The sequence below is a fragment of the Ipomoea nil genome, unplaced genomic scaffold, assembly GCF_001879475.1.
Source record: "Ipomoea nil cultivar Tokyo-kokei standard unplaced genomic scaffold, Asagao_1.1 scaffold3169, whole genome shotgun sequence".
NCBI lineage: Eukaryota > Viridiplantae > Streptophyta > Magnoliopsida > Solanales > Convolvulaceae > Ipomoea > Ipomoea nil.
The window spans coordinates 2,558,305-2,702,483 of NW_017619597.1; the positions used below are offsets into that span (position 1 = coordinate 2,558,305).

General features: G+C 34.7%; 11 protein-coding genes and 1 long non-coding RNA gene across 19 annotated transcripts; 6 read left to right on the forward strand and 6 right to left on the reverse strand.

The window, feature by feature from the left end:
- Window positions 1-26,248: 26,248 nt before the first annotated feature.
- LOC109167571 (protein WUSCHEL) lies at window positions 26,249-27,824 on the reverse strand. Its single transcript, XM_019316599.1, has 3 exons — window positions 27,289-27,824; window positions 27,065-27,153; window positions 26,249-26,913 (listed from the first exon to the last, which is right to left on the reverse strand). The coding sequence occupies exons 1-3, from the start codon at window positions 27,719-27,721 to the stop codon at window positions 26,488-26,490; spliced, it is 948 nt and encodes a 315-aa protein (XP_019172144.1). The 5' UTR covers window positions 27,722-27,824; the 3' UTR covers window positions 26,249-26,487.
- Window positions 27,825-34,148: 6,324 nt separating this feature from the next.
- LOC109167667 lies at window positions 34,149-60,184 on the forward strand. Its single transcript, XR_002051889.1, has 5 exons — window positions 34,149-34,159; window positions 35,269-35,275; window positions 39,710-39,716; window positions 51,279-51,282; window positions 60,036-60,184. It is a non-coding gene; the product is annotated as an uncharacterized LOC109167667 (long non-coding RNA).
- LOC109167664 (putative protein tag-278) lies at window positions 52,090-54,943 on the forward strand. Its single transcript, XM_019316744.1, has 3 exons — window positions 52,090-52,217; window positions 53,109-53,973; window positions 54,409-54,943. The coding sequence occupies exons 2-3, from the start codon at window positions 53,114-53,116 to the stop codon at window positions 54,581-54,583; spliced, it is 1,035 nt and encodes a 344-aa protein (XP_019172289.1). The 5' UTR covers window positions 52,090-52,217; window positions 53,109-53,113; the 3' UTR covers window positions 54,584-54,943.
- LOC109167665 (transcription initiation factor TFIID subunit 14b-like) lies at window positions 57,850-60,184 on the forward strand. 2 transcript variants are annotated; one of them, XM_019316745.1, is made up of 6 exons: window positions 57,850-58,208; window positions 58,644-58,732; window positions 58,832-59,053; window positions 59,137-59,327; window positions 59,402-59,514; window positions 59,835-60,184. In XM_019316745.1, exons 1-6 carry the CDS (start codon window positions 58,092-58,094, stop codon window positions 59,943-59,945), a joined length of 843 nt encoding a protein of 280 aa, XP_019172290.1. In that variant the 5' UTR covers window positions 57,850-58,091; the 3' UTR covers window positions 59,946-60,184. The 2 variants fall into 2 exon arrangements, with proteins under 2 accessions (XP_019172290.1, XP_019172291.1); XM_019316746.1 differs by having other exon boundaries at window positions 57,855-58,208; window positions 59,405-59,514.
- Window positions 60,185-60,596: 412 nt separating this feature from the next.
- On the reverse strand, window positions 60,597-63,244 carry LOC109167666 (small nuclear ribonucleoprotein SmD3b-like). Its single transcript, XM_019316748.1, has 5 exons — window positions 62,970-63,244; window positions 61,449-61,501; window positions 61,310-61,376; window positions 61,177-61,233; window positions 60,597-60,943 (listed from the first exon to the last, which is right to left on the reverse strand). Exons 1-5 carry the CDS (start codon window positions 63,126-63,128, stop codon window positions 60,881-60,883), a joined length of 399 nt encoding a protein of 132 aa, XP_019172293.1. The 5' UTR covers window positions 63,129-63,244; the 3' UTR covers window positions 60,597-60,880.
- Window positions 63,245-72,576: 9,332 nt separating this feature from the next.
- LOC109167541 (zinc finger BED domain-containing protein RICESLEEPER 2-like) lies at window positions 72,577-74,681 on the reverse strand. Its single transcript, XM_019316564.1, has 3 exons — window positions 73,577-74,681; window positions 72,726-73,492; window positions 72,577-72,638 (listed from the first exon to the last, which is right to left on the reverse strand). Exons 1-3 carry the CDS (start codon window positions 74,679-74,681, stop codon window positions 72,603-72,605), a joined length of 1,908 nt encoding a protein of 635 aa, XP_019172109.1. The 3' UTR covers window positions 72,577-72,602.
- Window positions 74,682-75,474: 793 nt separating this feature from the next.
- On the reverse strand, window positions 75,475-81,853 carry LOC109167542. Its single transcript, XM_019316565.1, has 5 exons — window positions 80,707-81,853; window positions 77,818-78,287; window positions 76,527-77,489; window positions 75,874-75,970; window positions 75,475-75,509 (listed from the first exon to the last, which is right to left on the reverse strand). The coding sequence occupies exons 1-5, from the start codon at window positions 81,851-81,853 to the stop codon at window positions 75,475-75,477; spliced, it is 2,712 nt and encodes a 903-aa protein (XP_019172110.1).
- A 410-nt stretch (window positions 81,854-82,263) lies between these two features.
- LOC109167733 (peptidyl-prolyl cis-trans isomerase Pin1) lies at window positions 82,264-85,131 on the forward strand. Its single transcript, XM_019316848.1, has 2 exons — window positions 82,264-82,657; window positions 84,583-85,131. Exons 1-2 carry the CDS (start codon window positions 82,417-82,419, stop codon window positions 84,705-84,707), a joined length of 366 nt encoding a protein of 121 aa, XP_019172393.1. The 5' UTR covers window positions 82,264-82,416; the 3' UTR covers window positions 84,708-85,131.
- A 3,530-nt stretch (window positions 85,132-88,661) lies between these two features.
- On the forward strand, window positions 88,662-93,452 carry LOC109167628 (nucleolin-like). 4 transcript variants are annotated; one of them, XM_019316684.1, is made up of 11 exons: window positions 88,662-89,145; window positions 89,455-90,626; window positions 90,698-90,787; window positions 90,867-91,331; window positions 91,564-91,678; window positions 91,760-91,924; window positions 92,043-92,278; window positions 92,450-92,537; window positions 92,630-92,697; window positions 92,813-92,905; window positions 92,994-93,452. In XM_019316684.1, exons 1-10 carry the CDS (start codon window positions 88,848-88,850, stop codon window positions 92,876-92,878), a joined length of 2,763 nt encoding a protein of 920 aa, XP_019172229.1. In that variant the 5' UTR covers window positions 88,662-88,847; the 3' UTR covers window positions 92,879-92,905; window positions 92,994-93,452. The 4 variants fall into 4 exon arrangements, with proteins under 4 accessions (XP_019172229.1, XP_019172230.1, XP_019172231.1 ...); XM_019316685.1 differs by having other exon boundaries at window positions 92,046-92,278; XM_019316686.1 differs by having other exon boundaries at window positions 89,461-90,626.
- Window positions 93,453-95,426: 1,974 nt separating this feature from the next.
- Window positions 95,427-97,996, reverse strand: LOC109167629 (protein BASIC PENTACYSTEINE6-like). Of its 2 annotated transcripts, none has more exons than XM_019316689.1 (3): window positions 97,729-97,996; window positions 96,910-96,959; window positions 95,427-96,617 (listed from the first exon to the last, which is right to left on the reverse strand). In XM_019316689.1, the coding sequence occupies exons 2-3, from the start codon at window positions 96,913-96,915 to the stop codon at window positions 95,712-95,714; spliced, it is 912 nt and encodes a 303-aa protein (XP_019172234.1). In that variant the 5' UTR covers window positions 96,916-96,959; window positions 97,729-97,996; the 3' UTR covers window positions 95,427-95,711. The 2 variants fall into 2 exon arrangements, with proteins under 2 accessions (XP_019172234.1, XP_019172235.1); XM_019316690.1 differs by lacking the exon at window positions 97,729-97,996 and adding an exon at window positions 97,381-97,711.
- Window positions 97,997-109,593: 11,597 nt separating this feature from the next.
- LOC109167497 (DEAD-box ATP-dependent RNA helicase 37-like) lies at window positions 109,594-114,399 on the forward strand. Its single transcript, XM_019316519.1, has 7 exons — window positions 109,594-110,013; window positions 110,568-110,651; window positions 110,968-111,210; window positions 112,818-112,921; window positions 113,175-113,377; window positions 113,454-113,564; window positions 114,181-114,399. Exons 1-5 carry the CDS (start codon window positions 109,990-109,992, stop codon window positions 113,308-113,310), a joined length of 591 nt encoding a protein of 196 aa, XP_019172064.1. The 5' UTR covers window positions 109,594-109,989; the 3' UTR covers window positions 113,311-113,377; window positions 113,454-113,564; window positions 114,181-114,399.
- An 11,202-nt stretch (window positions 114,400-125,601) lies between these two features.
- On the reverse strand, window positions 125,602-130,070 carry LOC109167491 (NAC domain-containing protein 37-like). 3 transcript variants are annotated; one of them, XM_019316512.1, is made up of 4 exons: window positions 129,889-130,070; window positions 128,054-128,236; window positions 127,554-127,825; window positions 125,602-126,335 (listed from the first exon to the last, which is right to left on the reverse strand). In XM_019316512.1, exons 2-4 carry the CDS (start codon window positions 128,217-128,219, stop codon window positions 125,712-125,714), a joined length of 1,062 nt encoding a protein of 353 aa, XP_019172057.1. In that variant the 5' UTR covers window positions 128,220-128,236; window positions 129,889-130,070; the 3' UTR covers window positions 125,602-125,711. The 3 variants fall into 3 exon arrangements, with proteins under 3 accessions (XP_019172057.1, XP_019172056.1, XP_019172058.1); XM_019316511.1 differs by having other exon boundaries at window positions 128,054-128,241; XM_019316513.1 differs by lacking the exon at window positions 129,889-130,070 and adding an exon at window positions 129,647-129,779.
- Between the last annotated feature and the right edge of the window lie 14,109 nt (window positions 130,071-144,179).

Sequence of the window (144,179 nt, forward strand, 5' to 3'; positions counted from 1 at the left end):
ATTTATTGATAATGAATAAATTTTTTTTAATAAAGACATTGTGAACACATAATTCTAAATTAAAGAAATGCATATGTATTATTTTTTGTTGTAACTACTAAATTATTATTTATATAATTTAATAAGAGTAAAATAGAGTACTAATTATGCCAACTTTGATTGAGATGAGGTTCGAACCTAAGACATTTTTTTTAATGAGTAAGTTAACGGTGAACTAACGGTAATTCTTAAAATATTAACGGAATTAGTAACGGTGTGTGGGTATTTTGGGAAATTTTAGTGTAAAATTTAAATCTGATCAATCTTTTAATCAATCTGAGCCATTCATTTGATTAAAATTTGTGACCGCCATTTTTTCTACCCATTATAGGCCTAACTCTCTTAGGCTCTTATTAGTATAGTAGATAGTAGATAGTAGATATATATATATATATATATATATATATATATATATATAATGTAACTAATATATCTGAAAGTAAAATTTGAGCTCTAAGATTATATAGGCCACTCTTTGATCCTAAATCAATAAATAATTAGTTATATACACATTTAACAGTACCAATGTCATTACTAATACTTTATATATATCTGCAGTATTGAACCTTTAATGTGAGATAAGAAAGAAATAATCAGTTAAATGATGCCTTTATTTTGATGCACTAAGACTATTACAATGCTCCATCACTTTGCAAACATGTATAACTTTGACTTTATTTTATACTTTAAATTATACTTTGCTTATCCTTTAGATTTTAATGTATTATTTTAAGCTAATTTATTTATTAACATTAAAAAAAAATACATTTTAAAGTGTGACAATTTATACTAATAAATCATTTTAAAAAGTGGAAAAAGATGATTTTCTAATTTGATGCCACTGCATCAATTTAAAAAAAAAAATAAAAATTATTGCTATTGTTTACCTCAATCATCTCATAAATATCCATAATTTTTATTAGAAAGGTCTAATCAACACATAAACTGAAAAAAAAAATGACAATTATAAACAAAATATGTACAAAAATAAATGATAAAAACATTATGATAATGATTAAGACATAATAAATTTACCTTTCCAAAAAATCACAAAACTCTGAAAATCCTGATTGAAAAGGAGTTGTGTATCAAAGAGTTACATATCTTGACATAACTGGCTAATCAAAAAGAACATTCATTACTTGTCGTTATTCAAACACTTTCAAATATAAAGAAAAATTAAAATACTTGTGTTTAGATTAACTCTTCGTATCATTTTTAACTCTACACAATTGCATAAGAACAACCATAGGATTTGCAAGGCCAGAATTTTTTTTAAAAAAAAAAGGTTTCAACTCTTGGTCTTGGTATATGTTGATCCCACACTGTAGCTTTCAATTGATTGTCCCTATAAACAAATAAACTATGGAGTTCTTAATAAAAAATACATATACAAAATAACAAAATTAGATAATTTACTTTGTATCCACGTATAATTAGAAAATCAATAAGTTAAGAAAGCTTCCCTGCAATGATCTTATCCAATGGGGAGTATATCTCAACGACCCTACCAATAACGTCAAACATGTTAATAAATAAAAAAAAAAAAGAATTCAGATGTAGATTAAAATTGTAAATGAAACTTACCAACGAATTGTTTATCATCTACACACTTCAAAGATGAAAATGATTTCAATAAATAAATTTGTCTAGAAAAGTTGTCATTTTTTTTATATTCTTTAACCAAAGTACCATAGTGGAATTACAACATAAAATAATGAGTGCATTTTTTGAAAATATAGAAAATACTTATCACCATAAAATTTTTAATGGTATAAACTTTTCATTGTTTGAAAAGCTTACATTACTTACCAACATGTTCCCTTGGTATATGAGCATGAAGTTTCATACAATGAAGTAAAAAAGAAAAGTGTTATTTTGTAATTTATTTTTGCAGTATAGGAAGCAGCTTTGTAATGCATCTTTTTTCCATTTTCATATACAACACGAGTTCTAGAAAAAAGCAAAATTGAAAAAAATACCATTTAATCGGGAAATATGCACTCTCTAGATTTTACGGAATCACTCCCCTTTCTCTATGGGACTTCATATAGGTGCACACCAATCACCATCTAATAGCTTTGAAAGTCTTCAATGGAGAAATATCCTAGGCAAGAATAAACATTGGAGTCGTATAAAAAAAAGCAAAATTGAAAAAAAAAAAACCTCTTGATCGTGAAGAGATGCACTCTCTAGATTTTATGGATTCACTCCACTTTCTCTATGAGACTTCATATAGGTGCGCACCAATTGCAGTCTAATAGCTCTGCAAGTCTTCAGTGGAGAAATATCCTGGGCAAGAATAAACATTGGAGCCTTAACAGTTGTATGTTAGTATACATATCTATATCTCTATATATACTTACTCAATATAAAAGAATGAATAAATAAATATAAGGAAAAATTTTAACCAATTAATAGATTTACCAATTAGGTTAATACGTGAATATGGAAACAATATTATCAATTAATAGATTTTAATTAATTTCTATTTTACATTTATTTACCAAATAAGTTTTACTACAAAAGTTTGGGCGGGAAAATGAAATAGGAGGATTTTACTTATATATATATATAGAATAGATATAGATATAGATTTTTTATTTTATAAAATCCGATTTATATTTGGATATCCACCAATCCGTACGATTCCGAAACAAACAAAAACCGAAAGATTTTTAAAAATATTTAAACAAAATTGGATTTAAAATGTTAAATCCGAAATCTGTGCGGTTTACTCTTCCGGTCACTCGAACTGATTCGAATAATACTAGAACTAAATATGAATATTTAAAAAAAAAAAAAAAAAAAGACACCGTTTTGAACTATGGTCCACAATCCTCTGTGGACCATGGTCCACTGTATAATTTGCCCCGCAATGGCCTATGGGCCTATGAAGGTGGTGCAGGCCAATCCTTTCAAGCCCAAAAAAATTGGCAGGCTTCAATGCCTACCCCGCCGGCCAACTTTAATGCCTATATATTTGAGACACTTTTTTTTTTTTTTTTTTTTTTTTTTTTTTTTTTTTTTTTGGGAGGACCATGGTGTACACAAGTTATGTGGACCATATTTTGTATAGTGTAAAATAATGTACATTCAGTATAAAAATAATGTACTTTTAGAATATTAAAAATGTACATTATATTTAGGAGATGTATATTATTTGTGTACTGAGTGTACATTATATTATATAATGTACATTCAGTACACAGATAATGTACATTTTGTTATGGTCCACACAGCATTGTACGGACCATGGTCCACACAATAATTGGCCAGTTGGACACACAAATCATGTTCCTTAAGTAATACGGAGTACTATTTTTAGTACATTTTAAATTAATAGCACTTTTAATTTATTGATTACAACCTTTCAAAAAAAAAATTATTGATTACAATAACATTTTACGTTTTAGAAATCGATTATCATTTTCAAAAAAAAAAAAAAGAAAAGAAATCGATTATTAATTTGATCAAATATGGTTTAAGATTGTTTTAAAAAAAATTGGTTTAAGATATATAGAGTATGTAATACACTTATTTATTGATATTTTTTACCAAAATTTATCCTTAATTATACAAGTGAGAATAATTTAATATAAATCTAGTCAAATTAAGCATATAAGAATAAAAATTATAAGAGTTAATTTCATTTTTGGTACTAGATTTATAAGTGTAGTCTACTTTTAGTTTTGAGTTCTATTCCAAAATTGAAATAGCAATTTACCCCCAATCCTACCTTGACATGTAAACATAGCAATCTAAGCCTGTTTTCCCTTTTTAACACAATTGTGAAAGTGTGAATGAGTGAATCTGTGATGGTTTTAACTTGCATTGCCATATATATTTAACTTGTGTTTTGACTTTACACAGTAAGATGATGAATGTTGATTGCTGAATGATAAATTGTTGATTTCTGATTCATGTATGTCATTTGGTCATTTAACTTGTAGCTTTAATGCTGATCTTGAGTTCTTGACTGGTAAGTTGGAGCTTGTAACTTATAAGTTGTTATTTGGACACATTTGATATTTTGGTCATGTAACTTCTAAGTTAAGTTTATTGTTTTAGTTTATTATTATTATTATTTAAATATGAATAAATCCGAAATCCGATTACAAACCGTCCGAACCGATATTTCAAAATCCGAATGAATTACCTTCTAAAAAATAACGAATAGGATTTAGAAATTACAAACCAAAATCCGAATGGGTGGGCGGTTTCAATATCTGAACCACCCGAGCGCATCTGATGCATAGGCCGGGCTAGCAGGATAATATGTTTTTTGCTTCCACTATAGGCCCCCACCAAATAATTAAAAAGCAATGCACTAGAAGCGCCCAACTAGTCCATGCACCAATAGTTATGCTGTGCAACCGAATGCACCATGCGCATGGTGCATACGATGCAAAACGACGTCGTTTTGACTAAAAACGCGCGTCCCACTTTAAAAAAAAAAATTCAAGTTCAATTTTCGGCAATAGCATTATTGTGGATATATAGTTATGAATTTCTGGATATATAGTTATGAATTTATGGATATTTAGTGCATTCATTATGGATATTTAGTTCATTTATTGTAGATATTTACTTCATTCATTCACTGTGGATATATAGTTATGAATTTATGGATATTTAGTGCATTCATTGTGGATATTTAGTTCATTCATTGTAGCTAGATATTTACTTCATTCATTCACTGTGGATATATAGTTATGAATTTCTGGATATTTAGTTTATTCATTGTGGATATTTAGTTCAATCATTCACTGTGGATATATAGTTATGAATTTGTGGATATATAGTTATGAATTTATGGATATATAAAAATGCTATTGCAGGAATCGAACCTGATTTCTTTTTTTAAGGGGGATGCGCGTTTTTAATCAAAACGACGTCGTTTTACATCGTATACACCATGCGCATGGTGCATTCGGTTGCACAACATAATTTACAGTCCGTGCACCCCTACGTGCTTGCAAGATGCATTAACCAGCATTTTTTTCCCCTTCCATCTTCTCTCCTAGTGGCACTTAAAAATTTGTGAAAAAGAACTATACTATTGAAGATGCTCTAGATGATTTAATTTGTGACAGTTGTCCCCATGGTGTTTCAGTTGAAGTACATATATATACATGAGATTGATAGATAGATAGAGTGAATTAGAAAGAGGGAATAAGAAGGATTAATCTTGGAGAATTAAAAGCACGACATTATTGCAGATACGAAATGATGATGTGTGCGTGTTCATGCCCGACTTTAATTTACTGGTAAGGGACATTGCGTACAAGGAGCAGGAAAAAGGCGTTTACAAGATTGGACCAAATAAGATGGAAGCATATATATATTATATAGCAGCAATGCAAATGGTTCACGGTTTACTCATTATTACTGACCTGGTTGGATGTGTACGTTAAGGGATGGATGGATGGAAGCGGCATTGTGGTCATCAAATGCTGGAAAAGCATGAGAAATTGTCAATCCAAATCAGGGAAAGCATCCACCCAAAATCTTTTTGATTAGGACGCCTTGGATTATAAAGCTGCGCTGGTCCAAACCCACATCAGAAACAAATTTTGAACAACTACGTACTCATATATGCACATTCACTATATATGTATATATGCTCTGCTTGTGATATGATGTAGTGTATGTGTGTGAATGTAATCCAGGGGTGTGGTTAAGTGTCCAGAACTCATTCGTCCTTAACCAAAAGTCAATGGTTCATCTTTAACTTTGGGTATGGAGCAACTATTTTTAGATCAGATTTCTATTGATTTAAAAGATGTGCCTACAATTCAGTCAGAAAATCGAGGATAGAAACACCCAAGAAAAAGTGTATGTGTGAATGTACAGTTGGTTTATGTATGGCGATGGCCCACTTGTCAGTTAGAAGGCTTTGTCCTTTTTCCCTTTGCAAAATTTTGATTGGTCTGCGACCTACGTAACTTGCTTCTCCTCTTTCTTCTTCTTCTTTCACTCGTTTTTTAGTGGCTATCATTATTTGCTACTGTTCTTCGGTTAACTGCAGGATGGCGTGAGCGTAAGGGGTTAGTTGCTAGCTCCGATCGAAAACTGCCGGGATTGAATCGCAACATATATGCATGGGGCATTATATTGAAATATTGGTACGTGATTACAACGTGTGGGGGGAAAACAAGACTAAGCCATTAACAATAACAAAATTTACCTGATTCTCTATTCCATCTCATTATCTTCCAGTAACATATAAGATATATACATACAACACAATGGTGTGAAAGGAATTGGAATAATATATAATATAATTAAATTTAACTTTGATCTTGAAAACAATTCGTGATGATTCTGCTGCAAATTGTGTGTATCATGCACCTAAAGTTTATGCCAATTTGAGATTTGACCTGATAGGATATGTTTGATTTATAAAATACTCTAGCTGTAAAAGGAATCATCCATTGAATTATTAAATAAGAGATGTAAAACTAGAAAAGAAGTTCTTGATAGCTCGAGGCTACTACAACGCAATATGTGTACAATGTGATATTTATAGATTTCAAAGCACAAAAACGATACATGGTTACAAATTTAGGGTATGTTTGGTTCATGGGTTTAGCTATTAGGAATGTGAATCAAAATTATTGTTATTGTTTGGTTGACAAGTTTCTAGAGCACTACTATGTGATTTGATTAACCCCTTAATTACAAAACACATCCCCTAATAAAATAAGGGCTTCATTCTATTATTCCCTCTCCTAATTGGTAATTTGATTTTAAAGTTTGGATTAATATTTTTAGATTTTTGTTTTTTATTTTTTATTTTTTATTTTGTTCATATGGGTGCTTTGGATGTCTTTATATTAGAATACATTGTCTTGATTTTTTGTTATTGTATTTTTTAAAATATTTATTCTAATTATAGGATCATACATACATGACCAAACAACAATATTGATAATCATTCCAACTCAATCATACTACCAAACATGCAAAATGCTTTCACCAACACTCATTACCATTACCAAGTATTTGATTTACATTCCGATTCTGATTTTCACGCGTGAACCAAACACACCCTAAATGTTGAGTCACTGCCTATAACGATTTCCTTGAAGATTGTACGTGTTATTATAATGGTCTCAAGATGTCTAAACTTCATTAGCGGTCTCAAGATGTCTAAACTTCATTAGCGGTCTCAAGATGTCTAAACTTCATTAGCGGTCTAAAGTATTCAAATAATACTTTATTCCTCCAAGTTTATTACACAGTGAGCCATCATAAGATCTAGCTAGTTGTTAGTTTTGAATGTCTCCGTCGGTCATATTTACCTTAACAAATACGATATTATACTTTTAAATATTTAACATATACATAACTTCAATGCATCCCCAAGCAATTTTTATTTATTTTTTGTTTAAAAAGATAGCACAATTTAAGATTTATGATCTCATGATTAAAATTGTCACATGTTCAAATGTGTCAAAACACAAGGATTCAATTAAGACTAATGCAAACCTGGTATTTATACTCTCTCCGTCTCATTTTATTTGTCTGATTTGATTTGATTAACGAAGTTTGACTAAGTTATTTTTAATTCAATTTTTTTACAATATTAAGTTTAGTATTAATATATAAAATTTATATATTTAAAAACTACCTTAAAACTACTATTAAACACAAATAATCAAATTTAAAAATAATTAAAAATTATTAAAGAAAATAAACAATGAAGAAATGAATAGTAAACAGGACAAACAAAATGGAACAGAGAGAATATGCATTTATAGGTGTACGATACTATAGATTTTATTTATTTATTTTTTAAAATTATAATCTAATAAATAAAAACAATAACCCATAGTAAATATCAAATAATAAAGTATAATATGGACAACCCCAACCAAGTTCGTCAGATTGTTAAATTGATAACCACAACGTTTCAAGCTAAGTTTGACTCCCAATGAGAGTGACCTATTGATCTTATTGATTTGAGTTGGCTAGCTATGGACAACTTAAACTGATTTATCTTCTTGTGATCCTTTGTCCGCCAGGATAACAAGGCGAGATTCACCTAATCCATACCCTCAAATAGTGACAACGGATTTCTCTTGTAAAAAAAAAAAACAAGCATATTAAAAGTAAAAAAAGCTAAGATTTATAGACATGTATTGTTCTAGTCTAGTCTAAATACACATCATCTTGAAATAGATCAAGAAATATAAACATGGATTGCTTTGAAATGAATACTAATGTTTTATTCATTATACATATTGTTTTAGGGTAAATACACACGAGCCAAATACAAATTATTTCAATCTGAACCTACATCATTTCAACTTAAATAGATGAGAATATAATTGTGTTGTATTCAATGATAATGTCTGAGAGTACAGGGAGCGAATATATAGAGATGCTAGATAGAATCCTAGTCTAACACGAATAATATAGTCCTAGTCTAATATGGATAAAAGAGTCCTAATAGTCCTAATACTCCCCCTCAAGCACAAGGTTGGTCAGCCAAAACATTGAGCTAGCAACGGAGTAAATTAAAACGTACAGACGAAAGAGACTTAGTAAAAATATCCGCTATCTAATCTTTGGTATAAATAAAATTGACTTGTAATCCCTTCTTCGCGACTTTATCACGAACAAAGTGGTAGTCGATCTCAATGTGTTTGGTGCGAGCATGAAACACCGGATTAGCACACAGATAAGTAGCTCCCAGATTGTCACACCAGAGTTTGGGCACAGAAGGTGGCGCAAACCCGATTTCCTTCATCAGAGAGACGAGCCAAGTAACCTCTGCAGAGACATCAGCCAGTCCTTTGTATTCAGCCTCAGTTGATGAACGAGCCACAGTACGTTGTTTTCGACAAACCCATGAGACAAGATTGGTCCCCAAAAATACAGCAAAACCACTAGTAGATTTGCGATCATCAAGATTGCCAGCCCAATCCGAATCAGAATATGCATGAATATCTAGAGAAGGAGAAGACGTAATCTTAAGACCAAGATGTAGTGTCCCATTTACATACCGTAACACCCTCTTGAGAGCCGCCCAATTCGCAGTAGAGGGAGAGTGCATGTGTTGACATAAACGATTGACTGCATAGGAAAGATCAGGCCGAGTTACTGTAAGATATTGCAGAGCACCTGCAAAACTGCGATACTGAGTAGGATCAACGTATGGTACCACGGCATCAGTCTCGGCCTTCGTGGTTGAAAGCGGAGTAGCCACGGGCTTGCAATCAACCATACCTGCTCGTTTTAGAATATCCTTCATGTACCGTTGTTGAGACAGAAGCATGCCATCAGACAACGGAATGGTCTCAATACCCAGAAAGAACGAGGGCACATCCATATCACGAACTTTAAACTCAAGAGCCAACTTGTCAATAAGAGCAGTCACATGAGCCGGATCAGATCCCATAACCAAAATATCATCTACATAAACCAGAAAATATAAACAAGTATTGCCATGTGAATATATAAATAGAAAGACATCCGTCTTGGAAGGTGAGAAACCAGCAGAAACCAGAAAATCATGCAAACGAGTGAACCAAGCACGGGGAGCTTGCTTAAGCCCATATAAAGAACGTTGAAGGAGACAAACGTGCCCGGGCATCGTTTTGTCTTCATAACCAGGGGGCTGGCGCATATAAACCGTCTCAGCGAGATTGCCATTTAGAAAAGCATTGTATATGTCCAACTGTCGAATAGTCCATCCACGAGAAATAGCTAAAGATAAAAGAAGACGTACCGTAGTCGGTTTAACAACAGGACTAAAGGTCTCAAAGAAATCCTCGCCGGCAATTTGATTGAATCCCTTGGCAACTAACCGAGCCTTGTAACGCTCAATCGAACCATCAACCTTTTTCTTGGTTCTAAACACCCACTTACATCCAACTACATTCATACCTGATTTAAAGGGAACAAGCCTCCATGTATTGTTGTGCACCAAGGCATTAAATTCCAAATCCATTGCATCTCGCCATTCAGGAAATTTAACCGCTTGAGTAAAACATGTAGGTTCAGGAGTAACAGCAGCAGCAGATAAAGCAACATGATCATGTGGTCCCGAACTTCTCGTATTCATTCCATGAGAGCGAACGGGTGAGGGCGCGTGACGAGACCGACCACGAGGCCGGCCTCATGGCCGAGGAGCCGGCTGGTCCGTGACTGTTCGCTCGGACTCGGTCACGGGCTCGGCAGTAGCAGACTGCTGGCGGTGGTGGTCAGAAGCGGCTATGTGCGCGGCAGGAGGGTCACGAGCCGTGACAATAGTCGGATCACCACCAGAAACAATTGGTGCAACACCCCACGGCTCCGGGCGTGGTTTTGGAACCTGCGATTCCACAGAAGCTACAAAAGAAAAGACAGCCTCATCGAATCGCACACGGCGACAGATAAAAACCTTGTTAGTGTTAGTGTCTAAACAACGATAGCCACGAAAAGATGGAGGATATCCTAGAAACACACAAGGGGATGACCGAAACTGTAGTTTGTTGCGATTATAGGGACGCAGATTTGGAAAGCATAAACACCCAAAAACACGCAGATATGAATAAGATGGAGGAGACCGATGCAAAAGATAATGAGGAGATTTATCAGATAAGACAGGAGTGAGCATTTTATTGATTAGATAAACCGCAGTTTCAAAAGCATAATCCCAAAAACGAGACGAAACAGAGGATTGAGCCATTAATGCTAGTCCTGTTTCAACAACATGCCTATGCTTACGTTCTACCTTGCCATTTTGTTCATGAGTATACGCACATGATTGCCTGTGACGAATACCTAAGGACGCAAGAGTGGAACCAAGCTTTTTATATTCTCCCCCTAAATCAGATTGAAAAGAAATAATCTTGCGAGAAAAGGAACGTTCAACTAGTGACCGAAACTTATCAAATATAGCATACAAATCAGATTTAGCACGCATGGGATAATACCACATATAACGAGTGTAATCATCCACAAACAACACAAAATATTTAAAGCCAGACGCAGAAAGTAATGGCGCAGGGCCCCAAATATCTGAATAAATTAATTCCAAAGGATGCGTACTAGTAGTTTCAACACGAGACAAAGGAAAACGAGAAGATTTTCCTAATTGACAAGAGGAACAGACATTGGGAAGATCACTAGAATTAAATGTACCAACAGACGAAGACGCTAGAATTTTACGTAAGACTCAAGAATGAGGATGCCCCAATCGCATGTGCCAAACGTAAGAGGACCGTGCAGCAACAAATGCAGTAGGGGAAGTAGAAGACGCAGGCCATGTGTAGAGACCCCCATACGCATGTCCCTTAAAAAGAACATTCTTGGTCAAAATGTCTTTCACATAGAAACAAAGAGGGTGGAACTCAAAGAAAACATTATTGTCCTTTGCAAAATGCTGGACAGATAATAGAGAAGAAGAGAGACCAAGGACATGCAAAACATCATGTAACTTAAAAGACATAGAATCAGTGGCTAACGAAGCAGAACCAACATTAACAATAGGCAAACCTGTACCATTGCCGACTCGCAGAGTCTCCGGGCCATCATAACTTGTCGCATAAGTCATCAAAGAAGAATCAGGCGTTGCATGATTTGTAGCACCAGTGTCAGCAAACCACTGATGAGGACCGTTGGAATCACCATTATCACGAGAGATGGCCACATTAGCCTGAAAACCCGAAGCCCCTAAATAACGCCGAAAACAGTTGGCTCCCGTGTGACCAAAACGGTCACAAATTTGACACGGATCATCATAGCGCCAAAAATAATTGGCTCCCGTGTGGCCGAAACCATTACAAATTTGACACGGATCATCAACGTCACGTCGTTGACCGGACCGCTTCTGATACGATGTATCTTGGTTTGATGCCATCGGCTACTGCTACGAAGTGAGGAACATGGATGTTGGAAAAGAAAACCTTGGCTAACTGATACCAGATGAGAATATAATTGTGTTGTATTCAATGATAATGTTTGAGAGTACAGGAAGCGAATATATAGAGATGCTAGATAGAATACTAGTCTAACACGAATAATATAGTCCTAGTCTAGTATGGATAGTAGAGTCCTAATGGTCCTAATAAAATACACATATAATCATTGTTTTGGCATCAAAGCAACTAATATGATACAATTAATTATACTTTATTTTATTACTAGTTTTTCTACGCGCTTTGCGCGAATGAGATAATGCCCAATGATTATTTTTAAATAAGTATTTCAAAGTATTATAATTTTGATATTTAATTACAAGATAATGTAAAAGAAGACAATGGATAATGTAGTGAATATAATAAATTAATAAATTTGAAGGTAAGGAATCTTTGAGTTGTATAAAATAAAGATAATATAACTAATGAAATTATATATCTTTTTAATTTTTTTAATAATGAATAATTCATTTTAAATAGAAACATTATAGACATCTAATTATAAATTAATTAAATGTATATGTATTATTTTTTGTTGTAGCTACTAATTTAATAAGAGCAATAATGTGGCGTACATACTTTTCATCCACAATAATGAAATCATTGATTTTTTAATTTCCATTTGTTGTTGAGGCAAACTGTTTTGAGAGTTTCTCAATGACAATTACTATCAATAGAGGATGATAATAAATAATTCAAAATATAAGGTTACAATATATATTGTTATAATAATATAGTACAAATTAACTTATAAATTTCAATTCTTTAGAAGTTTTCATGCATTGATAAAAACATAATTGAAATATTAAGTTTTGTTCTCAATAATCAAAATAAGATTAATTAAACGGAAAAAAAAAACTTAACTTAAATTTATTTTTTTTAAATGAAATAAAATCAAATGATTTTCAAAGTTCCTAGTTTATAATCATTGAATGCTATGTATTTAGATGAGCTAATTATTTGACCAAAGTTTATATTAAATTTTATATTATATTTGTTAATACTTTGTAACATATTCGTAGTATATGTTTAACAATTATGCCAACTCTAATTGGGATGTGGTTCAACCCTAAGACTTTTCTTATAGAAATTAATGAGTAAGTTAAGAATAATAAATAGTTAACGGAATATTCTGTTAAGAAAGTTTATACTAACGGAATTTAAGGTTATTTAAGGGAAGAAAATAATATAATAAAGGGTAAATAAGGAAAATCCTTAAGAAATACTAAAATCAAAATAATATGAAACATTCATTTTAAGAAACAATTAGGACGGACATTTTTTTATTCCAGTTAAGGGCCTAACATTATTGGCTCTTATTAAAACTATAACTATACTAGTAATTCACCCGCGCGATGCACGGAAAAAATTATGTTATTATAAATATAAATAAAAAATAGAAAAACTAAAATATTTTAAATTATTTAATATAATAATATTTTTGAGCTTCCATTGGTCAAGTATTTATTATTTTTATAGAATACAAAATTACAATTAAAATTAAAATTAAAATTATAATTTTGTATGGTTAATATAATCTATAATTATGTGCATATTCAAATAAACTTATAGAGATAACTTACATAATTACATTGATTTATTCTTAATTGTATTTCATCTATATTATAATTTTTACAATACAAATAATAACTAAGATAATTACATTTGAAAAGCAAATTTCAAATTTTGTATGTGTAAATTTAAACTCTAATTGAACACATTTTTTATATGATTATATAATATATAGCTATTTTATTTTTTAAAAGTATATTTTTTATATTTTTTTTGAATGCGTATATTTTTTATATGATTATATAATATATAGCCATTTTATTTTTTAAATGTTGTGTTTTTTTTTTTCATTTTTATTTATAATATAAAGGATGTTGTGGCATTAATTGTAATATTAATTATTTCCCAAACCATATAGCTTTATTATATAAAGGATTGTAGACTAGTGTTTTTCACGCGCATTGCGCGATTGGGATAATGCCAATGTTTTTTTTTTTTTCAAATAAGTACTTTAAAGTATAATGCAAGATTATTTTGAAGTTGTTCATGCATAGATAATTAAATGTTGAATTTGCCTATTTAAATAGGTAATTCTAAATTTACAAATGCAAGATAATATAGTCAAGATTGATTATAATTGTCAATAAAATAATTGTATGGGTATGGTTGAAACCAAATACGGGACATAAGTGATACTGAAACATACCCATGCAATTATTTTATTGACAATTATAATCAATCTTGACTATATTATGTTGCATTTCTAAACTTATAATTACCTATTTTAATATTATAGAAACATACCTGCATAATTTCCCGTTGATATTGTGTCTGTGTCTGATCAGACTAAATCTCAACACAAAATTCCACGTTGATGTTGCGTTGCATAATAATTTAGGTTTGCACTTCTAATTAGTGGGCAATGGCTTAATATATAGACTAATGGTGTAGTTATCTATAAGGATTTGTGGGTTAGAGTTCTATTAAGACTTTAATATTAGAATTAGACTAATGGTGTAGGTACCAAGACTATGTGGCCTAATGGTACCCGGGTTGGATTTCCATTTGGGAGGTTGTGACTTTGAGCCTCAGTGGGGGCGTTATTGGTTCTTTGTGTTTCAGTATGTTAGAATTATAACTAATGGTGTTGTTATAACTCTATAGAGTTCTGTACGGAAAAATTAAAATCTTATATTTAATATAAAAGTTAACGAATAATCATATAATTTGACGGTCATTTTTTCTACCCATTATACGCCTAACTTTCTTTGGCTCTTATTAGTATAGTAGAAGTAGATATAAGATATTATAAGTACCCATGTAAACAACTACCCATTATACGCCTAACTTTCTTTGGTTCTTATTAGTATAGTAGAAGTAGATATAAGATATTATAAGTACCCATGTAAACAATACATACATCAAACGAGAAGACGCACGCCCTTGTGTGAATTGAGGTCAAAGTACCTATGACTCTATGAGGTCCCTGTACTATAGTGTTTTATTCAATTTAGTCCTTCTACTTTAATTTTGTTCATATTAGTCTCTATACTTTAAAAATCGAAATAATTAAGGACAATAGTCAATAGCTTATGTGAGCAAGTATTTATGTATTTATTTTGGATATATTAATTAATATATTGGTAGTAAAAGTAATTAATTTTAAATATTTATAAAATAATATATGAGTTGGCATGTAAGTATGATAACATGGCAGAGATAAAGTCAGTGCTACATAAGATATTGTCCTTAATTGTTTCATTTTTTAAAGTACAGGGACTAAATTGAACAAAATTAAAATAAAAGGACTAAATTGAACAAAACACAATAATGCATGAACCTTATAGATACTTTAACCGTGAATTGAACGTACAAATTTGTACACTTATAGAAGATTTGTGTCGCATAATATTTTACACATTTAAATTAGAGTTTATATTGTGTACTTTTACAATTTCTGAAGTTAACTTAGTATCCTAGTGTACACATTAATTATTATTTGTATTGTGCACTTTAGAATTATAATTTTTAAACATTACTTTTGGATTACACTTGTAACTTGTAAGTACTCCGTATCATACAATACAATTTATAACTCAGCTCGATGCATTTTAGAGTTATTAAGATTAATAAGAATAATAAATAATATAATGACAGAAATTAAAGAAGATAAGATTTAGGTAGTTCGACAATTAGTTTATGTTCACCAGAGTTCTATTCTTTTATTAATTGTGATGGTAATGATTAGAACTTACAGGATTACAAGTATCATATTTATATGCAACCATAAACATGTACAAGTACAAAAATATCTCTGCAATATGTGTCTGACCCAATTCGCTCTACTCATTCCTTATATGAAACATACTCAATAATGTTGGAGATTACATTCAAGATGGTGGTTTAAAGTGTGTAGAAGGAAGACACTCTTGTCCCACATTGGAAGGATAAGGGACTAATTCCCACCTTTTTAATACCAACCCATTTGGAAGGCTTAAACTATTGTAGAGAGAGAAGGAAAGGAAACCCCACACGCGCGTTGCCGCCCGCCCGGCCCGGTTCGGTTCGCACGCGCGTCGCGGTGGGGTCAGCGTTTTACTCGGACTTTATTTTAATTCCGAGTTTTTTCCTTTTTAGAGGTAGATTTCATGTAGAAATCTACCATCCACACATTAAGTTGTGGTGGAACAAGTCTTCCTATTCTTGTGGGCATTTTCACCACAACTCTTCCTAAAATCGTGGAGCATGAATGGCTGAGAGGGGAGGGGCGGGTATTTCCAATACTATAAATACCCTGCTTCTCCTCAGTTCTATTCACTCATCAAATTCTCTTCTTCTCTTCTGCAATCCTGAGCTTCGGTGTTAACTGGTCGAAAGCAACCGGTAAGACTACAACCGTCTCCGGGAAATTTTTGCTTTTAAGGTAGTGTCTTGCACACGTCACCGATCCCTTCAGGATTCATCCATTCTCAGCCTATAAAAAACAGTAGCCCCAGGTCTACGACATATTCTATCCGAATTTTCCCCAACAGTTAAAAGCAAAAATTACATTCCTTTTTATTATTTCGGATACGATGTCGAGCTTCGTACCTAAGGCTGCATCTGACCTTGCCAAGCTTCAACCTCTTGACGGCTTAAACTATCGTCGTTGGGCAGTCAAGATGCTCATACACATCGAATCTGCTGAACTGGAATACGTTCTCACGTATGTTCCTGAACCTGCTCAAGCGAAAGCTGCTGACTCCACTAATCCTCAAATAGAGGACGGCTCCACTTCAACCCCTGTGTCTGCAACACCTGAACCTGTCACAACTGACAAGTCTCAAGACATTCGGGCTAAGTTCGAGCGGGACAACAAAACGGTTCGCGGTCTTCTGCTGCATCACATGTCTGACAACCTGTTAGACATCTATGCTAAATACAAATCTGCAAAGGAAATCTGGGACATGCTCAAAAGGAAGTATGGCGCTGATGATGCAGGTCGGAGGAAGTACACGGTTGGGAGGTGGCTCAACTATCGTATGGTGGATACAAAACCAGTGATCGAGCAAGTGCACGAATATGAGAATCTGGTGTCCGACCTTGAAGCTGAACTCATTCCGGTAAGTGAAGTGCTACAAACCTATGCCTTACTTGAGAAGTTGCCAGAATCCTGGGGAGAGTTTCAAAACAAAGTAAAAATGAGTCCAAGGATTACTCTTGGGAAGAGATGGTCAATCACATCAACATAGAAGACGCCTATCGACAAAGGTCTGTTTCTAATTCTGGTACGTTAAAAGCTAACATGGTTGAATCCAGTGATGTTAAAGGTGATAGGTCCAGAACTGGGAGTGGTGGACAAAATAAAGGCTGGAAAAGAGGAGTCAAAGCCAACAATAACAACAAGTTCAAAAACAACCAGAAGAAAGGGAAAGGAGGACCTTGTTAAGTCTGTGGGAAGAACGGTCATCGCGCGGCGCAGTGCTATCGCCGATGGGGCGCAAACGACCAAAAGAATGTCCAACAAGAGAACAAGAATCAAGCAAACGTGGTGGAAGAGACTGAAGTCATAGCAGCGGTTGTGACGCTGGAAGCAAATGTGGTGACTGGCACGGAAGAATGGATCATAGACACTGGAGCAACTCGGCACTTTTGTGCGAGTAGGATCATGTTCAAGGAGTTTCGTGCCTTCACTCAAGGACAAGGAGATCAAGTCTATATGGGAAACGACAGTACTGCTGAGGTAAGAGGAATAGGAACAGTAGAGATAAAACTCAATTCCACAAAGTATCTGTTTCTGTCTAATGTGTTGTATGTCCCCACTATGCGGAGGAACTTGGTCTCAGGGCCCTTGTTGGTTAGGGCCGGGATCAAACTTGTGTTTGAATTCGAGAGAATGATCATGACCCGTAGAGGGGAGTACCTAGGGAAGGCTTATTTACGTGGGGGGCTGTTTGTTTTGCCCCTCATTGCATTCACTTCTGCAAACTTTGAAACTTTCATGAATAATCTTGCCACACGTAATGGCGGTTCTGCGTATATTGCTGTTTCTTTTGATGTATGGCATGCTAGATTAGGACACGTTGGTCTCAAATGCATGAGTAGATTAAAAACCATGAATATGCTCTCAAACGTGCAAGATGATTCACTTTCTCAATGTGAAGTATGTGCTGAAGCTAAACTAGCTAGAAAACCTTTCATTACTGCAAAGCATCATACAATTTGCGCTCTAGAGTTAATACACTCAGACATAGCTGATTTTAAAAATACTGAGACAAAAGGGGGAAAGCGATATTATATATCCTTTATAGATGATTTCACTCGGTTTTCAAAGATATATCTGCTTAGAACTAAAGATGAGGCAGAGCAAAAATTTATAAGCTTTAAAACTGAAGTAGAAAATCAGTTAGAGAAAAAGATAAAAAGACTCAGGTCTGACAGGGGTGGAGAGTATGAGTCTACCTCCCTCAAAACCTTTTGTGAAAAACATGGAATCATCCATGAGGTGACAGCACCTTATACACCACAACAAAATGGTGTGGCTGACAGGAAAAATAGAACCCTAAAGGAAATGATAAATGCCTTTCTAATAAGCGCAGGTGCTTCTAACTCTTTGTGGGGGGAAGCTGCATTAACAGCTAACCACGTCCTCAACAGGATACCTCACAAAGGTTATGAAAAAACTCCATATGAGCTATGGAAAGGTTACGCACCCAATCTAAAATACTTCAAAGTGTGGGGGTGCCTGGCCAAGGTAGGTCTTCCTTACTTCAAGAAACCTAATCTTGGCCCTAAAACCTCAGATGCAATATTTGTGGGGTATGCAGAAAATAGCGCTGCATATAGATTTATGTACCTAGACGGCCACTCTATGTGCGAGGCACGAGAGGCCGAGTTCTTCGAACACATATTCCCACTAAAACGTGGATCAAATACCTATGAAAAAGTCTCGTCCTCACTACCTTCAACTTCTGAAACAGAAATTGAGTCAGAAGAACCCAGAAGGAGTAAGAGAAAAAGGACCGAGACAAGTTTTGGGCCTGATTTCATTACGTACATTTCTGAAGTAAATGACATTAATGAAATTTCTGATCAGTTTGTGTGTCAGTTAATTCTAGAGGAGGAACCAAAATCCTTTGAGGCAGCTACGCGCTCAGTCGATGCGGTCTTCTGGAAAGAAGCAATACAAAGTGAGCTAGATTCAATCAAATCTAATCACACTTGGGAGGTTGTAGACCTACCGAAGGGAGCCAAACCTATTGGCTGTAAGTGGATCTTCAAAAGGAAGATGAGACCCGATGGGTCGATTGAAAGGTACAAAGCAAGACTTGTGGCTAAGGGATATAAACAGAAGTTTGGTGAGGACTACTTCTGCACCTATTCCCCTGTAACAAAAATAGCCACAATACGCATATTGTTTGCTCTAGCGTCTTCTCACAAGTGGCTAGTCCATCAAATGGATGTAAAAACAGCTTTCCTAAATGGAGACCTGGAAGAAGAAATTTACATGTCTCAACCTCCTGGATGCGCCAACCCCGGGCAAGAAGGGAAGGTATGTAGACTAGTAAAATCCCTATATGGGTTAAAGCAAGCTCCCAAACAGTGGTACGAGAAGTTCCACAAAACACTGTTAGATCTGGGATACACGGTAAACCGATCAGATGCTTGTTTGTACTCAAAAGAGATTGAGTCTAGCATTGTCTTGATTTGCATTTATGTAGATGATATGCTAATCTTTAGCTCAAATATAAATGCAATAAAAGAGACAAAGAGGTCTCTGTGTGACAAGTTTGATATGAAAGATATGGGCGAAGCCGATGTGATACTTGGAGTGAAAGTCATCAAAGAGAAAGATGGCTACAAGTTGTCACAGGGTCACTACACAGAGAAACTGCTAAAGAAGTTTAACAGTTTTGAAGTGAACCCTGCGCAAACTCCATATGACCCAAGTGCAAAACTCTCGAAGAACACAGAGGCAAGTGTGTCTCAAGAGGAATATGCGAAAATAATTGGGAGTCTGATGTTCTTAATGAACTATACCAGACCGAATATTGCACTTGCGGTAAATCGACTAAGTCGATACACTCATAATCCCAGCGATACCCATTGGAATGCACTAAAGAGAGTGTTACGCTATCTAAAGGGAACGATGAACTGGGGATTGCACTTTTCTGGCTTCCCAGCGTCCCTAGAGGGGTATTGCGATGCGAATTGGGTGAATGATAGTGATGAGGTGAGCTCCACCAGCGGGTATGTTTTTACCATGGGAGGAGCAGCAGTATCGTGGAAATCCACGAAACAGGCGTGCATAGCCAGATCAACGATGGAAGCTGAATTTATAGCTCTTGATCTAGCAGGGCAAGAGGCTGAGTGTCTTAGAAACCTACTGGCAGACGTGCCATTGTGGGGGTCTTCTACGCCGTCAGTGCCCATACATTGTGACTCGCAAGCTGCGAAATGCGTAGCCAAAAATAGTGCCTATAATGGTAAGAGGAGACACATAGGAGTCAGACATGAGTCTGTGAGACAACTAATTCTAAGTGGTGTACTTTCACTAGAATATGTGAAATCCGAAAAGAACATTGCAGATCCTCTCACGAAGGGGCTAAACAAAAGAGCCATCCTCGAAACATCGAGGGAGATGGGCTTAATAGCAATACAGTGAGCAAACTTCGAGGTTATATAAACCTGGAAGCTAAACACACCTATTCAGAGATAGGTCTCAGGTCAAAGAGTTGACCTTACGAGAAAGACCAAGTTATATATACTTACAGGGTGATTGCTGGTGTGTGAACTGAGTTCAAAACTAACTCTTCTTTCGATAGTTCAAGATCTAATTCACTATCAAAGGAGAAAGTTACTCAAGTCACTACGTGTCAGTTCAAGGTACAACCACTGACATTACGATCAGCACTCATGCCAGAAATTCCGTCTTCTTCTTGCCACCTTGAATGTGTGGGGGATTGTTGGAGATTACATTCAAGATGGTGGTTTAAAGTGTGTAGAAGGAAGACACTCTTGTCCCACATTGGAAGGATAAGGGACTAATTCCCACCTTTTTAATACCAACCCATTTGGAAGGCTTAAACTATTGTAGAGAGAGAAGGAAAGGAAACCCCACTCGCGCGCCGCCGCCGCCCGCCCGGCCCGGTTCGCACGCGCGTCGCGGTGTGGTCAGCGTTTTACTCGGACTTTATTTTAATTCCGAGTTTTTTCCTTTTTAGAGGTAGATTTCATGTAGAAATCTACCATCCACACATTAAGTTGTGGTGGAACAAGTCTTCCTATTCTTGTGGGCATTTTCACCACAACTCTTCCTAAAATCGTGGAGCATGAATGGCTGAGAGGGGAGGGGCGGGTATTTCCAATACTATAAATACCTTGCTTCTCCTCAGTTCTATTCACTCATCAAATTCTCTTCTTCTCTTCTGCAATGCTGAGCTTCGGTGTTAACTGGTCGAAAGCAACCGGTAAGACTACAACCGTCTCCGGGAAATTTTTGCTTTTAAGGTAGTGTCTTGCACACGTCACCGATCCCTTCAGGATTCATCCATTCTCAGCCTATAAAAAACAGTAGCCCCAGGTCTACGACATATTCTATCCGAATTTTCCCCAACAAATAATTCTCTACATTGAGGAATATGCCCCTTAAGAGAAAAGACATATCTTACATATACCATGGGTTGGGGTAACCATGTTCATCTAGCATTTGAAAACACCCAACACGTCCAAGCAATGTTTAAACTTGTCAGTGGTAACTACCTTTGTAACATGTTTGCTACATTCTCAATGATATGAATTTTCTACAACAAAATCGCACCAGAAGCAACAAACTCTCCAACCTTATGAAACAATATTACATTAATATGCATGGTTTTGACATGATATACTTGATTTTTTGCTAAAAAGATGGCACTTTAACTATCAAATTAAATATAACGGAACTCTACCTTTTTTTTTTTTTCTTTTGTGCAAACGACACATTGTGGTCCGGGTCTTTCTCTGTCCGTTTAATGGTCCAGGTCCACCCGGTTCGCTCCGAGAGACACAACGGAACTCTACCTTGGTCATTACCTAATTCCTTAATCAAACATGAAAGCCACAAAACCTCTTTAACTACCTCAGTCACAACCATGTATGTTGCCTCAGTTGTAGACAGAGCTACAACAGACTAAGCTAATGACTTCCAACAAATAGGACCACCACCAAGAGTAAAAACATACCCGTTGTAGAATGTTTGTTATCTATATCACCAGCATAATTAGAATCCACATATATATCCCATGAGTACAGGCTCACTTAGTTGACTCACAAAATACAATACATGCCCTTAGTGCCCCTTAACTACTGGGTAATCCACTTAACTGCTTTTCAAGTTTAGACATGTACTTACTAACTTGGCTAACAACATGAACCAAACCAGATTGAGTACAAACTATTGCATACATTAAGCAACCAACTGCACTGGCATAAGGAACCTTTATCATATCTTCATTCTCATTAATTTTTTGGAGACATTAACAAGATGAGAACTTAAAATGATTAACTAAAAAATTGCTAATCAATTTAGACTTACTCATCCCAAATCCGTCAATGACTTATTCTTTTATTAATTATAATGATGATGATTAAAATTTTCAAAATTACAAGATCATACTTATGAGTCCGAACTAAGCATCATACTCTAACCATGTATAAGTACAAAAATATTCGTATATTATGAATCTAACCCAATACGCTTCACTCATATTTCTTATATAAGGCATACTCAACTAGAGTTGGCACATTATACTTGGGTGGATCTAAAAAAGTTGAAATGACTGTAAAAGGTAGGAAGCTAGGGTTAAAATGGGAAAGATGGGGTTGGGGTGCAGATGGAATGGTAGTAGCACAGGAAAAGGCAGGCGTGGGCGTAGATAGGGCAGGCGGCAGGGAGAAGTAAGTGAAGAATAGTGGTGAGGTGAGGGGACATAATAAAATGCAAGGAATTGAAGGAATTTATGATAATGCATGTTTACGAGGAGGAGAGGTTCAAACTTCAAAACACAGAGATACGGATAGATCGGAGTATATGGAAATAATGCAAATATCCTCTTCTCATCTCTGCCCCAAAATAACGGCTGCATTATTATGCTCAGCTCTCACCTCACTCACTAGTCCAATTCCTCATCATTTTGTCTATCACCTTTTTCCTAATTATTCTAATCCCCTCTGTCCTCCCCCCATAATCATTATATCATCCCAACAAATCTTTTCTTCTGTACTTCTTGGATTGGAGAACCACAACCATCATTCTACTTGTAGCTATATATATATTAGCAAAATTATTTGCACGAGTGGAAAAATAACATTATGGATTTATGATTATTTTATTTTAAGAGATAAATCTATTTAAAATTATCACAATTCAATTCAGTCGTTTTAATCTGATTCGAAAGTACTACAATCTAATCACGTATAAAACTTAAACATAGCGCACTAGGTCAATTCTCATGTACTAATTCCCAACTCAAGAGATGGTCGTGGTCCAACATTGAGGACTAGTCCTCATGAAAGGTGTCGGTTGAAGGTATTTGTAACAGTACTATGAAAAGCATCCTTAATGGCCACAATGACTATGTTTGACAATAGGGATGCACCTTAATTGCAAACTTGTAAATTGTTGAGTACAATTCAATTGTCAAAGGCCAAGTTATTAATAAATCAGTAGATTAGTAGTTTAAGAATAATCGCCGGGGAGGGGGGGGTGATGAATTTTACCATTGAACCCGTATAGTAGCAAAATTGTATTGCGAATAATATATATAATCATTTTTTATCCTTTTATACATAATCGTGGCAATGAGTCAGTCATAAGATAATAGTCCACGTGAATCAATGTGGGAGGTAGTCTTGGTCTAACTTTGAGGACCAAACCATATATATGAAGAATGTTTGTGGGAAGATATCACAAAAATACCACGAAAAGTCTCTATAATGACCATAATAGTCATATTGATGATGGAAATATGTTTTAATTGTGAGCAATCACTTGTCAAGGACAATATAATATTCTAATTATCAAAGGATGAGCTATAACTAAATTATTAGTCTTAACGACCAACAAAATTATTGTAGCAAAATTATTTTGTGAATAATATAATATAAAAATTTTGCTTTTATACATATCATGAATTAAAATTTTTAGGAAAATGTAGTGTTGATGGAATTGATTTGAAGGGAAATGATACACGCACGTACCAATCGGATGAAAAAAGGATGATGAGGTGTCAAAATTGGGAGTCTAGGGTCGTAGCTTCACTACCCTTGGGGCCCAACTTCAACCTCAACCTCTGCAAACCTGCAACAAGAACTCAGACCAGCCTGGGACTACATATGCAACTAATTTGTTTACCCCAACTAAGACTTCAACCAGCCTAACCTAGTACAGTCAAGGATTACCACAAGTTGTAAATTGGAAAATCAAACCTAATTTTCTAACACATAACCCATCAATTTGCAACAGTTTAAGTTATACCCAGTATTTGATATAACTAACTCATCAATTTACACCAATTTAAGTTATATCCAATATTCGATATAACGTACTAGTACATCAATTTGCACAAGTTTAAGTTATACTCAGTATTCGATATAACTAACACATCAATTTGCACCAATTTAAGTTATACCCAGTATTGAGCAAGTTGTAAATTCGAAAATCAAACCTAATTTTCTAACACATAACCCATCATTTTGCACCAGTTTAAGTTATACCCAATATTCGATATAACTAACCTATCAATTTGCACCAGTTTAAGTTATATCCAGTATTCGATATAATGTACTAACACATCAATTTGCACCAATTTAAGTTATACCCAGTATTCGATATAACTAACCCATCAATTTGCACCAATTTAAGTTATACCTAGTATTCGATATAATTAACCCATCAATTTGCTTCAATTTAAGTTATACCCAGTATTCAATATAACTAACCCATCAATTTACACTAATTTAAGTTATACCCACTATTCGATATAACTAGGTCAACCTCAATAATTATTTTTACATGTTCTATTCTTGTAATCTATGAACAAATTACTAGTGAACTATCCAATTAATGATAGTCTCCAAGTGTTTCTCTTTTCAATTTTTATACATTTTTGTTGGGTGAATTACAAGAAGCAAATGCATGTTACCTATTCATACTGGTCCCGGCACATGAATTTTGTGCCTATATTATTGATATATAGAATGATTGATGCCGTACATGGCCTTAGCTTGTCTATTTTTTAAAATCGAAATTGTGAATATATAAATTATCCGTTATAATTACAATATTAACTTATGAACGAATATGTTTAATACAATCAATCTTTTCAAAAAAAAATGTTTAATACAATCAATGAATACGTCCTATTACAACAAGTAACCACATTAGTGTACAAACAATGATTTATATCATATAAACACTACCAAATTGCTCTAGTGATTATATCCTTTTATTAAATTGGAGAATGTGTATGTTCAGTTTCAACTAAAAATTTAATTAAGCTGATATTTAGACTGAACGCTTATTATTTACTCCGTATATATTATAAATGCTCAACTGGGTAGAATTGAATTTTTTGCGGTCAAATCCTTGCTTGAGAGAGTGAGAGAGCTGAGATTGAGCAATTATACTTTAGGTCATTAGTGTATGTGTATTATATAAATTAGAATACACTCAACCATGTTGTTAGAGTATGGTAGGTATATATATGAATAAATATACTCCATATAGTATGCATGTATATATATTCATCATATCCGAATTCTATATTTATCAAACATAAGCTATCAAGAAGGTAGCCTAGGTTGGTATATATGTCTTTTATGAGAATTTGAAGGGAACATAAAACAATTCTCAGCTACCACATCATTTTTTAAAGTTACACTACTATCAATTCTTTATAAACAAGCTAAGTTAGGAAATTAAAGTTGAGAGTAGAATTTCAATCAGGCAAAAGTGTTACAAAAAAAAAAAAAAAAAAAACCCTTATTATATATATAAGCTTTAAGGAGATGTTACTATATATGCAATTATGCATATTGAATGAGTTAACACCTTTTGGCATGCAATAATATATCTCTAAAGTGTAGCAAATTAAGTTAGTTGATCAATCCGGTCCAACTTAGACCTTTAAAGAAAAATCCTAAAAATGATTTATTGTATTGTATGGATACATAATCTCCTTAAATTAGCAAAGTTTGACTATTGGTACTGAATTTTCCATTCCATATATTAACCCCATCCATCTTTAAATACATACAATAATGCAGTGTGTACCAAATTTGTAATGATGATTTTTAGATCACTCACTATTAGCTGGAGTAGTAAATAGCATTACAGAGCTGATAATTCATATTGAGTGAGTAGTCTAACCCTCGGGGCCAGGAATTTTGTCTTTTGTGAACAGGCCGGACAGTGAACTCAGTGAATACTTAATAATTACAATAATTCAAGAAAACATAGAACTTAACCCATATTTAGTACTAAGATGTTTCATGAGCTAGGTAGCTAGGGGAAATGGAGAGAAGAAGTGGCCATGTTGTAGGAGTTGAGGGAGAGCTCAAGGGAAGCCCTAGATGCAGACCCATTGTCGTCGTAGTGGTACCACTGGTCAGTGTTGGTGTAGTATCCGCCGCCGTTGAACGACTCCTGCGGCGGCTTGCCGCTGTAGTTGTGGTGGTGGTGGTGGTGATCTGTGTGTACTGGGAAGAGAGGAAGGGTTTCTGGCTCCTTCTGATCATCTTCGTCTTGCTGATCCTCTTCTAGGGTTTCATGATCATCATAAGTGGACTTGATCTTTTCCAGAAAAGGGTAGTATGGGGTTGATGAAGAGTAGGGATGATGATGATGATTATCTACCCCAACCCAACCATAGTTTGGAGACGCCGCCATTACACACCCATTCCCATTGCTTCCTGCTGATATTGAGCAGTCCTGCTTGAAATAACATAACATAACATTATATTACCAACATTTAACCTTAAACATAAACACCAACCAAACTGGTCGGACTGTTGACTTGGTAATATAGTGGTGGCCGGTTTCCTTGTTATTAAAAGAACATTTTTTAGCATATATTACGTACCCTGAAGCTCCTCTCCATAGCCACAGTGTTTCCATAGCCGCCATAGTTTCCTATCTGACCAACAGCCACCATTCCAGGTGAAGAAGACGCTGGAAACCAAAAAAAAAAAAAAAAGAAGAAGGAAATAAACCATCAAATATGACATATGGTGTAGTTTTTTCTTGATCTTTCTTTGAAATCTTTAAAACAAAAATAAAAAAAAGTAAATAGAAAAACTAAGAAACCTGGATTGAAGGTGGAGCACTGATCAGATCTCCAAACGCCTCTCTGCATTTGCATGGAGAAGGTGGCGGCGGCGGCGGCGGCGTCAGGGGCGGTGGCGGAGACGGTGAGGCGCTTCTTCTGGCGCTCCCGGGCCTTGTGGTTCTGGAACCAGTAAAAGACGTTCTTCCCCTCTATCTTCCCGTACTGCCTCAGCTTGGCGGAGATCCTCTGAATCTGGTCCGCCGTCGGGGACCTCACTCCATTATTGTAGTAAAGCTCCTTCAAGATTCTTATCTGCTCCGTTGTCGGCGTCCACCTCGTACTGCTTTGCCTGCACAGGTATCCCCCGCCGTTAACGTTGCTGTTCTTGCTCCCACTCCCTCCTCCCTCTTCGTTCCCACCGCCCTGCTGGGCTTGGGTTTGATGATAGTATTGTTGTTGTTGAGGTTCCATGGCAGCAAAAGTATAGTACGTTGCAGGTGGAACAAGAAGAGAAGAAACAGAAGCAAGCAAATGACCTAACAGTGAGAGAGAGAAAGAGAAAGAGAAAGAGAAAGAGAAAGAGAAGGAGAGAGAGAGAGTTGGTGTCAGTGAGAGTGCATGAGGAAGGAGAGATAGATCGCCAGTTATAAAGAACTGGTTAGGGGTTTGTGAGGACATTCTATACTTTCATCGTACAATCTCAACCGTTATTCATTTTTTCTCTTTTGTTTCTTTGGTTAAATGTTATAATGCAAACACCAAATTCTATAATTTCATAAATACTCTAAACAATTCATTTAATTAAATATAATCTCTCTCTTTTCTTTACTTCATATAGAATTTGTGTAGTATAGGGTTCATGTGTGCCAAAAATTCGAAACTTAATTAATCCCACTAATAATAATAATCTCAACCATCAACTCATAATCTTTTTTTTTTTTTTTCTAAAAAAAAAAAAAAGAAGAAAAAGACAGCCATAGTGTACAAATCTTATACTAAGATCGATCATCAAATAAATTTAAAATTGTCCATTTTAGTAGTAAAACTATACTTTATTGATGTTGGGCAGTAGCTCAGAGAGTCGAATTCAGCATTCTGCCATCGAAATAAGTATAAAAGATATAAAGTTGTGTCTTTATTAGTTTTTTTTTTTTTTTTTTTTTTTTGGATATACCCCGTGTTTCCACCGTCGAACGCAGTGATTAATCACCTCACTGAATTGTAGGCACCTCTTTTGGGTGAGAAAACTGGCTTGGAGATTTAAGGAGGCACTTCTTTTGGGTGAGAAAACTGGCTTGGAGATTTAAGGAGGCACCTCTTTTGGGTGAGACAACTGACCTGAAAATTTAAGGAGGCACCACTTTTGGGTGGGACAACTGGCCTGAAGATTTAATGATGGATGAGTCCCTTGCACTCAACCACACTCTCCAGGTTTGTGTCTTTACTAGCTAGCTACTAGCTCTGACTTTTGGCGCAATGAAAAAGCACTTGATCCTAACAATTTGTATCATATCAATCCGAACATCCTGCTATCGAAACATGACGATGACTACTATGCAAGTATAAGGAAATAAAGTTGCGTTTTTGTAATTTACTATAACTTTAAACACTTGATCTGACAATTGAGGACTATATATGCTCTCTAATTTTTGTTAGTTAGTTGATCATCATATCAGTGCAACTAAATATTTGAATTTGTTTTGTAATGAGTAAGAATGAAATGGGGTGTTAAGAAGATAGATAAAAATGGAAGTGTTAATTAATTAGGGATCTGGGGAGGAGCACATGGAGGTGATAAAGATCAGAGAAGGAAATCAGAGGGATATCTGGGGGAGAAGGACTGAAGTTGACAGAGCATGGGATAACAAAAAGGAAGGGACAAAAGAGGGACTAGAAAGAAAGATGGATAGAAAGAAAGAAAGAAAGATAGATAGAAAGAAAGAAAGAAAAAATAAATAAATAAAATTAAAGGGTTAATTGGATGGTATTCAGATTCAGAGGAGATGATGAGTTGCTTGGATGAAAAGGCATCACAAAAAGTTACTATGATGCATGATTGTATCTTAATATGATATATATATACTTTCAATAATTTTGATGAATGAACTAAAGTTAAAGTTATATAAAACAAGAGAGGATTCTGATGGAATGAATGAATGAATGTTTCTTTCCAAATCATAGCTTGCTTTTATCATTTTAGGGTATTAATTATACTTTTCTAAAAAATATATATTATTCTACAGTAAAAATTAAATTATTTAAAATAGTTTGTGCCCAATAACTGTCTACAAATTGATCAACTTATTATGAATTTATAATATGAAATCTTACCGAATTATATGCGGGAGTTTATGATAAAGTTTGTTGCATACCCTAAAGAAAATATGGAATTTTTTTTTTCATATGTAACAATAATGTTTGTAAAAAAAAATATGGTGCAGTTATGGCCTGGGAACCCCATTTAATGTTTCTTCTTAGTGTCGAAAAGTAGCATTGATGTCAGAGTCATCTGAGGAGTACTTCTCACCAAAAGTACATCAAGTTTAATGTAGGAGTCGTATGTTTGTGCTTTTGTAAATTTCACTGACTAATTCATTCTTACCCACCTTTAATTTGTAACTTGAGCATTAAATTTGATAATATCTTTTTTTGTAATATGGAAAATCACAATAGTGTATGTGCAATCAATTGTTATGCTGTGGAACCGTGTCCAAAGTGGACACAGTTCTATATTCATAATTACTGAACTCTATATTGATAATTATAAAACTCTATGTTTATAATTTTTGAACTTCACATTCATAATTATTGAACTCTATATTCACAATTACAAAACTCTATGTTCATAACTGTAAAACTCTATGTATAATTTTTGAACTTCATATTCACAATTATTGAACTCTATATTCACAATTACAAAACTCTATGTTCATAATTATAAAACTCTATGTTCATAATTTTTGAACTTCATATTCACAATTATTGAACTCTATATTCACAATTATTGAACTCTATATTCACAATTACAGAACCCTATGTTCATAATTATAGAACTTTATGTTCATAATTATAGAACTCTATGATTATAATTTTGACAATTTTGAAACCGTGTCCACCTTCCACGGCATAATTTGCCATGCACCATACTAAAAGTTTAAGTTATATGATCAACATGCATACCAACAAAAGACCACACCATAGCTGATAATAGTGTGATTATAAGTCAATAAGCTTTTTTTAGTGTATCCAAGGTTTTCACCGTTGGACACAGTGATTAATTCCCTTGCTGAATTGTAGACATCTCTTTTGGATGAAACAGTTTGGTCTGGAGATTTAAAAATGTTCTATAGTCCATACCCAACGCTAATGATCGAACCATTTCCCTTCCATTTAACCACACCCCTAGGTTTATAAGTCAATAAAACCTAATCAACTTAACTGATGTTGTGCCATATTTGTAATAGTTTTATACTTTATCAAGTATCTTTTTTAGTCTAAATAACTAATGTCCTACTACTGGAATTCGATTCTGTAACTATCTAAATGATAAGAATACAAAGTGTCATCACATTTACGTAATAGTTGATTTCATTTAATAAGCTATTTCCGATAGTTAAATATAAAATTTCATTTATGTATGGTCAGAAAGTTGTGTAACAATAAATTAAAGAAAAGAAAAGGTCCATCATTTTCAGAAACGCCGCATATGAATCGTCCAAGCTGCAACTTTTGGTCTAAATTAAAATCTACTCCGCCCGGCCTACTACCATAGACTATAAGCTTTTCTTTCTCCACCCACTCATTAGAGTTCTGTACTGTCTTTTATGCTCGAAATGACTTGTCTCAACTCCATTCCACACTCACAATACCTACCTTCATTACCACCTTAAACCTTAACTAATGACACCCTTAATTACTCCCATAATGTTTGTCAGTGTAACTATCAAATGCCCATTAAAACGGTATAATCCTGAACTCAACTCTTCAAGTCTCTATCCATCAACCTGCAGATTAATTAATAATATAGTGGTGGTGGTATACTTGGGAATAATTAATACCAGGGGTCCCTAGGAATGGCTATTCCCCTTGCAAAGGGAATAGCTCATTCCTGGGAATGCTATTCCCAGCCATGAAAAGACAAACCAAACAATGGAATAAGTCTATTCTCGGGAATGGTATTTCATTCCAAACCTATTCCATGACCAAACACGCTGTTAGTGTGCTGGCAGTAGGAACGGGGGATTAGTCTTCTGGTTATCGGCTGGAGGGATATCTTATCAGCCAATTTTAACTTTTTTGACCACTATTAGTTGTTTGACTTGGTTAAACAGTCAATATAAGTGTTTGATTAATCAACTTTTTGTAACAGCTTATTACTCCAAAATGTTAAAATTCGAAAAGCTGCTCACGATCAGCTTTTTGAGAAAATAAATTATACTTTTAAATGTTATTTTGCATGTAACAAGCTATCAGCTAACGGTTAAATTACCAAACATCTTTCTACAACTAGTTAATGTTATCAGCTAGTCAAACCCGCTAACAGTTATTTGTCAAACAGCCCGGCAATAATGAATTTGATTCTTTAGATCTCTACTAGCAATCTGGACAGGATGGAGCATTAAGTAAAAGTTGTGGGGTGGTAGCATTGCTAAGCTAAGTGGTACTGCACAGATCAGATTCTGATCTCTAAGCCAAGCTTTGAACCAAAGTTTTGAAAATTTGGTTTTAATACAGTCTGCCTTGAAGCTTTCCATTTATGGAAAGGAGAAAGCAACAGGGAGAACCAACCAGCACTTTTCTGAGTATGACACAGACATTTCACTAATGTTAGATGGGTGGATCACATGAGAGAAATTATACATATATATATGTATATAATATAAAATAGAAATATGTTTGTGAACTTGTCTTGTGTTGACAATCTTTCCTCACCACAAAAAGATTTCAACATATATATGCGATCTGATCTGATGATTCATCTTGGTTAGGTTACATACACAACTGCGTGCTAGCCTCACCTTATATTTAGCTCCAAAATAAATACTATATAGTATAATCTTAATTTGTCAAATTGAAGTTTTATTTTTTTTAAAATGAACGTAAATAATTATTCCATTCTTTCAAAAATCATTTTGTTTTCAAGAAGCATTTGGTTTGTGTTTGTTAAAATTCACTTTATTTCTTTCATTTCCTGCTGTGTTAGTTTAAGAGGATGATTCTTAGAGTTTCCTGTTTTGTGTTTGCGTTTGAATGTGTCTTGTTTTGATGGTGATGGAAGAGAAGATTTTGATTTTTTTTTTTATTTACACTTTTTCAAGTTTAATAACACATTATATAATATATGATTGATCACTTGATGTATTTTAGAAGAAAAGGTATTATTATTGTTTAGATGTAAATCACAAGATATTTCGGGTCTTATGATCCGAGTAGTGTGAATCGGACCCGGGTTATCGGGTTATCCTAAAATTCTTCCTAACAAAGAAACTCATTTGCCATTTATACTATCTCATTAGCTTATTTGAATAAGTGTGACCCATTTTAAATTTCCGTGTGTATAGATACATTAGTTTATTTAACATTAAAGTTAAACTTAACAAACATATATATATATATATATATATATATATATATATATATATATATACACACACACACACATTGATTTACGGGGAGGCTATAAGCTTATAGCCGTTATTCGAATATGCACTCTAAGTAAAATTCACCTTGTGACCCTGACCGGTCCTCCCTAACTGACAACAAGGAAGTAAATCAACCTAATTTGTCTATAACTAATTGGCTCAAATCAAGAAAGTTGAGCTGAGTGACTCAGATCAAGAAGGCCAAATCAGCCTATAGCTGACTAACTCAAATCTCATGGAGTGTATGTATGTTGAACTTGAAATATTGAGATTACCGAACTAATTATCTGATCAACTTAACTAGGGTTGCTCGAAATGTATGTATAAATTTAGTATAATGGACACATGTTTCAAAAAATTATGAATCAAACATTAGAATGTAAAGATGCTAATTGTCTATCAAAGTAGTCATGATTATTTAGGTAGGGACATGATTTGGCAGTGAAAAAATGTGTCCTCTCTCAAATTCTCATCAAAATTCCAGGACTGCATGCTTACCTCATAAGCAGTTCTCCATAGAGTTACAATTTTCCAAACACTTAAAGAGTACACTCCCTTTTCTTTCGGGTAATCATAATTGGTTTGCTTGATGTTATGTTTCCCTTCCGATCCTATTCCATATCTCCAGAGATTTCCCAGCATCATCATAATCCCAAGATCTTCACTACCTCCCCCCCCCCCACCCCCCCCCCACCCCCTACTATTAATCTACTACAAGTCACATTTTCTTTTTGTGCTTTCTTGCTCATTAATACCTAGAAAGAGACTACCAAACCATATTGAGAAAGGTACAATACCCTCTGCATACAAACTTTGTTTTGCTGTTTATACATGTTAATAAATGTGTGGGTTTCAACTATGAAGAAACAATATTTCAAATACCCAATACTGATAGATCATATAACAATTTTGAAATTATATATGTAACAAACATTCTCGCTATAAGTAATTTTTTTGTTTACATATTATAATATTATATGTTTTTAGTAAGATGTTATTAACTCGATTGAAAGGTCTTGGGATGGTGTGTGAAGGAACCAAAGTTTCCAAGAATAGATATTACCAAGTAGTACATGGCATGGGGCACTTTGGTGAAAAAATGGTTGCTTTCATGTACTTGTTATAGGCTCACTTTCTTCAGTTCTATTTGATCGAGTACTATGCTATAGCTTATGTAGTGCAGTACTAGAGTTCTAGGTAGGTGAACCATAATTTAATGCACTTATAAAACATTATTAATTATTATTGTTAGGGTTTTGCTTATGTTGTAAGCTCTTTTCTCCAACTATATATATGAGAATAGGGAAACTCAAAAGTGCAATTATGCACATCAATATGTATCATTCTATCGTAAATGATGTACACTTTAAATTTGTATAGTATCAGGTATAAAATCAACATTGTCCCACACTTTTTAACTTTACGTTTATACTAGAGAGATGGTGCCAATTAGTACAATAGCATTTCTCTAAGAAAATATTTGACGCACAGTTAATATATAAATGATATACAGTACACCAACGATAAATCATATCGTACTACTTCATTAAAAAAAAAAAAAAAAAAAGGGTCAACATTGACCAAACTCCTTTTTGCAAATAGTAAGAATTGAATCCCAAAAATATAATAATTATAATTATTGAATTCAACGTGAGCAAACAGAGCCACAGAGGTTGCTTCATCATTCTTTTTCTTTACCATTATAATTTGAGTACGTCTTAATTGTGTGAAATCATATCAGATGATATGTATAATACTTGTAGCAACCAAATAGCTCAATCTTTTTAAATTGTAACATGCGTCCATATTCTTATCACTTTCATCTCAGGACAACTTCATGTTTTAAACTATAAGAGTTAAAAACAGGAAGTGTTTAGGTAATAAAAAAAAAAAAAAAAAGGATAAATTTTAACTATACATATAGTCCAAATCAACAGCCCATGTTGAAGATTAATATAATTCAAAAACGCGTGGTGATATTATTGTAATTTTGAGTAAGTAAGTCAATTGTCTTTGTATCTGAGTGCACATTTTCTTCTTCGAGTGCACATGTTTTCTTCTTCAAGTGCATAGTTCTCTTCTTCGAGTGCATATGTTTTGTTTCAGTACATAGTTTCTCATTTGAGTGCACATTTCTATGCCTTTGAGTGCAAAACTTTGACCTTCAAGTGCACGTTTTGTAGCTTTCAAGTGCATGTTTTCCTTTCTAAAAGTGTACAATTAATTTTTTTTCGAATTATCCCTTTTAGTGTTTTTTTTTCTCCCTTACCTTCTAGTGATCCTCTTTATGCCTTCAAGTGTTCAATTTCATGCCTACAAGTGTATGTGCGTCTTACTATTATGTAAAAAAAAAAAAAAAAAAAAAAAAAAAAAAAGGATAAGGGTCAAATAGACCCTCCAACTATATATCAATGTTCAATTAGACTCTTAAACTAAAAAAACATTCAATTAGACCCTTAAACTTGTTAGATTTGTGCAATTAACTTATTTAACAGGTTACCAAAAGGTAACTTGTAAACTTTGCTTACATGACTTGTGAAATTCTATTTAAAAATAAATAAAAAATTAAATTAAAGTTTTTAAAAACTAATTTCCTTAAAAAAAAAAATCATCTCCGTTAAACTTCTTCACACTGTCATGGCGGGTTTCTGCAAGAGACAAGAAGCCATAGCAGTAGCTGCCATGGAGATGCCCCTTGGATTCTTTGTCCATGGCAGCTGCTGACATGGACAAGAAGCCATGGCAGCTGCTTCCATGGAGTTGCCCCATGGCTTCTTGTCCATGGCAGTAGCTTCCATGGAGTTGCCCCATGGATTCTTTGTCCACGGCAGCTGCTGCCATGGACAAGAAGCCATGGCAGCAGCTTCCATGGAGTTGCCCCATGGCTTCTTGTCCATAGCAGTAGCTGCCATGGACAAGAAGCCATGGCGGCTAGGCTGCCATGGACGAACGATTGCCATGGCAGCGAGCGGCCATTTTTTTTTTTTTAATTTAACTTTTTATGAATAAATATTATTATTTTAATATTTATAAAATATAATTTTTAAAAAATATTAATCTAAGTGGCATCCTATGTGGCATGTGATCTAGAAGTAACATGCTATCATAGGTCAAATGGTTAATTGCACAAATTTAACAAGTTTAAGGGTCTAAATGGAGGTTGTTTTAGTTCGAGGGTCTAATTGCACTTTGGTTTATAGTTAGAGGGTCTATTTGACATTTATCCCCCAAAAAAAAAAAATACTTAGCATTCCTGTGAACCTTTTTTTTTTCCTTCTAGTGCAAGTTTTGTAGTCTTCAAGTGCATATTTTTTTTTGCCTTCAAGTACGTGCACAATCTGGGCCAGTATTTGTTATATCTTTTGCATTCTTTTCAATAACATATAACTAAATTTCTAATGAAATTTGTGAGATTTATAAACGATTTGTATAGGTAATTGCTTTAATAACACTTAAGTTTGAATAACTTTTTTTTGGTACCATAAATTGCATCAATTGCACATCTATTTACATTCGGTGCATAATTTTTGCCTTCAAGTGCATAATTTTGAGCTTTCAAGTGCACAATTTTTATTAATTCGTAAGAATTTTTTTTTTCTTAAAGAGCATGGATGAATTCAATGACTGAGATTTGTGCACATTTTTTTTACTGGAGAGTCATTCGTACATGACCTAAACTTATATATATATATATATATATATATATATATATATATATATATATTGTGCAATACAAATTTCATCATCCATATGAGTAACCTCACACATACAACCCATATTTGTCTTTCCAAATTTGTTAATTGATGCTTCACTGAATCATGAGATTAATATCAATTTAGTTCTAGTGAGAATAGCATCGCCCCTATGAAGTATGTTTATAAGAACATCTTACAAAGCTGGCTTCAGCAAAATAAGAATCAATGCATCTGTTGCAAGCTCTTGGTCATGTCCATTTTAAGCCATATATATAGAGTTTTCTTTAACTTATAAACCTTATTATCTTCTTCTTTCTTACTGGCAAAAACTTGTGTAATACCGTCTCACGGATCTTTGTCCGTGAGACGAGCTGAATCGGGTCAAGATCAAATGTAATACATATACAGGAAAATGTAAAACTAATAAGGAATAAAATGTCTATTATTAATATTTTTGAAAGAAAAATGTAATACTTCTACATTTTAATTTAAAAGTATTATATTTTTTTTTCAAAAAGTATTACATTTTCCTTATAAGTAACAAACACTTGCCAATATTACTTATAAGAGAAAATGTAATACTTTTACATCAAAATGTAAAATTATTACATTTGTCATCAAAAGTATTAGATTTTTCCTTATAAATAACAAATACATTATTCCTAATTATTATTACGTTTTTCAGTATAAGTATTATATATATTCAAATATTGACCCGTCCCAATCCGTCACACAGATATAGATCCATGAGGAGGTCTCACAAGTGTTACTCTTCTTTAAATTACATACTGCATGTATGCAAGTCGTACATGTATCTCTTCTTCATTTTTTATTTTTTTTTTCACAAATAATATAATGCAGATCAGACTTAACAGCTATCTTGATGTATCTTTTTGTTATTTTGAGTAACAAGCTAAGATTAGAGAAATAAACATGTGGGCAATATCAAGTATACTCACAAGAACAAAAACCTCAAAATAATCAATAGTTTTTTTATTGGAACATTTTGCTACAAGAGTGTTGCCTTGGAACATTCAAATTAAATTTACTATTGGACTTATACTTGATTTTGTATACCAACTATATTCCAATTAGCTTCATTTTGGAAGGTAATTTTGTCAACACCCAAATACTTTTTTTTTTTTTTAATGACATGAATTTCTTCACTCATAGCTTAAGCTATTGTGTTCATATAGTAACATCCTCAAACGACATAAAGTTACAAAATTCAAAAAGAATAAATTGAACAATTTCTTCATCAAGTCATTTTCATTATCGTAAACATATAATATTGCAAGTGAGCTAGTAACTGGTGCTCACATTGAGATATTCAAACTGATGATATAGGCTGTGAAGGAAATTGAACATTACTTGGAACCATCTTCTCATCAACATTATTATCAAGAACAATATGAATATAATAACAATTGAACTTTAATTTCTTCTTTATTAATAGGTCAATTTAATATATATATATATATATATATATATATATATATATAATATTTATCAAAAGTGACATTATGACTTCTAACATATTTAATTTCTTAGTCTAAGGCTTGTACAATTTATTATAAGTCTGTATCACTATACTCAATAAAAATGCACTTCTCATCTTATCATTAAGTTTTTTTTTTTTTTTTTTCTGAACTAGTTCAATAAATAAATAAATAAATAAATAAATAAATATATATATATATATATATATATATATATATCTATATATCTACAATATATACTATCTACTATCTACTATATCTACTATACTAATAAGAGCCCAAGTGAGTTAGGCCTATAATGGGTAGAAAAAATGGCGGTTACAGATTTTAATCAAATGAATGACTCAGATTGATTAAAAGATTGATAAGATTTCAATTTTACACTAGAATTTCCTAAAATACCCACACACCGTTACTAATTCCGTTAAAATCTACTATACTAATAAGAGCCCAAGTGAGTTAGGCCTATAATGGGTAGAAAAAATGGCGGTCACAGATTTTAATCAAATGAATGGCTCAGATTGATTAAAAGATTGATAAGATTTAAATTTTACACTAGAATTTCCTAAAATACCCACAAACCGTTACTAATTCCGTTAAAATTTTAAGAATTGCCGTTAGTTCACCGTTAACTTACTCATTGATTTCAATAAAATAAAATTTAAAAAAAAAGAAAAAAAAAGGTCTTAGGTTCAACCCCATCCCAATCAAAGTTGGCATAATTAGTACTCTATTTTACTCTTATTAAATTATATAAATAATAATTTAGTAACTACAACAAAAAATTATAGATATGCATTTCTTTAATTTAGAATTATGTATTTATGTGTCCACAATGCTTTTATTCAAAAAAAAAATTATTCATTATCAATAAATTAAATAAGAGAAATAATTGTATTAGTTATATTGTCTTTATTTTTCTACAATATAAAAATTCTTTATATTCAAATTTATTAATTGATTATATTCGCTACATTGTCCTTACAATGTCTTAATTCAGTGAAAAAAATTATTAATTATCAATAAATTAATTAAGAGAATTATTTTCATTAGTTATATTGTCTTTATTTTTCTCAAATGTAAAAATTTTTACCTTCAAATTCATCAATTGATTATATTCACTACATTGTCTATTATCTTTTTTGTGCACTATTTTCCTAATTAAATATCAAAGTTATAATACAAAATAATGCTATATATTTATTTACCAAGTATTTTATTAATACCATGAAAAAATTTAAAAATAAAATATATATATATATATATATATATACTAATAAGAGCCCAAGAGAGTTAGGCCTATAATGGGTAGAAAAAATGGCGGTCAAATTTTTTAATCAAATGAATGGCTCAGATTTGATCATATTTTAATTTTTTCTTAAGATTTACTAATTTATCCTTAATTATATGATTATCCGTTAACTTTTCCGTTAAATATTATTTTCTCCGTTAGTTTCTGTTAGTTCACCGTTAACTTACTCATTGATTTCAATAAGAAAGGTCTTAGGTTCGAATCTCATCCCAATCAAAATTTTCATAATTAGTACTCTATTTTACTCTTACTAAATTAAAAATAATAATTATGTGGTCTAATGGTATCCGGGTTGGACTTCCATTTGGAAGATTATGAGTTCAAGCCTCAGTGGAGGCGTTATTGGTTCTTTGTGTTTCAGTAGGTTGAGAAAGTATATGAACAGATACTACAATGTAATAGAGCCAGTACAAAAAAAAAAATTAAAAATAATAATTTAGTAGCTACAACAAAAAATAATACATATGCATTTCTTTAATTTTGAATTATGTGTCTATAATTTCTTTATTCAAAAAAATTATTCATTATCAATAAATTAAATAAGAGAAATAACCAGGACTATGTGGTCTAATGGTACCCGGGTTGGACTTCCATTTGGAAGATTATGAGTTCGAGCCTCAGTGGAGGCGTTATTAGTTCTTTGTGTTTCAGCAGGTTGAGAAAGTATATGAACAGATACTACAATGTAATAGGACCAGTAACTTTCAAAAAAAAAAAAATAAGAGAAATAATTTTATTAATTCTATTGTCTTTATTTTTCTCCAATATAAAAATTCTTTACATTCAAATTCAACAATTGATTATATTCACTACATTGTCCCTACAATGTCTTTATTAAAAAAAATTATTCCTTATCAATAAATTAATTAAGAGAAATAATTTTATTAGTTATATTGTCTTTATATTTCTCCAATGTAAAAATTCTTTACATTCAAATTCATCAATTGATTATATTCACTACATTGTCTATTATCTTTTTTGTGCACTATTTTTTTAATTAAATATCAGGTTATAATACAAAATAATGCTATATATTTATTTACCAAAGTATTTTATTAATACCATGACAAAATTTAAAAAATATAATTAATAAAGTCAATTATATTAACTATTTGGGAAATTTGTTGACAAAGAGAGTATTCAAATCACACAACAAATTGAAGTGAGAACTGCCTCGCAATGTCCTTGTTTGACATCAACAGTTAGCGAATTTGAGTAGCGAATTATATCAACGGTTGATAAACAGATATTTGAAAAAAATTTATATCAAGGGTATACATATATTTAATAATAATAATAATAATAATAATAATAATAATAATAATAATAATAATAATAATAATAATAATAATAATAATAATAATAATAATTTTTAAAAAAATAAAAAAATAAAAAAAAATATATAATTAAGTCAATCATATTAACTACTTAGGAGATTTATTTACAAAAAAAGTATTCAAATCACACAACAAATTGAAATGGGAAACTATTTCACAATGTCCTTGTTTGGCAATCAGCGGTTATCTCTTCAATATTAGTAGATATTTAATATTTTATGCCCTAATTTTTATTTGCTCTCCCTTATGTCCCGTATTTGGTTTCAAAATACCTATACAATTATTTTATTGACAATTATAATCATTCTTGACTATATTATCTTGCATTCGTAAACTTAAAATTACCTATTTAAAACACAAATTCAACATTCAATTATCTATGCATGAAAAATTTCAATATAATATTGCCTTGATATACTTTAAAGTATTTACTAAAGAAAAACATTGGGCATTATCCCAATCGCGCAGTGCGCGTAAAAAACTAGTATAATTAATAAAGTCAACCATATTAACTACTTGAGAGATTTTGTGACAAAGAGAGTATTCAAATCACAAAACAAATTGAAGTGAGAACTACCTTGCAATGTCCTTGTTTGACAATCAGCAGTTAGCGGATTATATTAGCGGATTTGACCAACGAATTTATTTAATTATTAACATTGGGTAGAAAAAATGACCGCCAAATTATTAAATCAAATGAATGGTTCAAATTGTTCAGGTTTTAATTTTTTTAAAATTTTTCTAATTTATCCTTAATTATATGATTATCCATTTAACTTTTTCGTTAAATACCGTTAATTCACCGTTAGTCTAATTCTAATATTAACGTCTAATATAGAATTATAATTACACCATTAATCTAATTCTAATATTAAAGTCTTAATAGAACTTAACCACAAATCCTAATGTCGAAATCTCCTCAAACAATATTAGTATATATTTAATATTTTATGCCCTAATTTTTATTTGTTCTCCCTTATGTCCCGTATTTGGTTTCAACCATACCTATACAATTATTTTATTGACAATTATAATCAATCTTGACTATATTATCTTGCATTTGTAAACTTAGAATTACCTATTTAACCCGCACGGGCTTAGCTCAATGGTTTAGTGGGCAGTATTTGGGAGAATAGACCAAGGTTTGAACCTCGGTGGCGGCAGTGCGGGAATTATGTCCAAAGTGGGCAGATTTCTTGTTCGCACCGGCATTTGGTCCTGTCTGCTAAACCATTGAGTCACCGTGATTTACAACTTCCTACAATGCTCTGTCGGGTCAGAGTGTGGGGGGCCCTTGGGGTAGGGGACTCAACCTTTGGGAGAAGAATTACCGTACCTATTTAAATACGCAAATTCAACCTTCAATTATCTATGCATGAACAATTTCAATATAATCTTGCCTTAATATACTTTAAAGTACTTATTTAAAAAAAAAAAAAAACATTGGGCATTATCTCAATCGCGCAATGCGCGTAAAAAAACTAGTATACTAATAAGAGCCCAAGAGAGTTAGGCCTATAATAGGTAGAAAAAATGGCGGTCACAGATTTTAATCAGATGAATGGCTCAAATTGATTGAAAGATTGATCAGATTTAAATTTTACACTAAAATTTCCTAAAATACCCACACACCGTTACTAGTTCCGTTAAAATTTTAAGAATTGTCGTTAGTTCACCGTTAACTTAGTCATTGATTTCAATAGAAAAAGGTTTTAGGTTCGAATCTCATCCCAATCAAAGTTGACATAATTAGTACTCTATTTTACTCTTATTAAATTATATAAATAATAATTTAGTAGTTACAACAAAAAATAATACATATGCATTTCTTTAATTTATAATTATGTATCCACAATGCCTTTATTTTAAAAAAAATTATTCATTATTAATAAATTAAATAAGAGAAATAATTTTATTAGTTATATTGTCTTTATTTTTCTTCAATATAAAAATTTTTTATATTCAAATTTATTAATGGATTATATTCGCTACATTATCCTTACAATGTCTTTATTCAGTGAAAAAAATTATTAATTATCAATAAATTAATTAAAAGAAATATTTTCATTAGTTATATTGTCTTTATTTTTCTCAAATGTAAATATTTTTACATTCAAATTCATCAATTGATTATATTCACTACATTATCTTTTATTTTTTTTTGTGCACTATTTTTCTAATTAAATATCAAAGTTATAATACAAAATAATGCTATATATTTATTTACCAAGTATTTTATTAATACCATGAAAAAATTAAAAAAATATAATTAATAAAGCAAACCATATAACTACTTTGAAAGATTATGTGACAAAGAGAGTATTCAGATCACACAACAAATTGAAGTGAGAACTACCTCGCAATGTCCTTGTTTGACAATCAGCAGTTAGCAGTTAGCGTTAGCGGATTATACTAGCGGATTTAACTAGCGAATTTATTTAATTATTAACATTGGGTAGAAAAAATGACCGCCAAATTATTAAATCAAATGAATGGTTCATATTGTTCAGGTTTTAATTTTTTTCTTTTAAGATTTTCTAATTTATCCTTAATTATATATATTTTTTTTGAATGCTACAGCTCTATTAGATTGTAGTATCTGTTTCATATACTTTCTCAACTTACTGAAACACAAAGAGCTAATAACGCCTCCACTAAGACTCGAACTCACAACCTTCCAAATGGAAGTCCAACCCGGGTACTATTGGACCACATAGTCCTGGTTATCCTTAATTATATGATTATTCATTTATTTTTTTCCGTTAATTCACCGTTAGTCTAATTCTAATATTAAAGTCTAATATAGAATTATAACTACACCATTAATCTAATTCTAATATTAAAGTCTTAATAGAACTTAACCACAAATCCTGATGTCGGAATCTCCTCAAACAATATTAGTATATATTTAATATTTTATGCCCTAATTTTTATTTGTTCTCGCTTATGTCCCGTATTTGGTTTCAACCATACCTATACAATTATTTTATTGACAATTATAATCAATCTTGACTATATTATGTTGCATTTGTAAACTTAGAATTACCTATTTAACCCGCACGGGCTTAGCTCAATGGTTTAGTGGGTAGTATTTGGAAGAAGAGACCAAGGTTTGAACCTCGGCGGTGGCAGTGCGGAAATTATGTCCAAAGTGGGTAGATTCCTTGTGCGTATCAGCATTTGGCTCTGACGGCTGAACCATTGAGTCACCGTGATTTACAACTTCCCACAATGCTCTGTCGGGTCGGAGTATAGTGGGCCCTTGGGATTGTGGACTCAACCTTTGGGAGAAGAATTACCTATTTAAATACGCAAATTCAAGTACTTATTTTAAAAAAAAAACATTGGGCATTATCCCAATCGCGCAATGCGCATAAAAAATTAGTATATATATATATATGGGCATAAGCTAAGCAACCAAAAATCTTAAGATGTAGGTCTAATATTACAATCAATTAATTACAACAGTTATCTTAACTTCTACTGCATGCATTATTCAAATCTTTAATTTCTTGAAACCACAAAATTATCTTTCAGTTTCTGAAGCTCTACATCGCCGCTACCTTCTACAAGCATCCCGACAAACTTGGCAGTCAGACATTCAACATTAAACAACCTTATATACTTCGCCTGCAAATATATATATGTATCTGTTGGGCAGAGCGGTGGAAGAGGCCAAGTCTAACACCCAATTATTAGGAAATTATTAGGTATAGCAATCAATTTTATCTTAAATAGAATCACAATTTCACATATATTTTTTTTGAAAGGAAACTTCAAAGTAATATTAAACTGAAGAAATTAGATGTTCAATACAAGACGGGATAGACGAAAACCAATTAGAATGACCAAATTAAACTGCGAACTAGCTGCTCAAAGCCAAAACATGAACACATTTGTTCACTGATTCAAAGTGTGATTTAAGATTCCGGCAATGATTTAAGATAGCACCTGCATAAGAGTTATCCGGCTTTGCTTCATTAAGAAACTTACAAACCATTTGGCAATCTGAACGAATCACTACGGTATGCCAACCAAGAATCTAAGAGAGGGCCACTTTCACAGCAAAAGCTTCCGTCAAATGAGGATCGTTGAGACACCGAACTGGGCCACACTTGGCATGCAGCCACAAAATCTCCACTGCTATTGAAAACCACAACTCCATCGAAACCATATATTCTCCCCATCTTGCGGTATTGATGCGTCGACTTCTACTGCCATAACTGCAATCGATGTAGTCTGCCACTCCAACATATATACATAGTGCAACCATTTGCTTAAACATATCCTGGGACCAAAACTTCCTATTCCACGTACACCCAGTCGTTCCTTCTCTTCCATAGGCACCAGGCCAACAAGTAGCAATGCATTGTATTAGCATACTCCTATCTGATGATTGGGTAAAAAGATTCGAAAGCCAGGCCAGGCTTCAAAATCATCCTGCACATGCATATATAGCAGGATCCAAGATTCCATTCCAGACATACAATGCTTCAGGACATTCAAGAAAGATATGTTTCATAGTTTCTGGGGAGCCAAGACAAATTAAATAGGACAATATAATGAACATTAACCCCGGCCAATACCTCTTCTAGCTAGAGCCGCAACCGTAGGCAAGACACCTCTCGCACACCGCCATGCAAAATTAATGACCTTTGGTGGGAGTTTTGATTTCCAAACACTTTTCCAGGCTGTGAATGACGTTTCAGGAATACTTACAAATCAGATTGTAAGAGTGAAAGAAGGGAAACAAGTGTATTATTCATCAAGAAGAGATCATTACAGAAGACAGAGTATATATGCTGAGCTAGAGATGGGAAGGAAGATTAACAACTTGTTAACAAAAGTTAGTTACAAGCAGTTATAAAAGGGAGGGAAAGGGATTGTTTTGAATCTTTTGTTGAGCTTGCTGAGTCATGTGCTGCATGTGTTGACACCCCCCCCCCCCCCCCCCCCCCCCCCCCCCGAAGCTGGATTATACATGCAATGAAGATTCAGCTTGGAAATTAATTCACAGAAGGAGTTGGGAGCATGAGCCTTTGTAAACACATCAGCTAACTGGTTGTGAGTTGAAAGATGCATCAACCTTAGAATCCCTTTGTGTAGTTTTTCCCTCACAAGGTGACAATCGATCTCAATATGCTTTGTTCTCTCGTGGAACACTGGATTTTCAGCAATAGCAATTGCGGATTTGCTATCACAATAGAGCACTGCGGGAGGATTCCCATCTATCCCTAAGTCTTTAAGCAGATATAGTAGCCACTGTATCTCACATGCTGCTGTGGCTAGAGCTCTATATTCTGCCTCTGAGGAGCTCCTTGAAATAGTCACTTGTTTCTTGGACTTCCATGAGACTAAAGAAGTGCCAAAGAACATGCAAAATCCTGTGACTGATCTCCTTGTATCCGGGCATGCTGCCCAATCAGAATCAGTAAAACCTTTGATGTGTAAAGATGAAGTAGCAGAAAAGAATAAGCCCTGAGCTGGAGCTGCTTTGATGTACCTCAAAATTCTGTGAGCAGCTTGCAAGTGGATATCAGTAGGGCAATCAAGGAACTGTGACAACTGTTGAGTTGCATAACTGATATCAGGTCTTGAGATGGTTAAATACAGCAATTTACCTACAAGCCTCCTGAATTGAGTAACATCCTCAAGTTTATTGCCAGTAGTTTTGCTGAATTTTATGGATGTAACCATAGGGGTCTTGGCAGGCTTGCAGCTTAGGAAACCTGTTTCTTCCAAAAGTTCTAGAGCATACTTTCTTTGTGACATGGAGATACCACTACTATTTCTTGCAATTTCTAGCCCCAAAAAGAACCTTAGAGGTCCCAGATCCTTTATGTGGAAAACATTGTCTAGGTGTCTTTTGATCTGTTGAACATGATTCAAGTTAGGACTTGCTAGCACCAGATCATCAACATATACCAGTAATGCAACAAAATCTTCTCATTGCCCTCTTATAAACAGAGAAGAGTCGAAACAGCCTGTGTGAACCCCATACTTAGCAGCTCATGAGTCAATTTGACATTCCACTGCCTACTAGCCTGCTTTAGGCCATACAATGACTTTACCAATTTGCATACTTGTCCAGGCTTTAGAGGGGAAAAACCAGGAGGTAGCTGCATGTAGACTTCTTCATTCAAGTCCCCATGCAGAAAAACATTATTTACATCCAATTGATGAAGAGTCCAGCCTTTGACAGCAGCAACAGCTAACAAACTTCTGATGGTAGTTATCTTAGCCACTGGGCTAAAAGTGTCTAGGTAGTCTAAACCAGGTGTTTGAGTATAGCCCTTGGCCACCAACCTAGCTTTGTACCTCTCAATAGTTCCATCAGCCTTGAGTTTGGTTTTGTACACCCACCTACATCCAATAGGTACCTTATTAGGTGGGAGATCTGTAATAGTCCAGGTGTTGTTAGCTTGTAAAGCTGATATTTCATCCTCCATGGCCTTCTTCCAGCAGTCTTGTTTGATTGCCTCATTGTAGTTTTTAGGCTCTTTAGCCTCCAAGGCATTGACAGCAAAAACCCTATATGCTTGAGACAAGTTAGCATAAGACATGACCTTAGAGATGTCATGGGGAGAGGATCTTTTAACAGTGGTATTTTGGCAAGAATAATCATCTAGATAGGCTGGTGTAGATCTTGTTCTGGCTTATCTTCTTGGATGTGGCAATGTAGTGATAATGCTCTCCATTTGATCTGATGGTGTAGGCTGAGAGTTTTCATCAATTGTGGGTGGAACTTCAGGACTGTGTCCAATATCAGAAGTGGGAGTTTCAACAGAAGTATCCTCAGTATTCATGTAGGATACAGTTTCTGATGGCAAGACCAACTCCTCCTGCTGAGTCATGCCTGAATTTTGATAAGGAAAGAGATTTTCATAGAAATTAACATCTCTAGACAACAATATTTGCTTAGTTTGCAGATCAAACAATTTGTATCCTTTAACTCCATTAGCAAATCCCAGAAATATACACTTCCTGGCCTTTTGTGCAAACTTGTTTCTTTGGCAGCTAGGAACAAGAGCAAAGGCTAAACAACCAAACACCCTTAGGTGTTGATACTGAGGGACTTTGTTGAACAAAATCTGATATGAAATCTTGTTGTCCAGGGCTGTAGATGGGAGTCTGTTGATTATATAAACTGCATGCATAATGCAGTCACCCCAGAAGTATTCAGGTAAGTTGGACTGAAATCTTAGGGCTCTTGCTACTGACAAGATATGACCATGCTTCCTTTCAACAATGTTGTTCTGCTGAGGGGTGTAAGCACAAGATCTTTGATGAAGAATTCCTTTGTTTTGGTAGAACTCTTCCATCAAGAACTCTTTCCCATTATCAGATCTTATACATTTTACATTCTTTCCAAACTGTGTACTAGTCATTTCACAGAATGAGTGTATTAGCTGTTTGACTTCACTCTTCTTTCTCATGAGATAAACCCAAGTAGCCCTACTATGATCATCAACCAAAGTCAAAAAATATTGGTGACCATAAATAGTGGGAATATGATAGGGTCCCCAAATGTCTGCATGCACCAAATCAAAGCAATCATTTGAAGTAGAGAGACTAGACTGGAAGGGCAATCTCTTTTGTTTTGCAAAATGGCAACAATCACAAGCAACAGGTTTGTCATTACAAATCTTGTTATCTACAGTATGAAGGAATCTAATTTTTCCTTCAGAAGCATGACCCAATCTTGCATGCCAAAAACTACACAAATTGACAGCAGTTTTACATTGAATAAAAGCAGGAAAGATGAGTTGATATAGTCCTTTCCTAAGCTCAGCTAGACCAATCATCCTCCCATGGTGTTGACCCTGTATAACACACAGATTAGAATGGAACAAGACCTTGCAATTTGATTCTCTTATCAGCTCTCCCAAGGATATCAAATTGTAATGAAAAACTGGCACACACAGAACATTCACCAAAACAAGTTCAGCAGATAGTTGGACACTCCCAATGTGGGATACAGGTGCCTTTTGTCCATTTGGTAGATCAACATATATACCCTGGACTCCTCTTGCATTTTGTAGGAGATGCATATTACAAACAATATGATGTGTGGCTCCACTATCAAGAAACCAAGACAATTCAATTTCTGTTAGACTATTTTCAGCAGGCTTAGCAGATTTACCTTCCATCCTAGCATCTGGGATGAAGTTGGCTGCTATAGCATTGACATGAGGTGTATTACTCAGAGGAGAGTTATTAAACCTTTCAAGTTGCATGAACTCCAAGAACCTCCTGTAATCTTCTTGATTAAAGGCAGAATTGCTCTCTGATTCCTCAGTCTCTTGCAGGGAAGTCTGAATATGGTTTGCTGATGTTGTACTTTTGTTTCTTGGCTTCCAACCAGGAGGATAACCATGCTTTTTGTAACATTTCTCCACAGTATGACCTGTGTATCCACAAAAACTACAAACAGGTTTGGGTTTCTGATTAGAAAACCCCTTCTTATTGTGGATGTCTCCCTTGGTAAAGAAGGCACTGGCTCCTGCCATGTTGTCTCCAAGGGTGTTTGAGACCTGCCTTTCTTGCTGAGAAACCATGGAGAAGGCTTCCCCTACGTCAGGCAGTGGCTTCATCAACATAATCTGACGTTTGGTGTTGGTAAAATTCTCATTGAGACCAGTGAGAAAAACTGAGAGCATGTCATTCTCCAGATGAACCCTAACCTTTTCAGAGAGATCCTTTCCACAGGCACAACTTGGTGAACACTCACATGCAGGGACAGGTCTTAACACAAGCAGTTCATCCCACAATAGTTTTAATTGTGTGAAATATTCATTTACAGTGGACGCACCTTGTTTAGTTTGGTGGATTTCAGCCTGAATTTCAGAGACACGAAAAACATCCTGTTGACTAAATCGTTTCTTCAGGTCTTTCCAAATTCCTTCTGCCGTATTGATCCACAACACACTTCTGGCAATCGTAGGAGAGAGGGCCCTGAGTATCCATGACAGGACCATGGTGCTGCATTGATCCCAATAGAAGAACCTAGGATCAGCTGAATTGGGGATCGGCATTGTTCCATCTACGATCACCATCTTGTTCTTCGATCTTAGGGCCATTTCCATGGCTCTCGCCCATGGATGGTAGTTAGATCGACCTTCCAGCTGCGCCGTCACTAGTTGCAAAGCTGGGCTCTCATTCGGATGTAGGTATAAAGGATCTGTGCGATCTTTAGGGTCGTAGCCTACCGGAGCTGCAGTAGCAGAGGCTGCAATCGGGGCTGGAACAGGAATGTGACTTGTTGAAGTTGACGGATGAACCATGTTTACAGTAGGTGCTCTCCAAGCCATCAAGGCTCTGATACCATTTCAGGAATACTTACAAATCAGATTGTAAGAGTGAAAGAAGGGAAACAAGTGTATTATTCATCAAGAAGAGATCATTACAGAAGACAGAGTATATATACTGAGCTAGAGATGGGAAGGAGGATTAACAACTTGTTAACAAAAGTTAGTTACAAGCAGTTATAAAAGGGAGGGAAAGGGATTGTTTTGAATCTTCTGTTGAGCTTGCTGAGTCATGTGCTGCATGTGTTGACATGACGAGGACTGCTGCGCTCCACTGTCAAACGGCAATTTATATCCTACACCACGGGGCGCGTTGCACTATGCGCCCAGATGCAAAATGACGTCGTTTTAATTTTTTTTTTTTTTTGAAATTTCCCGCCCTAGTGAATGGCAGTAGTTTTTTCTTTAAAAAAAACCCGTTGTTCATACATAATGTTATACTAGAATACACATAATTGTATACATGAATGTACATAATTATATAACAAAATATACATACTCTTTTTAAAAGATAATACACATAATCTAACATAATACATAATAAACATAAACTTTTAACATAATACACATCAACTATTAACATAATACACACAAATTTTCTGATTCGGATGTACATAATTGTATAAAAAGAATGTACATAATTGTATAAAAAATGTACATAACTGTATAAACCAATACACATAACTGTATGAACAAATACACATAACTGTGTGAACAAATACACATAATCCCAGCAACTTCTTACCGCGCCTCCCAAAACGACCCCAAAACGACGTCGTTTTGGGAGGCGCGCGGCGCACAGTGCTATGTGCGCCGTGGTGTAGGGTATAACGATTGCTGTCAAACAACATGCGATACAATTTCACATATATTATATGGAGTAATTAATATATCTATCATGCTTTCAAAAAAAAAATTAATATATCTATATAAGTAAGGATTTTTTTTTAAAAAAAATGTAAATGGATATTAAATTTTCTACAATAAGTATTACAATATTGATGGAATAATTACAAATAGACCCCGAGCGAATAATATGGAGCGAACCAAGTTCAGAGCACCAAACCGGACCCGCCCGACCCGGGCAGCCAAGCTCTGCGCTCGTGCCAAGGCAGACCTTAGCCGAGGTCAGCCACCCCAGGGTCTGTCATGTTGAGGTCAGCCACTTGGCTGAGCTCGGCCGAGTGGCGGGGTCTTCAGGTTGTTCGAGTCTTACAGTACCGATTGCGGTCCAGGGCGGTTGAGACGGCTCCCCACCATTTTCTCCAGGGTTGTTAGGGCCAAATTGAGTATAAAAACACTCCATCTTGTCTTGTTGAGACACAAGCAACTTGTCCTAATCTAACCGTTTGTCTTGCTATTACACAATTCCTACATTTGTAATAGCATTTCATACTTGATTAATACGATATTTGTCCCCGTGACTTATATTCATATCCATATTCGTTCATTATTATCCTTTGTTACATTATTCACATTCGTTCAATCCTATACTTGTCATTCTGTAATTTAATTGGGTTAATTAATTCGTACCCCGAGTTAATTTTCTCCATCAAAAATTTACATTAGAATTACACTTTGTAATTAAGTATCACAATTTTAGTTATAATTAAGTATTACAATATTATTATTAGTAACAATCATTTTACTCTAAATAGTATCACAATTTCACATATAAATATTACAATACCTATTATAAATAACAATTTATTTATTTCAAATTAGTATTAAATTTTATGTAATAAATATTATGATTTCTATCATAAGTAACAACTAATTATCATAAATTCGACTTGTACATCTCACGGATTAAGTGTGACTCTTAGAATTCAACAAACCAAGTTAGCAGAAATAATATATATTCATCTTTTCGATTTGAACCGATTACCTAAGTGGTTTCAACTCATTGTGGCTCTTTTGACTTTCCCTTTTCACTCCAAAAAAAAAAAAAAAAATTAACTTATTCTAGAAATTAAATGTGGGTCAAAACAGCAATAATGCAAAGTAATGGGGTAGTAAGTATATTTTCTTAAAGAATCTGACTTTAGCAAATGCCAATTTTTTTCATTTCAATAATCTCTGTTTCTGTGTTGGAGCTGCATTATCGTCGTCGTTTTCAGAGGCCCTCTCCGCTTCGTCGGTGCGCTTCCATTTTTTTCTTCCCAAATCGCAAGGTCTCATCTCTCTCTCTCTCTCTCTCTCTCTCTTTGTGTTTTCTTTTGACAAAAAACTGTTCTTTAGCTGCTGATATTACGATGCTTTACAATTTTGCTTTATTTCAAGAACAATTTTTTCAAATAAAAATAAAATTCCTGTTTGGGTTTAATTTCTCATAATTGAGATTCAATCGATGCATACTTTAGATTCTATCAGTTCTTGTGGAAATTGAATAATTTCGGACCCCCTAAAGCTCTGGTAGGGGAGGGTTTAATATATGGTTTAAGCTAAATGATTTTTTTTTTTCTTTTGATTCACTAATATCTGTTTTTCTCCTTTGGGGTTGATGTTTAATTGAAGATAGTTTGCCTGGTTCACCAGTGATTGGTGTAATTTCTCCTATTTTATTGATCCAATATTTGATCAAATGTATATAAGCCTATGGTTTTCAGATAAAAGGAGAATCTCATTGTCACTAAAATGGTTGAATCATAAAAGTCACAATCTCAGATGTAGAAATGAAAATTTCTGAATTGAACTTCAAACCAATGTTAATATCAGCATCTATCTATCTCGGGAAGAGCATTTTTCTTCTTCTAACTATAGCTTTTAGATAGTCGTTCAAAAATGTATTATATCATACCATTAGTGTCGTTTAATGCTTTCAAATGATTGCAGCACTGTTTCTCATGTAGTTACAAGACATTATAGAGTTACCATAAGGTTATTATGTCACCATATTTTGATTGTTATTGTACTTATACCTAGTACCTTGTACCTATCTTTGGAACAATTCACAACATGCTACAATTCCGATTCAATTGGTTCTTTTGGTACTTGTTGGTGCTTTTTTAATGTTCCTCGTTTCTTTTCTAACTTTACCAAGCTGCCGTTTTTGACTTAATAAGGTGTTATGGCCGGAGAGGACAATATTGAATTCTCAGTTTTAAATTCTCACATGACACCAACACATGTTGATTTGAAGCAAGAGATGGAACCGAGCCAGTGTAAAGCGGATGCTTTGGAAGCAAAACTTTTAGAGGTAAAATCTTGCATACAGGATTCCGAATTAGAAGCGAAGAAGGAGTTGGACGTACTTTGGCGGAGGGTCAGAACTGCTGCATCATTGATGGCGTACCTGAAAACAAAAGCTAGGGTCATGGGTGTTCCTCATTTGGCCAATATGACATGTGGTATCAAACAACTAGATGGAGTGGGGCTAGTTGACAGAAATGGTGTTCCGTTGTCTGGTTGGTCAAAGGATGTAGATCTCTCTTCTTCTGATGATCCAGATGAGGAAACGTGGATTAAGCTTTGTAGTAATCAAGGTTCTCTTGATGAACAAGATGGAGCCTATATTAGTGAGTTATTGCGAAGTGTACAGATGGTTACGGATGTTATGGAGAGTCTCGTTAAGAGGGTTTTAATGGCTGAATCGGAAACTGCTGTTGAGAAGGTGAAGGTGACGATAGGAGAGGAAGAGATTCGAAAGAAGGCACTCCAAATCGAAAACATGTCTGTAAAATTAGAAGAGATGGAAAGGTTTGCACTGGGCACGAATTGTATCATAAACGAGATGCGCCAGAGAGTTGAGGATCTAGTTGAAGAAACTTCTAGACAGAGACAAAGAGCCTCGGAAAATGATGAGGAGCTTTGTCGCGTCAAGCAAGACTTTGAATCTCTCAAATCCTATGTTAGTAGTCTCATTAGCGTGAGAGAAACTCTCCTTTCATCTGAAAAGCAGTTCCAGACAATCGAAAGGCTCTTTGAACGGTCAGTCATACTTCTCTGTCTTAACCAAACTACGTGTAGTTGATTCTGGTACCAAAAGCACTATACCGATGAACTGTTCCTTCCCATGTAGTCATATTTTAGCAACACGTGTATTTCTATTGTTTCTGCGCAACACATTACTTATAAGGATCTAGAAAACGAGTCTTGTTGATTGGTTGAGCATATAACCATTAATGTGCAATCCAACTATCAGCTTAGGCTTTTAGTTGAGATAGAGCACATGCTTCAATTTGGTATCAGAGCCAGACCAAAGGTCATGGGTTCGAATCTCTACGTCACTCGATAAGCGACTACGGTCCACGTGTTGCTTGGAACCCACACACGTGAGGGGGCGTGTTTAGGCTTTTAGTTGAGACGGAGCACATGCTTCAATTGATCGAGCCGTGATTTGTTGTTTTGTTTGACGTGAACCAGGCTGGTCGCGAAAACAACTCAGTTGGAGAGCGAGAAGGCACAGAAAGAGGCTGAAGTCCAGAAACTCATGGAAGAGAACGTGAAGTTGACTGCGTTACTGGACAAGAAAGAGGCCCAACTCCTGGCCATGAATCAGCAATGCAAGCTCATGGCACTTAGTGCTTTAAATGGCTAGTCTGCCACACTTACACAGGCATTTGTGCCCCCGCTTTTATCACATTCAACCCACCTGTTGGCCTTCCAGCAGATTTAGGTGAGTGGAGCTGTAGAATTCTGTAAAGGTTCCTTCTTTTTTTCTCGTGGTTTTAATGGGTGAAACCCAAATGCGTAGTCGTTTTATGTTGGTTGGCTGATTGGGCAATTTGCCAAAGGAAATTAAAACACCTTTAGATCTGATACAGAACTTTGTTGCATCCTGTGTGATGCCTGCCTGTGTGACAATGTTCAACAAAAAGCGGCTTTTCGCCTTGTAGTATAATTGTTCAAGCTGAGTGTGAGAATCTTTATAAGAGGTCTGGTGCTCAATGTTTCTTTCGCCCTATTGCGCTCCCATGATCCATGATGAGGACAAAGATTGAACGTGAGTATCAAGATATTTAAATTTAACTACTTGTTATCCAAACTGTTTTAGTTTGAGCTTAACTTGAATGTATCTTTAATTCTTTATCATTTTTGAGTACTCACTTAATCAAACATAAATAATTTGACTCGCTTATACTATTAAAATCTATTCATCACAATTTGAAAAAATGACAACTAGAGAGTGGTCATCCCTAAAAGTGGGAGGCCAATACTGCTATTCATTTTTTTTTTTTAATAGTTTATCATTTGATTTATATGCGCTGGCATTTTCGTAATAAACGTTGACTTTACTTTGCAACTTAAAACACTATATTATGCACTTTGTAACAACTAAATATGTATTCTTGGATAACTTTTAAAAAATCAATGAAAAGAACTAAATTTTAAATCTAAATCGTAAATGCTAAACTTAAGCAGTAAAAATTGAACTCCTAAATTAAATAAAATTAAAAAGCTCAGTCAAATAAAATTAAAAAGTTTAGTCATATAAACTCTAAATCCAAAACCTAAGAGGGCGTTTGGTTCTGGTTATATTACATAATCAAGAGAATGTGATATTCCCGAGTTTACATTCCTATGTTTGGTTCATATTCTCTAAGGGAATATAACATTCTCAAGAAATGGAACATTCCCTCCACATAGGATTTTGAAGGGAATGTGATTCCCTTCATTTTATTAGGTTATGTGAGATAACCTTAGATATTTATAAATTTTGCCATTTTAATTCTAATTATATATATATATATATATATATATATATATATATATATGTGTGTGTGTGTGTGTGTGTGTGTGTGTGTGTGTGTGTGTGTGTGTGTGTGTGTGTGTGTGTGTGTAGAGTAACTGAGTAAGGTTTAAGTGTGGCGGTGCGGCGTCACCACAAAAACACACACAAATTAGGTATGCATACCAAAAATGCATCATTAGGTGTGAGTAAAAACACAATACAGTGTTCGGAAATACACCATTGAGGGTGGTGAGTTATATGGTGTATTTTTTTTTGGGTCTGTTGTGTATTTTTTTGGTGTTTTTTTTTTCTTTTTTTTTTTACATTTCATTGTGGTGTGTTTCTCTTACACTGTTAGTGTATTATGAAATTCCGACGCACGGAAAGACCCTGCCGCATTTGAACTTTCTTATATATATATATATATAATTATAATTATTTTTGTAATTATATACATTTTTATTACGTTATGTTAGCATATAAAATAATTTTGTTTCTTAAGTTCAAAATTTTAATTAATAATTTAAAATCATGTAATTATATATGATACAATTATCTTATTTATTTATTTTAATTTTTAAATTTATTAAAATATATGAAAATATGTTAAGGATATATATATATATATATATATATATATATATATATATATATATATATATATATATATATATATATAACCCTAAACCAAACATGATTATATTACATACCTCAATTTTTACCAAGCACGGGAATCTAACATTCCCTAAGGTAATGTAACATTCCGTGAACTAAACGGTCCCTAAGTGTAATCACTTTTGCATTTTTCCAAATGTAATTTTTTAATACTAATCGTGTACTTTGTAACAATTAAATGTGCATTCTTAACAAATTCTGAGAAGTGCAGAGTATAGTGTTCTAGATTGCATAGTAAAGTAGTTGATAATTATAAAAATATCATCGCATTAAGAAAAATTTGATCTAATCTGTTCTATTTTTCCATATGTAAGACTAGGATCGGTTATTAGTTTTCTCCTAAGTGTGTGTGCTCAAATGAGGCTATTGCTTCCTGTGCGGTCGTGCGGACATGCCAAAGTCGTTGGATGAGATGAGATCAGACGGATGGAAATCAATGCAAATGAGAAAAATAGAGGGGCAATTTTGTTGATAATGTATGTATCAGTGGTGCACTTATGACTTATGAGTGCTCTGTGGTGCATTACTTGATACTCTATGGTGCACCACCGAGTGGCTGAAAATCAACCAGAGAAAAAAATGTAGTGACATTTTTATATTTTATGCACAATGTATATTTCGATGGTGCATTTATAAATGCTTTGTGGTGCACTTATAAGTGAATTATGGTAAACCACCAAAAATGAAAAGAAAAAAAAAAAAAAAGTGGGTTCAAATTTTAACAAAAATACTACTTAGACTCCAAAAACCTACTTTTAACTGTTACTCCACTAAGTGTTCAAATTTTGTTTGAGTAAACAAAATTGACAAAAATCATGACCTCCCTTGTATTAAGCAATCAAAGCCAATTGTTATATCATGGACCATGGTTCATATTGCATTGTGAACCCTGATCTGAAAATTATGTGTCTGCAGTTAGCACATTTTGTACCCATGGTTAACCATTTCTATACATGTAAACAAATTGAAAATAAATAAAATGATAATCACATACATATATAGGATGATAACTATAGACATATAAATTATTAACTATAAGTATAGAATATGTTAATTGTAAATACATAAGATGTTGATTAACATGTTATGTGTCTGTAATTAGCATATTTTGTAACTGCAGTTAGCAGTTTGTGTTTATAGTGGTCATGTTATGTTTATGTAATTATCATGTGATGCGTCTTCAATTTGTTTACAGGTACATAAATGATTAATTGCATGTACAAAATGTATTAACGGTAGGTATAGAATCTGAAAATTATTTTTAGACCAGGATCTATAATGAAATGTAGACCATCCATGGTATAATTTGTCAATTACAGCATGTCATATTATAGGTAGTAAAAAATGAAAATATAGAATGAGAGTATATGTAGAATATAATTACTCTTTTTATTCAGAGTAATTAGTTGAAGAATAAGAAAGTGGCCCTTAGAATGAATATCGAATAAAGAAGTGGCACAAGCGTATCCAACCGGAAGCGCCTATTGCATGCAAGCGATTGGACGTTACACCTACTCTTAAACCCATGCAATTCACTCATTTCAACTTCACTCCATAAATTCTCCGTATTTCTTCTACTTTACCAAACCCCTCTTGCAAATTTCCCAAAACCCTAACTCCAATTTCTTCAATTTTTCCCACCCTAATTTTCAATCTACATATATATTTTTAGCCATATTTTAGGCCTGAAAAAGTGAAAATGCCTCACACATCACTTGCCGGACCTCACAGTGGCTCTTACCTGGATGCAAATGCGTCGGCTTCAGAGCCCCAGCTTATCCAGATTGCTAAGCCTTCTGCATATACTCATATGGGGGTACTTACAGCTCATATTCCCTCCTCATTTCGTCTATTTACTTAAATATATACTCCCAAATTGCAAGCCCGGATAATTTTGGTATTAATTAAATTTGGGGTTTTGTATGCTTTGAGCTTTTATTATTTCTTGAGTCGAAGTTATAGGGAAGTAGGAGTAAGTTCTTACTAGGCTGTAAGTGTTAATTCCTCTTTGGTAGTATAGTGGTAATTTGGAATCATGCCTGTGACTTTTTATTGAGATGCATTTGGTACTCTGTTTAGGTGTTTATAGGTTTTGAATGCTCAAATTATGTACTGGAATTGAAGTTGTTTGTTTCAAATTTTGAATTTAGCAAGGTTCAAATTATGACTTATGAGTGTCCCTGTGACATACAGTTCCAGTTTCATATTCTTAGCAATGTAAATGACTATTTATTTCATTTGTTTTGCATAGAAATCAGAGAAGAGACTCAAAGATGCTGAGATCTATGTCCCAATAGTGTATGGAACGATAGCATTTTGGCTTGGCAGGAAGGCCACCGAGTAAGTGAGATCCTAAGTTGAAGAAATGAAGAGTATGTTAAGTGTACCTTTCTTTTCAAAAGGTTTCGGTAATGTTGAATGTTTGTCTTTAATGATCAGAACCCAGTCACATAAGTGGACAGTTTATGTGCGTGGAGCGACAAATGAGGATCTCGGAATTATTATCAAAAGAGCTGTATTCCAATTGCATCCCAGTTTCAATAACCCTGTGAGAGTGGTGGAGTCCCCACCTTTTGAGGTATCAGAATGTGGTTGGGGGGAATTTGAAATTGGAATCTCGCTATATTTTCACAATGATGTCTCAGAAAAGAAATTGGATTTGTAAGTCGTCCATTTTGTCTATGGGTTGTCTTTTTATTCACCGATCTATTTGTATGTTATCGCTTTGCTGTTTATTTTCTTAGGTATCATCCCTTGAAATTATATTCCGAAAATGAGCCTGGTCCCCTGTCGACAAAGAAACCTGTTGTAAAGGAAAATTATGATGAGATTGTATTCCCTGAACCATCGGAGGATTTCCTTTCCCGTGTGAAGGGTCATCCTGCTGCAGTTGTGCCAAGGCTTCCTGCCACTTTTAACTTGCCTCAACGTCGGGGTAAGAGATATTCATGTCCCAATATGTCAGGCTGTCAGCCATACCATTGCCTAAGTATTCTTCTTTTTACCTAGTAGATGCACATGAAATGAAGAGAGGCGATACCAAAAACCATCCACTTAAGCAGTGGTTCATCAATTTCTCAGAAGCAGATGAGCTTCTGAAACTCGCAGGGATTCGTCAACAGGTAACTTTGTTTATTATACCCTCCCCCACTGTGCAATGGTCAAAACTGATTGGTCCCTGGTACTATTAGAAATCTGTTGTCACATATTGACATAGAGGCATTAGAACACTGATTATATTCCAATTGAGAGACTTTGTTGATACATTCAATCGCCCCCTTATTCTTGGGCCTAATCACATCTTGATCCTCTTTAAATCTTGATCTTTGCTTCACATCCTTTAAGATTATCCGATTGATTACTATGTGACCATGATGATGGATTGTTACCACCTAATTGATTAATTATCACTGATTGAATTGATGGATATTTGTTACAATAGGTACAAACTGACATTATTAAGCTAAGGAGGCAGTTGAGTATGATGGAAGAGCTGCCTCAGACATTCAAACCGGAATGTGAAAATGTACATGATTTCCCGTGCCCGATGTAGAACTGCAAATATGCTGGTCTTGCTTGTACATAACAACTACATATTGACTAGTTTATATCTGGGGAGTTCATCTTCAGTGTCTAACTTAAGGATTCTGTAGTTGTATGGATATTTTTCTTGTAACAGTGATGAACGATGAAATGTAAAAATCTTATTCAGCTGCAATGATTCCAATGAAGAATGTCACCGTTAGTTCTAACGTGATGTGATTAATATCCATAATCTCAAATTGTGATTTACTCTTGAGAGTTGAGGTGTGAATGTTTTTAGCATATACCAATATAGGGATTGTATTTTTATTTTGTTCTGGTGGCTTAGTGCTATGGGTGCATACATGCCTTTGTTATTGATTCCCTGTCTCTTAAGCCTATGAATTTGTATGTGGAACAGAATATATGATTTGTTTCATCTACCCATTTCTTTCTTCTCACCAAACTGGTATCATAATTTGAAATTTGGACATTTGGGCCAGATTACTAAAAAGAGCAAAAAAAATGATTAACAAAGAATTCACACTAGAAATCAGCATGCAACAAAGACTGTTGCATATCATTATTTGGCCCATGATACTGTGTTAGAGACATCTAATCCAAAGAGGGCTCATAACTATCAAGCTATATCAAATGTTAAAATAAAAGAAAATAGAATAAATCAGCCCAGGAAAGTTATGGTCAATAACAAGATAAGTTCTGAAAACATCAATAGTCACCTAGAATGAACTAAGAAGTAGATAGCACAAGAAATTGGCAGAAAGTAAAGTACAAGGAAATATATTAAGACAAATCCAATTCGAGAACTTTATATAGCACCCATCTGAGAGATCACCCACATTTCGGGTGTCTTGCCATCATTCCTAGAACAAAAGTTACTATTGTACATCCAACACTTTCTAGGAGACAAATAAGATCAGAGCAATCAAATCCAATCTTAGGTGATCACCTCCTTGCAGGTGGCACAACACCTCTGCCGGGTGCAGCTCCACGACCTGCTGCCTGCGCCTGCAAACAAGATATAAAATTGTGAGCCATATCTTGTTCATGAAAAAAGTAGATAACAAGAGTTAGCACAATGTCCAACTATTTGGATATTGTATACTTCTTTGTTTAGTAACAATATATTAAGAGCTTCATTCCAACTGTAACAGATGGTTGATCTCATCTCAGTTTTATTGTAACACTAATCATTATTCAGACTCAATGCTTATAACAGAATGAAAGAAAGCAGGACTCACTTTGGCTCGCATAGCAATTGCACGCCCCCTTCCAACTCCAAGTGATGTACCTTTACCCTACATCAAGTAAACTCAAACTTTAACAAACTAAAGCGCAAGATAGGTAAATGATTTAGGTTAACCCGTAAAGTACCTTGATTTTAGCTTCTAGGCGCTTAAACATAGGAGCATTCTTAAGCATATCAGGAATAATCATGAACCTGGTGAAAAAATTTACTTTAGGTAGTGTCTTTTAAGAGCTTGAAACAATCACAGAAAATACTGATTATTACCTGACTTTGCTGCCTCGTATAAAAACATGCTCCAGTTGTGAGACCCTTCCATCCTGTGCAGAAAATAGCAACTAATGAGGGTCCAACATGGACACAAAGAATTTCATCCCTAAAAGAAAAAGAAAAGAGTAAACCAACAAAGAAGCCCTAGGACCTAGCATGAAAGATGCATCAATGAAAAGGAAATCAACCAAATCTTGCAACTTTACAGAGCTTTCCAATCACCTTACACAAAGAAACCAGTGAAACATATATATAGCAAGAATTTCAATATTTGTAGTTCCAATTCCTGCTTACCTGAGAGGCTGAGATATTTATTGTCACCATGTTCTTTTTACTTCAAATAGAGCAAGTTATTTTGATTCAGAAGAGTAAGGTGGTAGAAAAGTTTCACTTAAATTAAGCAATGTCTGCTAAATATTTGAATAAATAAAACTAAATAGTATACTTCCCTTGAAGAGAACAGTGCATTGGAGAAGTTAAAATAAAAGTGCAAAATATATCTAGGATTCGAGTTAATACCCAAAATCGTCTTCGACTATAGTCGTTTTTCTCAATTTTGTCCTAAACGACTTTGGTGACTTAATGTAGTCCCAGTGTTTTGTGTTTTTACTCAATTTCGTCCAAGACTTTTGTGTTTTTGCTCAATTTAGTCCCCCATTTGTTATTTCGTCCATTTGTTGTTAAATAAATAGACAATCCAGTAATTTTAATATTGGCATCTCTTTATTGATAGACATGTGAAGTGCGAATCCCTCTTTTTTTACGAATTACTCTCAGAATCACTTCTAAAGCTGCGAATATAAAATTTGATTCGTAGGTATGAGAGTAACTCTGGGTGTAATTTGTGTAAGAAAGAGAGATTTCTCACTTCGCAGGTTGAAAGTAAAGAGAGGTCAATATTGATATTATTGAATTGTCTCTTTATTTAACACCAATTTGACAAAATAACAAATGGACTAAATTGAGCGAAACACAAAAGTCTGGGACTATATTAGGTCACCAAAGTCATTTAGGACGAAATTGAGAAAAACCACTATAGTCGAGGACAATTTTGAGTATTAACTCTCTAGGATTCACATAATAAACCAGCATTCTCAAGCCAATAAACTACAGTAACATGGAAACCTGTAGGACAAGTACTTTAAATTTGAGTACTAATATTTTCACCTAAAGGCTTCAAATTTTTGTTGATAATTAAGGCTTCAAGCTTTCTACAAAATCATGTAACACCACTGACACGTCACAATGCTTTTCTATGCTACATCAAGACCAAATACTTCTATTATCACAGGAGAATAGTAATGCCGTTTCATTTTTCACATCCACATTCTAGTCATATGTCACGAAATTCGATACTGCATTTAGATTCAAGACTTGAAGCAGGCGCAACCAAATTGAAAAGACCTAGGGTTTAGGGTTTAATCATGCGGAAGAGCCGACTACAGCACAAAGGAAAATAGTACTGATACAAATCAAATATATATGCATTTTTTTAAAATGTAGATATTGTGGAAGTACCTTAGCAGTGTAAGTGATGCTCTCAAGCTGGCAATTCCAGTTGTCCTCGCACTCCACCATGCTTCCCCTGTAGAGCTCGCCGCTCTTCATTTCCACAGTCACGATGTGCCCCGTCGCCTCGTGGAGAAGCTTCACCGGGATCCCCAAGCTCCGACTCATCGTTACAGCGTTTTCGCCGGCGCCGGCACAGTCACCTAGCTCTCCTTTCGGTGGTAAGGCGAAATTGGAGAATCCAAAAATATGTCCCGCGCGGTTACATCTGCATTAGGGCAAAAGTTTCATTTATACTCATGTGGCGATGGATTAAGTTTTGATCCAACGGTTGATGTTTTTCTTATTTCTATTTCCTGATACGGAGTATATTTCTTTATAGACAAATTGTCAACATTTTTCCTTCCACGATTATTGCAAAGGAAAATGCTTTGTTGTCTCAATTTTCCCCTCCAAAAATCCCTTATGACATGAAAAAGTAGTTATTTTAGTTTTTAATTATTTGGTATATGCATGAAATTACGACTTTGATCAATTACCTCACGGACAATTATATATAAAATCGTACATTTTTTATGAGCACAAACATCACAATTCATAACAATGCATCTCAAATGAGTGTCCAGTCTTACAATTAATCATTCTTATTATCCTTTCATATTTTAGCCCATTAATGAATGTGAATAACAAATGAATTGTTTCATTTTAATTTTGAATTTTCTCAAAACAAACTTAGGGGTGTTTAGCAAATGACTAACAAATGATTAAGTTAGTCGACAGTTGATAGTTGAATGAGTTAGCTAGTTTATTCGCGGATAATATTAGCTAGTTGTAAAAAAAAAAAAAAAAAAAAAAAAAAAAAAGAGGTAAATTAATTGTTTACTTTTAACTAATCCTTTATATAATAAAGCTATATGGTTTGGAAAATAATTAATGTTACAATTAATGCCACAACATCCTTTATTATTTAAAAAAAACATTTAAAAAATAAAATAGCTATATATTATATAATCATATAAAAAATATACTTTTGAAAAATAAAATAGCTATATATTATATAATCATATAAAAAATGTGTTCAATTAGAGTTTAAATTTACACATACAAAATTTGAAATTTGTTTTACAAATGTAATTATCTTAGTTATTATTCGTATTGTGAAAATTATAATATAGATGAAATACAATTAAGAATAAATCAATGTAATTATGTAAATTCTTTCTATAAGTTTATTTGAATATGCACATAATTAGAGATTATATTAACCATACAAAATTATAATTTTAATTTTAATTTTAATTTTGTATTCTATAAAAATAATAAATACTTGACTAATGGAAGCTCAAAAATATTATTATATTAAATAATTTAAAATATTTTAGTTTTTTTATTTTTTATTTATATTATAATAACATAATTTTTTCCCGTGCATCGAGCGGGTGAATTAGTAGTTGTATGTTAAATGACATATATATAAGGGCATAAACATATTGTGTTAATTTATTAACTCTTAAATTACTTTTACAATTATTATTTTTAGGCAAAAGGATCAATAGACCCATGTACTAAGATTGTGTATCATTCACCATGAATTAAAATATGGTCCATCTACGTTATTATACTCCCAATTATTTTTCATCTAGCATTTTTATCTTGTTTATAGCAAGTAACTTATCTAATTTGTTGACATGGAAAAATAAAATGGTGACATGTTATTTTTCATCTAACTTGATGTTTTTGTCACTTTTTCTACAGAAAAATTCAAATTTTTAAAGTATTTTCGGATTATATTGATTTCTTCTATGAACTTTTCAGAAAATAGTGAATATATTTTTTCGTCAGTTGCGAATATTTGTGTATTTATTAATTTATTTGAATTAAAAATATATTTTTTATTTAAATTAATTTTAAAAAAAAAAAAAATTCCGTTGACTTATATGTAATATGCTAATTAACTTAATTGCATAAAAGTGAAAAGATGATGGGTCTAATTGGAGCTTTTGTTAGTACAAGGAGTTAATTACATTTTGACTTATAATTGAAGAGTCTATTTGACCCTTATCACATATTTCTTTTAGGAATAAGGTTCAAATCGGCCATTGAACGTAACTTGAAAATGCAATTAGGACACTGAACGGAAAAAAAGTGCAATTAGGTCACTGAACACTCTAAAAGCGTGCAATTAGACCATTGAACACTTCAAATTTATGCAATTTCACTAGATAGCAGGTTACCATTAATTTTAGTAAAGTTACCTGCTTACGTGGCAGCTGAGTTGATGTTTTTAATAATTTTTAATAAATTTTAATAATAAATTAAAAAAAATTAAATTAAAAAAATGATAGGGTGGCCGACAGCTATCTCAGTCATTTTTTAAAAAAAATTTATTATTAAACTTATTAAAATTTATTTAGAATTTATTAAAAATTATTTAAAAATTATTAAAAATGTCAACTCAATTGCTACGTAAGCAAGTAACCTGCCTATCAGGTGAAATTGCATATAGAGTGTTCAGTGACCTAAGTACATTTTCAGATTACGTTCAGTGATCAATTTGAACCTTATTCATTTTTTTAATGAAGAGATATCACACAACAACAACAAAAAAACAACATTACCATTATTGTTAAAGTAAAAAATTGTACTTGAATGTCTTTTCTTATATCAAAAGGAAGGGGGAAACCCAAAAATAAAGCCTAGCTATTAACATGTTGACGCCAGGTTGGTATACTATCCATATCATCTTGTAGGATGCCTAAGAACTCATCTGGCGGACTGTTGAAGATGTGGATGCCTTTGGGAAGGGTCTTGGCGTTAGTTGCCAGTGCATCCGCTAGGGAATTCTGTTCACGGAGGATTTGGAGTACACACCAAGTATGAAAGGTTCTTGACTCACGGATGCAAGCCGCTACAAGGTTTTGAATAACGCTGTTAGATGGTTGATTCCGAGCGACACTTTCAGAAATCTCCTTTGAATCAGTTTCGAATATCACATTCCTGAAGTCTAGGTGTTTTGCCAGTTATATGCCCTTTAGTAGAGCCCAAGCATCAGCTACTAATGGAGAGCAGATACCGATGCTGTATGTGAAACCGGCCAACCATGAACCTGAATCATCTCTAGCGACTCCTCCGCAGCCTGCTCTGCTAGTCTGGAGATCGACAGAGGCATCCATGTTAATTTTAATAATTCCAGCTGGGGGTTTCGTCCAGCAGAGTTTAGACCATGAACTTAGGAGAGGTGTTCTGGTTTTCCTAAATGCTTTAGACGCTTCATTGGCTTGTGTTTGGATCCATTCAACTTTGTAGGACAGTGATTTCTCTTGGTTGTTGAAGACCGCGTCGTTCCTCCACCTCCAAATCCACCATAACGTGGTAGCGAAGAGGGTTGATCTGTTAGAGGGATGGCTGCTTCCACCGCTTTTCCTGATGCCAATCGACATCCAATCTTCAAATGGCAAGTTTGGATCCATCGAAAGATAAGGGAGGACAATTTCCAGAACCTCCTTAGCTGTTGGACAGTCTCGAAGCACATGTTGTGTGTCCTCCGTCTTGGTTAGACAGCGGATGCATTTGTCGCATTCAGAGAGGCCCCTCTTATATCTATTGCTGTTAGTCAAGATTTTTCCATGCATCACAGTTCAAATGAAAATACAAATCTTATTGGGAACTTTTAGTTTCCAGATACTCTTCCACTTGACATCATTAGCCATAGTAGGAGGTCTCAAAGCAGCATCATACGCAGAACTGGTGGAAAACTTACCAGAGGGTTCATGGCGCCATCCTAGCGAATCATTATCCTCTGGATCATTGCTGATTATTACCGCCGTCAATTGGTCTAAAATATCTTCTGGAAGTAAGCTGTTGAACTGGTTCCATCGCCACCCAAAATTGGGGTCCCAGTAACTAGAAACTGGTCTGTACAGTTCGGGGAGGGGAACTGCTTCTAAAAGACGAAGTCTTAGAGGGAAACTGTCCAACCATTTGTCGATCCAAAAAAGAGTGTTCATACCATTGTGTACTACTCTCTTGATGCCATCCTGGAAGATATGTTTGGAGCTAAGAATGCCTTTCCAGATGGGGGACATGTTTCTTTTTGGTTGCCAAAGTGACACATCGTCGCTGTTAACTGAATATTTTGATCTCATCAAACGAACCCACAGATTATCTTTTTCGTGTAGCATTCTCCAGCCAAGTTTTGCTAAGAACGCTTGGTTCATTTCCCTTAATCTCCGAATGCCAAGACCACCACATTGTTTGCTTTGAGTGACGACATCCCAACTGACCAAATGAATTTTCCTTGAGCCTTTTGAGCTGCCCCACAAGAATCCTCGAATATGTTTCTCAATGGAGTCAATGATCCCAGCTGGTAGAGACATGGACAGGCATGGATTGCATTGAATATTATGGAATTGCCGAAAGAACAGATTGGGCTAACACCTGTCGGCCAGCAAGGGAGAGCGTTTTTTATTTCCAACCGGCTAATCTGGATTGCACTCTTTCGAGGATCCCTGAGAAAGCTTGTTGTTTTAATCTGCCATGGATGGAAGGCATCCCCAAGTATTTGCCTGGGTCGTCCACCTTGGATATACCAATAACGTTGGTAATAGATTCCTGGAGGGAAGGCAGAGTATTCCTAGAGAAGAAAACTAAAGATTTCTGGAGATTCATTTTGAGACCAGAGCTGGTGCAGAAGGCTTCTAAGCTGGCTTTCATTTCTGAAGCTTGTGCAAGCGTGGCTTCGCCGAACAGTACCATATCATCGGCGAAAAAGAGATGGGATATAAGAGGCCCATCTCGTGTTGTCATTACGCCTTTCCAGTGACCTGCATTTACAGAAACATTAATAGCATGACTAAGTTTTTCTAGGCATAAGGCAAAGAGAAGTGGTGAGATGGGATCTCCCTGTCAGATTCCTCTAGCAGGGTGGAACCAGTTAGAGTGTATTCCACAGCAATTGATGGCTAATCTTGGTGTTGTCACGCATGCAGGGCCGTCCCTGGGCATGTCTGCCCAGGGCAGGCGCACAGGGCCCCCAAAATTTTGGGGGCCCCTTAATTAAAAAAAAAAAATATAGCATATATAGGCTTTTGCCTCTTGGGCTTCAACCAACCCAAAATTAAAGAAAGCCCAATGTTGGTGAATCTTTCTTTATTAAAAAGCCAAAGCCCACATACACACCAACACACGTAACAAATATATCAAATACCTATAACCTATTAACTATATAACCTATATTAACCTAATCTAAATTCTAAAGTACACAAACAGAAAGTCGGAAAGAGAAATCGCGGAAGAGACGAGACTCAAAGAGACTAAACTACAACAAATTGCTTACTACTTAGCAACTTAGGTATTTGAACTTTTATTCTTTTAATTTGAGGGTGCTATTTGTGAATTCTAGGTATTTGAATTAATTCAAATATTGATTTTTTTTTTAATTTGAATATTTGTGTATTTGAACTAGATTAGGTAATTCAAATTTGGGAAAGGCGACAGATTCGACTCGTGTGATACTGATTCTCCAATTCTCAAACTCTCAAGTTCTTCAATTCTCTTGATAGGTAATTAAAATTACGTATTATTTTACAATTCTTGTTTATTTGTTTTATTTACATGACTTAATAATTCTGATTTCAGAATAATATATTCAAGAATTTGTTTCTTGATTAATTATTTATTCATAGAGTTTCTAAATAAATTTTTATTTTTTCCTTAGGATTTTATGTCTTCTAGAAAATATTCATCTGGGTTTGAGAAGCGTAAAAAGAAAAGAAGAATTGAACAATTAACTCAATCTCAAAAGGGGGCTCTTGAAAAATTTATTACAAAAAAAACTCAAATAGATGTGCAAAAAGATGATGTCAAGGAAAAATTGTTAGATGCTAATCTTCATATAGAAGATCAAGATGATTGTGAGATTGGAAAGAATTTAAATGATAATGTGCACAACGATGACAGCTATCACTGTGACAATGAAAATAATAAGAATGTTGATAATTGTTTAGATGATGTTGGTCACAGTGATAAACCAAATGATTCGCTTTTATTTGACATATATGATCCAAGAAATTGGGATGCCCTTGATTCTAAATTAGTAGATATTCTTGTGAAAGATGGTCCAAAAAAGAGATTTATCAATAAATAAAGGTCCTGAAGATAAATTCTCTAGAAGATTTTCATCAGCATTTTACACAAGATATTTGCCAAATGGAGAGAAGTGTGATCGAGATTGGCTTATATATTCAAAAGAACTTGACAAGGTGTTTTGTTTTTGTTGCAAGATTTAAAAAAAAAAGTATAGGAAAAGGTGTTTTGGTCAATGAAGGTTTTAGGGACTGGACACATCTTGGTGTTAGACTTAAAGAGCATGAAACGAGTGTAGATCATATAACTAATATGACAACTTGGATGGAGTTGCGTCTTAGATTACAAAAAAATGAGACAATTGATAAAGTGGCTCAAGAACAACTTTTGAAAGAAAAAGAATATTGGAGGAAAGTATTATTTAGGATTATTGCAGCTGTGAAGTATCTTGCTAAAAATAACTTGGTATTTCGTGGAACAAGTGGGAAGTTGTATGAGAATAATAATGGAAATTTTTTGGGTCTAATTGAAATGCTGGCTGAGTTTGATCCTATCATTCAAGAGCATGTTGTACGTGCTAGAAATCGTGATATTCATCATCATTATCTTGGTCCTACGATTCAAAACGAATTGATACTTATGCTTGCTAGTGCAGTTAAAACAAAGGTCATCAAAAAAATCAAAGAAGCAAAATATTTTTTAGTGATATTAGATTGTACTCCTGATGTGAGTCACCAAGAACAAATGTCTTTGATTTTAAGATGTGTGGATATTTCAACATATCCAATTAAAATAGATGAGTTCTCCTTGGAATTCTTGGTTGTGAATGACACTGCTGGCCAAGGTCTTTTTGAATTATTACAAAGTGTGTTGATATCACTTGATCTTGATATAGATAATGTAAGGGGACAAGGGTATGACAATGGGTCAAATATGAGAGGGAGACATCAAGGTGTACAAAAAAGACTATTGGATATAAATCGTAGAGCATTTTATACTCCTTGTGGTAGTCATAGTCTTAACTTGACTTTGTGTGATATTGCAAATAGTTGTGGCAAAGCAAGGGATTTCTTTGGAGTAGTGCAACGAATTTACACAATATTTGCTAATTCAACAAAACAGTGGCATATCTTGAAAAGTAATGTAACAAATCTAACTCTTAAGCCATTGTCATATACTCGATGGGAAAGTCGTGTGGAAAGTGTTAAAGCAATTAGATATCAAGTCAGTGATATTCGAGAAGCCCTACTTCAAGTGGCAGATACAGACAGTGATTCTAAAATTCAAAGTGAGGCAAGATCTTTAGCTACAAATGAGCTTAGTAACTTTGAATTTTTGTTAGCCATAATCATTTGGTTTGAAATCTTATCTGCGGTTAATTTAGTTAGCAAGCAATTACAAACAAAAGATATGCTTCTTGATGTTGCTATTAATCAAATTAAAGGGTTAGTTTCTTTCTTCAAGAATTATAGAGAAAATGGTTTTTCTACTGCCATGGATACTGCAAAGGAAATTGCCACTGAATTAGAAATTGAGCGAGTGTTTCCTCAAAAGCGAAAAATTCGTAGAAAAAGACAATTTGATGAGAGTGCTGATGATACTTCACTATCTCCAGAAGATTCTTTTAGGGTTCATTATTTTTTATACATTGTAGATCAAGCTATTATTTCATTGACCCAGAGGTTTGAGCAATATGAAGTATATGAAGGAACATTTGATTTTTTGTTTGGTTCTCACAAGTTACAATCGATGGCTGATATGGATTTGAAATCTTGTTGCATTTGTTTAGAAGCAGCTCTTAAGAGAGATGAACAGTGTGGTGAAATTGGCGGAAATGAATTGTATATTGAGCTAAAATTGCTTAGAGAGATTTTATCGAAAGAAAATATAGGAGCAGTGAGTATATTGAATTCATTTAAACAGTTGGGTTGTTTTCCAAATGCTTCTATTGCATATCGAATATTATTGACTATCCCAATTACTGTTGCCTCTGCAGAAAGGAGTTTTTCAAAGTTGAAATTGTTGAAATCGTACTTACGATCAAGTATGTTGCAAGAGAGACTGAATGGATTAGCTTTAATCTCTATTGAAAATGACATTTTGGAAGAAGTTGATATCAAAAGCTTGGTGGATGATTTTGCGTCTAAATGTGCACGACGCATGTCACTTTTTAAATGAAATTTTAGATGTATTTTTTTATACAATATTTATATTTTAAATTTTTGAAGACAACTTTTTGAACAATTATTATTTATATATAAAAATTAATTGAAAAAGGGGCCCAAAATTAAAATATTGCACAGGACCCCAATTTTTATTGAAACGGCCTTAATGCATGCCATGATGTTTCTGATCCACTGAGAATTAAAACCAATGTCCTGAAGTGTATCTTCTATGAATCCCCACGCTAGCCTATCATAGGCTTTTTCAAGGTCGACTTTAAGTAACATCCAACCCCTAGGACCTTTCTTGGTCCTCATTGAGTTGAGAAGTTCTTGATATACGATGACGTTGTCGGTGATTTGTCTTTCCGGTACAAAACTGGTCTGATGGGGTCCAATAAGCTTTTTATTAGAAGCTGCTTTCAGTCTCATAACCATTAACTTGGTGAGAAGATTATATGATACGTTGCATAGGCCTATAGGACGAAGATGTTTAACAGATTCGGGGCACGAGACTTTGGGTATGAGAGTAATCAAGGTGTCGTTGCAAGCTTCAGGTAGTATACCATCTGCAAAAAAGCTTAGAGCGAAATTGGTTAAGCAGGCACCAGTATGGTTCCATGTCAGTTGATAAAATTCTGCAGTGAAGCCGTCCGGTCCCGGGGCCTTGTTTGGTTTCATTTCGAACAGTGCTTACTTGACATCTTCCGGTTGGAACGGAGCGTTAATCGCAGCCCATTCCTCTTGACTTAACACTGGAAAATAACCCTGTAGATAGGGCTGTTAACGAACCGAACATAAACGAACGGAGCTTGTTCGTGTTCGTTTGTTAAGGAATTTGGAGTGTTCGTGTTCGTGTTCGTTTGTTAAGGTTTTTGAAAATCCTGTTCGTGTTCGTTTGTTAAGAGTTCGTTAGTGTTCGTTAACGTTCGCGAACACGTTCACGAACGTGTTCATTAACGTTAACGAACATGTTCGCGAACGTGTTTGTTAACGTTCATGAACACGTTCGCGAACATGTTCATTAACGTTAACAAACACGTTCGCGAACATGTTCATTAACAAGCACGTTCACGAACATATTCACTTACGTTCATTAACATGTTCGCGAACACTTAATAAACAAACACATGCACATGTTCATGAACACAATTCGTTCGTGAACAATAAATAATCTATGTTCATGAATAGTAATCAAACAAACAACAAAACTAATACAAATAACTTAATAAGTCCATCCGTACGTAGCATCTAATATCAAAATAAAAATCCAAGTCCACATAATTTGTCTGCTCACATTACAAGCCAAAACAGGGCCAAAACATAAAAACATAAAGCATGATATATTTATATTCTGCATCCATCATCCCAAAAGCTTAATACCTTAACTCCAAGTTCATTCCAGTGATATAGTCTTCACATCTTCAGTAAACTACATTAAATGATATATAATATATTGTTATATGACATAAAAAGTATTGAAAATAAATGATATAATAAAAGAATTGACAGTACTTACTTTTGGTTTTCTTTTTATATCATATAAGTTACGCAACCAGTCACTTCCACAAAGTAGCATTTGGACAGTATCGGTCCCCAAAGATGCCCGATATGTATCAATAACCCTACCACCAGCACTAAATGTTGACTCTGAAGCAACCGTTGTGATTGGAATTGATAAGATTTCACATGCCATTTTGGATAATACTCTAAACTTCAAGTTCATTGACTTCCACCAATCCAATGCATTAAATTCAACCGAATCCCCTTCACAAATATATACACCCTCCTGTAAATAAGTATCCAATTCAGACTTCACATGTTGGACAGTATCAACATTTCTCACAAATTTCTCAAATTTTGATCTCCCAGTTTCAACAGCCGGTCCCTTCCCTTTCCAAACAGTAGTAACACCTTGCATAGAAGTATTCCTTGCTTGAGAATCATTTTCCATTAATTGGTTTGAAGCTGTTGTATGTTTATCCAAATAGATCCTGTATAACTCATACAAAGCATCACGAACAATACCAATTTGTGTAGTAGCTTCCTTTTCAGAATAAATGACTGGAAAAGCAAATTGGATAAATGTCATCTTATTTCTAGGATCTAAAACGGCAGCAATAGAAAGTAATAGATTGCTACTACCCCAATATTTGTCAAACTTATGCTGCATCCTTTGGGCCATGTTTTTCATCCAAGGTTCTACACTTTCAGACTTTTGACCGAGAATTTCTTTGATGTTATATAGTTCAGGAAGAAACAAATTTGCTGTTGGATATTCAGAACCTATATTCAAAAAACAAATACTATAATTATATAACAATCATATATATTGAAATGTATAAAGTTTAGAACTGTATAATAAATTACCTGAGATAATTTTAGTAACTTCATTGAAATGCACCAGTAAAGAGCAAATCTCTTCAACCCTTTGCCAATCATCCTCAGAAGGCAAGCATTTGTAATTTGGATCTCGAAGTTGATACCGAGGAAATACTTGCTTGAAATTCAAAGCACAAGATAACATAGCAAATGTTGCATTCCACCTAGTGCAACAATCTAAAATCAACTTCTTGTTAGGCACTTGGAGCTGTTTGCAAATCTCATTAAAACTATGCAACCGTTGAGGTGAAGCACTAATATACTTGACACTATCTCTGACATTTTCAATGATAGACTTAATCTCAGAAAGGCCATCTTGCACAAGAATGTTCAATATGTGTGCACAACAACGAACATGAAACAACTTACCTTCTAGTGGCAAAGTTGTATGAAAAGAAAGAGAGTCATGCAACAACCTCACAGCTGAATCATTATAAGAAGCATTATCCACTGTGATTGTCCACACTTTCTCTTCAATACCCCATCCTTGCAAACATTTGTATATTGCATCACAAACACATGTACCGGTATGCGGGGGAAGCACTTCAACAAAGTTTAGAACTCTTTTCTGCAACTTACTGTCCATGTCCACAAAATGAGAAGTTATCACCATGTATTGAATGTTCTGATTTGATGTCCATATGTCAGTTGTGATACTAATTTTGTCAACTGAATTCAACAATCCTTGTACTCGTTTCTTTTCTAGCTCATAAGTTGACCAACAATCTTTTGTGGTTGCTGTTCGACCAATCCGCTCATAATATGGACTTGCAGATTGCATGACTATGTTGAAGAGTTCATACTCAACAAACGAAAATGGCAATTCATGAACCATAATCATGTGAGATATAACCTCCCTCATCCTTGCTTGATCATACTTCCAACTCTGAACACCACTGACACTCTCCGATTTTTGTGTCGATGGAACCACACAAATGTTCCTTTGCCCTGAAAGATTGATTCTGCGTTTTATGCAACTGTCTAAATGTCTTTTATATTGTGTGGTCGTGCCATCCTTTTGCTTTTTCAATTTAAAGTTGCAATGATTGCATTGCACTTTTTCTTCCCCATTCTCAAGTTTCACCACTGTCATTTCTTGCCAAATAACTGATGATTTTTTCCTTTGCTTCTTCTTATAAGGTTCGCTTTCTCCTTCCACTTCTTCAACTTCTCGGCCAATGTCCTTCTCAACATCACCTTCAAATCCAATGATTTCCACATTTGGATGATTTGGTGTTGGGTTTAGTTCTTCCATTTCAATAGGTATTGTTGAAGAACCAACACTTGGACTTGAAGGTTCATCAATTGTGTTGTAATCTTCATAAGACATAGCTATTATACAAACAAGTAATTAAAAAAAATGTATACAATATGTTATATTCTTTCTATAATAATGCAAACAAAAAAAAAAGAAAAAAGTAGAGAATAAAGAATACTACCACATTGACATAGTACAATATGTTATATTGTTCTTCTTCATCTTGTCCAGTTATCCAACCAGCTAAACAAGAAAATTCAAAGAACAAATAAACACACAAATACAATGTCAAAGTGGCATACTAGCTCTAAAGTGAATATAAACTCAATAATATTAATCTATAAAAAAAACAAAAATTAAAAATACCGTATGTATTTTTAAAGCTTCGAGGACGATTGAAACAACAGTCAGCAGGCAAGCAAGGAGATATGAGGATTAAACAATAGAGTAGCAGACCGTATGTTTTCAATGATTAAAAGAAACAAGAAATTTCTCTTAGGCAAGCAAGAAAAGAAACAGTATGATTAAAACAATAAACACTAATCAAGAAATGAAAAAAAAAAATTCTCTATGTTTTCAATGAATTTCTCTCTGCTTTCAATTAAACAATAAACAGTAATCAAGTATACTATTTCTGCCATTTGCTCATAGGGAGGGTGAGTACTGAGTATACAAGCCGATAATTACAGAATGAAGTTAAACAATAAACAATAAACACTAATGAAGCTAAACAATAAACAATAAACACTAATGAAGTTAAACAATAACCACTAATGAAGTATATGTTTACAGAGGTACGGTATTTACCGTCAATAGAGGCCGGAGGTGTTGGGCTGGGAAGTGGTGGCTACGGTGGTCAGCGTTGGCTAGGGTGGTAGCTACGGCAGTCGGTGTTGGCTGGGGTGGTGGTTACGGCTGACGGCGATGGCTGGGCAGCAGGGCAGGTGGCTACGAGAGACAGCGTTGGTGGAGTTGCGATGGAGTTGCGGTGGACGTGTGAGCGATGAAGGCAGAGTCACGGACTCACGGTGGAGGTGTGACTGTGTGAGCGGTGAAGGTGGAGTCGCGGTGGAGGTGTGAACGATGATGGCGGAGAAGAACGATTGAGCGGTGAAGTGTGAAGACTGAAAGTGCGAAGGATGATCTGAAGTTTGAAACGTGGAAAACCCTAGTCCCTAAATGGCTAAATAAAAGTGACTTATTTATTGTTTATTAAACAATGTTTAAGTTACCTAGCTAATTAAGTAATTAGTAATTACCCATGTCTATGTATTTGTACATATTAAATTAATACTATTATGTGTTTGTATTAAATTAATACTACTAATATATATATATATATATATATATATATATATATATATATATATATATACTTACTTATATGTTTGTGAACATGTTCGCGAACATTATTAACGAACACAAACGAGCTTGTTCACGAACATTATTAAACGAACATAAACGAGCTTGTTCACGAACATTATTAAATGAACACAAACGAGCTTGTTCACGATCTTTTAGCAAACGAGCTTACAACTGTTCAAGCTCTGTTCGTTTATTAACCGAGCTCTAAATTTTGTTTGTTAATGTTCGTTTACCTTAACAAACGAACATAAACGAACGCTTACCGAACACGAACACGAGTAGTTTGCCGAAAGCTCTGTTCGCTAACACCCCTACCTGTAGATTCGAAGAGACAAAAGGACAATTTTCTGAAAAAGAGTTGACAAAGAAGTTAAAGATGTGATCTCTGATTTGAGTGTCGGAGGTAAGGTGCTGCCCATTCTCATCTTTAATATGTTTAAGACTAGCAGAATTTGTTTTTGTAGCAGTGGCTGTGTGGTAGAAATGAGTATTGCGGTCTCCTGATTCGATCCATTCCTCCCTCGACCGTTGAAACCATAAGAGCTCTTCTTGGTATAAGACATCCTCAAGTTCAGTACGTAATTTTCTGCCAAGCTTAATCAAATCTGCCCTTGGTCTAATAGCCAAAGAGCGTTGCACACCATTTATTCTAGCTAATAATTTTTTTTTCTTATGAAAAATGTTGCCAAATGTACCTTTATTCCATGCTGCTAAGGATTTAGCCATAGCAGTTTTGTTAGATTCCAAGTTGCCCCATTTGGACCAAGCTTGTTTAACACAATCTATAAAGCTTGGGTGAGTGGACCAGGCAAGATTGAACCTGAACGACTTGGTTGAAGGAGCCTGAGATACAGATTTGGAATTGACTAAAATTGGGGAGTGGTCCGAGTTGATCATTGGTAGATGTTCGACCAACGAATTTGGGAAACTAATCTTCCATGCTATATTGCCAAGTGCCCTATCTAGCCTTGCCCCTTTGAAGGATGGGGTATCAATTCCTCGTTTCCACGTGAATTTTGAACCGGTGAAGCCTAAATCAATTAGACCCTCGCGGAAAATCCAGTTTTTGAAGTCAGAGCTGCGATTTAAGGAGAAGTTTTCGGGGCTGCTGGTTTCATCCGAGCTTAACACTGAGTTGAAATCACCTACTACTAACCAGGGGATATCTGGGTGATGACTATCAGATGTGAGATCTGCGAACAACTTTTTACGAAGGTGTGCATTCGGGCTACCATACACAACAGAGAGCAACCAGGATTTTGTGGTTGTAGGGTCTACCTGCATGGTAATAAATTGTGGGTGAGTGTCAAGAATGATTACCTGGGCAGAGTTCCTCCAGAAAACCCAAATCCCTCCTGAGAAACCTACTGCTTCAACTCTTATCCAATCATCAAAGCCAAAACTGGAGCAAATCTTGTTGGCTTGATAACCTGAGACTTTAGGCTCTAACAAACAAACAAAAGAAGGTTCATGTATACTAATTAAAAGCTTAAGCGTGCGGCGAAAGGCTCTTGAAGCCGCACCTTGACAATTCCATACTAGACAAAACATTAAAAACAAAAAGGAGAAAGGACCATGCTCAAGAGCGCATAGGGACAGGTCCCACCGGGCCATCAGGGCCATCAGAAATCATTGCATCAACATGATGATCAATCTGGGGAGCTGAAGTTGAGGGTATATCCGGAGGATCATTCCTAGGAGAAACCTCATTCTCTTGAAGAGTTGGAAACTCATGTTGATTGCCGATGTGATAAACAATTGTGCTAGTAATATGGCGGCCTTGATTGGATACACGAACCACGGGATGCTCGGTTTCAGCTGCTGCCCTCCTTGGTGTACCACCTCTACCACCACTGCCTCTAAACGCACCTCGTCGAAGCGGTCCAGTGTAAGATTGTGGTTGGTTCTGGCCTATTTCATTTTGCGCAGGAAGAGCTTGGTTCTGAGGGTAATTGACAGGGTTTTTGCCCTTTCGTCTATCTGTTCGAATTCTTGGTAGAGGGACATCCAAGTTCTGGATGATGGGGCTGGATTGATGACCTTTGATGGGGTGCTCCTCGCCTTCTGTTCCTTGGTCTGCCAGAGGCCCATAGTGTAACACCCCAGATTTTCAAGAACATTTAAAACTTATATAACAAGGATAACATCTTACTAATCCCAAAGTATCACATAAGCGTACGGGGTGCTATGCCACACCTGGGCTAGAGAACCCGGGTGCACAGGCTATCTAACTAATATTCTCCGAAATGTAAATGCATAACATGGCACGCAGGCCGAAAGGGAAACTACTCTACTTCTACGCTCCAGTCTAGCGCGCTCCGGTGCTCTAATCCTCTGTGCCTGAAAGCCAAATATATCTGTTCAGCGAGAGATGCTGGTAGCCCACTCCAACGCGTTGAAATACAATACATATAGATATATATAGATATACGAAAACCATTTTGAGCATGAAGATATATCCTACGAACTCTAGCTTTTAAACCCGGGAATGACTCAACAGATAAGGCTAGACACAAGCAACAGTTATAACAAGCGTATACAATCCACAACAGGCAAGACAGATAAGGCTGAGCACAATTAATAATCATAACCCAACACAAACAATTCCCAGCATAAATCCCATAGTCACATCCCCAAGATATTCCTAACAACAACTCATCCGTATTTCATCACATAGCACACTTTGTTGGCGCCACAGGACCAATCGCATGCCCATACATGAGGGTCAGCGCATATAGCTCTGACACGGCCCCGCAACACCCTGCCCTGTATCGCAACACGGAGGGGTCGATCGCAACCGACCGATGAACCGTAGCTCATCATAATGTTTGATCGCAACCAAACAGTGGACCGCAGCCCAAGAGTATGTCATCTGACCGCAGCCAGGAAAGTATGAACCGCAGCTCACGTAGAAACGTTTGATCGCAACCAAACGGTGGACCGCAGCCCAAGAGTGTAAATCTGACCGCAGCCAGCTTCTGAACCGCAGCTCAGGAATAACCAATCCGATCGCAACCGAATTGGGGTATCATGCACACATAACACATAGCAAGCACATGCAACCCACATTAACACATTGGGAAGGGGGAGAAAGCGTATAACGAAACCTATGCGTGATCCTTCACATACTAAGAATGGTCCTAAGGGGTTCATACTTCTTCCACCTAGGTCAACGGTATACCAATTCAACTAGCATGCAATATATAAGACTCATTAACCTACGAACGGTACCCGAAACATCAAACTAGACACGGCATGATGAACGGAGTCCGTTGGGACACCACGAGGATCGGGGATACATCAAACGGGGAAGCCGGGGTCCCGAATGGGGGAGACTTCCAGCGGGTAGCCGGTGGGTGGGGGGGCCACCCGCCGGCTGCCCGCCGGTAAACACTGTTCCGGGCAGCTGCCCGCCCGCCGGCTGCCCGCTGCCGAAGACGCCCCTTCTGGCCGCGGGTAGGTGGCGGGTCCCCTACCCCCCACTGACTCTTTATACACAAAACGCCCCGGGAACCATTGTGGAACCCGAAACCATGCTTGGACACTTTACAACGCAATTAACGATCAACACGTAGACAATTAACTGATCAAATACGAGAAACGTACGGCACATAACCTATCATGCTTTTCTAAACATAATTGATACCCAAACATGCGATTTCCCCACCTGATACACCAAGAATAATATCATACGATACAACCTAGGGTTTTAATCACTTTTATACCAACAAGAATACGATTTGTCTTCTAATTACAAGATTCGGTAAGAATATCACATAAGCATCAAGAACATCACACAAGCATCAAGAACGCCAACAAGAACATCAACCTAGGGTTCTAATTACTTTTACATCAACAAGAATACGGTTCGTCTTCTAATTACAAGATTCGGTACAAATAACACATAAGCATCAAGAACGCCATACAATTATCAAGAGCAACATATAATCATCAAGAACTCCACATAATCGTTAAGAACACCATAATTATCAAGAATCTCCCGATATCAAGATCACCCATAGAATTATCCCATCAATCATCAATAATAACATCACAAATCATCAATACACAATAATATGGGGAAATCCTACGGGGGAAATCATAGCTATGAAAATAGGTTTTGTTGAGACATGGGTTACCTCTTAGCCTTAATTAATTCCTTGGCTACGAAGGATCTTTCTTTAAGCTTTATTGCTTTCTTGATTTCTTCTAAGGGGATTCTTGGAGCTCTTTTGGGGTGGTGGGGCGTTATTCTTGTGGTGGGGATTCTAAGTGCCTCCTTGTATTCCCTATTTATATATCTAAGAGTCTTACTTAGGCCTAATTACTATAGGTTTGATAACTCTATTTCTTTTGGGATTAAGGATTGGGTTTAGGGATAAGGGCCCATGGACTATGGTGGGCCTCCCTAATTAATTATTGTGATTTAATTCTTTCTTTTGGGTAATTGGTTAAGTGATTAATTGGTTTTAGGGATCGTAACACGGGGTGTTACACATAGCGTGATTGGTTACTCCTACTATTACCACCCGTTCTTCCCCCGGCCGGTTGTCCACCGGAAGTTGCTCGATTATCACCCTCCGTGGTCCTCTTCGATCTTTCCTTGTGACAAGCATCCATGGTCCGTAGTTCGCAGAGTAGTCATTCCTTTGTTCGGGTAAGCCTTGCTCCCTAATATCATTGTTTACAGTTTGGTCATGCTCGTTTTGAGCAGTACCAGGGCCACATTGATTTTCTTTATGGCCATAGAGACCACATTGAAAGCACACAAGATGCAATCCTTCATATTCTACCGGCCACACTTCTTCCTCAAGGGTGAACTTGGATAATAAAGGTTTCGAAATATCTATCTCTACGCAGACCCAAGCAAAGCTGCATTTGGAGATTAGGCTTGTGGTAGTGTCAATCTTGATAGGGCGACCTACTCTTTTTGCAATCTTCATTAGGAATTGTTCATCAAAGTATTCTACTGGTAGTGTAGGAAATCTGACCCATGCAAGTAACTTTTTAGTTTTGTTCTTCTTCGGACAGAAATTCGGAACCCATTCTTGGACAACCACATAATGGTCAAGAACACTCCAAGGGCCTTCAAATTTGGCAAAATCGTAATCCCTCTGTGATTCAAATCTAACAATATAATATTCGTGGTCTAAAGTGATTAAGTCAAAACATGCTTCCGGTTTCCACATCTTCTGCAAGCGTTGGAGCAGGTAAGAATAGCCCACCTTTCTACCCAAAATTCTAATAATCAGAGAACGACGCCAAGGTCTTCGGATTCTTTCTTTTTCTTCTTCTGAAATCGGGATTACCGGGTTACTGGGTACTGACCTGTCATCTTCCATGTCTGCGTCTTCTAGGTTGTCCTCGACGGCCAGGGAATCTGGTACCACGGAATGCGACGAGGCGTGGACTGGTGTATCTGAAGGAGTCCTCCATTGTGTAGAATCTGGGAAAAGAAGTTCCGCCTCAGCTTGCATGTCTTGTCTGCTATTGACTATTGGCGATGATAGAGATGGATCTGAGTGGTCCCTTCGTCTCTTGTGCTTCTTGGGGTTGCGCTCGGCGACAACAAGGCCCTCTGGCGACTGATGAGTCGCCGTGAGCGTCGAGCATTCAGACAGTGTATCGGTGACCGTTTGCATTCTTGGCACTTTCTTGAATGTCTTTAATAATGGACTATAAAATTTAAAAGCATTTTAATAAAAATACAAGGTTAAAATATACCAAGATATGCCATATTTTTACACAACACTCCATTTGTACTTTAAATTGTGTTTTTACCTCGCTGGGTAACCTAGTACAATATTCCAAGAATATTTAAATTGTGTTTTTACTTTTTACCTCGCTGGGTAACCTAGTACAATATTCCAAGAACATTGTACAAGTAAATGAAGCACACAAGCGTTGAAAAAATTGACATAAAGCAGCTGCGGCAGTGCGGCCTGCCCTATTAAAAAACTCAGCAGGGACTGATTTAGCAACAATCGATATTTGAGGGACTACCAAACGTAAATTTTGTAAGCCGAAGTGTTCAAGGATGTTCCATGTTTGAATATGTGGACTTGAAGCATTACGAACTATACCAACAAAGGCTAAGGCTAAGCTGCAATTCTGTGCGTCTGTGAAAATAGAGTCGGATCGGAAGAGGAAGAAGGCTTCGATCTCATCGTCAGATCGAGCGGACAAGCACAAGAAGAAGTCCAAAATGTCATCCTCATCCGGCGACAAGGTTAGGGCTTCCCACATACTCATAAAGCACCAGGGCTCCCGTCGCAAGTCGTCCTGGAAGGATCCAGAAGGCGCCGTCATCTCAAAAACCACCAGAGATGAGGCCGTCGCTCAGCTCAAGGCCCTGCGCGACGACATCGTCTCCGGCAAAGCCGACTTCAATGACGTCGCCGCCCGGTACTCCGACTGCAGCTCCGCCAAGCGCGGCGGCGATCTCGGTCAGTTACTCGATCTCACCAACTGCCTCCGACCTCTTTCATTTATAAATTAATTTATATTCTCTTTCTTCATGCATATACGTTGTGTGTTTATGCTTAGAACCAGTAAGATATTAGCGTAATTAGAACTGGATTGCTTTTTATATTCTGCTAGGGTTCTAGGAAGCTGCAGGTGAATTTTGATTGTGAAATTAGTTAGTTTCATACTGAGTTTTTGGCAACTAGTGAAGACCTATATTTACTAATGCCTTCTCTTAGCTATGTTTTTTTATATGTTTATCCATTCCTTATGTAGTCGATGCTGAAAACATCTTCCCTAGAATTGTTATAGACAGATTGTCTATTATTGAGTGGGAAAGGTGATACATAGGTTTCGTTTATTAGATCTTTCGGTGGAATAGGGATAAAATTTGGTCTTTGATAACTTGAAGTAAGAAAACTGTGGTCGGTAAGCCATCGGTGCCATTGTGCAAAAGCCACTCTCCGAGGTATTCTGTTGTTAACTTTTCTTCAAGGTATTGTCTTTCTTTCTGTCAGTCATAATTATGACTTGCCTCTTTCACTTCTCAAGGATCTCTACATTTCTGTAATCATTTCCATGACCATTATGAGTTGGCATAAAAAATTTGAGCAACTTGGTTTTGGCTATATTATTTTTCTCTTAACAAGCACCCTTGCAGTCAGTCCCAAAATAGTGTTATCCAGAACTCATGCTAGTTTCCTGACCAGTGTTTAGATGGCCACATTCAGAGTTTTTATCCCTGCCTTCTTTTTTGGGTGACGAGGGAAACCAGTAGCTGGGTGTGCACTGGGTAAATCTTAGCCAGCAAAGAACCACAAAGAAGTAAACCAGCCTAGGTTGCCCATAGCTAATCGGTTCAAACCAAGAAGACCAATAGGCCGCTCCAACTGAAAGTCGAACTTGGAACCTTATGGTTACCAAGCCAACAGCCTGACCAACTCGGTTGGGGTTGCCCCCGATCCTGCCTTCTTGATGCTACTTCTCTGTTTCAGTACAGGGCCCTATTATTTTTTAGGTCCTTGATCACATTACACATTCCTGTATCTTGTCTGTAATTCCGTCTTTGGCTTTTTGCATAACACTTTATGATTGACAATGCCTATTGCTGCATTCAGAGTTTTGATCCCTGCCTTCTTGATGTTCTGTGTTCTGGTACCAGGCCTTATTCAATTTTGGTCCTTGATCACATTACACGTTCCTGTATCTTGTCTGTAATTTTTTTCCATCTTTGGCTTTTTGCATTACACTTTATGCTTGACAATGCCCATTGCTGCCACTTAAGTTAACCTGGAATTGGCACTTTTGTGAGAAAGAAGAAGACTAAAATGGAATCCATATATTGACATTTCTTTTTCTGTATAAAATACTTTGAAAAGTTTATGGTGGCAGATCTCCATTCTCCAGTTACTGATAGCTCCCTTGGCATCTCCGGACACATAATTGGACATCTTTGATGCTCTTCTAAATCAAGTGCATGACAGTGAAAAGTAGTATTATGCATCTAAATGATCAATAATGGGTTAACCAGAATTGTCCAGTTTAACTCGGATAGTGCAATCATTAATTAGACATTTTATTCAGGTAATGCCATAAGTCACGTTGAAGGAATGAAGCAAAAAATATAGATCATTAAAATTTATTACGTATTTAGATTCTGAAAATTTTGTCCCTTTTAGCTTTTAGCAGGATATAATGATCATGAAATAGGAATGACCAAATTTCAGTTGTGAAATATTGGCATTATATCCCTGGGCAATTTTTGTCTATAGTTATGTGCGTATTTGGGTTTACTACTATTATGATTCATGGACAAATCTCCTTGTCCTTGGAAAAGCTTTCTTAAGGGTTAACTTTGAGTGCGAACATGAATATCCTAACTTATCCTTATATCTATTTTATGCAGGTCCTTTTGGCAGGGGTCAGATGCAGAAACCTTTTGAGACAACAACGTATGCACTAAAGGTTGGTGAGATAAGTGACATTGTGGACACTGACAGCGGTGTTCACATAATCAAGCGAACAGGATGATGATGAGCCATAGTTCCACAACACACTGAAGATTCAGTTGGTACTCATGATATTGATCCTAACAAAGATCAGTGATTTTAACTAGAAAACGTTGTCATTTTAATATTTATGCCCATAGCAAGAGCTATGGGGTACCACGGATAAAATCTAGAAAATCGTCAGCTAATATGCTTTCCTTTTGGGGATTCTTTTGTTTCCCTTTGGTGTGAAGTTTGGGGTGAGTAGGGAGTTAAGAACATTAACATGTGCATTGGTATTGTGATTGGTCAATACTCTTTATCATTTTGGTAGCTTGTACTGCTGTTGATTTTTGTTTCTTTTTGTGGTGTGTGTGAAAGTAAACATTCAATGCATTTCGTGTGTTATTTCAATAAACATTTTACTCCATGCAAGTGCTGTATCATTTTGTGTGTTATTATGGCTATAGAATGATTGTTAATACAATGTGGTTGAGGTTTAATGTCATTATTATCTGTTAAATCTTATAATTTTAGCTTGGAATCATCTTGTTGAGCACTTGAGCTAGCCTCTTGCCCCGAAGCACAAGAGTTGCACTCGCACTTCTCCCTCTTGTTCATCTATTGGAATTAGGGGCATGAGAAATGCAAGCTTTTATCCTGGGATTCGTCGCACAATTCCAATGCAAAGCTCTACTTTTGTAGTCGAAATTATGATGATATATGGCAGCTAATGGAAGCTGCGTTTATGGTTTAACAACTCAGCACTACCAAAAAGTATGAAATAAACATAAATTGAGTTTCATGAATTGACTGAACTCTAAAATTTGATTGATCAGGTATGTTGGGAATTCCATGTCTTGATGAGATTTCTTTTTGGAAGCACAAGAGTTGCACTTCTATGGCTGTTGCTTGCTTTTGCAGCTGGTCAGGGCGTTTGGTAAAAGAATTGTAATTTTGTGGAATTTTAATTACATTGTTTAGTAGACTGGACGTAATAAAATAATTGGGAATTGAGAGGGAATGAGTGCATAAAGATTAAAATGTTCTTGTATAATAATAAAAATGGAAAAATAGTAATTCACCATTGAATTACAATTTCATAGTTGGAGGGAGAATTGCAATTCCACCGTGGAGTTTGGTAGGATTGGAATTACAATTCCATCCTACCAAACAAGGAAGCACAAGAGTTGCACAGAGGTTACACTTCTCCCTGCTCTTGTTCTTCTATTGAAATTAGGGGCACATGAAAATGCAGCTATCATCCTGGAAGAAATTTGGATTATTAATTAACATAAACATGTTCTGCCACACTCTTTTCCCTATGCTTTTGGACCTCTAACTCCACACTTTCCTCCCCAGCAGCAATAAACCATTCATCAATCAAGGAGACCTGCAAAATGCAACATTAAATTACCCATAATATTTATGAAGCTAACATAAAAGAAAGACTAAGGATCAACTTACTTTGGGAGGGTGTTTGGACTTAATCCATTGTGTTCTTACATTTACGTTTAAAAAGTTATTCTCGGATTTCAAGAGTGTTTGCTGTTATAAAAAAAATGAATTCTTTATATATTAATCCAGAAAAAAAAATCCATATGATGATAGAGAAGAGATAAGGAATTATGGCCTAAATACATCTTATTACATACATTCGCTCGTTAATCTTGTTTTCACTCATGATCAAATGGAACATTTCATCAAAATGGAAAAAAGGAAAATTGTTACTTAAAAGAACAAAAGGGAACATTTCATCAAAATGGAAAAAAGGAAAATTGTTACTTAAAAGAACAAACTCAATCTTATAGCTGATGCTTTTCTTTTTTATGTAACTTTCATCCATTTGGTGTTCATTAATTAACCGACCTACCAGTAATTTTAAAAAAATATTGCTCATCACGAGAGAAAGAGGGTAAAGAAAATAAAAATAATGTTAGCATACTGCAATATTTCAATTAAAAATATAGTTAATCAAATTTTACTAGTTTGGTTGATTAATCGATTTTTTATTAATTGTATTGTTGCTACTAATTCATGACTTATTTTTATCTTTTTACTTATTTGATTTAGGTGTGTTGAGCATATATAATATATAAACATAAAGGTGCAATCAAATTATTTGTTTAGACTTTTAGTTGAGATGGAGCACATGTTTCAATTTAGTATCAATGTTATTGAATAAAAAAGATAATACGATTCTCGTATTACTTGAAAACTTTTAGTTAAAATGAAAAATAATGTTTCGATTAGATGAAAGTTTGGAGTTTTTTCCCAAAATGGTCCCTTGACTATCGCTCATTCTCAATTTTGTATTTTGACTTTTAATTGCACCCAATGTGGTCCCCTGACTTTTAAAAACTCCCCCAAATCGGTCCTCCGTTAGAAATTCCGTCTATTGAGTGTTAAAATGAATGGCATTTTCGTCCGTTTACCTATTATATGCCTAATATACTCTGAAAAATAGTCGAGGGACCATTTTGGGAATAGTCGAGGGATCATTTTGGGAAAAACTCATTTATTTATTTCATTTTTGTTTATTTCCATTTTTTTAAGACTATCAAATTAGAATTTCTATACATTTTTTTTTTCTTACAAATATAAATAGTTAAAATTCACAATCAAAAGTCAAAATTTTAAACTTTCTCTACAAATTTTTTTCCTTCTATCTAAACATACCAACTTCCCTCTATTCCTATCAAGTTTTACAATAAGTTCCGTAAGTTTCAAAAATATAATACTCATATACTTTTTATGTTCACACACACACACACACACACTTCAATAGACAATCAATCACTATGTATCACATTAAATATTATTTTTACCAATAAAAATAACATTACTATTTTTATCAGTTTAGACACCCAAAATGTACGCTTTATTTCTCGGTCAGTATGCCTTTGTAAATAAAATTATTATTTTTACAATCAATCGCTATGCTTCTAGCACTTCTTGGAATTGAGAAGTACGCGTCACTTCTCGGTCAATGACAAAATCTTAGAAAATATTTTTGAAAAGTTGGCTTACCTTAACTTGCAAGGCCATTAGTTTCATTCCAAAGTTAGTACAAATCATAACTACCATTTCCAAATGCCTATCTACCAAGAAGTACATCATGCTAAAGAGAGTCTACAACTATGACTATCAATTTTATGTGTTAAAGGACAAGTAAAATAAACCAAATGCAAAAATAATTAGCAGAAAACAAGCAATTCTAAACCTAAAGCCTCATCATTTTTCAATATTACAAGTTCTTGTCATTTTGAAGTTTGTTTGTATTTTATATATGAATTATTAATAAACTTAAATTTGAAAGTTAAACTTGTTTACCAAAGTACGAAACTTATTGTAAAACTTGATAGGGATAGAGGAAAAGTTTGTATGTTTAGACAGAAGGAAAAAATTGTAGAGAAAGTTTAAAATCTATTTATATTTGTAAGAAAAAAAAATCTATAGAAATTCTAATATGATAGTCTTAAAAAAATGAAAATAAATAAATGAATTTTTCCCAAAATGGTCCCTTGACTATTCCCAAAATGGTCCCTCGACTATTTTTCAGAGTATATCAGGCATATAATAGGTAAACGGACAAAAATGCCCTTCATTTTAACACTCAATAGACGGAATTTCTAACGGAGGACCAATTTGGGAGAGTTTTTAAAAGTTAAGGGACCACATTAGGTGCAATTAAAAGTCAAAATGCAAAATTGAGAATAAACGATAGTCGAGGGACCATTTTGAAAAAAAACTTTGAAAGTTTGTAATTATAAAGATAAATTAACTTAAGTTTTCATAGGTAATCAACTCAAACGGGGAAGAAATTAATAACATGACCAACCCCCATTAAACTACAAGGTATTTGAGCCGGGATATACATCAATCTAATTCCTATAATCCATTATACGCCACATCAAAACGATTCACCGTCAATAGGAAATACGAAGGGGTTCACGCTCACCGAATATAGATTTCCCTTGAGCCGAAGCCCGTAAGCAACTAAGCACAGCGCAACTGTCGCGTCCTCTGAATCCTCTCTCTCTCTCTCTCTATATCTCTACCATTTTCTCTAGTCTCTACTCCGCATTCATCTTCCGTAGATTGCTAGGGCACAAGCGTAGCTATTCCTTTTTCCTTAATCTGATTTGATCACATATATTATACTTTTATTTACTCGTCAAATATGAGAACTCCGAACTCCGCAACGCCGAAAGCGGCATCGACGGCGAAGAAGACGCCACCGGCGAAGAAGACACCACCGGCAAAGAAGACACCGCCGTCGAAAAAATCCGCCGCCAAGTCACAGAACACTCCCGACGCAGAGCATGCATCCCAATTGACATTGATGTCCAACGAGGCGAAGCGCACCCCAGTTACAAGAGCGAAACAGGCGAAGGCGAACGAAACAACCGCTAACGCTGCTGCAGCATCAGTAGCGGCCATTACACCCAACTTGATGGACTCGAAACAATCACCAGCAGGTATATAATACCGACTATTGAGTCTTTAGCTTCCATGAAACTGTTTTAGATTATAATTTCTCAGTAAATGGATGTTGAAATAAAATATTAGGTCCTAATTTTGGCAATCAAAATGCTCCAAGTTTAGTTATAAATTTTAATTTTCTTCAAACAAAATCTAAGCCTATGAGGAGTGATTATTTTTAACATATCTTTCTATTCATTGATAAAATATATGTGATTTTGATTATAGTTGTGATTTTGATTATAGTTTTGATTTTGATAAGAACTTTTTCTTTTTATTACTATTTGCTTGTGTTGATCATGCGGCTCTAGAAACAAAGCCTGTTTCAAGAACTAAAATAGTTCGAAGGGTTGTAAGGAAAGTGGTACGGAAAAATCCAAAGTCTGGCAAAAATGCTTCGGTTGAGACATCCAAATCTACAGGAGCTGGAACAGCAAATGTGGAGGACTCTTTGAAGGAGAAAGAAGAGGATTCAAAATTTGAAGTATCTCTGCAGGATGAGACTGGTCCTGAGAAAGAAGGAAAACATTTGGTAAACCTAGCGTCAAGTGATGATTATGGTGAGCCTGTAAAGAAAGATCAAGGTGATGTGAATGTGAATAAACATGCTATGATGGACTTAGAAACAGCTGAGGCAGCAGGGTTGACCGAAAAGGTAGTTTTTGCTTCAGATGATCAACAAACTGGCTACAATGATGTGGAAAATTCTGAGGATCATGAAACTGTTGCCAGTGTTGTGAAATCATCTTATGTTAAAGAATCTGTTCTTAAAGATGTGAAACCTCTTGAGCATCAAGAGGCTGTCATTAAGGATGTACAACCCGTTGTGCATGAAGAGGCTGTTGTTAAGGATGTAAAATCTGTTGAGCATGATGAGGCTGTTGTTGAAGATGTAGAATCTGCAGGGTTTACAAAACCTATTGCTGCAGATACCAAATCTCTCAAGGATCATGAATTTTACAACACAATAGAGGAACAGCAACTGAATGATAAACTTGAAGGGGGCCAAAATGTTGTTAAGGATAAAAAATATGTGCAAGGGGAGGTAGATAGAATGGAGGAAGATTCCAATGAGAAGATGAAAGGAAAGAATATTTATGAAGAGGAAAGTGATGATGATAGAATAGAGGCATTCCGTGAGCAAGTGGATCATGAAGTACTGAGTGGTGAGGAGTTTGCTGAAGGTGATACACCACACAATGGTGAAGAAGCAGATGCAGTAGCAGATGAACGTGCAGAACTAAATGCCGCTGCAAATGAGCGTAGGAAGAGGAAAGAGCTGGAAATATTTGTCGGTGGGCTGGACCGTGATGCTACTGAAGAGGATTTAAAAAGGGTATTTCAGCATGCTGCAGAGGTAGTTGAAGTTAGAATGCACAAGGAATTGCCCACTAACAAGAATAAGGGATATGCATTTGTGAGGTTTGCAACCAAAGAGCAAGCCAGCCGGGTTTTGGCAGAGATGAGAAACCCAGTTGTATGACTCTTTTCTGTCACTTGAATGTATGTTTGAATTGAAGTGCAATTTTCTAATCTCAAATTTTACAGATACGAGGGAAGCGATGTGGGACTGCTCCTTGCGAAGATAATGATACATTATTCCTTGGGAATATCTGTAATACATGGACAAAAGAAGCTGTAACATTTCTACTATTTTCTATACATTTTCATGTTATCTAAATTTCTCCTTATTAACTTCAGAATGTGATAATAACAGATAAGACAAAGGTTGAGAGAATATGGCATAGAAAGCGTTGTAAGCATTACTCTGGTCGAGGATCCTAAGCATGAAGGTTTAAGTCGGGGTTTTGCATTTATTGAGTTCTCTTGTCATGCTGATGCCGTGACCGCATATAAAAGACTTCAAAAGCCCGATGCTGTTTTTGGCCACTCGGAGAGAACTGCCAAAGTGGCTTTTGCTGAGCCTTTATCAGAGCCAGATCCTGAGGTAATGGCCCAAGTTAAATCAGTATTTGTTGATGGACTCCCTCCTCATTGGGATGAAGATCGTGTAAGGGATAAATTCAAAGGTTTTGGGGAGATTGTACGGATTATACTTGCTAGAAATATGTCATCAGCAAAGAGGAAGGACTTTGGATTTGTAGATTTCACCGCACATGAAGCTGCTGTTGCTTGTGTTGAAGGCATAAATAACACAGAGCTCAATGATGGGAACTCAAAGGTATTTTTAAAAAAAATGTTTATATATATAAATATATTTGTAATTCCCAAGCCAGAATATTTTACTAAAAGGACTCAAAATTGATCACTTTCTTCTGTTGTTTTCTTTGAGCGTACAAAAACTTGTGCTCTCATATGTATGATGGTGCATTGATCTTAGTACTATATCATATGACTTTGTACTAATATGGAAATCATGTGTGCTTTTTATAATTTCTTTACCATCTTTATAGATTAGAGTGAGAGCAAGACTTTCAAATCCTCTACCCAAAACTCAGGCTGTTAAAGGAGGGATGTCTGGTGGGTTTCGGATTGGCCGTGGTAATAGTGGAGCTTATACAAATTATGGTAAATATCTTTTTGAGCTCTTATTAATGTACAATGTTCATTTTTGCATAAAATGTTTGCATTGAGGTACACTGCCTGCAGAAAGGGGTTTTGTACGAGGTGGACGTGCTTTTGGTCAACCAAATTTTCAACGAGGTAGGGGTTTTTATCCCCGTGGACATGGCTATGGTGGTAGAATGGGGTTTTCTGAACATGAATTTGATAGACCATATCCTCCTTTCCCTGAAAGGCAAAATTTTGGAGGAGGTAATTAAAGTATTGCTGCAATTCTACAAAAAAACTTATCTGTCATAAGCTAATTCACTTCCTGGCCTTTTCCTTAATAAGATATATATTATATCATTATGTGTCATTGCATTTGCAGGAGAGAGATGGGGTTTCCGGGGTGGCCATTCACCATCTGATGTAGATCCGACATTTGTACGGCCTTACTTTGATAGACCACGATATGGTGATAGAAGTCATATGGATGATGGTTTAAGGAGGCAACCATATCTTGCTAATGAAGCATTTGACAGGCCATTCATGGGAAGGCACTATGAAGATCCTTATTTTTATGATCAAACTGCCCATGGGATGAAGAGACCATTTTTTAGGACTGTAAGCAGGAAGCTTTATCCTCCCTTGGTCCAAACCTAATCCAATTTACGTTACATTACTTTAGGAGGAAATGTTGCTTTATGCGCCAGCATAATATTTCAGTGCTTGGTTTTCTTAACATTAACCTTTTTTTTTTTTTGTTTAAAAAAAAAAATTTATTTTCATGACAAGGATCCTGATTACATGGAGCCTAGCAGACATCGTCCAAGGTTGGATTACTCTGACCCTGCAGTTTCACTCCGTCGAAGCCGTTACAGAGGTATTTTTGTAATTACGCTGCATCTTCATGTTATCCTGTGTCTTGGTATGCTTTCATTGTCCGGCAGCTTATTGTGGTACTTCTGTTGTTAGATGACGTTGCAGCTGATGGTGGTTTCAGTTCGCAAGGTTACTATGGCTATGGCTATGACTCCTCTGATGTGAGTGTCAAATTTATCTTAACCAGACTCCACCATGGTGCAATGTTTATCTTTATCAGTCTTTTACCTCACCTGATTCATGATATTTGTTTTCTATATTCTGTTTCTAAAACAGTTTCGTGGACACACTTACCAATCCTTTTATCATGGTGATAGTCCATATGGACGAGGATATTACTAGTTACTAGTAGTCTTAAAAGATTACTTGGTAAGTCAGAGCTCATTTAATACTAGCATTTTGTGTTGTAACACCCTGTTGTTAAGTTTAAGGTGGGTTCTTTACAAACTGATCGCAGGTGCCCTTGGAATGTAGAATCTGCTGCTTGATAAGGAAGGCATTTGCTGTGTAGCTGCTCAAAGCAAAGAACCTATTTCTCTTTTATGTGCTCCTTATTCTTTCGGTGGATGTTACTTTTCTGTTTTACCCTCTCTCTACTCCCGAGTCTTTTATGCTCTTCTCTGAACAAATTGGATCCAGTCACCTTAGTTTTAGGTTGTACACTTACAGAGGATCTTATTGTGGAGATGGTATTTTGTCTATGATGAAGACTCTAATGGATCTGAGCTCCTTCTATTTATGCTGTTTTGGGCATTTGAGGGTGTTGGACATGACTTTTAGGTAGATAAATACTACTATTTTGTCTTACAGACTGAGGATATGTAGTTATGATATATTCTGAAGTTTAAAGGAAAACTCTGAGCATGTTAACTGTATTTTGGTGAGGGAAAGTATAAGTTAAGGTTTCTTTACAATATTCAGTGAGATCCATAGTGCTTTGGAATTTGATATGAAAATGATGGTTTTTGGATGCACCTTTTGTGGCTTTTTGGAGAGAAACACTAGGTTTTCAATTTTCATACCCTTGTGTAGGATTGATCCTTTCAATGGTTTACAACCAAGAATATAGTATGTTTAAATTCATGTAGGTGATAGATGTTCTTTCGTGTGTAATGGTTGACTGGTAGGTGTATTAGTGGACTCATGTTTGAGATTATGATGCTGAACGTATCTGTCACTTGATTAAATGAATTTCATCTTGGAGGAAAGCCGCATGTTGACTCTTCTCAGGCTCAATCGTATATCATATGTGCTTTGGGATATTCTTGTCTAATGTCTGTTGTTTCCTTTGTAAGGGGATTAATATTTGGTGTTGGCCATACAATTATTCTGGGGGTTTAATTACATCTGTGAAGCTACTTGGGTTCAAGGACAAATGATGGAATCTAGTGCCTTCCTGAATCAATTTGAAGTGCATGTTAAGTTTTGATGTCTATAGCTGAAGCAGTGAACTTGGTATATACACTTTTGTTCTACTGGCCAATCCTTCAAGCATAAAGACATGGCAATCCTTCAGGATGTATTTTGACCCTTTACTTTTCTGATCTGTATGTAACATTCCTAAGGTGATATCTGGTTGCCCCATGGCAAATAGGTTTGGCTTTAGTTTTAGTGATCAGTGAGAAAATCATCTGGTTCTAGATTTGTATGCAACGAATTCATGATGTTTATTCTCTTAGGTAAGTGAATCCTACGGCTCCCCTATTTGTTACAATCTTTAAAATGATTGTGATAACAAATAATGCTGTGTGTTAGTGTGGTTTTTGGCTTTGTTGAAATAGATTTTGTTGGACCTCTTTATATGTAACCCACCCTTTTTTGCTTTAAGTGCTACAATTTATTGTGATCTTTTGCAAATAATAGAACTATTGGGATTAACATGGTTTCAAATATTTGAAATGGTGGAGAGTACATTATCCTTTTTTTTTGAATTCTTCAATTTTCCTTTTTTTTTTTTGAAAGCAGAATTCTTCAATCTTCTATTTTCCAGTTTTTCAACATCTGGTTTCCAAATTGGATAATTGTACAAGTAAACAAATTTTCTATTTTTTTTTTTTTTAATTTCTCTAGACTAGAAAATTAGAGAATTTCTTCAGTTAGTGAACTCATCCTAACTGTCTATGTGAGGATAAAACTGTGTATATTTTTCTATATATGTCGTCCTATACAGTATTCCTGATCTATCTATAAAAGAATGTTTTTATCTGTTCCATCTATATATTATATATGGCCTTAGAATTTGTATTTACAAGTGGCTCTGCAGCACCTGCTTATATGCTTATAAGTAGTATTTACTAGGAAAAGACCTTTCATTCATATGCTTAAAAGTTAGTTGATGTAGGCCAAGTCTTATCAGGATCAGTGTTATTTTCTTTGGTTGCTTTGTACTTGTACATTACACAGAGAACTAGATTGATTGTTCAGTTGTGACTTGTAGCGTCTTGCAGGAGTTGGATCCTTATTGCTAACAGAGTCATTGGTGTATGTTTCCTGCTAATGTGTAATGACGACTAGAAAGGCTATTATTTAGTTTCTCTTTGACTTGTGTTTCCTTCCCCTGTTCGAGCCTTGTGCTATATTTCGTTCTTGTTCTTTGTGATTTGTGTCAGGTTCTCTCAGACATGAACGGGCTAAGTTCTGCTGCTGTATCATATTGATTTGTTTTGGCATAAAGCTCTCAAGTTTGCTTGAGTGGAAGAGGAAGGAGAGAGTTGCCGGGTGGTTGTCTTATATTTGTAATGGATGATGAAAATTAAGACCGGAAAAATGGCCGGCTCCAGGTTGTGCATTATTATGAAGCTTCCAATTTTGATGAAAGCATTATTATGAAGCTTCCAATTTTGATGAATTAAAGTCTCCTCATTTGTAGGACAGCCACACCCTGCTTTTGTTTTGGCAGATACCATATGCATTTTGTAATTACAATCTCATGTCAGTTCAATTTTTGATTGTATGCTCGAAATAAAATATGTTCAGAACAACGTTGTTATAATAACGATTGCTCGCTCTTGAAAGAAAACCCTACCATCACAGTAAATAGAATTCAAATCTTTGAGCTACATCTTGAATTCTTTCTCCACGCCATGAGTCATGAATGTAGATAATTTTAATCAAAGGTAGATGAGGAGGCTAGCACAATCTGCTGGCTGGCCCTTGGCCATTGGCCCTGGCAATGCTATTTTACTGTACTATACCGATTTGTGCCATGCTTTGCCCAATGGTCCTTCAGATCAAGTGGAGCAGACAGGTCATAGCCTTCGGCAGTAAGACGGCTGAGCAGTTTACTGAATGCGCTTGCACTCATCTTTCGACCACCAACTCTGGAATAGCGCTTATGTGATGCTTGTGGCAACGGGTACATGGATATGGTAGTTGTGCAGCAGGCTGATTGCCACCCACCATTCCCCCATTTGTAACACGGTTGAGGGGTTCCAGTACAGGAACAAACTGGCACTGGCATTGCAGACACATCAGAATTTACCTGCTCTAAACCGAAATCTTCATCCCATGTATCCAGGTGCTTGTCTTGTTCTTCATCACTGGCGTCCACAAACTCCCCGCAGTTCCCATCATCCCAATCATCGAATGTAGAAACTGCCTGCCAACTCAAATCCTCGACCTCCACCTCCTCTCTTTTAACCACCCTTGCTAACTTGGATGCCTTTTTAGGTTTGCTTTCTTTTGGTTGCCTCACCTTCCTGGGATTATTGGCAGTTTGAGGAGTAGGATCTGTCACGTTGAAGGGGTCGTTTGTGAGGTTTTCTGTTGGGTCATAAGCAGCTGCACTTATCATTTCATGCATCTCCTGCTGGTAATGGATGTGTTCAGCTCCTGGTGACTTGGAAACAATATCTTCATCATTCATTGAGCTTTCCCGCAATTTAAGGGCAGATATGGCATTATCACGTTCCTCTAGGGCAGTATTGCGCTCTGCAATTGCAGCATCCCTCTGCAACATCGCCATGTCTCGCTCTGCTAAAGCTCTTTTTCTCTCGTCTAGGGCCATGTTCCGTTCTAGGATGGCAGCATCCCTCTCAGCCATGATGGCCATGTATGTCCTTATAGTTGAGTTGTTCTGGTCCTTTTATTACAACAAAATCATCAACACTTTTGTTTTGGGTATGTTCTAAAGAGAGAAAAAATCAAAACTCAATTCACAACAAAACCTTTCATTGCAATTTTACCATTCAGAAAATATATTTTAATCTGTTCCTGCCATATACACAGTCTAAAGTAAGACACCCTGGTTTACTTCTGCAGATACTATAAATGTACTAGGATCAAAGATGGTTAACTTGCCAAGCTTCTGGTTCTAAAGCAAATTTCATGCAAAAGGTGAAGTATAAATTTGTAATAAAAGGACAACGTCATACCATCATAAAGAGGAACGCAAACTAGCAACCCATCTCAACTTTGGCCATTTCTGCAAACATGTCAAGAAAAAAAATTAAAAAATCCCAATTCGTGATAAAACATTAGCAGCCAAGAACCGCATCAAATATAAACTTTCGAAATATAATGTGCTTTACTTTTCATAGTATAACAATAAGCATTGAATTCATAGACTTCCCAAGCTTTGTGAAAATAAACAGACAGTGCAAACTACAGTGTTGAACGACAGAAATGGAAGCTTTCTATGCAGTAAGTCAAGTAAACGAAGATATAGAAAACTAGTAATTTGCCTCAGCATCTTAATTTTCTGAGCAATTCTAGTTCTAGTCTTTTTTTTTTTTTTTTTAACAAAGGGAAGGGGAATACCCATACAATCTATGCCTACACTAAGGCTCGAAATCTAGACCTCCCACTAGTTCTAGTCTTTATAGGAACGCTTTTCACACTAGTACCAGAATCATTTCCCCAAAATCTCTTCCACAGTTCCACTAGGCCCTACTCAGTTTCTGAAATCTCAAGCTCCTAAAAATGCAAATCCCTCGAAATAAAACTGTTTCACCGGAAATCAACAACACAAGCTCAAAGCTAAGCAAGCAACGGAGATCAATTTCAGAGATTCAGCACAGTATCGTATACATCCTCAGTGTACTCGTACAGATACGCGTATACATTCAACCCGCCGTACAAAGATCGGAAGCTAGGGTTAATAAACTCGAGCAATCCGACTTCAAAAATACATATTCAAATCTAAAATAGATCAGAGAAAAAGGCATTTCGCAGTCAATAGAAAGAGAGCTTACCAAACGCTAGAGAGAAAAACACGAAACGCAGAGCTCAGATATCCGACCGAGAAGCCGTAATCTAGCGGCGGAGCTACTCGGGGAAGAAGGAACGATGCGGCGTCGTCAAGGAAGGAACGACGGCGTTTAAAGAGACCGGATCTACCGCTGGCCTGCAAGAAAACGAGAATATAGTATGTCGGATCGGGTCGTGCCTCCGGAAAGAAAACACAACACAGGAGATCACGACGGCAGAGAGCTATTTTTATGTTTATTTTTAGTCATTGATTTCCCACCTGCCCAATTAAATTTTATTAATTATTACACAAAAGTTGACCCACTTAATTTTCCTTTTCTTTTTCTTCTGTAATAATTGATTCCTAAATAATGATTGTGAATTAATTCTTAAATCAAACCCAAATTAAGAGTGATCACGGTTCAATTCGAACAGAACCGTGCATTGTACTAATTGAATCGGAATCGAAATCGTCCGTACAGTTTTGATTTCAGTTAGGAACCGAAACTAATAAGGTTTCAGTTCGAAACTAAAACCGATTTCGGTTCTGATTTTAAACCGGACGGTTTCAGTTCCAAACATATATATATATATATATATATATAGGAAGGTTCAAGTGCGGCAGTGCACTTAGGTGCGGCGGTGCGGTTAATTGTAGGCCATTAGATTAGATAAATCCAACGAATCACATTCATCAAGGCTTTTCCGATATTTTCGCGCGCGTTCTCACAGTACGCGAACTGCAAGGTTAAAGTCGTCATTGAGCACCAGAATATATCAAATCATAGTGTTGTGTGTTTTATGTTCATTATTGGTGCATTATTAACCTTACTGTGGTGTATTTGACAATTCGTGTTGGTGCCTTCCCGAGCGGTCAGTGCGACTGCACTAATAGTTATACAAATATACACCATCCATGTTAGAAAATGCACACAAAAAAAACATGCACAAATTCGATAAGCATCACCAGAACGCACCACTAGGTATGACTAAAAGCATCACACAGTGTTCAAGATACACCATTGAGGTGGTGAGTTATATGGTGTATTTTTTGGGTGTGTTGTGTGTTTTTTGGTGTATTTGTGCATTTCATTGTGGTTCTTTTTCCTAACACTATTGGTGTCTTTTGTTAACACTGTTGGTGTATACTGACAAGCGACCGATATAAATAACCACCACAATTACCATAACACCCCCCACTTACCAGGACGCACTTAAATCTTTAAATCTTCATAAATTAGCCGCTGCCGTTAGATTAAGCAGAATGGACGACGCTGATATGACCACATCGCCGCACCTAAAGCCACTGCCGCATATGAGCCTTATTATATATATATATATATATATATATATATATATATATATATATATATATATATATATATATATATATATATATATATATATATATAAAGCATAGCATACTGTCGTACTGGGCAATGTAGTAGTGGGACAACCGGACAGGTGACTGGCTCAAAGGCCAAATTTTGGCCAACTTGGCCTTTGGCCTTTGCACCAAGAGTAGTAACATAAAAAAAAAAAAAAAAGAAGTCCAATTATAACTGCCGGTTCTAACTGGAACCGCCGATTCCAAAACCAAACAAAAACCACCCAAATAAGGTTCCGGTTTCGGTTCCGGCTATTTTAGAACCGCGAACTGGCGATTCCGAATCGAAACCGAACCTTGGGCATCCCTACCCCAAATTACTTTAAGTACTCATATCAATCAAATATTACATCTTTAAAATAAATAAAAAGTAAAACGTAAAGTGATTACAACTTTCAAAACGGGTTTAACTCGCTAAGTTTGTATGCCCCACCACATAGCAAGATGTAATTTTGGTTCAGAAATAGGAAAATTTCAATGATTAAAATAGCTAATTTAGTAACTTAATTATATATATATATTTTTTTTATAGATATTGCTATTTTTTTCGTATTCCAAAACCTTGTTGGCATGCATATTTTTTAGTATCGTTGTTTGTTTAAACTAGTTAGACCATTTTGTTGTACAATTATTAGCTTTTTGAATTAAGAGAAAATGATACTTTTTCTCCCTGAATTATATGTTTATATCACACTTTTTTCTGAATTATTCATGTAAGTACATTAGCCTTCTCAATTATTTTAAAAATGGCGATTTCTCCCATGATATATTAAATTGACATTTATACCCTTAAAGTAAATATTTAATTTATTTTTTCTTCAACAAATTATTACTTATACGTAGGGATGATCACAGTTCGGTTCGAACTAAACCGGACACTATAGCAATCGAATTGGAAGTTTTCCGATTGATGGGGTGTGAACCCCGTGGGCTCGGGGCCCAAGAAGAAAAGGGATCAAGTCTAGAAGAGGAAAAACCCAAAAGAGATATGTGCCAAACCGAGGGGTCGGCTCGACCCGGAGGTCGGCACGAATAGGAGGTCAGCACGAGTAGGAGGTCGGCCTAAACTAGCCGTTAACCCATATTAATCTCCTAATTATTATCCCTCAATTCCCAACCACCCAATTATTACCCAATTATTATTATTATCCATAACCCCCACATGAACTCCCACTTACTACCCAAATTAAGTCATCATTATCACTTATAAAGCCTACTAATTACCCCCCAACGGACACTTTTGGATGAGCTAGCTATAAGAAGGAGAAGAAGAGCACAAGAGAGGGGATCATTCATTCATCTACACATGGGAGGATTCTCCCAAGCACCATTCCCCCACTTACTATTCTTTCTCCCATAGAAAGACATGTCATTCTTCCTACACCACTCTCCCAAGAAGACTCCATTCCCCAATACACAAGAGAAGACTCCATCACTCCCTCAAAGAGAAAGTACTCTTCCACAACCACTCTCCACTCATCCAAGCAAGAAGACCACATGAAGAAGACTCCATATGAGAAGACTCTACCACTCTTCCACGCATGAAGAGGACCTCCTCTCAATGTACAAAGTATAGTAGCTCTATCTCTACACAACATCACATACACAAAATAGCTCTACAATACGTACAAAGACACCTACAAAATACATAGTGAATTTAGGTTTGGCACCGCCCAAAAAGGCCCGTGGTTTTCACCTTTCGGTTTTCACGTAAAAATCATTGAGTCGTACTTCTTCTATTTTAGTAGCCTTATTATGAAAGGTGAATCCACCAACCAAGGTTACGTTGTGTTGGACCTCCCTGGGCACAAAAACCCTAAAACCAACACCGGTTATGATTCAGATCCAGAACCCAATATTTGGGTTTCAATTTATTAAAATCATGAATCGAAAAAACTGGATCCTGAACCGTGAACCGGCGGTTCAAATTGGAACAACTACTAGCATTAGCTTAAAATTAGAAGTATAATACTTACAAATAGTATGTTATATATATATATATATATATATATATATATATATATATATATATATATATATATATATATATATATATATAGAAGAGCGCTCATATGCGGCGGGGTCTTACGGTGCGGCGGTGCGGTCAAATTCCAGAATACACCAATAGTGTTAACAATATGCACCAACAGTGTAATAAAAACACACCCAATGAAATGTAATAAAACATCACAAAATACACCACAGACTCAAAAAAACACACCACTCACCACCCCCAATGGTGTATTTCCGAACAGTGTATGGTGTTTTTACTCACACCTAATGGTGTGTGTTTGGTAATGCAGGGCTCTGTTTTGTGTGGTGTATTTTCCTAACGTTGATGGTGCATATTTGGTGAACTATTGGTGTTGCCGCACTGTAAGAAATAACCGCACCGTAAGACACTGCCGCACCTGAACCCGCCTATATATATATATATATATATATATATATATATATATATATATATATATATTTATTTATTTATTTATTTATTTATATATATATATATATATATATATATATATATATATATATATATTTATTTATTTATATTTATTTATTTATTTTACATTTATTCTTGTTTTCACATATAAGTATATATGACCGCGATTTGGTTTTATTCAATCAAATATTACTTCCTTAAGAAAAACAAAAAGTCGAGCGATTAGAGTTGTCAAAAGGAGTTTAGCTCACTAGGCTGGTGCGCTCCACCATATAATAATGGGTTACACTTGTGTGAGATCATTTCACGGATCCTTATCCGTTAGATGGGTCGGGACGTGTGGAATCAATATATAAATGTAATACTTATACTAAAAAAAATGTAATATTAATTAGGTTAAAGTGTCATCCCGCATCATGAACCATTCCTGATTATTCATGCCACACCCTGACCTTTCATAATGTATATTTCGATCCATAAACCATTATTTTTTTTCTTCTTGAATTTTTTTATAGGTTTTCCGGTAATTCTGATGACATGGTACGGTAATAAGCTAATATGGCCTTATTTCTCAGTCCATGGCGCGGTAATAAGTTGATGGGTTGGTGATCTCGTCGAGGGGTCCGTCGGCAATAAGGTAACCCTCAACGGCTCCCATCAACACAACTTGGCATGCCCAGATGGCCAAGATGCTCTGTGCATGGATCAAGCTTGGGTTGCCCAAGTAGTCAGACCTCCCTTGCTGAAGATTTGAGCTCCGGCCTTGAACCACACCGCCTCACCAAACTTCATGCCGTTGCGGGACAACAGCTTCGGAAAAACGCATCCAAGGGCTCTCATCCCACTTGATGCGTCGAAAAGTCTGGGCGAGATTTTGGATGGTTGTGTTGATCGAAATTTCTTAATCTATTCCTATTGAGCTCCTGCTATAAAAAGCCCGGCTTCCCTCAACTCTAGAGAAGGAAGCTGCGTTTTTTAGCAAGAGAAGATAATAAAATACACCCATAGCTACAAGTCATCTTTGAAGAAGAGGAAAAGCCAAGATGATTCGGGATAATTTCTTTACCTTTTCTTTTACTTTTTCTTTGTTGCTTGTAAACTCTCTTACATTATTGCAATGAATTCTATTTTAGTCATGATTGACTAAGTTATCTTAGAGATTCTTGGGTAAAAGTATTTATGAACCTATGCGCCTAGTTCTCATATTCTTTAATATATTAATATTTGAGTTTTTTTATAACTTGTGTTGCAATTGTGTTATATCTGGTTGATGCTAGTAATTAAGGATCCAAATTGCTTGTTTCATAGCTATCTTTATGTCTTAACGGGAGTTAGGGTATATAATTAAGAGCACCCACACTTGCATCTTAACTATTACACATTGGGAGATGACATATTTGTTAAGGAGTTAACTCTTGACTATTGCACATCGGGAGATGGCTATTAGTTGAGAATTTATTATGAATGATTGTTCTTAATTTGTTGAGTGTTTATATCATGGGAATGAATATTCACTTGCGTTATTTTAGGTTGGAATTATGGGAGTAATTCTTTCCCTTGTTTGCACTCTAACACTTGTTTTAACCCATATTTAATATTGTTCTTTAGATGGATACTAGGAGATTAAACACTTGAATCCCAAGAATCTCATTCTTCCCCTATTGCTTTCATCAACCTGCTACTTTTTTTTTTTTTTTTTTTTTTTTTAATTAGTTTTACTTTTACAATTGATAAATCACTTTTTTCGATAGGATTAGCTTATCATGAATAAATTAGTAGCTACTGCTTGATACGCCCCGCTTCCTTGTAGATCGATAACCCGATACTCCGCGTAATTATTTGTTTGAGAAATATATTGCAAGCATGTAGGGATGACCACCGTTTGATTCAAATCGAACTAGACACTATAGCAACCAAACCGAAAGGTTCCGGTTACAATTTAGAACCGGAACCCAATATTTGAGTTTCAATTTATTAAAATCGTGAATCGAAATTGCAGGTTCCGGCTCTGAACCGACAAAAATACATTAATTGTTGAATTTAAACTATATTTTTTAAATAGAATTAAAAAAAGTTTGAACCAACGGTTCAAACTAGATCTGGAGCTGTGAACCGACGATTCAAAATAAAAATGAATCGCGGTCATATCTATTTATATGTGAGAATCAAAATAAATAGGAAAAAGAACATACACAATTTGCAAATATTATAATTCTAATTTTAAGCTAATAATGCTAGTAATTGTTCCGATTATGAATTGCTAGTTCACGGTTCAGGATCCAGTTTTTCTAGTTCACGATTTTAATAAATCGAAACCCAAATATTGGGTTCCGGTTCTGAATCATAATCGAAACCTTTCGTTTTGATTGCTCCAGTGTATGGTCCAGTTCGAATCAAACCGTGCTTATCACTGCATACAAGTAATAATTTGTTGAAGAAGAAAAATAAATAAAATATTTATTTTGAAGGGTAAAAATATCGATTTAATATATCATGGAGAAAATGCTACTTTTAAAATAATTAAGTGGACTAATGTGAATACTTGAATAATTCAAGGGAAAATTAAAAGTGCTACAAGAATATAATTCAAGGGAAAAAAGTTCAATTTTCCCTTTGTTTTTGTACGTATTGTTGTTTTTTGAAACTAGATGGCTTGTATAATGTATACATACACATTTTAATATTTTTTTGGAAAAAGGGTCAAATAGGCCCTTGAACTTTAGCTTAAAAGTCAATTAGGCCCCTAAACTTTTTAAAGGTTCAATTACATCCATCAACAATTCGTTTAGGTGCAATGAAGCCCAAAAACAAGTTAATGACCTGCTATCACAGGTCATTAGGTTCAGGCCATCTTCCGGCGAATTTTCTGACAAAAAAAAAAAAGGTGACCAGCAACCGAACCAGATTTGTCGAAAATTTCGCCGGTCACCTTTTTTTTTTTTTTTTTTTTTTGTTGGAAAATTCGCCGGAAGGTGGCCTGAACCCTAATGACCTATGATAGCAGGTCATTAATTTGTTTTTGGGCTTCATTGCACTTAAATGAATTGTTGATGGGTGTAATTGCACATTTAAAAAGTTTAAGGGCCTAATTGACTTTTAAGCTAAAGTTCGAGGGCCTATTTGTCCTTTTTTCCTATTTTTTTTGAGACTCGAACAAATTTTGAGCCTTTTTTTTTTGCTATTGTTGTTTGTTTAAACTAGTTAGACAATTTTGTTATACAACTATTAGTTTTATAAATTAATATTTTTTAAACTTATTTGTTTTCCAAAAAATTATGACCATGCAACTTGTGGGGCATATTTGAGATGAGTCCTCCTCAATAGCATACTTTGACAATATTACAAGTGATTGAATAACATTTCTGGATTTTTTGAGTGTCGTAATAATTTCTTAAAGACTAACTTGAAAATTGTTCCAAGAGCATTGACTAAACTCTATGAGATGAGTTCATCCTTCATGGACATTTGAGTCATTTATCTTCTATCTCATTACCAAGTATGCTAATATTGATTGATAAATATATAGTAAATGTATTAATTATTATAGTAAAGTTGACCCAATGATTTTTTTTTTCTTTTGTGTAATAATTGATTTCTAAATAATGGTTGTGAATTAAACCATGAACCGGTTAGATAGGTTTTCTCTGCCACATAATATTATGGAGTTTGGTTTGAAGATATGCAAATTTCAATGGCTATAATGGTGTTATGCAACTATTAGCTTTTTAAATTAATATTTTATTAAATTTATTTTTTTGTAAAAAAATTTATTACCGTGCAACTTGTGGGCTATAGTAGAGGTGGGCCCACCTCGATAAAATCCTTTAAAAATATTACACTTGATTGAATGATAGTTCTAGATTTTTCATACGACGTAATATATAGTTCCTTAAAATTAAAGTTAGTTTGAAAGTTGTACCATGAGCATTGATTGAGCTCTACAAGATGAGTTCATCTTTCAAGGACTTTTGAATCATTATCTTTTTATCTCATAATAATAGTAATATTGATTGATAAATATAGAGTACATTTATTACATATAAAGTGCTTTTGATGGGAGGTTTTGATAATTTGGAATAAAAAATAAATATACCATATGAAATGTTTGGCTAATACTTGAATTAACTTTCCTCTTTACAAACAGGCAAAAAAAAAAAAAAAAAAGGCAAAGAGTTCATTAACTCCTATTACTTCATTTTATAGGGGGGAAACGGTAAAAAAAAAGTAGTGGGTTAGCTAAAGATAAATGGTAAAATGTTGACATGTCACTATTTACTCAAATAAATTAATTTAAAAATAAAATGAAAAAAGATGAAGAAGCCATGACGGCTTCTCTGTTTAGTTGGACAGGCAATTTCTTCGTCGACAGAGCAACCGACAATTCTATTTTTTTTTTTAAATAAAATTATTTTGTTGAAAAAAATCTACATCAACATGTATTACCAGCTATCACTTGGGGTTTACAACCCAATGGACCTAATTGTATCTATTAACAAGCTATCAATTCAATTGAATCAAATTTAAAAATTGATATGTTTAATTATAACTTTTTTAAAATTTAATGGTTTAATTAATTTTTCATATAAAGTTTAGGAGTCTGACGCTTCCCGATTTATGTTGCTTGTAAAACAAACATATCTTAATTTGAAGAGTTGCATACAATTTGTACATCACAATATTTCAAGATGTTATTATATTGTATGATTTTATTTATTTTAGTCTTAACACTTGAATTTTAGTCAGTTTATATATCATATACTTTCCAGTGGGGTATAGGGATATGACCGACAAATTATTCTGTGAAATTTGATCCACCTTGTAAGATGAACCCATGTCCAATTTACATATTGAATGTTCACAATTTATTAAATATTGAATGTTCATAATTTATATAAACAATTTACATACTAAATGTTCACAATTTAAATTGTAAACATTCAATATGTAAATTATATATTTTAGACCCGAGTATATGATATAACTGCTGAGTATGACCCATACCTCATATTTTGGGCCCAAAGATGGATGAGGTCGATGGCCCAGATCCCACTATTGAGGCCTTAGCCTCAGGCAAAATATTTCTTCATCGTGTCCTTCTAATGGCCCAATACAATTGGGTCAACTAATTGTAGAAAGCATTGGTAGTCATTATCGGCAAATTTTTATCTGGATCATAAAAGGTACATTTTTAATATATTAAAATACATTATTTAGTGTATTTTTTTAATATATTAAAATATATTATTTGTACACTAAATGTATATTATATAAAATCAGCATATATATATATATATATATATATATATATATATATATGCCACAAAATAATACAATCAACTACTTATCATTCCCTTGTTAAATTAAAAATGTGTATGTATCTACACATGCAAACAAATTTGAATATTTCTATTCAAGTTCACCTGTATCTGCAAGAGCTCAAGTCTCATTGCCTCATCATGAGTAATTTAATTAATGTGTGAAGAATTTATTTTCACTCCATACTAAAGTTATTTATTCTTTTAAAATATTACAAGTTTTTTAGGACTATATCGGATCAAGCTAAGCCAAATAATTCCACTATTCTCATTATGATGTTACATGTATATGGACAATTTTAAGAAGTTTCAGTGATGGGATTTCTTGAAGAAGAGGAGGCCGGGAGGGAGACGTAGTCCCCCGAAGTAGGTAGATGGGGAGAGGGAATCTAGCTCCTCCCACTACAAGAAAAATGCACATAGACAACACTAGAAAGACAACAGTTTTTAAGAAAAGTGTTGTCTTTTGTATAAAAGACAACAGTTTGGTCCAAAATCGTTGTCTTTGATGTAACACTTTTGTCAAAGACAACGGTTTTTACTTAACCGTTGTTGTAAGTGTGTTGTCTTTGTGCATTTTGTGAAAAGACAACACCACAACGACAACGGTTTTTTAAAACCGTTGTCTATGTGCGTTTTTTTTTTAAAAAGACAACGGTTTTTTTAACCGTTGTCGTTGGTGTGTTGTCTTTAAGCACACTGGAATACACAACACTAGAAAGACAACGGTTGTTTAAAACCGTTGTCTTTGTGCGCTCTTTTTTTAAAAAAAGACAACGATTTTATTTAACCGTTGTCGTTGGTGTGTTGTCTTTAAGCGCACTCGAATACACAACACTATAAAGAACGGTTTTTAAAAACCGTTGTCTTTGCACGCTCTTTTTTATTTAAAGGACAACGGTTTTTTTACCGTTGTCGTTGATGTGTTGTCTTTAAGCGTATTTAAATACACAACACTACAAAGACAACGGTTATAAAAAACCGTTGTCTTTGCGCATCATTATTTTATAAAATATAAACAAAGATGTTAACAACAAGAGTCAAACATAACAAACTAAGTTAAACCTACTAAGCCACACCAACACTTATGTACTTAAGCACAACATCTAGGATATAACCAGTTTGGTTCTGTGTTGTCTCTGAGAACCAAGACAATGATTGTATGAAATATGTTAAGGATGCCCTTAAGAGGGATAGAACCTAAGATTTCTAACATAACAAACAAAGCTAAACCCACCAAGCCACACCAACTCTTGTTTACTAAAGTGTTACACCTACCAAGCCATAACAAACTAAGCTAAACGGTTGTTCAAAAGTTAATTTAATAGTTCTATTTTCGTTAATATTTAAATATAAAATTATTCACCAAAATTTCAATTTCAATTCATTAAAGTTTTATTTTCAATTACAATTAAGACCAATCTAGGAATTCAAAATAATAATAATAATAATAATAATAATAATAATAATAATAATAATAATAATTATCAAGTATAAAAAATAATAGATTATATCTATAATATTTTTTTTTAAAAAATTGGGCTTCCAAAAATTGGGGGCCCTATGCGGTCGCGCCGGTCCGACATGGCCTAGAATGGCCCCGGCAGTGCGGTGTGGCGTTCCGAATGGTGCGGTATGGTGTGGAGGGTAAGGGCGGTATGATAGGGGCCGGGGTTGGTAATCGACCCTTCCGGCTAGCGCATGACTAACAAGGTTAGCTATATGTTGGTAATCGACCATTCCGCCATGCATGGGACACGTGGAGAATGGATACGAAAGAATAGTTGATATCGTACAGTAAGCTATAGCCAATTTCTTTTGCCGTGATCTTTGTAATAATTGGGCCGCCAGCTGTTTGGGTAATAAACCTCCGAGTAATAAAGGGCAAATTATGCTGTGCAACCGTGTGCACCATGCATGGTGCACACTGCTCTATGTTCATGATTACCGAACTATATATTCATAATTTTTGAAATTCATATTCATAATGATTGAACTCTATATTCATAATTTTCGATATGATGTTCATATTCCCAATTGTTGAACTATGTATTCACAAATCATAAAACTATATGTTCATAATTTGATAACTATACAGTTTAGAAATTATGAATCTGCAGTATAGAAATAATGAATATATTGTATAAAAATTATGGATCTATTGTATTTAAATTATGAATCTATTGTATTTAAATTATGAATCTACGATTTAGAAATTATGAATCTAGAGTAAAGATTTTATGAATCTACAGTATATAAATTATGAATCTCGCGTTCTGTACATATATACTCGCTGGTACTATTTTGGGTCTAGCAACCTGGGTAATAAAGCTAATATTTTTTTATGGTGGATCGGGTCCCTACAAAATCATGAATATACTTTTTTTTTTTTAAATGTTACTGGCTCGATCTCACAACCTTCCAAATGGAAGTCCAACCCGGGTACCATTAGACCACATAGTCTTGGTATGAATATACTTATTTAATTTTGAAAAAATGAAAGCTTATTATAAAATTAAAATAAAATTTTGTTATTTTTCTAATTATATTAGTATATAGTATATAGTATATGTTATGTTATTTTTCTTTTTGCAAAATCAAAATAATTCCTTCAATTCAATTGTTTCCCTTTAAAAATTTTTAGTTAGAACACTTAAGCGGGAGAAATTTCTCTCTTTGTAAATTTTCCCGTCAAACACTTTAGTTTCTAAGACAAAATTTCCGCTACCGCCATTCTCAGACATTCTCTCTTTGCAAACCTAGTGCTCTCCGCCGATCTCCATTCTCCTCAAACACCGCCATCTCTGCCATCTCCGCAGTCAGCCCAGTGCTCTCCGCCGACCGTCCTCTTTCCGCGTCCAATCTCCGACGCCGTCCCCGCCTCCAATCGGATTGAGTGGCTTCCCTAGCATCTTCAAGAAGCTCGGCATCTTTGGCGGATCTAACCTGGGAAAAATCGCGGGCTTCCGTCACACTAGTGAACAAAGATTGCTTCCTCTGGGCGGGTTCTTCATCGCTCTTCTCTTTCTTGGCTGAAACCACGAAAGATTTCTTGAGGCTTCTTCTGCTGGGAACGCCGCTACAAGTTGAGAGCTTGTGTGCACACCCAGTGTTTGTGAAAATGCCATTCTGTGGAGGTGTCAAGGTCAGAGCCCTGAGACCCATTTTTTGCTTGTATAGTTTTTAATCAAGGTTTGTCTGTGGTGCCATTTTTGCTGCTTATATATTGGTTTAAGGAGACGCCATGAGGGAGAATTTGGGATTTGTTTGTGGTGGGTGATTTGTGTGAGAAATTTGCATGGTGGCAAGTGGCAGTAAGCCTGGTGGCTTAGGGGAGAAGATGTGGCCATGTGGTGACTATTGAAATTGTGATGGAAGATTCCAAATCTTAGGAAAAAGCCACAAAGTATCCAATAATCTTTAGTGGTAGAGAATTCAGTCAAATGGAATTATAATATCCAGTCTTTGTCAATTCAGTATATTATACTCTTATAGCTTTTCTTTTCTTGCATTTGGTATGTGAGTTCTCAGTAATGTTGTAATAACACTGGCCAGAAAAATTCAAAAAAAAAAAATAAACTAAAATTCCCAAAGGGATTTGAAGCCAAAAATGCCCTTCTAGAACTACACTAATCTGAGCAGTTAACATTCTTGCAGATCTCCAAAAGGGCATTCAGATCAGTAGATTAAAGAGTAAAGATTCATGATGAAGCTAGAAAGTTTGCATATCAGACTGGTGTCAATGTGGTTGTTGCCTATGGTGGAGCACCCATAAATCAACAGGTCCTATTCTTTCTAATATCTTCATTTAATAAAACCTTTTGTAAGATGAACATGTTAATAGGTCACATAGATTTATCAAAGACAACCCATTTAATCCATTACATAAATAGGATATGTAAGAATTGTCCATCACTTTCTGCTCTTGATATTTTAAGAATTGTTGAGCTAAAGTTGAAATTTTTGTTTAGTTTCACCTTTGACATGCCAATCACTTTGTTGCTAGTATGTGCTTTCTAGCAAAACAGTCCACATGAGCCCATCACTAAATTTTTGTTTAGTTATCCTTGTAATTAATCTTCTCAATTTTGTATGACAGCTTCGAGAGCTTGAGAGGGGCGTGCATATACTTGTTGCCACTCCTGGGCGGTTAGTTGATTTATTGGAGAGGGCAAGAGTCTCATTGGAGATGATTAGATATCTGGCCTTGGATGAAGTAGATCGAATGTTAGACATCGGTTTTGAACCTCAGATAAGGAAAATTGTGCAACAGACAGACATGCCTCCACCAGGCATAAGGCAGACAATGTTGTTCAGTGCTACCTTCCCGAAAGAGATTCAGGTTTGTTATGCTCATTGAGTCGTGCTTTTTTGTTATAGGTCTGGATCATCTTCGTAATTATATTAGTACATAATGTATAATATATGTTATGTTATTTCCCTCTTTGCAAAATTATATTAGGACATAGTATATAGTATATGTTATGTTATTTCCCTCTTTGCAAAATCAAAATAATTCCTTCAATTATATCGTTTCCCTTTGCAAATTTTTAGTGAGAACACTTAGCGCGGAATTTCCCTCTTTGCAAATTTTCCCATCACATACCTTAGCTCTTCATATATTAGGGTTTGAATTTCTGTCTGCCTCAGTGTTGTTACATTTATGCTAAAAATCCGTATTCTTAGGGTAAATTATACTATGGGATTAGTAGACCAATAAGGGTAAATTCTCATTACCGCCTGCATTTTCACCAAACTGCATTGAGGCAGAGGTATGTGTGTATATGTGGGTGTAAATCAAAGCAAGAATAAATATCCACTTTTTGGCTAATGCAATACCAAAAAATCTTGGAATTCTGAGGTTCTCTTCTGTTCTTTGCTCTTTTTTTTTTTTTTTTGTTTTTTTTTTTTTTTTTTTGTTTTTTGTTTTCTTTTGTCTCTTGATTGCTGATATTTTTCTGTGATTTCTGCAAATGCAATACTCATGCAATTCCCAAAAAAAAACATTTTTAGTCCATCTGTTTAATCTTTTTGGTAAGATATATATATATATATATATATATATATATATATATATATATATATGAGCCCTCTTTTCTTCCCTTTTTTTAATAATTATCTTTTTCCCCCATCAATTCATTACTGTCCAGGATACCAATTACCATTATCCACTCCATTAGATCATCTAATCACTTCTGACTAAAAATGAGAAGGAGCTTGAACTCTAGATACTGCAGTACAACTGTTGCTGGTGCAATATACATTTTCCTTGTTAAATAAGGTTCATCTAAAACTAAGAAGGCCTTTGATGCAATATCTGCACTGCTAGTCAACAAGTTATGAATAAGCTAAGGTCCATCTTTATGGTTGTATTGAAAAGTTTAGTTATGAATGATATTTTGATAGAATGAAAATCAGATCAGTCCTATATTAAAGTGATTAATGGAATAATGGATGCATTTATAAAAGAAAAAATTGGTTTTCAAGTTCTAGGGTAAGTGCAAGTTTAGTACCGTCTAATTATTATGATTGAGTTACAAGTTTGGGTGGCCAAATTACACCATGAACTAGGGTGGCATGGTCTACCTTACATTGTAGTTGTAGTGTTTATTATTATTAGCTAAAAGCCTAAAAGTTGAATCCCTTAGTTGTTCTGTACTTAATTCCTGTTTGATTATGTATGAATATTACATGTTCCTTATACTTCATTTTATTTTATTTTGGTGTAAAATAAGCATAATAGCATATCATCGGAGTGCCTGGTTTTGCTGTCATATACCAAAGGCATCACCGTTAGTCACTCAGAGAATAATATATTATGTTACAATTGAGATTTGGATTGAATACTATTTGGTCTTGTTACTTGAATTTTTTAAGCGATATGAATTTATTTATCTTGTTACTTGACTGCAATTCTCATACTTACAATTTCTGTCTATGATGAAACAGTATGAAGATTTTCTGGTTGAACTCAACCACTCAAGGTGTTATGATCTAATAGATCAGTATTGTGAACAGATCTCAACCAATCTTCCAATCATGAGTAAACAGAGGTATATAACATGTTTGATTATTGTTTTTTTTTTTTAAAAAAAAAAACATGTTTGATAATTGTACTGTGTGGCACCTATTATGGCAGTTGACAGTGATGTTTTTATGCTTCTTCTCAAAGCCCATAGTTTGGCCTGTTGTTTACCATTTCATGTTGTCTGTCATGGCAGAATAAAGAGATCAAGTTTACAATAACTTTGTTGCCTTTCTTTTCAATGCTCAGCTGTATGATCGAATATTCTAACTTTGATGCAGGGAATGCCCTGAGGATTGCAAGGAAGCCGTGTCGACTTTGATGTTTGCAGCAGCAAGATTTGGCGACGTGCCAGAGTTGCGCCATCTGAAAATCATATTTGCAGCAAGATGCAGCAGCAAGATGAAGGGCTATTAAAATGGTTCATGAATCCACTACGAATGCAAAGAAAGGACGCAGTAAAACTGCTTGGGAAATTGTCAAGGTAATTTCATATTTTTAACTATATAAGTGTTTGTATATAGCTAAATTGTAATGCAAATATTATTTAACATTTGTAGGCTCCTCGTCAACCGGATAGTAACCAATGTGGTTTCTTTGTCATGGCGTACATGAAAACTTTAATTGAGAATATGCCAGACTTCGATGATAAAAATTATGTTCAAGCACTGGTATTACATTCCATTTCTACTCTCTCTTCCTTGTTTCTCGCTGTTATTTAATTGCAGAATGGTTCTAGGTTTTTAATGCTTTGTTAGCTTGGGTTTAAGCCTCTCTCTTTTTCACTTGATTTGGACAGTTATTGATGATAAATTTGATTTTTATTATTTATTTTTTAGAATAAGTTTGTTGCTCTGAAATTTGGGTGTAGAGTGCGTGTGAAAGCTCGAAATTTTGGGCATTTTAGTGCTTGATGTTTTGTAATTAATAAGGGATTTCTTTGTCGTTTGTGTTTAAGTTTCATGCATTATATTCTCATGAGATTTTATCTGAATTGTTTATCAAATTTGGGTGTCTAGTAATCTCCCAAAGACTTGAAAGCTAAGACAAGAACCTGAATCATGTGTATTTGATCTGTTAACATTTTTTTTGGGGAGTGCATTTGTATTGCTTTTTCAAGTGTGTTTCTTTACTTGTTGGCTACACTTGTTATGATTCTCTTTAGGGAACTCATTATCTTGTTATGAACAGCTTGAGTATGAATGTGGTGAGAGTAAGAAGACAGTTTCATTTCATTGCAAATTATTTATATCTATACTAATTTATTTTCTTACTTTTTACATGTAGTTTCAACAAGTTGATTATGACAAAGAGGTTATTGATCTGGTGCGATATGAATGGGCCGATATTCTATCAAGGCATATAGAGTAGGTATGATTTGGTCATTCGAACGTTGTGATCATCTGGACTTGAATTGGTTCGGGGAATTGTTGTAGTAGTATTATGACTTGGATGATAATTAGAATTGGTCATGTGTTGTCTTTTGACTTGTTATTTTGAACCTTATTAGCTTGTGCACAATTATGTAACTACACTTTGCAACATATGGTGAATGGATAAATTGTTTTTTTTATACAATTATAATTTAAGCAGGTGAAAAATGGTTAAAAACCGTTGTCTATTTTACAATAGACAACAGTTAGAAACCGTTGACTTTTTTACAAAAGACAACAGTTTATGGGTGTTTCAACTACACCCAATAGACAACGGTTTATAACTGTTGTCTTTTAAAGAAAAGACAACAGTTAAAAACCGTTGTCTATGTACGTGACTTTTAACAACATTGGTTTCAACAACGCTTAATAGACAACGGTTAAAAAACCGTTGTCGTTGGTAGAAAAGACAACGGTTAAAAACCGTTGTCTATTGCGTGACTTTTAACAACACCGGTTTCAACAACACTTATTAGACAACGGTTAAAAAATCGTTGTCGTTGGTAGAAAAGACAACGGTTAATAACCGTTGTCTATTGCGTGACTTTTAACAACACCGGTTTCAACAACACTTAATAGACAACAGTTAAAAAACCGTTGTCGTTGGTAGAAAAGACAACGGTTAATAACCGTTGTCTATTACGTGACTTTTAACAACACCGGTTTCAACAACACTAAATAGACAACGGTTAAAAAACCGTTGTCGTTGGTAGAAAAGACAACGGTTAATAACCGTTGTCTATTCGCAGGACCTGCAACAACACCGGCTTCAACAACACTTAATAGACAACGGTTAAAAAACCGTTGTCGTTGGTAGAAAAGACAACGGTTAATAACCGTTGTCTATTCGCAGGACCTGCAACAACACCGGCTTCAACAACACTTAATAGACAACGGTTAAAAAACCGTTGTCGTTGGTAGAAAAGACAACGGTTAATAACCGTTGTCTATTCGCAGGACCTACAACAACACCGGCTTCAACAACACTTAATAGACAACGGTTGAAAAACCGTTGTCGTTGGTAGAAAAGACAACGGTTAAAAAACCGTTGTCTATGCGCATGACCTACAACAACACCGGCTTCAACAACAGAAAGTATACCCCTACCACAACGGTTAATAACCGTTGTCTATGTGCATTTTTCTTGTAGTGTCCATTTTTTTGCTAGTCTTGAACTTCTTAAATAATAATAGGAATAAGGTTCAAATTGACCACTGAACGTAACCTGAAAATGCAATTAGACCACTGAACGAAAAAAATGTGCAATTAGGTCATTGAACACTCAAAAAACGTGCAATTAGGCCACTGAACTCTTCAAATGTATGCAATTTCACCGGATAGCAGGTTACCATCAATTTTAGCAGGTTACCTGCTTACGTGGCAGCTGAGTTGGCATTTTTAATAATTTTAAATAATTTTTAATAATTAATTTTAATAATAAATTTTATAAAAATTTTGAAAAAAAATTAAATAAAAATAAAATAAAGTCGTTTTTATTTTTTTTTAAAATTTTTTAATAAAAATTTATTATTAAAATTTATAAAAATTTATTTAAAAGTTATTAAAAATGCCAATTCAGCTGCCACGTAAGCAGATAACCTGCTAAAATTGGGGGTAACCTGCTATCAGGTGAAATTGCACATTTTTAGAGTGTTCAGTGGCCTAATTGCACTTTTTTTTTTTCGTTCAGTGGCCTAATTGAATTTTCAAGTTACGTTCACTGGCCAAGACAGCCTAGCTAGCTTATCTATCTTCTCAACCACCCTAAGATTATTACTACCCCTACAAGCTGAGTTAGCAAATGCCTGTAACATGAGCCTGAGCATGCATGGTTGGCTACGAGAAAGAGCATGAGTTCGTTGGATAATTTCTACTAAGCCAATATAAATATATTCTATCGTTATTGTTTTGAAAGAAAAAAAAATTCCAAACAAAATAACATAATACTTAATTGAATAATATTATTAAACAAAATTATACATGTAAATTTTACCCATAAAAAAATTGAAATACCTAATCACAAATAATTAAAAGGTAATAAATACTTTTTGGAAAATGTTGTCCCCTCTCCTGAATTTCCCTCTAATTTTTTTCTTTGTGACTTTAAATTATTAGGGACCATATATAAATTAATTAAAAATGTTAATTAATAATCAAATACTAAAAAATCATATCATATAATGTCACGTTAATGAAAAAAAAAAAAAAGAATATGTAGCTTTTTTTACCAGTACATTGCAAAGCAAAGACGACATAAAAGGACAAATGGAGTGCATTTAGCTGTAAACTTTTGGTTGGGCTGTAAGTTTGCCGACAGAGCCTGAGATTCCACTTCTGACATTCTTGGATTGGACAACAATCATATATGTAACACTTAACAATTATGAGAACGTAAACTAGTCCCCTATTCTTTTTACAATGGTAATATAATGTTTTGTTGTACTGCACTCATTTGATGCCACATGATTGGTCGGATATGATTTTGAGCTTTCTTTCCTCTCACCTTTTTGGACACAATATGCAAGCTAAGGTTTAATGAAAATACTCAAATAGTAAATGCAGGACGGTGGAAATTTGTCAATTGATTTCGTAATTACAAGATTTTTTTAATTTTTATAAAAGGTTATGTTTTTAACTTTTTTTGATCGGTTTTAAGTTATGTTATCACGTGAACGAATGATATTATTCCTCATTGTAATTTGGTATGGCAAAAGAATAGGGCATTGAGGAGATACACCCCGCCCCTTTTTAGTATGATTTTTAATGTTTTAAGTAATTTTTTTTTAAATATTAAGTTTTTATTTGGTGACTACAATCAAACCTATTCATAGTGAGTTTAAAATGTGACCTTTCGTTTGGAAGTACCGCACCACGATGCCATCAAATCATAAGATACTTGGCAAGATATTTATTTAAACTACCAAATTCAAATATTAGTCTAGTAATATTACATAACTACATAAGTCTTTAATTCTTCATAACTGTGTGTGTGATAAAAATTAATTAATTAATGTATTGGGGACATGCCGAAGCAAGGCGGGATATATCTCCGTCTTCAGAGAGGAATATAATGGATACAACTCCCCATTTTCAAAATTTGGTCCTTTCCCCTATCTCGGTTGGAATAAGAATGAGAGAAATTACCATCTCTAATTCTCATTTGATCATTTCTCTAATTTTTTTTTTTTTTTTTGAAAGTTACTGGCTCTATTACATTGTAGTATCTGTTCATATACTTTCTCAACCTACTGAAACACAAAGAACCAATAACGCCTCCACTGAGGCTCGAACTTAAATCCTGATTAAATCCTGATTGTCTCTAAACAATAGTAATGTGAACATGTGTGTTACAACTTTCAAGTGGTAACACTATATATGATAATCAATCAAATATTAAAAGTTCAATTAAGAAATCAATTAGTGTAATCATCTTTAAAGCATAATAATAAGGTGTAGGTAAAGTGTGATATGCAATTTCTTTGTTCATATTTTTAAATCTTTTTCTTTTCTTTTGGTTGACTTTCTTTTTGAACCATTGAAGGTTATTTTTAATTTTGTAAAAGATACAACTTTTTAGTAAAATAAAAAGTTAATTAAAGGTATTTTAGTATCTATTTTAGTAATCATGGAAGCAACTTTTTGAGAACTAAAAAGTTCCAATGAAAAATTATTTCAAAATAATAAATAAAATAAATCATGTGATACAAATAATAGATTGATATCAATAACTTTTGGAGTATAATGAGATTTATATATAGAGATAATTTTAAGATTATTATTTTAGAGACAAGTCTTTGTATATGTTCATATTACAAGAATTACCTGTGAATCACGATCTAATTAACATTTTTTTAAACAACATATTTTTAATGATTTTTTTTTTATTATTATTTTTTTTATACTAGAAGTTAAAATCTTATTTAAGAGGAATCAAACTCCTACTTGAAGAAGAGGTAGTCAGTGGTTTGCAGGCTATGTTCAAATGTTTAGATCACGATATATATATGACAAACTTACCACAAGACAAGTAAAATGAAGATCGATGATGATGCAGTTTAATGAGGTAGTCAGTGGCCCGCATGACCAGCTCAGTTTCTCTGTGATGCTCTGTCGGGCCGGGGACTCATTTGCGCAGTAAATAAAAATCTAGCCTCTGTGTACAGCTGAATTACTATGATAAGAGGCCCCAAAAGGTGTGACTAAATGGGTGAAATATGATTATTGTACTTGAATTGAAGATCAGATCACGAATTCAGTTATTATCAACATTATTCTCTTGATCAAACATCGTATATAATCTTTCTAGTGTAGTTGTGGGCTATTACGCATGTGGTTTACCTCATTATCCAAAAAAAAAAAAAAGAAATAGAAAAAAATAGATTAGAGAAATGGAAATGAAATGTAAAAGAAGGGTGAAATGAATATATGTGCATAGAATATAGAAGTGGATGGAAAGAGACAAGCATGCAAAAATAGAAGGCCACACTGCATACCGCATGCTAGACAAGATTACAGCCCCACTAAACCAATACGTATTTTCTTGCATACTATATACCCATGACTTTGCTTTCACTTCCCGGCCATTTCATTATCCATTCAATCCATTTCCTTTTTTATTTTAATTATAATTATCTCTCTCAGATTTAGATTTCTGTGTTCTATTTTCTGGAAACATCAACAGCAATGGTCTTTGGGACCAGCTGATCAGCTTTAACCGATAATTAAATCCTCAGCTCAGACGATAATTTTGTGATAGATTCAAGTTTAGATTGATTTTATATATGTATGTACACCCGATTTGCTCTATAGATGGTGTTGGGACATGGGATTTGGATTACATTTGAGTCATGCCTTTTAGTGCTAGCTTGAATTGGGTTTGATTTTGATAGATTTTCGTGTTCCACCTATGATTGAAATGCAAGAAAGTATATAAAAAGAAGTATAATATAATTGTTAGTATGGATTATAAGTCATAAAAAATTAAAATTATAACAAAATGTTTGGTTCATGGAATGAAGATATCAAAAGAGCTAAATTATTGAAACATGTATGTTCAATCTCAACTAAAAGTTTAAATTAATAGTTGTTTGCTCGAAACAACAAGTGGATCGTAGTCTATTTGATGATAACAATAATTTTGGAACGAATTTTATCATTGATAATAAGTTTAATCTGTAAAGTACGGGAAGAAATAGATCAAGAATGATAAAATGTAGATTATTTACAATAATATTGAGTGAGAAAAAGAATTCTACTGTAACTAGAATAGAGAGTCTTAATATGCCCTCAAACTAAAGGTTTTCTACAAAGAACATTAAGGTCCCTTATATTATTGAACCTTGCTATGGATTGAGCTTGGTGCAAAGACTATATATAGTTGACTAAGGAGACTCAAAGATCGTGCCCGAGAGGAGGACTCAAATGCGATTTCTAGGGGTGTGCAAACTTCGGATAATTTTTGGTTAACCGACCGAATCGACAAAGTTCGGTTAACCGTTTTCGAACCGAACTTTTTCGGTTCAGTTAATGGTTAAAGGAATTTTAAAACTTCGGTTAACGGTTAATTCGGTTCGAAAGGTCGGTTAACCAAATTAATCGAACGGTTAACCGAAATTTTTAATATATATATAAATAATAATATAAATATAAATACTAATTTGAAGTTATGGATGTTTGGAGTTTATAATTATTGTTTTTGTATATTTTGTTATGAATTTATTATGATATGTATTTTATTTTAATTGAATTTATTATTTTAGGTGTTATTTTTAAAATTTTAAATTTTAGCTTTAAAAAGTTCGGTTAATCGGTTAACCGACCGATTAACCGAAAAAAGTTTCGGTTCGGTGAATTCGGTAGAGCAAACTTCGGTTCGGTTAACGGTTAAAGGAAAAAAAACTTCGGTTAATTCGGTTCGGTTAAAACGGTTCGGTTAACCGATTGAACACCCCTAGCGATTTCAATAGCCTGCCATAGAGCCCGAGGTGTAGCATGTCCCATGGCAACATACATAACATCATCGGATAAAGACGAGATGAGCATGTACAAGATAGAAGAATCATGACGGACTCAATTTTCAGCTGCAAGATTGGCTACAATGGAACACCTATCTGGAGTCTAAATAAATGAAGCCGGACATGGTAACGTGCCATCAACGTATCCACTGAAATTTTGATCACTGAGAAATGGAATAAGTTTAATCTTCCAAAATAGGTAGTTTGAGGAGGTAAGATTAATGGGGATAGTGATGAAGTATCTGTATAGTATTTATTGGGGCTAGGGTTGGAGGGGCAATATCTGAGATGGTGCGAGAGCAAGAGGCTGTGGTGGCGACAGTATTGGCATGGTTTGCAACCATGGATCGTTTGGTTTATTGATACCAGATGAGAACAATAATTTGGGAAGAATTTTCTTATTGATCATTATAATCTACAAAAGTACATGAATATATCTATTTATAAGAATACAAAAAGTCTTAGGTCAATGTCGACGTAGATATCAAATTGAAGCATGTGTTTTATCTCAATTATCAACTAAAAGTTTAAGTTAATAATTGAATTACACTTGTGTATGAAGTTCCCTACTCCGAATGAGATAGGAGTCGTCAGAGGAGATCAACGAGCAGCCTGCAGTTGTTACGTAAAAGCATGCAAAAAGATTGGCAGAAAGGATCTACAAGTCCACACCACCTGCAAGGATGATCGATCGGGTATGGAACTTGGAACATTTGATTAAGTATTTTCCTTAATATTCTGGTAGTCATTTGGGACTAGTGTTTGGTAATCGCGATCCGCCCGCTTTATATTATGAAATCTTTTGAAATAATATCTTGTATTCATGGTCCGCCCATGTTGTTTATTGAAGCATAATCATCATTTACGAAGCGTCTTAGGAAAAATGGTCCGCCCATATTTTTTATTGAAGCAGGTTCGTTTTCGTCATCCACGGAACGCCTTCGGAAAAAAAAAAAAAAAACAGAGGAAAAGCTGGCAAGGCCAAGGCACACGCCTCGGCCAAAAAGTAGACAAGGTGCACGCCTCGGCCACAGATTGGCTGAGGCGCACGCCTCGACCACAGTTCGGCCGAGGCGCACGTCTCGGCCTTCAAAAAAAAAAAAAAACAAAAAACAAAAAACAATAGGCTGGAGCCCGCCTTGGCCACGATCGGCTGAGGCGCACGCCTCGGCCACGAGCCGCTGAGGCGCACGCCTCGGCCACGAGCGGTTGAGGCGACGCCTCAGCCACGATCGGCTGAGGCGCACGCCTCGGTCACGAGCGGTCGAGGCGACGCCTCGGCCACGATCGGTCGAGGCGACGCCTCGGCCACGACCGATCGAGGCGACGCCTCGGCCACGAGCGGTCGAGGCGACGCCTCAGCCACGATCGGTCGAGGCGAGGCCTCGGCCGCGATCGCTCGGAGGCACGCACCTCGGCCAGCCTAGGCCGCAGCCCGTCTCGGCCAGCATACAAAAAAAAAAAAAAAATGGTCGAAGCTCGTCTCGGCCACGATCAGCCGAAGCATCGGCCACGATTGGCCAAAATGCGCGCCTCGGCCTGCCAACCTACGCCGAAGCCCGTCTCGGCTAGCATGAAAAATAAAATAAAATCACATACTCAGGATCAACCGGGATTCTGCACGATATCAAGAAAATCCAGTCTTACTCCCTAGTCAACTCAAACACATCCGTACTCAGGAGTAGGGGGGATTGGTGACCATGGTTGCAGTAGTCGGGCGGCCGGGCAGCGCCTAGCGCCTAGGCGGATTCTAGGTGGCGCTAGGCGGGCACCAAAATTTTTTTAAAAAAATAGTGATAAGACTTGTTGTTCGACAATTTTAATGAGGTTGTTTTCAACGTTCACTCAAATAACACATCTAAATAAATGAAATAATGATAATTTATAAGTCATAATGTTATAATAATATTAAAATCAATAATTAATGAAAGACGACATTGGTCAAAATCGAACAAAATCGGTCAAAAATGGTCAAAATCGGACGAAATCGGTCGACTCGTCCGAGTTGGCCGAGTTGAACGACTCGGCCGAGTTTGGCCGCCTAGGCGGCCGGCCGAGTTTTGGCCGCCTTTAGGCCAAAACTCTAAGGCTCGGTGCTGCCTAGCGCTTAGGCTGCTAGGCGGCCGAGTTTTGCAACCTTGCTGGTGACAGGATAATGGTGCTGGCACCCGACCCGGGTCATAAGCAGCATCTGACCCGGCACCATATTTGACCCGGCACCACATGGATTACAACGGGTGTCACCTTTACTACCATTGAAGCCACCATTGAAGCTACCATTGATGAGAGAGAATTAAAGGCTTAGCTCCCCATTCATGCCTCATGTTGTTACCGTTAGCAGCTTTTGTATAAGTAGGGGCTCCCCTCAACTTGGAGGGACACGTTGACTATTTTGTACTAAAACACTTGGCAATACAACTATTGTCACTCTTTTACACTGCGTTATTCTAATAATATATATTTCCGGTAACATATTTACCGTCAATATGCAATGAAATAAATAAGGTATCTAAATAAAGTCCTAATATACAATCACAACATTATCAAAATTTAAGTACAATCGTTCCTAAGATCCAAAAAAACTAATTTCATATCTTATTTTTAATTTTTTAAATCAAGAGATACAACGTCGGTTTTTTTAAAAAAATTAACGACCACGTATCTCTTTAATTTTTTAATTTTTTAATTTTTAAAAAAGGATACGGTGCCGGTATTTTTTAAAAAACCAACGTGGTATCCTATTTTTTAAAACAATATTAATGTCGAGTTTTTTGCACTTTTAGTCTCACGACTATAGTGATACTATCAGAATTGATCCACGACTTTCAGATCTTGCAATTTTAGTTCACGACTATTGTTTTTTTGGCAAAAATGGTCCTTTCGGTCACTTTTCCGTCAAAATTCTACCGGAGTAAAATTTCTTCATTTTTAAGAAGGCTAAAGTTGACATGTTTAAGAGGCTTGTATTACTGATTGTTTGCTGCCATATTTTGCAATAAAGAATTGTTTTTTTATCTAGGAAGAATTGTTAAGGGAAATGTCAAATTTAGCCCTCTTAAAAATGAAAAAATTTTACTTCGGTGGAATTTTGACGGAAAAGTGGCCGGAAGGACCATTTTTGCCAAAAAAACAATAGTCGTGGACTAAAATTGCAAGGTCTGAAAGTCGTGGATCAATTCTGATAGTGCCACTATAGTTGTGGGACTAAAAGTGCAAAAAACTCTATTAATGTCTGTTTACATTAACCAAGACAAATTTTATTTCGAGAAAGCTAAGTAAATAAATTATTCATATAAAAGATCGATTCTTTGCATGAATTGAATTAAAGAGATTCCTCACATTCTACACTAATATCATTTTTGGTTCATGGAATAGGTCAGGAATGAAATAACATTTATTGAAATAAACTTATTTCATCGTTTGGTTGGATCATTTTGTCATAGGAATAACATTCCTAAGAATGAGCTATTACCTTCACAAGGGGAATATTCATTCTTAGGGTGGCCTTGGTATTAGCTATTCCCATGCCCTTGGAAATATCTTTTATATCACAAATACCAAAAATACCTTTTGCACATTATATAATATTTATATTTATTTAATAAATATAATGTATTATATAAATGTATATATTTAATTAATTATAATTTTTATCTATCAGTAAATATATATTTAAATAAATTATTTATATATATATACACACACACACACACATTTTGCAGCGTTTGCAATTGACATTTTGGGAAAAGAAAAATATTTTCTCAAAACACCATTGATATTATATATATATATATATATATATATATATATATATATATATATATATATATATATATAATTAACTGTATAAGACTCCTTAGACCTCCTAAATTAAGTAGCATGCCCATATGCATGCCTAGCGGATGATCATTGCAAGCTTGCCTAGCAGATGAGCATTGCAATTTAAATTATGGAGCTTTGAGGCTCCTTTTATAGGAGTCTCAAGACTCCATTCCTCACTTTTTCAATCGATGTGGGATAAGTGGGAAAATAAATATAAATATAAATATGTATTTGTATAATAATAATAATAATAATTAATAATAATAATAATAATAATAATAATAATATTATTATTATTATTATTATTATTATTATTATTATTATTATTATTATTGTTATTATTCTCTCTCTCACACACACATGCATATACATGTATATAAATATAAATAAAATATATATATATATATATATATATATATATATATATATATATATATATATATATAACATTCAATATATCATAATCATATTCATTATTATTATTATTATTATTATTATTATTATTATTATTATTATTATTATTATTATTATTATTATTATTATTATTATTATTTTGTATAAGGGTATTTATATCTTTAAAACCTATTCCATTTCTATTCATTTAACCAACCATGGAATGCAATTACTAAAGTCTAATCTTTCAGCCAACCAAACAATAGAATACAATTCTTATTCTATCCCTTACCTATTCCATTCCAAAATTCATTCCGTGAACCAAACGTGCTGTAAGAGAATAAGTGTACTAATGACACGTTTAGTATTACGCAAAAGGTTATAGTTTAATTTTTACTGTACCAATCTTAACTGCATGCACAGTTTTTACCTTAAACTCGTGACTTGACTTTGATAATATTTCTTAAGATCAAGCGCGCCAAAAGTTATAGCTCAAAGAGAGGCAGAATGTTGAATTTGGCATTTCACTGACCTCCACCGAGCATAATCCTTATAGCCACTAATTATTGGACTTGATCCTTCACCAACTTCTACCGAATAGATCACAATGGAGAATGGAACAAAACAATTCTTGATCAATAATCATCATATAGCATTATGCCACAACTTTTATTGGATGATGTTATACTGGATTCTCGTAGGATTATTACTAGGTGATAATATAGTACATGCTGTTTTTTTTTTTTTTTTCTTCTTTTTATCTTTTGATTTCAATGATTTTCGTTCCAAAAAAAATATTATGATCTTATAAAAACTGAACAATAACACTAACAAAAAAAATCATGTTATCTAGTCCTGGATAGTGGATACATATTGTAGTTTATTATATTGGATGGAGCAAATATATATATGGCACCCATTTCATCTCATTGAGTGTGGTTTTGTGGATAGATCTCACAGCCAAATATATCTTTACATTGCAGAATAGTATATATATCATCATCAATATATATTCTTATCATATATATATAATATATACCCACTGATAATCTTGAACATAAAATCATAGTACGTGGTAGATCGAATTTTAGTACGAGTCTCATCAGATCAGCTCCGATGTTTTTCCCATGCGCGCATGCACTCTTCAATTCATTATTTATTTATCAAATATGCAAATACCAATATTGTCAAACTCTGAGCTGCCGGAACTCAAGAAGTCATTCAACCTGCCGGAACCACCACCACCGCCGCCATTATTATCCCTCATCTCGCTCTGCAATAACAACAACGATCCCATCTCGTCACACCCATGATGATCTTCGAAGCTCTCCTGGTTAACATCATGGCTCAACTGGGAAGCCACGAACTTGTCCAGCGCCCTCCAATCCGTCACTTTCTTGTCGCTTACGCAATTCATCTTCTTGATCTGCTCGCCGGCGGAGGCGTCGTCTTCACTGGCGTTGCTGCGGTGGTTCTCCGGGAGGAGCGGGGTTTTGAGGAGCGGGAGGGAGGGGCTTTGCAGCTGGGGAAGCTGGTTGAAGAGTTGATCGGCGTGCATGAAAGTGAGGTTTTCTGAGGCCTCTAGCTCTTGCTTGCACAGAAATGTTTGCGCCGCCATGAAATTGCTCGGAGCCGCCGCCGCCGCCGCCTGCCTTGTCATATAATCCATGTTGTTAATGTTGGGTTCATCGTACAAGAAATTGGATTCCCAGCTTTCCATGCTCTTCGCTTGTCCGGTGATTCGTTTCTTGAATGCTCTACACACCACCCATCCTTCCTCCTGCACCACATACATCACAATTAATTAATTTTTGTTGAATGCTACTGACTCTATTACAATGTAGTATCTGTTCATAACTATTTTTTCAATCTACTGAAGCACAAAGAGCCAATAAACCCAGAATTATTCTACTATCAGCACCAGTGTTGATCATACATGATACAATTAATAGAAGAGAAAGAAATTATAAACTATTTATATTCATATATTGTACGTATAGTAGACAAAGTACAAAGGCATGCAACTAGAGAGCATGCTTCTTCTAAGCATGCTAGCTAAATTGATAATGTTAGTGTTAACTTTTTATTTTTCATACAAAGTAAAAAAGAAAACGAAAGGATCGAGACTACTAGAGAGTCTTGGCTATATCACCCTAACAAGATCAATAGAAAGTAAATAAAATGGTACTTTCACTGCTGAAAAGTATGGAATTTCCGACCATCTGAAAGTAATCTTAAATCAAGTTGAAAGTAAAAAGTGATCGGAAATAGCAACAAAGGTTTTTTCGGATACCAAAAGTGGTCGGAACAAGACTTTTGACTTGATTTAATATCACTTTTAGGTGGTCCGAAATTTCATAATTTCCAGCCGTGTTTTAAATTAAAGTAACTTTTGTTTAGTACTCTCCATGTAAGATAGGTCAAAGAATTGAAGTATATATAGTAGCAGAAAACAGGCAAAGAGGCGTGGAGGAAGGAGATGATTTGGGATTATTTCCTTTTGACAATTGAAAGGTTGAATGAGTAGTGATTATATTATAGATCTTCAAAGCTTAATGACCGGAAAAAAAGGGGGTTGAACACTGTTTAATTTCCTTCAAAAGTAAAATTGTCTTTTGACTTAGAGCCACTAGGAGTCATTCTAATTAATTTGTTTCAAGCATATATATATGTATGACTAGTCATAGGTTATACAAAACATATATTCTGCATGAAAAATTTCAAACCATTCATCAACACCTCACACTTTGGAGGAAAATGGGATGGGTCCTGAGTTAAATTCCAAAACACAAAGGGTCTAATTCCAAAACACAAAGGATCTAACAGATTTAGACTAACTTGGCTAGGGTTACCCGATGATATTATATTCTGTAACTCGAATGTACTAAAGTTGATCTAAAGATTTGTTATATTGAATTTTAGACGGAGGGAAAAATAAATTTCCATAAAGAATTGAAAGAGTTAGAGTTGAGAGGTGAATAAAGGGAATAGAAGTTGCCTGTGGAGGGCCATTTTCTTCAGATTCAAGGCGGTATTCATGCATGATCCAGTCAGTTTTCTGACCATTTGGAGCCCGGCCTTTGTAGAATACGAGGGTTTTCCTCATGCCGATGAGCTTTGCTTTATCGTACACCGCCTTGTCCCTGCCGGTAGCCTTCCAGAATCCGGCCATGGTCGCCCTGTTCGTCCTCGTCCCGGTCGGATACTTCTTGTCCTTGTGACTGAAGAAGTACCACTCGTTTTGCTCTTCATACCCGATCCGGCATTTATCTGCAACTCAAAAATTCAACTCTATAAAAATCAATCCCTTCCCAACACCTACCAGCCTCAACTATAGGTCCATAATTACTCTGAGACCAAATAAGTGTCACGTTTCAATGGCAGCATGCTGGACTTGGCTCTTAGAGCCCCGGCCACCCAACAAACTTCAAGAAACCCTAGCAGTACTATACGTACACAGTACGATGAAACAAAGAACAACATATTTCCTATACATACCTTGAAGATCCCAAGGTTCGATTCTGTAGAGATCAATGTCTCTAATCACATCAAGATCAATCTTCTGCGACGCAACTTTCTTCCTAAGATAGTATCCGACAAGCTCTTCATCCGTGGGATGGAATCGAAACCCAGGAGGAACAGTGCATGATTCATCTGTATCCATGACGACACTGTTCTGATCTGATCTGCATCAAATTATTAAACCCAAAGTAATGAATTAAGATGAACTAACGAGTATAGATACTATTCATTCTTTTACTGCTACTCCATCCACCATATATCATGCTTAAATCATATCATAGCAGAAATCAGTAGCAATTAAGTGTGAAATATAAGGGGAAAATGAAGACAGATATAGTGAACAGGCTAAGGCCTAAAAGGTGAAGAATTGAATAGAAATTATGAACCCTACAATTGGAAAGGTAACAAGTGTTTTCAGATATAATCATCAACCTGTTTGGTGGTAAGCACCCCTCATCAATTCTTTTTTCTTTTTCCTATATATATAAATATAATAATACTAAAAAAAAAAAAACAATACACTAGTAACCCCAAATGGCTGTGTGCACAAGGGATCTGCCCATCTTGATATCTTCTCTCGAATACTGACTACTGAAGTATCGAGTTAAGCCAAATTCAAATTATTTTATCTTAAGGTCTAAACTTAATGTGACTACCTGATACCAGGCCAGATGTGGGTCGTACTAAAAAAAAAAAGAATGATTTGTTTTTATCCTTTTTGTTTATTGTAAATTGGTATGGTAGAAACAACAAATAAGGTAATTGTGAAAATGGTGGGGTTAAAAGAAGGGGAAGAGATGAAAAGGAGAGGAAACCAAATGATGAAAGTTTGGTGTTAAATTTGATGAAAACCAGGAGGGGGTTTAAAGTCTAGAGGTGTAGGGTGGAGTAGTCTCGATCGCCAGTATGTACGCTGTTCCATGCCTGGATCGAAGAAACTGACAAGTGATAGATTATAATTAAGTAAAGGTCAGTGGCATAATAATGTTGTCTCGTGGCGGAAAGTGCACAAATCATTCTTCTCCAACAACATAAGTCTTCCCCCCAACGTTTCAAAAAACAAAAAACAAAACATTCTTTTACAACACACAATAAAATAAACTCCGCTCCGCATCTTAAAACAGTTGGTAAGTGAATTGTTAATGGACTCTTAGAAAAAAATTAAAGAAATGAAGAATGTCAGGGAAGAAGTTGGGATGGGAGGGACAGCAAAAGGACAAGAAAGGGTGACGTGATCAGTAAATAGGCACGCGTTAGATTGATAGGGTGAAGCTGCTTGAAAAAAGGGCAAGTGAAAGAGGAACAAAGGGGGAAAGGAAACATGCGGAATTCTACAAACATTGATCTATGGGAATTTGAATGATTGCAAAATGGAGAACTACGAGAGAGACTTCTCTGACTCCGGTGTCTGTTTGTCTCCAATCCACATAGCAACATCTATCCCTCAACCTTATTCCCTAATTTCCCTTTCTTTGGCACTACACTCTCAAAATAAGCTATACCACCCATCATAAACTGATTTATTTTCTTGTGATCCTTTTCCTTTAAAACGACCATTTGAAGACCAACCAGCACAGGAATTGAGTTCTAACGGAAGCCTGAAGACTTGACGACCAACGAGGTGCAGGGTTGATAACCAGCTCCACCAATTCACAATTTCACTGAAACTTAGAGAATTGATGATATCGAAAACAGGCCAATAGCCTAAGTAGTAGCTGAGGGTTTCCTCGTCACTCAAAAAAATTAAACATGGTTGGCATGCATGGCAATGCATTGATGGAGGTGGGGGAAGGGAGAAAATCAAATCTTACCTGTGGAAGCTAAGCAAAGACTGGCTAGCTAGCTAGGGGAGATGAGAGAGAGAGTTGAGGTGAGGGTTCTGAGTAGAATGATGATTTCTGGCTCAGCTCAGCTCAGCCCAATGGATAGAGTTCTGAGAAGATCAGAGAGGAAGAAGAAGAAGAAGGAAGAGGAGAAGATCGAGGAAGTGGGAATTAATTAAGAAGCAAGTTCTTTGGAGTGAGAGAAAGCAAGGTGTTATAAAAGGGAATGGGGAAAGGGGAGAGAGAGAGACTGGTGAGGACCGCTCAATTGCGCATGGCTCGTTGGTTGTCCCCATTGCTGATGTCACTTCCTAACTTCCTACAGTAACACTTTTTTCCTTCTCTTCTATGAACAAACTCTGTTACGTTACAACACGTAAACAATACACAGTAATATTAGTTTTAAAAATTTATTAAAAAAAATGTTTTCTTTTTATCAACTTTCTTGCCCTATAAATATTCATTGTCTTTTTATTGTTTTGTACTATACGCATTACTTTGATTTATTATACCACAAAATCTGAGAGAATCTGTTTAGTTTGAATGTGTTCAAACTATATAGTCAAATTCAAACACCACCCAAAACATAGTGGCCGGACATTTGGCCCATGGATTTAGATGCAAGAAATGGAATAATAACAATCATAAATATGTTGCATTTTAGGACCTTGTGATCTAGTGGCACCAAGTTGCTTCTCCATATGGGAGGTCGTGAGTTCGAACTTCAGTGGAGGCGGTATTAACTCTTTGTGCTTACAGATACTGCATTATAACAGAGTCAGTAGTACTAAAAAAGAAATATGTTTGGTTTACCATCTTTAGTTAGTCCGATATGAGATTTTAAACGTTTTTGAATAAAAAAATGTTCATAGATGGAGGGTTGTCCACTTGTTCCAAGCTAAGTTGATAGGATATATAGTTGGTTTGGTAATCACAAGATTCTAAGTTTTACTCTCTGAAGCAACCTAATTAAGTTGGTTTACCTCCTTGTGGTCTAACAAGCTAGGGTAGAGTAACGAGAGAAACCCACAACCACTATCCGAGAGTGTGTATTGAGTAAATCCTGCCTTGTGACTCCAATGGTTGCCTATAGTTGACTGGCTAAAACTAAAAAGGCCAACAAACTGTGTCGTTAAGAGTCAAACTTGTAACTTTTTTATTTACCAAGTCAAACTAACACTATGATTATTAAGCATTTAATTTCAATACTATGTTAATTAAAACCAAACACCTGATTATATTATAGTGGAGAATACATGATACATTTACCTTTTAGGAAATATTAGTTTGTAGCTGTCCGCTAATTGTGTCTAATTAATCATGATCACAATTCATCTTAATAAACATGCCACTGAGGCATTGACTTTATTTGTATTGCATTTTAGTGAAAAGTTTCCTACTCTATTAGATACACAATAATCATGACTTTATATTATAAACATATTAATCTTTTTTGAAAGCATAAACATATTAATCTACATTTTCTTTCATTTTTTTTTTCTTGCATCTACACGATCTCACATCCAACCCCAAATAGGAAAATATCTAGCAACTTAGTATACAATACAACGTATGTATTGTGTCATTAATTCTTCAAATAGACTAGAGCATACGCTTACAATGTCCAAATAGCATTGGCTCTAAATTAAACTCTTTAGGATGGGAACACTCCAAAGGTTATAAACATGGTAAAAATGAATATGATGAATTGTCATCTCATCTACATAAAAGTTTAATGTAAGAATTTGTCACAAATTTGAAATTAATTTTTTTTCAAAAAATGGCAAACGGAATTAATCCAAGGCATGTAGCACTCACACTTTTCTTTAAATCGATTTGCTTCCTCCTAAGAATGTTAGGAGCACTAAAGCGTCAATTTTTGATGAATAATGGACGATTACAACAGTATATTCAAACACTCAAATATATTGCTTTAGTACGACGTTGAATTGGTAGATAGTTTTTAGGGAATTGAAAGTAGTATGAGAGTGCAAAAACTCAAAAACAAAAAAAACAAAAAAAAACAAAAAAAACAAAAAAAACAAAAAACAAAAAAAACAAAACTTATTAATGCTTAAAATATTTTGCTAGTTAAATATTTAATGACAAGAAGATCATAACTTTAGAACACAAACCTTAACAGGAAGATCCTTGGTCAAACCCTCAGTGGCGTGCCAATTTTGTGCATACAAGTTAAACCTTTCGAAACTCATTTTGAGATTTTGATTTGTACCTCCCTCTCCCCTTCCTCGTTCACGTGTGAGAGAGAAGGTCTCTATGTTACACAATTCAAACTCCTTACAAAGTTGAATTGTATATAAACTAGTGCAAACCCACATACTTTCCAAATGTGAAGCAAAAGATACTTAAAAGCATTTCAAAACTTTTTTTTTTTTTTTTTCAACTCAATGGGTACACTTTGAGATTCAATTTTTCATACGTTCCATTATTTGTTTTGAGTGTTGAACGAGTTATAGGGCATCCCTACTATACCTATAACCCGAATACTGATCAAGCTTGTGGCTTCTTACTGGTCTCAGTATCTTTAGGTTTCTTGGTCTTGAAAGATTAGTTGACCGGTAGTTGGCTTTAGCAGAGGAGCTCAAACAAATCTAGCTGGGAGTGATCTCAGGCTAATTTTCATTGTCTACTTCCTTGTGCTAATGACAATTCTCGCACCACACAAAGTAGAGGGGACTAGTGATGGAATTATAAGGCAGTCTTATTGGCTAAATAACTGGATATCGTATTGCAACTAGATAGGTCAACTTCCGCAGCCACATCAACAACTTACATGGGTCATGGCCAACCAGAGTGTCCAATCAATGGATACCTTATTAGCAACTTGCCATTATTATGTTGCCTTATCACTTAATATAAATAGAACATCCTACATAGTGTAAGGGGCTAATTCCTCACAACTTGTATTGTACTGGCCAACCAAAACTTCCCGACCTCATATGGTCAAGGTTAGACCCTTACCGGCCTTCCCAATATCATTAAATTACTACATCTTACATATACACTATGTCTCAATATAACTAAGTGGCGTAGGCTGAAATTGAACCCGCGTATGTTCTTGGGTCTATTTAAGCCATCAAAAGTATAATATATCAAATTAAACTACTCACTAAGAATAACCTGAATTAATATCAACACGACCCAATTAAAAGTGAAACACAATCAAAATATACTTCAAAATGACAACTATTAATGTCATTTTAAACTAATATTTCCAATATTAACTTCCCTATATATCTTGCGAATCAACACACATCTTTTTTTTTTTTTTTTTTTTTTTTTTTTTTTTGCAAATGTTCTGTTTTTTACTCTAACAAGTGATATGGTGATCTCTTATATGATTATATCTAGTATTAACTTCACATTATTGGCTGATAAAAGATAATTACTCCCAGAAATAACAGAATGGGACTCTCTATCCACCAACCCTACTCTTAGGCAAGGAAACAAAAGTGAGATGAAGTAGATGGTCAAAATGTAGAAAGATAGTTTGGTGTTCCTACATATGACATATCCATTGCAGGTGCGCGTATACAAAATCATTTGATTCGACAAGTATTTTGGAGAAGGAACACGGAAAACGTATGTTTCGGAGAACAGTGGGAGCAACGTGGCACTCAATAATTGGTGGAATTCCCATATTTGTACACAACTTTACGTAGAAGACAAACAAAATATCCCAAAATATCCGATGGCCAACCTATACCTCCGAGCTTTCAGGATTTCTGCTTACACGTGCACCGATAGCTCAGTTGATATGCGAATGATAGATTCTGATGGAAATTTAAGATCGAGCCTAAGCAATTGCAATGTGGGAGTTTCATCCCGATAATCATTATGATTTACCATTCAACAATCTTTTCAGGCCAGGGTATGAGGCTTCTAAGGGTGAGGCAGGGACTTTGCTTTTTGAGGGTGAACTTTTCGGCGCCTTTCCATTCGCTCGGAAAACATATTAGGGTGTGTTTGGTTGATGGGTTTTGCCTATAGGAATGGGTATGAAAGTGATTGTTAGTGTTTGGTTAATAGGTTTTTTTAGAACACTACTATGGGTTTTGAATACCCCATCAATTGAAAAACTCAAATAAAATAAGGGTTTCATTCTCTTATTCATTCTCAAGCACTACTATTAGTAACCATTCCCATTCCACCCTACTACCAAACATGTTAAATACTTTCACCAAAACTCATTACCATTATCAAATATTTGATACCCATTTCGATTCCGATTCCCATGTGCGAACCAAACACACCCTTATATTGTGCAGTTTGTGCTCCTATAAATACAACTCCATTCTAAACCGGCACTTGCTGCAATTATTGAGCATACTAAGATAAGCGAGACATTCTCATAATCAAGTAGGGATAAAGTGCAAATAAGCCACTGAACTATCATCAATTAAGTCACCAAACTCAAATAACCTCCAAATAAGCCATTGAACGTGAGAAAAAAAGAACAATTAATATTTTTAACAGGTTAACTCTAAGTTTTTGTTGACTGGATTGTCAAATATTTATTTTATTTACATTTTTGTTTATTATAATCCACCTACATAGTAATATATTTTAAAGTAATTATAATCAAAATAGTTCCTCTCAAAAAAAAAATAATCAAAATAGTTTTGTCTTTGTCTAGATATAATTTATTTATTTATTATTATTTTTTAAATAGAAGATCCAGTTAAAAAAATACTCCGTAATAATAAATAAATCAAATCTCGACAAGACAAAACTATTTTGATTATAATTACTTTAAAATATATTACTACGTAGGTGGATTATAATAAAAGAAATGTAAATAAAATAAATACTTGGTAATCCAGTCAACAAAAACCTAGAGTTAACCTGTTAAAAATGTTAGGGGTCGTTTACTTCATTTCTCTGTTTTTCCATTTCCAGTTTTCCATTTCTCCATTTCTCCAGTTTTCCTTTTCCATTTCTCCAGTTTTCCATTTCTCCATTCTTCCAATTTTTCATTTCTCAGATTTTCTATTTTGTTAAATAATATCATCCTATATAGAATTTGTACATTTCTACAACAAAGATAATAATAATAATAATAATAATAATAATAATAATAATAATAATAATAATAATACTAATAATAATAATAATAATAACAACAACAAATTTGTGTGCATAAAGAGAAGGAAAAATGAAAATAGAAAAAAGATAATAATAATAATAATAATAATAATAATAATAATAATAAATTTGTGTGCATAAAGAGGAGGAAAAATGAAAATAGAAAAAAAAGATAATAATAATAATAATAATAATAATAAATTTATGTGCATAAAGAGGAGGAAAAATGAAAATAGAAAAAAAAAAGATAATAATAATAATAAAAATAATTTAATAATAATAATAATAATAAATTTGTGTGCATAAAGAGGAGGAAAAATGAAAATAGAAAAAAAAAAGATAATAATAATAATAAAAATAATTTAATAATAATAATAATAATAAATTTGTGTGCATAAAGAGGAGAAAAAATGAAAATAGAAAAAAAAAGATAATAATAATAATAATTAATTAATTAATTATTAATAATAATAATAATAATAATAATAATAATAATAATAATAATAATTAGTTAAACGAAAACAAAGGAAATAGAAGGAAAGGAAAGGAACAAACAAAACCAATAAGGAAAGGAAAAAGAAGGAAAGGAAAGGAACAAACAAAACCACGCAGTAATGCATGTAGCAGGAATCGAACACCCGCCCTCCCAATCATAAGCACTGTTCACGCACATCCTCTCCCATTTCTCCGTTTGGAGAAGTCTAAATTGGATCTCTCCAAAATTGTACATAGACTTGGAAAATGGAGAAGAGTTGGACAATTGGAAGGATGATTTTAGTAAACAAGTTTTCCATTTTCCATTTTTCCACTTCTCAATCTCTCTATTTTTTTGGAAAATCCTCCATTTTTCCAAGTTAGTAAACGACCCCTTAATTGCTCTTCTTTTCTGAGTTCAATGACTTATTTGCTCTTTTTTCGAGTTCAATAGCTTATTTGAGGGTTATTTGAGATTAATGGCTTAATTACTGTTTCTCAAATAGTTCAGTGACTTATTTGTACTCTATCCCTATTTATTATTATATTTTGAATTCACACCGACAATCAAGATATTAAACTTGGTCTTCTGGATATTTATTCAAAATTAATATAAAATTTTAAAGAAAATTAAGTTATTTTTACTTGTCTTAGTTGTTGGTAAATTTTTTATGTTATTATTGGTCCACAATTCCACAAGTAATCCATGGTCGGCCTAATCTAAAGATTAAAGAATTTAGTACCATCATCATCGGTTCTTATTTAATTTGTATATTTAATAGGTCTTCTTTTTGTCATTCTCAGACAGTAGCTGATAAACTGTCAGCCAGTTTCTATTGTGCTTTTCCAGTTTCTAAAATTCTCCCCTTTTTTTCTTTTTTCTTTTTTTCTATTCTCTTTTTCTCTCTTTGTCGTGGTTGAGATAGACGACGACATTTTACTTAGGACGGCAGTAGGGGTGGTCGTTTGATTTAGAGATTCGATAATGTCGTAAACCAAAGCTGTAATTATTACATTGGTCTATTTTCTCTTTCACTTTTAGTTTTTCAAAGCCATTGAACAAAATACTAAAAAAACAATAAATAAAAATAAAAATTAGAGCACTCATAATAATTATTAAAACAAAATTGCTATTTGTATCACTCTTTAATCAAAAATGGGTATATAACATCTTAAAATTGTAAAAAGTGAATTTTTTTTAATAATTAATAGGTGGTGTAAATAGTCAAATAGGAGTACATTTTACTATTTATACCACCTGGTCAAACTTGTAATTAATAATTTATTAATTTAATATTTAATTAATTAAAATATTACAAAAAAAAAAAAAAACAAAAACAAAAAAACAAAACGAAACGTCACCTTCTCCGGTGAGAAGGCGACAGACGTTATGCCATGGAACCGTGTTCACCATTCATGGTGAACACGGTTCTAACGGTGTTAGTACACCGTTATCTTTTTTTCTTTTTTTTTTTTAAATTAATTGCGTGACTTTTTTTCTTTATTTTCACATTTTGCGGTTTCACTTTAATTTGAGGTGAACAAAGATTTCGGACATTCATAAATTATGAATTCATGCCTGCACATTCACTTTGGAAACCATGCCTACACATTCCTGTCCGAAATCACGGACATTCATAAATTATGAATCCATGCCTGCACATTCACTTTGGAACTATGCCTACACATTCACTTTGGAACCATGAGATTATGAATTTTCTGTTATAAGATTATGAATTTTCTGTTATGAGATTATGAATTTTCAGTTGTGAGATTATAAATTTTCTGTTATGCGATTATGAATTTTCTGTTATGAGATTATGTATTTTCATTACATTCATAATTTCAGACATTCATAAATTATGAATTCATGCATGCACATTCACTTTGGAACCATGCCTACATATTCCCGTCCGAAATCACGGACATTCATAAATTATGAATCCATGCCTGCACATTCACTTTGGAACCATGCCTACACATTCACTTTGGAACTATGAGATTATGAATTTTCTGTTATAAGATTATGAATTTTCTGTTATGAGATTATGAATTTTCAGTTGTGAGATTATGAATTTTCTGTTATGCGATTATGAATTTTCTGTTATGAGATTATGAATTTTCATAAAATTCATAATCTCATAACAGAAAATTCATAATTTGATCAAACGCGCGCCGTTAACTCCACATCCGCGAAATTTTTTTTTTGGCCTAAAAACGACGTCGTTTTGCCTTGTATTCACCATTCTCGGTGAACACGATTCCATGACATAATTTGCGAGAAGGCGAGGGACGGCCTTCTCACCGGAGAAGGCAATTGGGCTGCCTTCTCCGGTGAGAAGGTGAGAAGGCAGCCCGACAATTTATAAGCTATGACTCTATATATATGTGATGTGTGTGATGTATATGTCTCATACAATCTATAAGCTATGAACAGTTGGATAGAAAGTTTTTTTAGCTACAACGACCAAAATCAAAGTCAATTTCTTAGATACAATGATCAAAATAAAAATCAACAACAGTATAAGGTATTTTAATTTTTTTATTTGAATTGTTACTCAAATGTTACAATTGAACTTACGTATATTTGTTCATTACTTTTATATATTGTTTAGAAATTTAAGTTCATTACTTTCATTCATATATATATATATATATATATATATATATATATATATATATATAAGCAATGAACTTAAATTTCTAAATAATATATAAAAGCAATGAATATAATACGTAAGTTCAATTCAATTTACTTAAGTTCATATATATATATATATATATATATATATATATATATATATGAAAGCAATGAACTTAAATTTCTAAATAATATATAAAAGCAATGAATTTACGTATTATATTCATTGCTTTTATATATTATTTAGAAATTTAAGTTCATTGCTTTCATATATATATATATATATATATATATATATATATATATATATATATATATATATGAAAGCAATGAACTTAAATTTCTAAATAATATATATTTACGTATTATATTCATTGCTTTTATATGTTATTTAAAAATTTAAGTTCATTGCTTTCATATATATATATATATATATATATATATATATATATATAAAACAAATCTTTCATAAGAACTCTATCTCTCAGAAAAACTCAAGCCGAGTAAAATAATATTCGGTTTTAAGAACCAGTTCGGAATAGTTGTTTAGCTGCATCAACTTCAGGTGATAGACATTTTTACCATCTATATATTCTTCAACTTCCGGTTATATTCCATCCTTTCATCATGCAAGTGCAAGATGTGTGATCTGACGGAAACTGTGGATTTTGAGCAGTAGCTCTCTGTCTCAGTTTTAAGGAGGACGAATATTTCAAAATTCGATCCAATTTAATCAGAGAACTAGTCTCACAAGATGGAATATACCAATATGTATGTTCGGAGATGGGTGTACTAATTGCTTCCCGATACAATGTGATACTACATGTTTTGAGTATGACCGGCAGTACAACATATTTACCACTCCGATCTAGCCCAAGGTAACATTGACAGGAGGATACCCAATGCCTACTATTGCTCCACAATGGGCTTATTCTAGATATGATTGTGCAAATGCATGGATTACTCTATATATGAATCGGATTGAAAGTTACAATGAGCATGTACGCTCTAATTGTACTCGAAAAAATGTTATATTAGAATGAAATTGAATGAATTTTTTTTTTATTTTTTTATTTTTTATTGTGATGTGTATTTTTACAATTTTTAGAGATTCAGATTTAATTTATTATATCTTTATAAAAAGATAAAATAATATATACATCAAATTTAAGTTATAAAGAATATTAAAATAACAAAATTAATTATTATTTCTTTTTATTTAAAAATTCAACCATAAACAAAAATAAGTATTGAAAATAGAAAGTTAAAAAAAATGTTGAACAAAAAAAGATGTATTGAAAATAGAACTTAATAAAAAATATGTATTAAAAATAAAAACTTAAAAAAAATATTGCACAAATAATTATGCATAAAAAAAGGAGATCCCATCACCTTCTCACCGGAGAAGGCGACCCATTCTACCTGGGTTGCCTTCTCCCGTGAGAAGGCGACCCACTGGGCTGCCTTCTCGCCGGAGAAGGTGACCGGTTGTTTTTTTTTTTTTTTAATTAATATTTTGATTGTTAAAAAAAAATGAATAATAAATATTACTCTTTGACCACATTTAATGATGGTGGTGCAAATAGCACTTTTCTATTTGCACCACCTAAAGTTATTACACCTATTAAATAGGTGGTGCAAATAGTAAAATAGGTGGTGTGAATAGAATTTCCCTTATTAAAATTTTTTCTCCAATTTTTTTGTATGTCACAAAATCCACCTAAACAAATACTATCAAACTCAGCCTCAAAAATTTATCTTCCGAACCGTATGAGTTTTTTTAAAGTTTTTTGTGGACTCACTAATATATATCAACTATATTTTAATCTATAAATGTAATTAAATCATCTAAAATTTAATTAAATTAATAATTATACATTTTTATTTAAAAATATATTATTAAAATTTTATATTATAAAAAAAATTAAAACAAAATTAATAATATATTAATAATTATTAATTAAAAAATTAATACAAAATTAAAAAAAAAAATGAAGCTAGCCAAGAGCGGCCAGTAAAAAAAGGCCAATTTAAAAAATTAAAACAATAATTTAGAGTGACCACCACAACGGGTCCGTTATTAGGTGCAGTCGTGCAAGTGTGTCCTCACACGCGTACTTACTCTTTTTTCTCCAAAAATCACCATTTGGATGAGAAAATTTAACAAAAAATCTCAACCCCCCCCCCCCCTCTCCCCTCCCCTCCCCAACACTTCAAAAACCCTCACCCAATTTCTATATCTGAAAAAATCAAACAAAGAACCTCTCTTGGGGTTGCTTTTATAAGTTATATCTAACTTATAACAGTCAATTCAAGTTATATTCTTAAAGGATATCTTCATTTTTCTTTTGTTTATCAAGTTTTACAATTTAAAATTTTTGGACTAAATTACCGTTACATAATTAAATATTTTGTTAATAATGTTTTAATTATTAAATCATAATTTTGTCACATGTGTGTCCTCACACGTGAACGATGTTGTTCATATTGTAGCTAGAGAGACTCGTCAGGTTGTGAAGAAATAAACATCTTTCTATATTATAAGTACATATAAATATAATATAATATAAATTCTATGACTTGTGTCATTCATTTATTTTTTATTATTTTTAAATTATTTTAACGTAATCATAATTTTAACATTGCACACTTACTCTCATTAGTCTCATATACATTGTTGGTATAAAGATTAGTTGTATTATACCGAGTAATATAATGTTTTCTTGACAAAATAACATGTGGACATTATCGTAAATGGAAAAGTTCTTTTTCTTTTTGTCACCCTCATTATAGACATTTTGTATATAATAATCTCATTAAGTTCTAACTAATGAAAATATTTAGATGGAAAATATTTCGTTCCCCTCCTAATTTTCCTCCTGGCTTATAATTATTAGGTGCTATGAATCCGTTGACTCTACAAATTTATTATTACCAAAAACTAAATTATTCAATGAAAAATTGACATGTTAGGAGGAAAAATTTTGGAGGGGTAAATAGCATTACTCTATTTAAATTTTAAAGATTATTTGTTCTTAAATATATACCTTGTGATAGGACGTTCAAAAAAAAAATTGTGATAAAATACTAATTTTCCGATCATGATCGACCGTAATGAACGTGCATAATCGACTTAGACTAGTCAAATCAAGTTTGCTCTTTAACATCGCGAGAGTGTGAACCGCTTGATTAAACATGACCAGGGACCTGATTTTCATGTTAACACCCCGATAACATTAGGGGTCTAATCATAAGAGTCAGAACTAGCATGCTCATGCCAAAGTCCTGGCATATGCCCGTCCCCTCTATAAAGGGCACATTAATATTTAATACTTCTAAAAAGATAGAGAAATCGACACACTATACACTCATACTTTAAGTATTCAAACATATAACATTTATCCGTACTACTCATGATTTTTTAGAAGATAGTATTAGTTCTATACTTATTCAAACATTTTCAGCCCAAAAAATCTAAACTCACACCACCAGGTTTCAAATCTATGACCATCCATTTGGAATGATAATCGGGGATACCATCACATTACATGGTAGTTAGCAATTCAGTACCATTTGATATAAAAAATTAATCACAAATCTAAATCTTATTTGAATAATGATAAGTATACGATTCAATTCAAACTGTGATGATACCTAACTGTACTGGCGGCTAGAAAGAGTTTATGGAGTTGCAGTGTGTGCGTAGGGGGAGTGTACTGTAAAGAGGGTGGTGAGAAAACATTATGGGAGGTAGCAGCCGGTTGAGCGGGTGGCTGGTCTGTGATGTGGATGGGGGCGGGGGGTCGTCCACGTCGGACGGGTGCGGTCGGCCGCGGTCTCCTATCATGCGGCGGACCGCATCATTGTGACACCGTCTCTTCCGGTGGTCCCCTCCACAAATACTCCCAACCCAAAAGTCAAAAATTCCCCTATCCTTCTTCTTCTTATCCCCGCCTCGCCCAGTTAGGATAATCCCACATTCCCACCACAATTACTTCCTGCTTTGGGATCTCGCCCAATACAAATTGTCATTTGTGAGAATCAAACTTGGATTATCTCTAAAATTATTCTAAAAAAGAATGTTTTTTATCATTTGAGCTACCCTTTTAGGTTGTGAATAACCACAAACAGATAAATTATTATAGTGTACCCATTTAAATTTTGAAACATTGTAATTACCGATTCAATTGTCTAACCAACTCGATTAAATTGCCCCAATAAATATACTATTCAATAATGAAATGTCCAATAAATATACTATTCAATAATGAAATGTATGGGACGATTTATAACAAGTAACCGGTTTAATGTTTAAATTTTTGCCCAGGACGGTTTTTTTTTTACTTTTTATTTTTAAGTTTTGGTACCATTTTAAGAATAGTGACAATCACCAGGACTATGTGGTCTAATGGTACTCGGGTTGGATTTCTATTTTGAAGGTTGTGAGTTTGAGCCTTAGTGGAGGCGTTATTGGCTTTTTGTGTTTCAGTAGGTTGAGAAAGTATATGAACAGATATTACATTGTAATAGTCAACACGTAATAGTTATGCCATGGATTTGAGTCCACCTTACAAGGTGGATTCCGGTCAAAATACACAATTTATATATTGAATGTTCACAGTTTAAATTGTGAATATTCAGTATATAAATTATTAACATTCAATATGTAAATTGTGAACATTCAGTATGTAAATTTTGAATATTTAGTATATAAAAACTGTGATCATTCAATATGTAAATTGTAAACATTCAGTACATAAATTGTGTATTTTTAAATCCGACTCTACCTTGCAAGGTGCACTCGGATCCACAGAATAATTTGCGTCAGCCCGGATACCAAATTGCCCCTAACACAATTATGTAAATATGTTTACTTGTATAAGATACGATTGGTATTATACATTATCCATTATTTAATACTCCGTACCTTGTAATTGTGTTTCTAAACTCATTGGATTAGTTTTAATTGCAAGTATATATTTTCTATGTTACATATTTCATACTCCGTATATTATATTTTGACACAAATTTTTAATAAATTAATTTTATGTGTGTGTCTAAATTAAAGTTTTAAACAGACCCCCTATTTTTTTTAAATGGTCCTTTGATATATGCATGAATGGTTGTACCAAGTGCAATTCGATAGCAATGCCAATTGACATCTTTGAGAAAACCATCACTTTACATCATATATGAGTTTAGCTAAGTATTATTATACTCCGTATTAGTAAACTTCTAAACATATTTATTTAGCAAATATTACTAAATGAGTTAATACCATCTACCGTCCTCCGAGTATATTGGTTTTGGGAATTGCCACGTTTAGTCTTACACTTTCAAATTCACCTTCCGTGGTTCTTTGACTTTCAAATTGTTACCATCTGCGGTCCAAGTTAACCACCCATATAGTCTTTCAACTATCAAATTAATTTTAACCACACATGGTCCTTCCAGGAGGACCGCGACTGGTTAAATTTTGAAAGTTGAAGAATTATGGGTGATTAATTAACTTGGGCTACGGACGATAATAATTTGAAAGTCGAAGGACCATGGGTGACAAAAACACTATATTCGGAGGACCCTAGATGGTATTAACTCATTAGCAGTGTTGAAAAAGACGCTAGACGGCCTCCTAGGCGGCCAGCCGCGGAGGAGGCCGATTTCGGCGTTCCTCGACGCGACCGGGCACCTAGGCACAATTTTTGCAACACTGCTCATTAGTAACTTTATAGGATTTGGTGGTAGTTGTATCTTATACTTGAAAGAAAAAAACATAGATAAATACTATAATTATACTGTATATTTATAATTTATAATTTATATGAATACGTATCAAAAATCAAAAGAAAATAATAATTATGAGGAAATTCATGTAATGATGTATGTGTAGGATTAAACTGCCACTCCGGCCACTAACCTCCTTATAATGATTTTACTTAAGTACATATATATATATATATATATATATATATATATATATATATATATTTATCGGGAAACCCTCATTTCTCTAAAATTTGAACCGACAATATAAAACCATAATAATGTTCAAAATTTG

What these genes read in the sequence shown, in the direction of transcription:
- LOC109167571 (XM_019316599.1), bottom strand. Translation starts at nt 27,721, where the DNA reads ATGGAACCTCAACAACAACAATACTATCATCAAACCCAAGCCCAGCAG. An exon ending in GTGCTCCACCTTCAATCCAG is followed by an intron (nt 27,154 to 27,288) that starts GTTTCTTAGTTT and finishes TTTGGTTTCCAG; the next exon opens with CGTCTTCTTCACCTGGAATG. An exon ending in CTATGGAGAGGAGCTTCAGG is followed by an intron (nt 26,914 to 27,064) that starts GTACGTAATATA and finishes TATTTCAAGCAG; the next exon opens with GACTGCTCAATATCAGCAGG.
- LOC109167664 (XM_019316744.1), top strand. Translation starts at nt 53,114, where the DNA reads ATGGCCGGAGAGGACAATATTGAATTCTCAGTTTTAAATTCTCACATG. An exon ending in ATCGAAAGGCTCTTTGAACG is followed by an intron (nt 53,974 to 54,408) that starts GTCAGTCATACT and finishes GACGTGAACCAG; the next exon opens with GCTGGTCGCGAAAACAACTC.
- LOC109167665 (XM_019316745.1), top strand. Translation starts at nt 58,092, where the DNA reads ATGCCTCACACATCACTTGCCGGACCTCACAGTGGCTCTTACCTGGAT. An exon ending in CTGCATATACTCATATGGGG is followed by an intron (nt 58,209 to 58,643) that starts GTACTTACAGCT and finishes TGTTTTGCATAG; the next exon opens with AAATCAGAGAAGAGACTCAA. An exon ending in TAACTTGCCTCAACGTCGGG is followed by an intron (nt 59,328 to 59,401) that starts GTAAGAGATATT and finishes CTTTTTACCTAG; the next exon opens with TAGATGCACATGAAATGAAG.
- LOC109167666 (XM_019316748.1), bottom strand. Translation starts at nt 63,128, where the DNA reads ATGAGTCGGAGCTTGGGGATCCCGGTGAAGCTTCTCCACGAGGCGACG. An exon ending in GCATCACTTACACTGCTAAG is followed by an intron (nt 61,502 to 62,969) that starts GTACTTCCACAA and finishes TTTTCTGCACAG; the next exon opens with GATGGAAGGGTCTCACAACT. An exon ending in GCCTAGAAGCTAAAATCAAG is followed by an intron (nt 61,234 to 61,309) that starts GTACTTTACGGG and finishes TACTTGATGTAG; the next exon opens with GGTAAAGGTACATCACTTGG.
- LOC109167541 (XM_019316564.1), bottom strand. Translation starts at nt 74,681, where the DNA reads ATGACAGTGGTGAAACTTGAGAATGGGGAAGAAAAAGTGCAATGCAAT. An exon ending in AGTTACTAAAATTATCTCAG is followed by an intron (nt 73,493 to 73,576) that starts GTAATTTATTAT and finishes TTTTGAATATAG; the next exon opens with GTTCTGAATATCCAACAGCA. An exon ending in ATATAAAAAGAAAACCAAAA is followed by an intron (nt 72,639 to 72,725) that starts GTAAGTACTGTC and finishes CATTTAATGTAG; the next exon opens with TTTACTGAAGATGTGAAGAC.
- LOC109167542 (XM_019316565.1), bottom strand. Translation starts at nt 81,853, where the DNA reads ATGCAAACGGTCACCGATACACTGTCTGAATGCTCGACGCTCACGGCG. An exon ending in AGTAACCAATCACGCTATGT is followed by an intron (nt 78,288 to 80,706) that starts GTAACACCCCGT and finishes GGCCTCTGGCAG; the next exon opens with ACCAAGGAACAGAAGGCGAG. An exon ending in CTGATGGCCCTGATGGCCCG is followed by an intron (nt 77,490 to 77,817) that starts GTGGGACCTGTC and finishes ATTACCATGCAG; the next exon opens with GTAGACCCTACAACCACAAA.
- LOC109167733 (XM_019316848.1), top strand. Translation starts at nt 82,417, where the DNA reads ATGTCATCCTCATCCGGCGACAAGGTTAGGGCTTCCCACATACTCATA. An exon ending in CAAGCGCGGCGGCGATCTCG is followed by an intron (nt 82,658 to 84,582) that starts GTCAGTTACTCG and finishes TATTTTATGCAG; the next exon opens with GTCCTTTTGGCAGGGGTCAG.
- LOC109167628 (XM_019316684.1), top strand. Translation starts at nt 88,848, where the DNA reads ATGAGAACTCCGAACTCCGCAACGCCGAAAGCGGCATCGACGGCGAAG. An exon ending in TCAATGATGGGAACTCAAAG is followed by an intron (nt 91,332 to 91,563) that starts GTATTTTTAAAA and finishes CCATCTTTATAG; the next exon opens with ATTAGAGTGAGAGCAAGACT. An exon ending in CCGTCGAAGCCGTTACAGAG is followed by an intron (nt 92,538 to 92,629) that starts GTATTTTTGTAA and finishes TTCTGTTGTTAG; the next exon opens with ATGACGTTGCAGCTGATGGT.
- LOC109167497 (XM_019316519.1), top strand. Translation starts at nt 109,990, where the DNA reads ATGCCATTCTGTGGAGGTGTCAAG. An exon ending in GAGCACCCATAAATCAACAG is followed by an intron (nt 110,652 to 110,967) that starts GTCCTATTCTTT and finishes TTTGTATGACAG; the next exon opens with CTTCGAGAGCTTGAGAGGGG. An exon ending in CCAATCATGAGTAAACAGAG is followed by an intron (nt 112,922 to 113,174) that starts GTATATAACATG and finishes ACTTTGATGCAG; the next exon opens with GGAATGCCCTGAGGATTGCA.
- LOC109167491 (XM_019316512.1), bottom strand. Translation starts at nt 128,219, where the DNA reads ATGGATACAGATGAATCATGCACTGTTCCTCCTGGGTTTCGATTCCAT. An exon ending in CGAACCTTGGGATCTTCAAG is followed by an intron (nt 127,826 to 128,053) that starts GTATGTATAGGA and finishes TTTGAGTTGCAG; the next exon opens with ATAAATGCCGGATCGGGTAT. An exon ending in AAGAAAATGGCCCTCCACAG is followed by an intron (nt 126,336 to 127,553) that starts GCAACTTCTATT and finishes TATGTGGTGCAG; the next exon opens with GAGGAAGGATGGGTGGTGTG.